At 45.4% G+C, this 144,179-nt stretch overlaps 1 protein-coding gene across 1 annotated transcript; it reads left to right on the top strand.

The window, feature by feature from the left end:
• Nucleotides 1-48,105: 48,105 nt before the first annotated feature.
• LOC143805879 (cytochrome P450 2G1-like) lies at nt 48,106-135,080 on the top strand. The gene is made up of 9 exons (XM_077285620.1): nt 48,106-48,405; nt 50,174-50,336; nt 50,499-50,648; nt 54,006-54,166; nt 99,116-99,292; nt 104,116-104,257; nt 105,018-105,205; nt 130,174-130,315; nt 133,114-135,080. The coding sequence occupies exons 1-9, from the start codon at nt 48,226-48,228 to the stop codon at nt 133,305-133,307; spliced, it is 1,497 nt and encodes a 498-aa protein (XP_077141735.1). The 5' UTR covers nt 48,106-48,225; the 3' UTR covers nt 133,308-135,080.
• Nucleotides 135,081-144,179: the final 9,099 nt, after the last annotated feature.

The raw sequence follows: 144,179 nt of genomic DNA, 5'->3' as shown, positions 1-144,179 counted from the left end.
AGGCAGATCCTGTACATAAGGCAGCACCCCCCGATAGGCAGATCCTGTATATAAGGCAGCACCCCCCAATAGGCAGATCCTGTATATAAGGCAGCACCCCCCAATAGGCAGATCTTGTATATAAGACAGCACCCCCAATAGGCAGATCCTGTATATAAGGCAGCACCCCCCAATAGGCAGATCCTGTAGTATAAGGCAGCACCCCATAGGCAGATCCTGCATATAAGGCAGCACCCCCCCATAGGCAGATCCTGTATATAAGGCAGCACCCCCCAATAGGCAGATCCTGTATATAAGGCAGCACCTTCCATAGGCAGATCCTATATATAAAGCAGCACCCCTCATAAGCAGATCCTGTATATAAGGCAGCACCCCCCATAGGCAGATCCTGTATATAAGGCAGCACCCCCCAATAGGCAGATCCTATATAGAAGGCAGAACCCCCCCCAATAGGCAGATCCTGTATATAAGGCAGCACCCCCCAATAGTCAGATCCTGTATATAAGGCAGCACCTTCCCATAGCCACATCCTGTATATAAGGCAGCACCCCCCAATTGGCAGATCCTGTACATAAGGCAGCACCTTCCCCTAATAGGCAGATCCTGTCTATAAGGCAGCAACCCCCCAATAGGCAGATCCTGGATATAAGGTAGCACCCCCCAATAAGCAGATCCTGTATATAAGGCAGCACCCCCATAGCTAGATCCTGTATATAAGGCAGCACACCCCCAATAGGCAGATCCTGTACATAAAGCAGCAACACTCCCAATAGGCAGATCCTGTATATAAGGCAGCACCCCCCAATAGGCAGATCCTGTATATAAGGCAGCACCCTCCAATAGGCAGATCCTGTATATAAGGCAGCACCCACGCAATAGACAGATCCTATATATAAGGCAGCACCCCCAATAGGCAGATCCTGTATATAAGGCAGCACCCCCCAATAGGCAGATCCTGAACATAAGGCAGCACCCCCCATAGGCAGATCCTGTATATAAGGCAGCACCCCCCAATAGGCAGATCCTGTATATAAGGCAGCACCCCCAATAGGCAGATCCTGTATATAAGGCAGCACCCCCCAATAGGCAGATCTGCATATAACGCAGTACCCCCCCAATAGGCAGATCCTGTTTATAAGGCAGCACCCCCCATAGGCAGATCCTATAAATAAACAATAAATACTCACCTCTCTTCCTCCTTGTTCTAGCGGTACTCTCTGCTCCCGCTCATCTGACAGCGGGCGCCGGGCGGTGACGTCATTGCGCCCGCTGTCAGTGTGGGGGATGATGGGAGAAGGAGCGCAGCGCAGCACTCCTTCCCTCATCATTGCGGTGAGCTGTATCGGCTAGATGCCAATACAGCTCACCTTGCGATAATGGGCGGGGGCCCACTGCTGGCACTGGGCCCCTCGCCTGCTCAGGGGCCCCATAGCAGCAGAGCAGGGAGATTGATTCTCCCTGCTCTGCTGCGCCGATGCTGTTACAGTAGCGTAGCTCTGGTTGGGCCCCCTCAGAGCGCAGGGGCGATGGCCCCCTCTGCCCCCCCAGTAGATACACTACTGCTCCAAGTTTTGGAGTGATTGAAAGCTAGAGGATAAGTGAAGCCCAAAACAATTAGAGAGAAAGTGAGACATCCTGGATCTGGAAGTTCTAAGACCCTTCATTCATGAGAGATGGCCATGATGGCAAGAAAATCTAAGAGAGGCTGTTGTCCTATGGTGCCAGTAGTTGTTTGGAGCATCATAAAAACCAGCATAGTACAAAAAAATGGTTGCCGAATGGCCTTTGAGAAAGAATATTTAAACTATGAGAACTTGAGCTGTGGTTGAAAGAAGAAGAGGGACATACTGTACCTATAAATTGCTAGACCAACAGGACACTGTAACAAAGTCTAACCCTCCTCTTGTGAACAGAAGTGGTACAAGATGGTACGAACAATTAAAGTCTAAACCAGAGAAAATATCAGCATTTTTGTGAGGAATGTATTCCCAGTTAAGTTTATAACTTCTGGGATTAGATTTTTCCTTTCCTCTTACTTTGGAAATGCAATTGCCCAAACAAGTCTTCCATCAGGTCACTGTGACTTCTTGTAGGTCACATATACTATCATCAATTGTTAGTTATGGAATTTCCAACTTCCTATTTTTGCTGTGCCCAAACTATCGTCAGAAAACCGAAGTTTTATGTGTAAGAATTTAAGATGTTTACACCCTACACATCATTTTACATTTGACTACTTTGCAACACAACACATTGTTTTTCTCGAAATGTTGCATTTAGTTTTTATAATTTCTACTCCATGTCTAAACTTTATAGATGCAACCTTACCTTGTTCTGGAGGATTTGTGTTGTGAAGCAGATCATCATAAACCCCAGCAAGGGACCACCTACATTTCTGCAACTGTTCTACAATTCATCTATTCAAAAATATTACCAAGTGTGAGAAATTGACAAGTAATTTGTACCATTTGAAGGGACTGTAACAAGCAAGCAGTTGTGCCTCTGCATGAGAAAAATAAATATTTTTTTTTACACAAAAAAAGAAGGGTCTGTGGTATTTCAGCAGTCGTAACACACCCTTTCATATTTCTTAAAAATGATTATGTATTTCTTATATCTCGTAGCAAGAATATAATGCATCTTTTGTGCAATAGACTCTCGTGGATGCCAAGATCACAATTCTTGAAACAAAATTGACAAATTATTTTCTTTCCCCATCCATCATCATAAAGTTACCCCTTTTCAGATCTGAAAGAATTAGGACCGTGAATATTAAATTACAAATGCTAAAAGGAATAGTAATATGATCATAACATCATGCTCCAAGCCTCATGCAGACACAAAACTATCGCTCCTCATAATATATATATATATTAGTTTAAACAATGAGAACACCACAATTTTAATTTTTCCTCTAGCCTGTTGTCCTATAAATTAAAGTATGATAGTGGTTTTTTAAAAGTACAAAGCTCTGCCTCTGTATCACTCTCAAAAAAGTGTCTTCTGTGTTGGTCACTGTCTATGATGACTACTCCAAAACATGGGACAATCCTTGGATTATGGCCAGTGGTGTCATCCCTCCAAGCCAGAACTTTCAATTCTGAGGCAGTGAAGGCAAAGCTAACAATGCAGATAAAGCTGGCAGTGTAGCAAGCAATGATGGCTTAATTAACAATGGAATTGGAGCTGTCCAGTTAGCGCCATGTTGGTATGAGTGGTCATAAAAATTAAGAGCATGGTTATGAAAAGGTATGATATTGCAGAATATCACTATCTGATGACCATATAGTGGTACCAGGTGTACATAAACACCCTGCAGACTGTGTTGGCGATTGTATTAAAGTTATATCCCTTTCCTCATCCATTCCCTTGCCTCTCCTCATAAATTGCTCCCCATAGCCAGACTGCAGAGACCCGTGTGTCGTAACCAGTGCCTTCCCCCGTCCCACCACTCCGTAATAAAAGATACCGACAAACCTGGATGGGTTGAACAGGTCGGTCACAGTTTATTATTTGCAAAGTAGAGAAGGGCAATTACATTTCACGACGCACTCATTGCTGAAGGCCCTGCCGATGACCGCTGGGCCAGCAAGCCGATGAGAGGTTACAAACCTTTGCCCCCCTCTACCGAGGATCATGTGTATGACCTACACAGGACTCCGACCCCCACACAACAACATTAGAGCCCGTTCAACACCATCCAGCAAAACCCGTCAAGAATATGTTGAGCCCGACGTCCGTGAGGTGGATGCCGTCCGGTCTTAGTAAAGCTAAATTGTTCCCTTCTAGTTCTTGGTGGCGAACCACAATGCCGTAATTTTCTCTCACAAGCTTCGACATCTTTGTGTTAATCCTTTTTCTTGATTTTGGCTTTCACGTCCTTGGCTCCGTGCCAAACTGCTCGAGGAATTATTTCAGACCACACCACCACCATATCCGGTAATAAACAAACAAGCCGCTCAATATCTGTTGAAATTACTGTGTACAGCTCGGCCCCTTTCCACTTGCCCAAATCATTTCCTCCGTCATTTAGCACTAGAACCACCGGCCCTTTGGCCCTCTTGGCGATGTCGACCATCTCCGGGAAGATCTGACGCCACCGAAGCCCTCTCATGCCTCTCCAGTTGACTTCCAGCTTCGGGAAACCGAACTTTGCTCCGCCCAGCCGCAGTTTGGCTCTTTCGTACGCCCGGTAGACAAAAGAATGCCCCAACTACCCAAACTGTGGGCTTAAAGCTGCCTGTAAGAGACAAAAAGTGTTAAAGCAGGTCTGGTCTTATGTACCTGGCAAAGCATGCGGATTTCCAGCGGCCCATTCTCTGCACCTCGACTTCCGATACACCCGCTCTAGCTGCTTCGGTAGCCGCCCCTATTCGGAAGGAATGTGTCCCATATTCTTTCGGGGCAACGCCGACTGCCTCTAGGCACTGTATAAAATTTGCTTGAAACTGATATTTTGTAAGCGGGGACCCGTCGGTGTGTGAAAGAAAAAATCTACCTGTACGTCTTACTACCGTATAGTGTTTGACTATTTTTAGAGGGCATATATGGCCGCCTGACACCTTGACCAATACCCATGCCCCCCATCCGGTGGGGTCACATTTGGATCTCCGTACTCTAAAGCGCAGAGCTTCGCTGCAAATGATGAGGTCTTCTGTTATGGTTTCCAATGGCAAGGAAACATCAGAAGCATAGAATAAACGGACAAGCTCTCGGGTGATGGAAACTAGAGCTGACCGCGATGCTAAACCTACACACCACACTAGAAGTAGCCAGGGGGCATTCCTGCGTTGTCTCTAGATGCCGCGCGCCAGCCGGAGAACTAACTACCCTTGGTAGAAGAAAACACAGTCCTGGCTTGCCTCCAGAGAATGTCCCCACAGGAGATAGCAGCCCCCCACATATAATAACGGTGAGAGCAGATGAAAATACACACATAGTATGAAAGCAGATTTAGCACAGAGAGGCCCGCTAACTAAATAGCAGAAAGATACAACAGAGGACTTCGCGGTCAGCTGCAAAACCCTTCAAAACACCATCCTGAAATTACCTTAACTCATGTGACAACTCATGCCACTGGAGTGGTAATTTCAGCCCAACAAGAGCTTCCAGCTGCAGAGATTCACATAAGTGCAAACTGGACAAAACATACAAAAATAGACTTAAGGACTAAAGTGTCCAACTTAGCTGAGCAGAAAACTGGGAGCAGGAACATGCAACAGAATCACTCTGGATACATTGATGGCCAGCATTAGAATGACTGAGGAGCAAGGTTAAATAGGATACTCCCACATCCTGATAGGAACAGGTGAACTGAGAAGGCAAAGCTTGCAGGACACCAGTACCACAAGAGACCACTGGGGGAGCCCACGAACCGAATCACAACAGTACCCCCCCTTAAGGAGGGGGCACCGAACCCTCACAAGAACCACCAGGGCGATCTGGATGAGCCCTATGAAAGGCACGGACCAAATCAGAAGCATGAACATCAGAAGCTGTAACCCAAGAATTATCCTCTTGACCGTAGCCCTTCCATTTCACCAGATATTGAAGTCTCCGTCTGGAAACACGGGAGTCCAAGATTTTCTCCACCACGTACTCCAATTCACCCTCAACCAGCACAGGAGCAGGAGGCTCAACAGAAGGCACAAGTGGTACCTCATACCTCCGCAATAATGACCGATGGAAGACATTATGGATAGCAAAGGATGCTGGGAGGTCCAAACGAAAAGACACAGGGTTAAGAATTTCCAAAATCTTATAAGGACCGATGAACCGAGGCTTAAACTTAGGAGAAGAGACCCTCATAGGGACAAAACGGGAGGACAACCACACCAAGTCCCCAACACGAAGACGAGGACCAACACGACGATGGCGATTAGCAAAACGTTGAGTCTTCTCCTGGGACAACTCCAAATTGTCCACCACCTGCCCCCAAATACGATGCAACCTATCCACCATGGTATCCACTCCAGGACAATCCGAAGACTCCACCTGACCAGATGAAAAACGAGGATGGAACCCTGAATTGCAAAAGAAAGGGGAGACCAAAGTGGCAGAACTGGCCCGATTATTAAGGGCAAACTCAGCCAACGGCAAAAAGGAGACCCAGTCATCCTGATCAGCAGACACGAAACACCTCAAATAAGTCTCCAAGGTCTGATTAGTACGTTCCGTCTGGCCATTTGTCTGGGGATGAAATGCAGACGAAAATGACAAATCAATGCCCATCCTGGCACAAAACGCCCGCCAAAATCTGGACACAAACTGGGATCCCCTGTCGGAAACGATATTCTCCGGAATACCATGCAGCCGAACCACATTCTGAAAAAACAGGGGCACCAACTCAGATGAGGAAGGCAGCTTGGGCAAGGGCACCAAATGAACCATCTTAGAAAAGCGGTCACACACCACCCAAATGACGGACATCTTCTGAGAAACAGGGAGATCAGAAATAAAATCCATAGAGATGTGTGTCCAAGGCCTCTTAGGAACAGGCAAGGGCAACAACAACCCACTAGCCCGAGAACAACAAGGCTTGGCCCGAGCACAAACATCGCAAGACTGCACAAAAGTACGCACGTCCCGAGACAGGGAAGGCCACCAGAAGGACCTAGCCACCAAATCTCTGGTACCAAAAATTCCCGGATGACCTGCCAACGCAGAAGAATGAACCTCCGAGATGACTCTATTGGTCCACTCATGCGGCACAAACAATCTACCAGGCGGACAACGATCAGGCCGATCCGCCTGAAACTCTTGTAAAGCACGTCGCAGGTCTGGGAAGACAGCAGACAATATCACCCCATCCTTAAGTATACCCGTAGGTTTAGAATCACCAGGGGAATCAGGTTCAAAACTCCTAGAAAGGGCATCCGCCTTCACATTCTTAGTACCTGGCAGATACGAAACCACAAAATTAAACCGGGAGAAAAACAACGACCAGCGCGCCTGTCTAGGATTCAGACGTCTGGCCGACTCAAGATAAATCAAATTTTTGTGATCAGTCAAGACCACCACCTGATGTTTAGCACCCTCAAGCCAATGACGCCACTCCTCGAATGCCCACTTCATCGCCAAAAGCTCCCGATTACCGACGTCATAATTTCGCTCGGCGGGCGAAAATTTTCGAGAAAAGAACGCACAAGGTCTCATCACTGAACAATCTGAACTTTTCTGCGACAAAACCGCCCCCGCTCCGATCTCGGAAGCATCAACTTCCACCTGAAAAGGAAGAGAAACATCAGGCTGGCACAACACCGGAGCAGAAGAAAAACGGCGCTTAAGCTCCCGAAAGGCCTCCACAGCAGCAGGAGACCAATCTGCCACATCAGCACCCTTTTTAGTCAAATCAGTCAAAGGCCTGACAACGCTAGAAAAACCAGTTATGAATCGACGATAAAAGTTAGCAAAGCCCAAAAATTTCTGAAGGCCCTTAACCCCTTAACGACCTTTGACGCATACGCTGCGTCATGAAAGTCGGTGCCAAAACGACCTATGACGCAGCGTATGCGTCATGGAATGATCGCGTCCCTGCAGATCGGGTGAAGGGGTTAACTCCTATTTTACCCGATCTGCAGGGAGAGGGGGAGTGGTGCTTCAGCCCAGGGGGGGTGGCTTCACCCCCCCGTGGCTACGATCGCTCTGATTGGCTGTTGAAAGTGAAACTGCCAATCAGAGCGATTTGTAATATTTCACCTAAAAAACTGGTGAAATATTACAATCCAGCCATGGCCGATGCTGCAATAACATCGGCCATGGCTGGAAATACTAAAGTGCCCCCCCCACACCCACCGATCGCCCCCCCAGTGTGCTCCGTTAGTCCTCCGGTCCCCTCCGTCCGCCTGCCGGCTCCCCCGTCCTGCTGTCCGCTCCCTCCTTGCTCAGATCCCCTCCCCTGTGCTCCGATCACCCCCCCTGTGCTCCGATCCACCCCCCCACCACCCCTTCATACTTACCGATCCTCCCGGTGTCCGGCCGTCTCCTCCCTGGGCGCCGCCATCTTGGAAAACGGCGGGCGCATGCTCAGTGCGCCCGCCGAATCTGCCAGTCGGCAGATTCCTTACAGGTACATTTTGATCGCTGTGGTAGGTTCTATCACAGCGATCAAAATAAAAAAAAATAATAAATAACCCCCCCCCCTTTATCACCCCCATAGGGACAATAATAAAATAAAGAATTTTTTTTTTTTTTTTTTTCCACTAGGGTTAGGGTTAGAACTAGGGTTAGAACTAGGGGTAGGGTTAGGGGTAGGGTTAGGGTTACGGGTAGGGTTAGGGGTAGGGTTATGGCATGTGCACACAGAGCGGATCGGCCACGGATCCGCAGCGGATCGGCCGCGGATCCGCAGCGGATCCGCAGTGGATCGGCAGCGGATCGGCAGCGGATTGGCCGCGGATCCGCAGCGGATTGGCAGCGGACCCGCAGCGGATTGGCCGCGGATCCGCCGCGGATCCGCAGCGGATCCGCAGTGGATCGGCAGCGGATCGGCAGCGGATCCGCAGCGGATCCGCAACGGATCGGCAGCGGATCCGCAGCGGATCCGCAACGGATCCGCAGCGGATCCGCAGCGGATCCGCAGCGGATCGGCAGCGGATTGGCAGCGGATCCGCAGCGGATTGGCCGCGGATCCGCAGCGGATTGGCAGCGGATCCGCAGCGGATTGGCCGCGGATCCGCAGCGGATTGGCAGCGGATTGGCCGCGGATCCGCAGCGGATTGGCCGCTGCGAATTCGAAGCAGTTTTCCATCAGGTTTACAGTACCATGTACACCTAAGCAAAACCAAATCCGCTGTGCCCATGGTGCGGAAAATTCCGTGCAGAAACGCTGCGTTGTATTTTCCGCAGCATGTCAATTCTTTGTGCGGATTCCGCAGCGTTTTACACCTGTTCCTCAATAGGAATCCGCAGGTGAAATCCGCACAAAAAAAACACTGGAAATCTGCTGTAAATCCGCAGGTAAAACGCAGTGCCTTTTACCTGCAGATTTTTCAAAAATCGTGCGGAAAAATCTCACACGAATCCGCAACGTGGGCACATAGCCTTAGGGTTAGGGTTGGAATTAGAGTTAGGGTTGGAATTAGGGCTAGGGTTTGAAATAGGGTTAAGATTAGGCTTGTGGTTAGGGTTACGGATAGGGTTAGGGGTGTGTTGGGGTTACAGTTGTGGTTAGGGTTGGGATTAGGGTTACGGTTGGGATTAGGGTTAGGATTAGGGTTGGAATTAGGGTTACGGGTGTGTTGCGGTTAGGGTTGTGGTTAGGGGTGTGTTGGGGTTAGGGTTGTGATTAGGGTTATGGCTACAGTTGGGATTAGGATTAGGGGTGTGTTGGGGTTAGTGTTGAAGTTAGAATTGAGGGGTTTCCACTGTTTAGGCACATCAGGGGTCTCCAAACGCAACATGGCGCCACCATTGATTCCAGCCAATCTTGCGTTCAAAAAGTCAAATGGTGCTCCCGCCCTTCCAAGCCCCGACGTGCGCCCAAACAGTGGTTTACCCCCACATTTGGGGTACCAGCGTACTCAGGACAAACTGGGCAACAACTGTTGGGGTCCAATTTCTCCTGTTACCCTTGCAAAAATAAAAAATTACTTGCTAAAACATAATTTTTGAGGAAAGAACAATTATTTTTTATTTTCACGGCTCTGCGTTATAAACTTCTGTGAAGCACTTGGGGGTTGAAAGTGCTCACCACACATCTAGATAAGTTCCTTCGGGGGTCTAGTTTCCAAAATGGGGTCACTTGTGGGGTGTTTCTACTGTTTAGGCACATCAGGGGCTCTGCAAATGCAATGTGACGCCCGCAGACCATTCCATCAAAGTCTGCATTTCAAATGTCACTACTTCCCTTCCGAGCCCTGACGTGCGCCCAAACAGTGGTTTACCCCCACATATGGGGTATCAGCGTACTCACAACAAACTGGGCAACAAATATTGGGGTCCAAATTCTCCTGTTACCCTTGTGAAAATAAAAAATTGCTTGCTAAAACATCTTTTTTGAGGAAAGAAAAATGATTTTTTATTTTCACGGCTCTGCGTTGTAAACTTCTGTGAAGCACTTGGGGGTTGAAAGTGCTCACCACACATCTAGATAAGTTCCTTCGGGGGTCTAGTTTCCAAAATGGGGTCACTTGTGGGGGGTTTCTACTGTTTAGGCATATCAGGGGGTCTGCAAACGTAACATGATGCCCGCAGACCATTCCATCAAAGTCTGCATTCCAAAACGTCACTACTTCCCTTCCGAGCCCCGGCATGTGCCCAAACAGTGGTTTACCCCCACATATGGGGTATCAGCGTACTCAGGAGAAACTGGGCAACAACTTTTGGGGTCCAATTTCTCCTGTTACTCTTGCAAAAATAAAAAATTCTAAGCTAAAAAAATATTTTTGAGGAAAGGAAACACATTTATTATTTTCACGGCTCTGCATTATAAACTTCTGTGAAGCACTTGGGGGTTCAAAGTGCTCACCACACATCTAGATAAGTTCCCTTGGGGGTCTAGTTTCCAAAATGGAGTCACTTGTGGGGAGTTCCTACTGTTTAGGCACATCAGGGGCTCTGCAAACGCAACATGATGCCCGCAGAGCATTCCATCAAAGTCTGCATTTCAAAACGTCACTACTTCCCTTCCGAACCCCGACGTGTGCCAAAACAGTGGTTTACCCCCACATATGGGGTATCAGTGTACTCAGGAGAAACTGGACAACAACTTTTGGGGTCCAATTTCTCCTGTTACTCTTGCAAAAATAAAAAAATTCTGGGCTAAAAAAATATTTTTGAGGAAAGGAAACACATTTTTTATTTTCACGGCTCTGCGTTATAAACTTCTGTGAAGCACTTGGGGGTTCAAAGTGCTCACCACACATCTAGATTAGTTCCTTGGGAGGTCTAGTTTCCAAAATGGGGTCACTTGTGCGGGAGCTCCAATGTTTAGGCACACAGGGGCTCTCCAAACGCGACATGGTGTCCGCTAATGATTGGAGCTAATTTTCCATTCAAAAAGCCAAATGGCGTGCCTTCCCTTCCGAGCCCTGCCGTGCGCCCAAACAGTGGTTTACCCCCACATATGGGGTATCATCGTACTCAGGACAAACTGGACAACAACATTTGGGATCCAATTTCTCCTATTACCCTTGGGAAAATAAAAAATTCTGGGCTAAAAATCATTTTTGAGGAAAGAAAAATTATTTTTTTATTTTCACGGCTCTGCGTTATAAACTTCTGTGAAGCACCTGGAGGTTATAAGTGCTCACTATGCATCTAGATAAGTTCCTTGGGGGGTCTAGTTTCCAAAATGGGGTCACTTGTAGGGGAGCTCCAATGTTTAGGCACACAGGGGCTCTCCAAACGCGACATGGTGTCCGCTAACGATTGGAGCTAATTTTCCATTCAAAAAGTCAAATGGCACGCCTCCCTTTCCGAGCCTTGCCGTGCACCCAAACAGTGGTTTACCCCCACATATGAGGTATCGGCATACTCAGGAGAAATTGCCCAACAAATTTTAGGATCCATTTTATCCTGTTGCCCATGTGAAAATGAAAGAATTGAGGCTAAAAGAAATTTTGTGTGAAAAAAAGTACTTTTTCATTTTTGCGGATCAATTTGTGAAGCACCTGGGGGTTTAAAGTGCTCACTATGCCTCTAGATGAGTTCCTTGGGGGGTCTAGTTTCCAAAATGGGGTCACTTGTGGAGGAGCTCCAATGTTTAGGCACACAGGGGCTTTCCAAACGCGACATGGTGTCCGCTAACGATGGAAATAATTTTTCATTCAAAAAGTCAAATGGCGCTCCTTCCCTTCCGAGCCTTACCATGTGCCCAAACAGTGGTTTACCCCCACATGTGAGGTATTGGTGTACTCAGGAGAAATTGCCCAACAAAATTTAGGATCCATTTTATCCTGTTGCCCATGTGAAAATGAAAAAATTGAGGCTAAAATAATTTTTTTGTGAAAAAAAAGTACTTTTTCATTTTTACGGATCAATTTGTGAAGCACCTGGGGGTTTAAAGTGCTCACTATGCTTCTAGATAAGTTCCTTGGGGGGTCTAGTTTCCAAAATGGGGTCACTTGTGGGGGAGCTCCAATGTTTAGGCACACGGGGGCTCTCCAAACGCGACATGGTGTGGGCTAAAGATTGGAGCCAATTTTTCATTCAAAAAGTCAAATGGCGCTCCTTCCCTTCCGAGCCCTGCCGTGCGCCCAAACAGTGGTTTACCCCCACATATGAGGTATCAGCGTACTCAGGACAAATTGGACAACAACGTCCGTGGTCCAGTTTCTCCTTTTACCGCTGGGAAAATAAAAAAATTGTTGCTAAAAGATCATTTTTGTGACTAAAAAGTTAAATGTTCATTTTTTACTTCCATGTTGCTTCTGCTGCTGTGAAACACCTGAAGGGTTAATAAACTTCTTGAATGTGGTTTTGAGCACCTTGAGGGGTGCAGTTTTTAGAATGGTGTCACTTTTGGGTATTTTCAGCCATATAGAACCCTCAAAATGACTTCAAATGTGAGGTGGTCCCTAAAAAAAATGGTTTTGTAAATTTTGTTGTAAAAATAAGAAATCACTGGTCAAATTTTAACCCTTATAACTTCCTAGCAAAAAAAAAAAATGTTTCCAAAATTGTGCTGATGTAAAGTAGACATGTGGGAAACGTTATTTATTAACTATTTTGTGTCACATAACTCTCTGGTTTAACAGAATAAAAATTCAAAATGTGAAAATTGCGAAATTTTCAAATTTTTTGCCAAATTTCCGTTTTTTTCACAAATAAACTCAGAAATTATCGACCTAAATTTACCACTAACATGAAGCCCAATATGTCACGAAAAAACAATCTCAGAATCGCTAGGATCCGTTGAAGCGTTCCTGAGTTATTACCTCATAAAGGGACACTGGTCAGAATTTCAAAAAACGGCAAGGTCATTAAGGCCAAAATAGGCTGGGTCATGAAGGGGTTAAGAGAAGTCGGTTGCGTCCAGTCACAAATAGCCCGAACCTTCACAGGATCCATCTCAATAGAAGAGGGGGAAAAAATGCACCCCAAAAAAGAAATCTTCTGAACCCCAAAAACACACTTTGAACCTTTAACAAACAGAGAATTGGTCCGCAAAACCTGAAAAACCCTCCTAACTTGTTGAACATGAGATTCCCAGTCATCCGAAAAAATCAAGATATCGTCCAAATACACAATCATAAATTTATCCAGATATTCACGGAAAATATTGTGCATAAAAGACTGAAAGACCGAAGGGGCATTTGACAGACCAAAAGGCATCACCAAATACTCAAAATGGCCCTCGGGCGTATTAAATGCGGTTTTCCACTCAAGGACTGGGTTATGAGTTTGCAACCATGGCAATCCCAGCACCAACACATCATGTAGATTATACAGTACAAGGAAGCGAATAACCTCTTGATGGTCTGGAGTCATACGCATAGTCACTTGTGTCCAGTATTGTGGTTTATTACTAGCCAATGGTGTAGAATCAATACCCTTTAAAGGTATAGGAACTTCCAGAGGCTCTAGATCAAACCCACAGCGCCTGGCAAAGGACCAATCCATAAGACTCAAAGCGGCGCCAGAATCCACATACGCATCCGCAACAATAGAAGATAACGAACAAATTAGAGTTACAGACAAAATAAACTTGGACTGCAAAGTGCCAATAGCAGAGGATTTATCAACTTTCTTTGTTCGTTTAGAGCATGCTGATATAACATGAGTAGAATTTCCACAATAGAAGCACAAATGATTTTTGCGCCTATAAATCTGTCGTTCGCTTCTGGACAGAAAGCTATCACATTGCATACTCTGTGGTGCCTCTTCAGAAGACACCGCCAACTGGTGCACAGGTTTGCGTTCCCGTAAACGCCGATCAATCTGAATTGCCATTGTCATGGACTCATTCAGACCAGTAGGCGCAGGAAACCCCACCATGACGTCTTTTACAGCATCAGAGAGACCTTCTCTGAAAATTGCCGCCAGAGCGCACTCATTCCACTGAGTAAGCACAGACCATTTTCGAAATTTTTGGCAATATATTTCGGCTTCATCTTGCCCCTGAGAGAGGGCTATTAGGGCTTTCTCAGCCTGAATCTCCAAATTTGGTTCCTCATAAAGCAACCCCAAAGCCAGAAAAAACGCATCCACATTGAGCAACGCAGGATCCCCTGGTGCCAATGAAAATGCCCAATTTTGGGGGTCACCCCGCAGTAAAGAAATAACAATTTTTACTTGTTGGGCAGGATCTCCAGCAGAATGAGATCTCAGCGAAAGAAACAATTTACAATTGTATTTAAAATTTAGAAAACAAGATCGATCTCCAGAAAAAAACTCCGGTATAGGAATTTTAGGTTCAGACCGAGGAGCATGTAACAAAAAATCTTGTATATTCTGAACTTTAGAGGCGTTTTGTGCCAGGATGGGCATTGATTTGTCTTTTTCGTCTGCATTTCATCCCCAGACAAATGGCCATACTGTTATGGTTTCCAATGGCAAGGAAACATCAGAAGCATAGAATAAACGGACAAGCTCTCGGGTGATGGAAACTAGAGCTGACCGCGATGCTAAATCTACACACCACACTAGAAGTAGCCAGGGGGCATTCCTGCGTTGTCTCTAGATGCCGCGCGCCAGCCGGAGAACTAACTACCCCTGGTAGAAGAAAACACAGTCCTGGCTTGCCTCCAGAGAATGTCCCCACAGGAGATAGCAGCCCCCCACATATAATAACGGTGAGAGCAGATGAAAAGACACACGTAGAATGAAAGCAGATTTAGCACAGAGAGGCCCGCTAACTAAATAGCAGAAAGATACAACAGAGGACTTCGCGGTCAGCTGCAAAACCCTTCAAAACACCATCCTGAAATTACCTTAACTCATGTGACAACTCATGCCACTGGAGTGGTAATTTCAGCCCAACAATAGCTTCCAGCTGCAGAGATTCACATAAGTGCAAACTGGACAAAACATACAAAAATAGACTTAAGGACTAAAGTGTCCAACTTAGCTGAGCAGAAAACTGGGAGCAGGAACATGCAACAGAATCACTCTGGATACATTGATGGCCAGCATTAGAATGACTGAGGAGCAAGGTTAAATAGGATACTCCCACATCCTGATAGGAACAGGTGAACTGAGAAGGCAAAGCTTGCAGGACACCAGTACCACAAGAGACCACCGGGGGAGCCCACGAACCGAATCACAACAGTCTTCGTTGATTAAACCGCCTACTGATGCTGTTTTTTGACTGCGGCACTAGTTCACTGATGCGAAGTGCCCCGAAGAAGGCGATTGCGACGCTGCAGATATCAGTGTTGCCTCGTATTGTGACTTGCGCGCTGAGAAGATATTGAAAGTATGTCATGCAGTAGCCTTAAGGAAACTGGGCAACGGCATTCCTGGCTAGGTTGCAGCCTTCTCCAGCCTTTAACGGCCTGTTTGATGAAAAATTGTTTGGTTACATCCACCCGCCCCAGCAGCTGAAAGAAGAAGGCTATTCCCGATAGATGACGTTGCGCTAATGTCCCTGACGCACCTCTCCACCTGAGCCGTTCTAAGAGTTCTACTAAGACGTCGCATCTCGCCCGGTCACACCTGTTGACTGGCCTTCCTTGAGTTAGCGAGCACCACTCCTCCCACGCCTTACCGTTAACCTGCCAAGTAGCCGGTGTCACTGAAGCGCAGATCAAGGGCATCAGTGATTGGCCACCATATCCAAGAGGGAAGGAGGACATCTTAGGCCTGATGTCTGCGCCTTGGGGAGGAAGAGTTTGAATGCCTGCCAATCGGAAGATAACAAAGAGTTAACCATTTTATCATCTACATTCGCTGTAAATCTGGCACGGCACCAGATGTTGTGTTTGAGGCATAGTAGTGCTAGGCGGCGCAACAGCGTGAGCACTGGCTGTGAAGAAGAGGATATGCTGTTTAGGGGTTTTGCTGTTCTCGGCTGCTTGGTTAAAAATCTGATATTCGTATTTTCCAATTGGGCACCCCATAGCTCGACTGATGTTACTAATGCCAAAATTTCTACCAGTGATGGGTCACGGCCCCATGCAGCCGTGGTCCATAGTTCAGGCCATGGGCCTTTTCACCACTGGTCCTTGTAGATTGCCGCAAAACCATCTGTAATATTTCCACCGGCCACTAGGCCTAAATCTTTGCTTGGCGTCTCTCGTGCCATAACGCATGTATGCCCATTGTAAGACTCTAGGAATGTCCTCCAGACCAGCGAGTCTGCCTTCAGGGAGCGGTTTAGTCTAATTCTGTGGCTCGGCTGGGCTGTGCCCTTGGTTGCTAGTGATAGTCGGCGTGAAAAAGCTCTGCCACTGGCATTACGCGACAGGCAAAATTGAGCAATCCTAGCAGGGACTGCATCTGCTGTAGGGTGACTTTTTTTTTTTTTTTTACTTCTTGGAAGTTTTTTAACCATTTGCAGAGTTTTTTGAACCTTATCAGCTGGTAGTCGAAAAACCATTGCATTGATATCTATTACTTTACCGAGAAAAGGCAGAACGTTACAAGGGCCGACTGTTTTTATCCGGTGAAAGTGGTACTCCGAATTTACAAGCTAAAAACTTAAACTTTTGGAGAAGAAAAGGAGCAGAGTCTGGAGTCCCCGGGACCAACGAACAAAAATTCGTCAGGGTAGTGAATTGTTGAATTGCTCCCAGTTCCGTATTGTACTACCCAGTCTAGGAAGGTACTGAAAAGCTCAAAATAATGACAGGAAATGGAGCAGCCCATAGGTAGGCTCCTATCAAAGTAAAATAGCCTGTCCACTCACAACTAGTGTTGAGCATTCCGATACCGCAAGTATCGGGTATCGGCCGATACTTGCGGTATCGGAATTCCGATACTTGCCGCGTATCGGATACCGGAATCGGAAGTTCACAGATTCAAACTGCACAAATTCATCCAATGAGAATGATTCCAAGTGTGGGCACATCCTGTTCAGCATGGAGGGCATGAAACTACTGGCATGGCTGTGATTGGCTGCTGAAATGATGTCATGATGCAGTTTAAAAGTCGCTGGCGCCATTTTGCGCTCACTCTGCTGTGAATTCAGTTAGTGACAGGACGCTGTTTGCTGACTGAGGGCCAGTTTAGAGATAGCGATTTGCTTCTTTGTGCTTTCCAAAGGCTAATTTAGCAACCGCTGTGTTCACCTACTATTCACCTTGCTTTTGCCTTGTAGCGCTGTTTTCACAGCGATCTGCAAGGTCTGTGTGTGTGTGTGTGAGTGCAGCCCACTCTCTAGTCTGAGTGCAGCCACATAGGCCATCCATAGCTGGTTGTATTCAGTTCAGGGAGGGTGGTTCATTGCCTCATACTGTTCTTTTTTTTTTTTTTTTCCAAGTAGTGTAGTCTGCTGCTAATTTTTTCAAAAAAATCCTATTAGTGTCTTTCCACCCGTCTCCAGCTAATTTGTGGAAAAACACTACATAGGATAACTTAGAGGAGGGTTTTTGGGCCTTTCAGCGCCGTTTACGGCTGTCTGCACGGTCTCCGTGTGACTGCAGCTCGCCCTGAAGTCTGTGAGCAGCCATAGCTTGGTTGTCTCCAGCTCAGGGTTCTTCACTGCGTCATACCGCAAAATCAATTTTCATTTTGTTTTAAGTAGTGCAGGCTGCTGCACATTTTTTCAAAAAATTCCTATTAGTGTCTTTCCACCCGTCTCCAGCTAATTTGTGGAAAAACACTACATAGGATAACGTAGAGGAGGGTTTTTGGGCCTTGCAGCGCCGTTTACGGCTGTCTGCACGGTCTCCGTGTGACTGCAGCTCGCCCTGTAGTCTGTGAGCAGCCGTAGCCTGGTTGTCTCCAGCTCAGGGTTCTTCACTGCGTCATACCGCAAAATCAATTTTCATTTTGTTTTAAGTAGTGCAGGCTGCTGCACATTTTTTCAAAAAATTCCTATTAGTGTCTTTCCACCCGTCTCCAGCTAACTTGTGGAAAAACACTACATAGGATAATGTAGAGGAGGGTTTTTGGGCCTTGCAGCGCCGTTTACGGCTGTCTGCACGGTCTCCATGTGACTGCAGCTCTATCTGTTGTCAGTTCAGCCCCCAAAAAATAAATAAATAATAAAGTTCACCAAACACACCAGTGACACCACTTTACATTTGTGTAGGCCACATTAGCTCATATTAAAGTCTAGTCCACACTTTAGAAAATTAGTGTTTCTTATACCTGTTAGGAGGAGTTGTTCAGGAATAAGCACACAAATCCGTTAGTACTTTTCTGCTTATCTTTATCAGTCAACCAAGATGAAGAAGGCAGTGAGTAAGGCACGTGGGCGTGGGCGCGGAGCAGGGAGGGGACGTGGGGATTCTGTGCCTGCTGCGGGCACCGGTGACTCATCAGCACCCACTTTCACCAGGGAACAGTCATTCATGCGCAGCTTTGTCGCAGAGCACCGTACACCGCTGCTGCGTGAAGAACAAATTGAAGCCGTTGTCGGATGGATGGCAGCTAATGCATCAACTTCAATTAGTGCCACATCCTCTCAGACACATAGCACTGGAGAGCAGCCATCTGTCTCTTCACCACCTGCCAAATTGCCCAGGCAGACAGAGAGCCCAGGACAGGAGCCGTCTCTACTTCTGTTCTCTGAATCTCTTGGCTTGGAAACAGGGGGCCAGCCAAGCAGCATTGGAGAAATGGAAGAAGAGGCAGGGTGCAGTGATGCCCAACAGCTTTTTCTCTCTGAGTCTGAAGAGTCGGGTGGGCCAGTGGCTCCATTCACCACATCGCAGGCCGCATCAGCTGATGATGACACTCAGGTGCCACTTACTGGTGCGTGCTCTGCTGCTGAGACTACCCAGGAGGAGCAGTTGGTGGCAGAGGGTAGTGTAGATGATGAGGTCCTTGACCCATCTTGGCGTGAGGGACAGGAAGGTGGTGGGAGCAGCTCTGAGGAAGAGATTCCCCGTACGGCCCAAAGAGGGAGAGGGAGGGGGAAGACTGCGGATCCTGCAGCCTCCGCTTTGGCACCCGTTAGGAGCATGTCTCTTCCAAAAGCCAAAAAGGGCGCTCCCAAGACATGCAGTGCCTGGTCCTTTTTTGACACAGTTGCAGATGACATTTGCTATGTCAAATGCAAGGTGTGTCATCACAAAGTCAAAAGAGGGAAAAATGTCAGCAACCTCAATACCTCCAACATGTGGAAACATGTGCGCACCAGGCACCTGGCGGAGTTAGAAAAACACACTGAAGAGCTAGGCCAACCAACAGCGGCAGCTACCACCTCTTCAGCTCGTGTTGCCTCTTCCTCCAGCTCACACGCAGCTGGTTCGGCTTTCTCCCAGGATCGCCGTGGAAGAACCTCTGGCCCTGTTGTCCAGAGACCCGCTGTAATTCCACCCGCAGCACCACTTTCCCAGTCATCCACACACTCCCAGCCCAGTCTACAGCCATCGGTAGTACAGGCATGGGAGAAAAGGCGGCCTTTCTCGTCAAACCACCCACGAGCACAGGCTCTGACTGCAGGCATTGCCAAACTTCTGTCACTGGAAATGCTGTCATTCAGGCTGGTGGAGACTGACAGCTTCCGTGACTTGATGTCATTGGCAGTACCACAGTACAATGTGCCCAGCCGCTTTTACTTCAGCAGGCAAGCCGTCCCTGCCCTGCACAAGCATGTGGAGGGACACATAAAACACGCGCTACTGAACGCCGTCAGTAGCAAGGTCCACCTCACCACCGATGCGTGGACCAGTCAACATGGACAGGGGCGATACCTTTCCCTCACTGCCCATTGGGTTAATGTCGTTGAGCCGGGTACAGACCGTGCGAGTGGCGCAGGACGTGTCCTGCCCACTCCAAGGATTGCAGGAATCCATTCTGTACGCATTGACTCCTCCTCTTACACCAGTTCCTCAGAATCATCGCTGCAGGAGCCGTCACAGTCCACCTCCACATGGACCCGTGATGAACGTTTACCTGTTATGACCGACATGAGCACAGCCGTGGCCAAACGTCAACAGGCCGTCTTGAAATTAATTTATTTGGGGAATCGAAGCCACACAGCGCAGGAGCTCTGGAATGCCACCAAGCAGGAGAGCGATGTGTGGTTTGTGCCAGCGAATCTCCAGCCAGGCATGGTAGTGTGTGATAATGGCCGAAATCTGGTGGCAGCTCTGGGCCTCTGCAACCTCACTCACATCCCATGTCTGGCACATGTGCTCAATTTGGTCGTGCAGAGTTTTTTGAGGGACTATCCGGATCTTGATGCACTGCTGCACAAGGTCCACCTAGAGTGTGCTCACTTGCGGCGTTCCAGCACGGCAAAAGCGCGCATTGCGGCTCTGCAGCGCCGACACCGCCTGCCGGAACATCGCATCATATGTGACCTACCTACCAGGTGGAATTCCACGTTACATATGTTGGAGCGGTTGTGTGAGCAGCAGCAAGCTGTAATGGAGTACCAGCTGCTTCAGGCGCAAAGAAGTCGCACTCAGCGCCGTACAGACTTCACAACCACAGAGTGCGCCACTATGAATGACGTCTGCCAGGTTTTGCGTCCCTTTGATTATTCCACGCGGATGGCGAGTGCAGATGATGCACTAGTCAGCATGACTGTCCCCCTTATCTGCCTGCTTGAAAAATCACTGCAAGCGCTAAGGGATGATGTTGTGGAAGAGGTGGAGGATGAGGATTCAGCATTTCCATCATCTTCTGGACAGTCAGCGCCACGTGGTTCCTCACAAACGCGTAGGCAGGGGACAGTTTGTGAGGAGGATGAGGAGGAGTCAATGGAGGAGGAAGACATCCGTCCAGAGGAGGGAGTTACACAATTGTCCAGTACTCAGTGTGTACAGCGAGGGTGGGGTGATGACGAGTGGGCAGAGATCACGCCTCCAGCAGGGGACAGCGTTTCTTGGGCAGTTGGCAGTCTGCAGCACATGGTGGATTACATGCTGCAGTGCCTGAGAAACGACCGCCGCATCGCCCACATTCTCAACATGTCTGATTATTGGGTGTTCACCCTCCTCGATCCTCGCTACCGGGACAACGTAGAAAGCCTCATCACACCGTTGAACCGGGAGCGAAAAATGCGGGAGTACCAAGACACACTGGTGAGTTCCATCATCTTCTCCATTCCAACTGAGAGAAGTGCTGCTAGTGCATTCCAAAGCAGCTCAGTGCGTCCAGGCAGTGGTGGAGGCTCTGCACAAAGAGGGAGCAGAAGCAGTGCCTCTGCCCAAGGCAAGACCAGTATGGCCCAACTGTGGCACAGTTTTCTGTGCCCACCACAAAAGTCTACACCATCACAGACGGCTCCAGTCAGCAGGAGGCAACGGTTCCGTCAGATGGTGACAGACTACATGTCTTGCCCTCTTGCTGTACTCCCAGACAGCTCTTCACCTTTCAAGTTTTGGGTCTCAAAGCTGGATACATGGCCAGAGCTAAGCCAGTATGCATTGGAGGTGCTGTCTTGCCCTGCGGCCAGTGTATTATCGGAACGTGTCTTTAGTGCTGCAGGTGGTGTACTAACTGACCGTCGCATGCGACTATCCTCCGATAACGTTGACCGGCTTACTTTCCTGAAAATGAACAAGGCCTGGATCTCGCAGGAATTTGCCACTCCTCTTCCTGATTAAATAATTAGGTGACTGTCTACAGTATCCAGGTCTCCTGTTGTGTTCATCTTTCTACCACCTGAACTTTAATTCCTGGGCTCCAACACCGCCAGTTGAGGCTCAGAAGTGCCGTCTGCACAGTCAAAACATACGACCCAGTGTTATTGGGTTTCAGTAACGTCAGCTGATCCCCAGCTGTGTAGCCGGCAATGTGTCCTGCGACCGCCACGCTGACACAACTGAAATGTAAGGGAACCTGTCCCCCCCCAAGGCGTTTGTTACTGAAAGAGCCACCTTGTGCAGCAGTAATGCTGCACAAGGAAAAGGTAGCTATTTTTGTTTAGCTCCTTGCACACGCAGAACTTAACACTTATAAAATGTGTCCACTGATACCGTAAAACTGTCCCGGAGGTGGGACTTTCCTTCGTAATATGACGCAGCACAGCTGTCATTCCTACCCCCTTGGCGCCGTGCCACGGCTCCTCAGCGTTGTTTGATTCCGTCCCGGAGCCTGCGCTGTTATGTTATCCCTTGGCCAGGCACACTTAGCGCTGCCCGTCTTCTGACATCATTTGGTGTCAGGATGGCTGCGCCTGTGCGGCCGCGCTGGCCGAGAGCCCGCCTCGCAGTGTCTTCTGATTTAATCCCACTGGGGGCCTGAGATCCATGGACATGCGCAGTGCATATCTGAACCTCCACCTCTCACTCATCTCCCTACGGCTTCTTCAGACTGTGCGGTGTCAGCTGGTCCCTAATAGCATGCCACGGCCGTGACACCGCACAGTCTTAAGAAGCCGTAGGGAGGGGAGTGAGAGGCGAGGATATGCACTGCGCATGGCCACGGATCCCAGGCCCGCGGTGGGATTACATTAGACGACACTGCGAGGCGGGCTCTCGGCCAGCGCGGCCGCACAGGCGCAGCCAGCCTGACACCAAATGATGTCAGAAGATGGGCAGCGCTAAGTGTGCCTGGCCAAGGGATAACATAACAGCGCATGCTCCGGGACGGAATCAAACAACGCTGAGGAGCCGGGGAACGGCGCCAAGGAGGTAGGAATGACAGCTGTGCTGCGTCATATTATGAAGGAAAGTCCCACCTCCGGGACGGTCTCACGGTTTCAGGGGACACATTTTATAAGTGTTTAGTTCTGTGTTTGCAAGGAGCATCATGAAAAGAGCCACCTTTTCCTTTTGCATCTTTTTTGCTGCACAAGCTGGCTCTTTCAGCTACAAACGCCTTGGGGGGGGTTAAAGGATCCCTTTCGACTTTCTCCAATCAGGCTTCGGCCTACATTGTGTTGCTCTGCTTCTCCTGCTGTCCCTGGGCTCCAACACCGCTAGTTGCTGTCCAGAAGTGCTGTCCGCACAGTCCCAACAGTCCCTCCTCTGTTATTGGGGTTCAGTAACGTCAGCTGTTCCCCTGCTGTGTGTGTGGCAATCCCTCCTATCTCCTCCACCTCCTCCTCCTCCTGTCCCTGGGCTCCAACACCGCTAGTTGTTGCCTGGTAGTGCTGTCCGCACAGTCCCAACAGTCCCTCCTCTGTTATTGGGGTTCAGTAACGTCAGCTGTTCCCCTGCTGTGTGTGTGGCAATCCCTCCTATCTCCTCCACCTCCTCCTCCTCCTGTCCCTGGGCTCCAACACCGCTAGTTGTTGCCTGGTAGTGCTGTCCGCACAGTCCCAACAGTCCCTCCTCTGTTATTGGGGTTCAGTAACGTCAGCTGTTCCCCTGCTGTGTGTGTGGCAATCCCTCCTATCTCTTCCACCTCCTCCTCCTCCTCCTGTCCCTGCGCTCCAACACCGCTAGTTGCCGTCCAGAAGTGCTGTCCGCACAGTCCCAACAGTCCCTCCTCTGTTATTGGGATTCAGTAACGTCAGCTGTTCCCCTGCTGTGTGTGTGGCAATCCCTCCTATCTCCTCCACCTCCTACTCCTCCTCCTGTCCCTGGGCTCCAACACCGCTAGTTGCCATCCAGAAGTGCTGTCCGCACAGTCCCAACAGTCCCTCCTCTGTTATTGGGGTTCAGTAACGTCAGCTGTTCCCCTGCTGTGTGTGTGGCAATCCCTCCTATCTCCTCCACCTCCTCCTCCTCCTCCTGTCCCTGGGCTCCAACACCGCTAGTTGCCTTCCAGAAGTGCTGTCCGCACAGTCCCAACAGTCCCTCCTCTGTTATTGGGGTTCAGTAACGTCAGCTGTTCCCCTGCTGTGTGTGTGGCAATCCCTCCTATCTCCTCCACCTCCTCCTCCTCCTCCTGTCCCTGGGCTCCAACACCGCTAGTTGCCATCCAGAAGTGCTGTCCGCACAGTCCCAACAGTCCCTCCTCTGTTATTGGGGTTCAGTAACGTCAGCTGTTCCCCTGCTGTGTGTGTGGCAATCCCTCCTATCTCCTCCACCTCCTCCTCCTCCTCCTGTCCCTGGGCTCCAACACCGCTAGTTGCCGTCCAGAAGTGCTGTCCGCACAGTCCCAACAGTCCCTCCTCTGTTATTGGGGTTCAGTAACGTCAGCTGTTCCCCTGCTGTGTGTGTGGCAATCCCTTCTATCTCCTCCACCTCCTCCTCCTCCTGTCCCTGGGCTCCAACACCGCTAGTTGTTGCCTGGTAGTGCTGTCCACACAGTCCCAACAGTCCCTCCTCTGTTATTGGGGTTCAGTAACGTCAGCTGTTCCCCTGCTGTGTGTGTGGCAATCCCTCCTATCTCCTCCACCTCCTCCTCCTCCTCCTGTCCCTGGGCTCCAACACCGCTAGTTGCCGTCCAGAAGTGCTGTCCGCACAGTCCCAACAGTCCCTCCTCTGTTATTGGGGTTCAGTAACGTCAGCTGTTCCCCTGCTGTGTGTGTGGCAATCCCTCCTATCTCCTCCACCTCCTCCTCCTCCTCCTGTCCCTGGGCTCCAACACCGCTAGTTGCCGTCCAGAAGTGCTGTCCGCACAGTCCCAACAGTCCCTCCTCTGTTATTGGGGTTCAGTAACGTCAGCTGTTCCCCTGCTGTGTGTGTGGCAATCCCTCCTATCTCCTCCACCTCCTCCTCTGTTATGACCCCAATGGCGAGGGTCTCAGAGGAACGTGGAAGTCTGCAGAATACAAAAATCCAGCTCATAGGGCAGTGGTAACTGGGTTGACCATATATCTAATCCTAACGCCAACACTAGAAGTAGCCGGGGATCATTCCTACGTTGATTCTAGATGACACGCGCCAGCCGGAGAATCTAGCTACCCCTAGTAGAGGAAAACAAAGACTTTTCTTGCCTCCAGAGAAGGGGACCCCAAAGCTGGATAGAAGCCCCCCACAAATAATGACGGTGAGGTAAGAGGAAATGACAAACACAGAAATGAATCAGGTTTAGCACAGAGAGGCCCGCTTACTGATAGCAGAATAAAGAAAGGTAACTTATATGGTCAACAAAAACCCTATCAAAATCCACACTGGAAATTCAAGAACCCCCGAACCGTCTAACGGTCCGGGGGGAGAACACCAGCCCCCCTAGAGCTTCCAGCAAAGGTCAGGATATTGATTTGGAACAAGCTGGACAAAAATACAAAACCAAAACAAATAGCAAAAAGCAAAAGGCAGACTTAGCTGATATAACTGGAACCAGGATCAGTAGACAAGAGCACAGCAGACTAGCTCTGATAACTACGTTGCCAGGCATTGAACTGAAGGTCCAGGGAGCTTATATAGCAACACCCCTAACTAACGACCCAGGTGCGGATAAAAGGAATGACAGAAAAAACAGAGTCAAAAAACTAGTAACCACTAGAGGGAGCAAAAAGCAAATACACAACAGTACCCCCCCCCCCTTAGTGAGGGGTCACCGAACCCTCACCACGACCACCAGGGCGATCAGGACGAGCGGCATGAAAGGCCCGAACTAAATCGGCCGCATGAACATCAGAGGCGACCACCCAGGAATTATCCTCCTGACCATAGCCCCTCCACTTGACCAGGTACTGAAGCCTCCGCCTGGAGAGGCGAGAATCCAAGATCTTCTCCACCACGTACTCCAACTCGCCCTCAACCAACACTGGAGCAGGAGGCTCAGCAGAAGGAACTACAGGCACAATGTACCGCCGCAACAAGGACCTATGAAATACATTGTGAATAGCAAACGACACAGGAAGATCCAGACGAAAAGATACAGGATTAAGGATTTCCAATATCTTGTAAGGCCCAATAAAACGAGGTTTAAATTTGGGAGAGGAGACCTTCATAGGAACAAAGCGGGAAGAAAGCCATACCAAATCCCCAACGCGTAGTCGGGGACCCACACCGCGGCGGCGGTTGGCAAAGCGCTGAGCCTTCTCTTGTGACAACTTCAAGTTGTCCACCACATGATTCCAGATCTGCTGCAACCTATCCACCACAGAATCCACCCCAGGACAGTCAGAAGGCTCCACATGACCCGAAGAAAAGCGAGGATGGAAACCAGAGTTGCAGAAAAAAGGCGAAACCAAGGTGGCGGAACTAGCCCGATTATTAAGGGCAAACTCAGCCAACGGCAAGAATGTCACCCAATCGTCCTGATCAGCAGAGACAAAACACCTCAAATAAGCCTCCAAAGTCTGATTGGTTCGCTCCGTCTGTCCATTAGTCTGAGGATGGAAAGCAGACGAAAACAACAAATCAATGCCCATCCTACTACAAAAGGATCGCCAGAACCTGGAAACGAACTGGGATCCTCTGTCTGACACAATATTCTCAGGGATGCCGTGCAAACGAACCACGTTCTGGAAAAACACAGGAACCAGATCGGAAGAGGAAGGCAGCTTAGGCAAAGGAACCAAATGGACCATCTTGGAGAAGCGATCACATATCACCCAGATAACGGACATGCCCTGAGATAGCGGAAGATCAGAAATGAAATCCATGGAGATATGTGTCCAAGGTCTCTTCGGGACAGGCAAGGGCAAGAGCAAACCGCTGGCACGAGAACAGCAAGGCTTAGCTCGAGCACAAGTCCCACAGGACTGCACAAATGACCGCACATCCCTTGACAAGGAAGGCCACCAAAAGGACCTGGCCACCAGATCTCTGGTGCCAAAAATTCCCGGGTGACCTGCCAACACCGAGGAATGAACCTCGGAAATGACTCTGCTGGTCCACTTATCCGGGACAAACAGTCTGTCAGGTGGACAAGACTCAGGCCTATCAGCCTGAAATCTCTGCAACACACGTCGCAGATCCGGAGAAATAGCTGACAAGATAACTCCATCTTTAAGAATACCAACAGGATCAGCGACTCCAGGAGCATCAGGCACAAAGCTCCTAGAAAGAGCATCGGCCTTCACATTCTTTGAACCTGGTAAATACGAGACAACAAAATCAAAGCGGGAGAAAAACAATGACCAGCGGGCCTGTCTCGGATTAAGGCGTTTAGCAGACTCGAGATACATCAGATTTTTGTGATCAGTCAAGACCACCACACGATGCTTAGCACCCTCGAGCCAATGACGCCACTCCTCAAATGCCCATTTCATGGCCAACAACTCCCGATTGCCCACATCATAATTTCGCTCGGCAGGCGAAAACTTCCTAGAGAAAAAGGCACAAGGTTTCATAACAGAGCAACCAGGGCCTCTCTGCGACAAAACGGCCCCTGCCCCAATCTCCGAAGCATCCACCTCAACCTGAAAGGGAAGTGAGACGTCAGGCTGGCACAAAACAGGCGCCGAAGTAAACCGGCGTTTCAACTCCTGGAAAGCCTCCACGGCAGCAGGAGCCCAGTTAGCTACATCGGAGCCCTTCTTGGTCATATCCGTCAAAGGTTTCACAATGCTAGAAAAATTAGCAATAAAACGACGGTAGAAGTTAGCGAAGCCCAAGAACTTCTGAAGACTCTTAACTGACGAGGGCTGAGTCCAATCAAGAATAGCTCGGACCTTGACTGGGTCCATCTCCACAGCAGAAGGGGAAAAAATGAACCCCAAAAAGGGAACCTTCTGTACACCAAAGAGACACTTTGAGCCCTTGACAAACAAAGAATTTTCACGCAAAATTTTAAAGACCAACCTGACCTGCTCCACATGCGAATCCCAATTATCAGAAAAAACCAAAATATCATCCAGATAAACAATCAAAAATTTATCCAGATACTTCCGGAAACTGTCATGCATAAAGGACTGAAAAACTGAAGGCGCATTGGAGAGCCCAAAAGGCATCACCAAGTACTCAAAATGACCTTCGGGCGTATTGAATGCGGTTTTCCATTCATCACCTTGCTTAATGCGCACAAGGTTGTACGCACCACGAAGGTCTATCTTGGTGAACCACTTGGCACCCTTAATCCGGGCAAACAAGTCAGACAACAGCGGTAAAGGATACTGAAATTTGACAGTGATCTTATTTAAAAGCCGATAATCAATACAAGGTCTCAAAGATCCGTCCTTTTTTGCCACAAAAAAGAATCCCGCACCAAGAGGGGAAGAAGACGGACGAATATGTCCTTTCTCCAGAGACTCCTTGATATATGAACGCATAGCGGTATGTTCAGGTACCGACAGATTAAACAGTCTTCCCTTAGGAAACTTACTGCCTGGGATCAAATCTATAGCACAGTCACAGTCCCTATGAGGAGGCAGTGCACTGGACTCAGACTCACTGAAGACATCCTGATAATCAGACAAATACTCCGGAACTTCCGAAGGCGTAGAAGAAGCAATAGACACAGGCAGGGAATCCTCATGAATACCACGACAGCCCCAACTAGACACTGACATAGCCTTCCAGTCAAGGACTGGATTATGGGTCTGTAACCATGGCAGCCCTAAAACAACCAAATCATGCATTTTATGTAAAACCAGGAAACGTATCACCTCGCGGTGTTCAGGAGTCATGCACATGGTAACCTGTGTCCAATACTGCGGTTTATTTGCTGCCAATGGTGTAGCATCAATACCCCTAAGAGGAATAGGATTTTCTAATGGTTCAAGAGTAAACCCACAGCGCTTAGCAAATGAGAGATCCATGAGACTCAGGGCAGCACCTGAATCTACAAACGCCATGACAGGATAAGATGACAGTGAGCAAATCAAAGTTACAGACAGAATAAATTTAGGTTGCAAATTACCAACGGTGACAGGACTAACAACCTTAGCTATACGTTTAGAGCATGCTGAGATAACATGTGTAGAATCACCACAGTAGTAGCACAAGCCATTCCGGCGTCTATGAATTTTCCGCTCATTTCTAGTCAGGATTCTATCACATTGCATTAAATCAGGTGTCTGTTCAGACAACACCATGAGGGAATTTGCGGTTTTTCTATCACATTGCACCGAATTAGGTGTCTGTTCAGACAACACCATGAGGGAATTTGCGGTTTTGCGCTCCCGCAACCGCCGGTCAATTTGAATAGCCAGTGCCATAGTATCATTCAGACCTGTGGGAATGGGAAAACCCACCATAACATTCTTAATGGCTTCAGAAAGGCCATTTCTAAAATTAGCGGCCAGTGCACACTCGTTCCAATGTGTCAGCACGGACCATTTCCGAAATTTTTGGCAATACACTTCAGCCTCGTCCTGCCCCTGAGACATAGCCAGCAAGGCCTTTTCTGCCTGAATCTCAAGATTGGGTTCCTCATAAAGTAAACCGAGCGCCAGAAAAAACGCATCAAGATCAGCCAATGCCGGATCTCCTGGCGCCAGCGAAAAAGCCCAATCCTGAGGGTCGCCCCGTAAGAACGAAATAACAATTTTTACTTGCTGAGCAGAATCTCCAGATGAACAGGGTCTCAGGGACAAAAACAATTTACAATTATTCACGAAATTCCTAAACTTAAACCTGTCTCCGGAAAACAGTTCAGGAATCGGTATTTTAGGTTCTGACCTAGGATTTCTGATAACATAGTCTTGTATGCCCTGCACACGAGTAGCCAGCTGGTCCACACTTGTAATCAAGGTCTGGACATTCATGTCTGCAGCAAGCATAGCCACTCTGAGGTAAAGGGGAAGAAGAAAAAAAAAAAAAAAAAAACTCAGAATCTTCTTTCTTATAATCCCTCTTCTGCAATGCATTAAACATTTAATACTGGCCTGGCAAACTGTTATGACCCCAATGGCGAGGGTCTCAGAGGAACGTGTGTTGTGAATTTGGATTCTGGGCTCCCCCGGTGGCTACTGGTGGAATTGAACTGGTGTCTTCATCTTCTCTGTTCACCTGTTCCCATCAAGATGTGGGAGTCGCTATATAACCTTGCTGCTCTGTTAGTTGCTTGCCGGTCAACAATGTTATCAGAAGCCTCTCTGTGCTTGTTCCTGCTCCTAGACAACTACTAGATAAGTTGGACTCTTGTCCATGTTTGTTTTTGCATTTTGTTCCAGTTCACAGCTGTAGTTTCGTTACTGTGTCTGGAAAGCTCTTGTGAACAGGAATTGCCACTCTGGTGTTATGAGTTAATGCCAGAGTTTTAAAGTAATTTCTGGATGGTGTTTTTGATAGGGTTTTCAGCTGACCATGAAAGTGTCCTTTCTGTCTTCTGCTATGTAGTAAGTGGACCTCAAATTTGCTAAACCTATTTTCATACTACGTTTGTTATTTCATCTCAACTCACCGCCAATACATGTGGGGGGCCTCTGTCTCCTTTCGGGGTATTTCTCTAGAGGTGAGCTAGGACTAATATTTTCCTCTGCTAGCTTTATTTAGTCCTCCGGCTGGTGCTGGGCATCTAGAATCAACGTAGGCATGCTACCCGGCCACTGCTAGTTGTGCGTTAGGTTTAGTTCATGGTCAGCTCAGTTCCCATCTTCCAAGAGCTAGTTCCTATATATGCTTATGCTATGTTCTCTTGCCATTGAGATCATGACAGTTTGACCGGCCCGCAAAGTGTTAATTGTTTGGGCTGAAGCAGGAGAAAAAGAAGTGTTGAAGGAAAATTTTTTTTTTTTCCCCTCAGAGTTTTGCTGCCTAGCCCTTAATTGCTGTCTAGCTGCTTCTTACCTCCTCTTAACCCTTGAATGGCTCTGTGTCCACCTGTTTGTAATGGATCTTCAGAGTGTAACTGCAGGTTTGAATAATCTCGCCACGAAGGTACAAAATTTGCAAGATTTTGTTTGTCATGCACCTGTATCTGAGCCGAGAATTCCTTTGCCGGAATTTTTCTCGGGGAATAGATCCGGGTTTCAGAATTTTCGAAATAATTGCAAATTATTTTTGTCTCTGAAATCTCGCTCTGCCGGAGACCCTGCACAGCAGGTCAGGATTGTGATTTCCTTGCTCCGGGGCGACCCTCAAGACTGGGCTTTTTCATTGACACCAGGGGATCCTGCGTTGCTCAATGCGGATGCGTTTTTTCTGGCCTTGGGGTTGCTTTATGACGAACCTCATTTGGAGCTTCAGGCAGAAAAAACTTTGATGTCCCTATCTCAGGGGCAAGATGAAGCGGAAATTTACTGCCAAAGATTCCGTAAATGGTCTGTGCTTACTCAGTGGAATGAGTGCGCCCTGGCGGCGACTTTCAGAGAGGGTCTCTCTGATGCCATTAAGGATGTTATGGTGGGGTTCCCTGTGCCTGCGGGTCTGAATGAGTCCATGACAATGGCTATTCAGATCGATAGGCGTTTGCGGGAGCGCAAACCAGTGCACCATCTGGCGGTGTCCACTGAGAAGTCGCCAGAGAGTATGCAGTGCGATAGAATTCTGTCCCGAAGCGAGCGGCAGAATTTTAGACGGAAAAATGGGTTGTGTTTCTATTGTGGTGATTCTACTCATGTTATATCAGCATGCTCTAAGCGCACTAAAAAGCTTGGTAAATCTGTTTCCATTTGCACCTTACCGTCTAAATTTATTCTATCTGTGACCCTGATTTGCTCTTTGTCATCTATTACCACGGACGCCTATGTCGACTCTGGCGCCGCTTTGAGTCTTATGGATTGGTCCTTTGCCAAGCGCTGTGGGTATGATTTAGAGCCTTTGGAGACTCCTATTCCTCTGAAGGGGATTGACTCCACCCCATTGGCTAATAATAATAAACCACAATACTGGACACAAGTAACTATGCGTATTAATCCGGATCACCAGGAGATTATTCGCTTTCTGGTGCTGTATAATCTACATGATGATTTGGTGCTAGGATTGCCTTGGCTGCAATCTCACAACCCAGTCCTCGACTGGAGAGCTATGTCTGTGTTGAGCTGGGGATGTAAGGGGGCTCATGGGGATGTACCTGTGGTTTCCATTTCATCATCCATTCCCTCTGAAATTCCTGAGTTCCTGTCTGACTATCGTGACGTCTTTGAAGAATCCAAGCTTGGTTCGTTACCTCCGCACCGAGAGTGCGATTGTGCCATAGATTTAATCCCGGGTAGTAAATACCCAAAGGGTCGTTTATTTAATCTGTCTGTGCCTGAACATGCTGCTATGCGAGAATATATAAAGGAGTCCTTGGAAAAGGGACATATTCGTCCATCGTCATCTCCCTTAGGAGCCGGTTTTTTCTTTGTGTCAAAAAAAGACGGCTCTTTGAGACCATGTATTGATTATCGGCTTTTGAATAAAATCACTGTTAAATATCAATACCCATTGCCGTTGCTGACTGATTTGTTTGCTCGCATAAAGGGGGCCAAGTGGTTCTCTAAGATTGACCTTCGTGGGGCGTATAATTTGGTGCGAATCAGGCAGGGGGATGAGTGGAAAACCGCATTTAATACGCCCGAGGGCCACTTTGAGTATTTAGTGATGCCTTTTGGTCTTTCTAATGCTCCGTCAGTTTTCCAGTCCTTTATGCATGATATTTTTCGCGATTATTTGGATAAATTTATGATTGTGTATCTGGATGATATTCTGATTTTTTCGGATGACTGGGACTCTCATGTCCAGCAAGTCAGGAGGGTTTTTCAGGTTTTGCGGTCTAATTCTTTGTGTGTGAAGGGTTCTAAGTGTGTTTTTGGGGTACAGAGGATTTCCTTTTTGGGATATATTTTTTCCCCCTCTTCCATTGAAATGGATCCTGTCAAGGTTCAAGCTATTTGTGATTGGACGCAGCCCTCTTCTCTTAAGAGTCTTCAGAAATTTTTGGGCTTTGCTAACTTTTATCGTCGATTTATTGCTGGTTTTTCGGATATTGCTAAGCCATTGACCGATTTGACTAAGAAGGGTGCTGATGTTGCTGATTGGTCCCCTGATGCTGTGGAGGCCTTTCGGGAGCTTAAGCGCCGTTTTTCCTCTGCCCCTGTGTTGCGTCAGCCTGATGTTGCTCTACCTTTTCAGGTTGAGGTCGATGCTTCTGAGATCGGAGCTGGGGCAGTGTTGTCGCAGAAAAGTTCTGACTGCTCCGTGATGAGGCCTTGTGCCTTCTTTTCCCGTAAATTTTCGCCCGCTGAGCGGAATTATGATGTTGGGAATTGGGAGCTTTTGGCCATGAAGTGGGCTTTTGAGGAGTGGCGCCATTGGCTTGAGGGGGCCAGACATCAGGTGGTGGTATTGACTGACCACAAAAATTTGATTTATCTTGAGACCGCCAGGCGCCTGAATCCTAGACAGGCGCGCTGGTCATTATTTTTCTCTCGGTTTAATTTTGTGGTGTCATACCTACCGGGTTCTAAGAATGTTAAGGCGGATGCCCTTTCTAGGAGTTTTGAGCCTGACTCGCCTGGTAACTCTGAGCCCACAGGTATCCTTAAGGATGGAGTGGTATTGTCAGCCGTTTCTCCAGACCTGCGGCGGGCCTTGCAGGAGTTTCAGGCGGAGAGACCTGATCGTTGCCCACCTGATAAACTGTTTGTTCCTGATGATTGGACCAGTAGAGTCATCTCTGAGGTTCATTCTTCTGCGTTGGCAGGTCATCCTGGCATTTTTGGTACCAGGGATTTGGTGGCAAGGTCCTTCTGGTGGCCTTCCCTGTCACGAGATGTGCGAGGCTTTGTGCAGTCTTGTGACGTTTGTGCTCGGGCCAAGCCTTGTTGTTCTCGGGCTAGTGGATTATTGTTGCCCTTGCCTATTCCTAAGAGGCCTTGGATGCACATCTCGATGGATTTTATTTCAGATCTGCCTGTTTCTCAGAAGATGTCTGTCATCTGGGTGGTGTGTGACCGTTTTTCTAAGATGGTCCATTTGGTTCCTCTGCCCAAGTTACCTTCTTCTTCCGAGTTGGTTCCTCTGTTTTTTCAAAATGTTGTTCGTTTGCATGGTATTCCTGAGAATATCGTTTCTGACAGAGGGACCCAATTCGTGTCTAGATTTTGGCGGGCATTCTGTGCTAGGATGGGCATAGATTTATCTTTTTCGTCCGCTTTCCATCCTCAGACGAATGGCCAGACCGAGCGGATTAATCAGACCCTGGAGACATATCTGAGGTGTTTTGTGTCTGCTGACCAGGATGATTGGGTTGCTTTTTTGCCATTGGCGGAGTTCGCTCTCAATAATCGGGCCAGCTCTGCCACTTTGGTGTCCCCGTTTTTCTGTAATTCGGGGTTTCATCCTCGATTTTCCTCTGGTCAGGTGGAATCTTCGGATTGTCCTGGAGTGGATGCTGTGGTGGAGAGATTGCATCAGATCTGGGGGCAGGTGGTGGACAATTTGAGGTTGTCCCAGGAGAAGACTCAGCTTTTTGCCAACCGCCACCGTCGTGTTGGTCCTCGGCTTTCTGTTGGGGATTTGGTGTGGTTGTCTTCTCGTTTTGTCCCTATGAGGGTCTCTTCTCCTAAGTTTAAGCCTCGGTTTATCGGCCCGTATAAGATATTGGAGATTCTTAACCCTGTTTCCTTCCGTTTGGACCTCCCTGCATCCTTTTCTATTCATAACGTTTTTCATCGGTCATTATTGCGCAGGTATGAGGTACCGGTTGTGCCTTCCGTTGAGCCTCCTGCTCCGGTGTTGGTTGAGGGTGAGTTGGAGTACGTTGTGGAGAAAATCTTGGACTCTCGTGTTTCCAGACGGAGACTCCAGTATCTGGTCAAGTGGAAGGGATACGGCCAGGAGGATAATTCTTGGGTGAATGCATCTGATGTTCATGCCTCCGATCTGGTTCGTGCCTTTCATAGGGCCCATCCTGATCGCCCTGGTGGTTCTGGTGAGGGTTCGGTGCCCCCTCCTTGAGGGGGGGGTACTGTTGTGAATTTGGATTCTGGGCTCCCCCGGTGGCTACTGGTGGAATTGAACTGGTGTCTTCATCTTCTCTGTTCACCTGTTCCCATCAAGATGTGGGAGTCGCTATATAACCTTGCTGCTCTGTTAGTTGCTTGCCGGTCAACAATGTTATCAGAAGCCTCTCTGTGCTTGTTCCTGCTCCTAGACAACTACTAGATAAGTTGGACTCTTGTCCATGTTTGTTTTTGCATTTTGTTCCAGTTCACAGCTGTAGTTTCGTTACTGTGTCTGGAAAGCTCTTGTGAACAGGAATTGCCACTCTGGTGTTATGAGTTAATGCCAGAGTTTTAAAGTAATTTCTGGATGGTGTTTTTGATAGGGTTTTCAGCTGACCATGAAAGTGTCCTTTCTGTCTTCTGCTATGTAGTAAGTGGACCTCAAATTTGCTAAACCTATTTTCATACTACGTTTGTTATTTCATCTCAACTCACCGCCAATACATGTGGGGGGCCTCTGTCTCCTTTCGGGGTATTTCTCTAGAGGTGAGCTAGGACTAATATTTTCCTCTGCTAGCTTTATTTAGTCCTCCGGCTGGTGCTGGGCATCTAGAATCAACGTAGGCATGCTACCCGGCCACTGCTAGTTGTGCGTTAGGTTTAGTTCATGGTCAGCTCAGTTCCCATCTTCCAAGAGCTAGTTCCTATATATGCTTATGCTATGTTCTCTTGCCATTGAGATCATGACAAACGTGGAAGTCTGCAGAATACAAAAATCCAGCTCATAGGGCAGTGGTAACTGGGTTGACCATATATCTAATCCTAACGCCAACACTAGAAGTAGCCGGGGATCATTCCTACGTTGATTCTAGATGACACGCGCCAGCCGGAGAATCTAGCTACCCCTAGTAGAGGAAAACAAAGACCTTTCTTGCCTCCAGAGAAGGGGACCCCAAAGCTGGATAGAAGCCCCCCACAAATAATGACGGTGAGGTAAGAGGAAATGACAAACACAGAAATGAATCAGGTTTAGCACAGAGAGGCCCGCTTACTGATAGCAGAATAAAGAAAGGTAACTTATATGGTCAACAAAAACCCTATCAAAATCCACACTGGAAATTCAAGAACCCCCGAACCGTCTAACGGTCCGGGGGGAGAACACCAGCCCCCCTAGAGCTTCCAGCAAAGGTCAGGATATTGATTTGGAACAAGCTGGACAAAAATACAAAACCAAAACAAATAGCAGAAAGCAAAAGGCAGACTTAGCTGATATAACTGGAACCAGGATCAGTAGACAAGAGCACAGCAGACTAGCTCTGATAACTACGTTGCCAGGCATTGAACTGAAGGTCCAGGGAGCTTATATAGCAACACCCCTAACTAACGACCCAGGTGCGGATAAAAGGAATGACAGAAAAACCAGAGTCAAAAAACTAGTAACCACTAGAGGGAGCAAAAAGCAAATACACAACACTCCTCCTCCTCCTGTCCCTGGGCTCCAACACCGCTAGTTGCCGTCCAGAAGTGCTGTCCGCACAGTCCCAACAGTCCCTCCTCTGTTATTGGGGTTCAGTAACGTCAGCTGTTCCCCTGCTGTGTGTGTGGCAATCCCTCCTATCTCCTCCACCTCCTCCTCCTCCTCCTGTCCCTGGGCTCCAACACCGCTAGTTGCCGTCCAGAAGTGCTGTCCGCACAGTCCCAACAGTCCCTCCTCTGTTATTGGGGTTCAGTAACGTCAGCTGTTCCCCAGCTGTGTGTGTGGCAATCCCTCCTATCTCCTCCACCTCCTCCTCCTCCTCCTGTCCCTGGGCTCCAACACCGCTAGTTGCCATCCAGAAGTGCTGTCCGCACAGTCCCAACAGTCCCTCCTCTGTTATTGGGGTTCAGTAACGTCAGCTGTTCCCCTGCTGTGTGTGTGGCAATCCCTCCTATCTCCTCCACCTCCTCCTCCTCCTCCTGTCCCTGGGCTCCAACACCGCTAGTTGTTGCCTGGTAGTGCTGTCCGCACAGTCCCAACAGTCCCTCCTCTGTTATTGGGGTTCAGTAACGTCAGCTGTTCCCCTGCTGTGTGTGTGGCAATCCCTCCTATCTCCTCCACCTCCTCCTCCTCCTCCTGTCCCTGGGCTCCAACACCGCTAGTTGCCGTCCAGAAGTGCTGTCCGCACAGTCCCAACAGTCCCTCCTCTGTTATTGGGGTTCAGTAACGTCAGCTGTTCCCCTGCTGTGTGTGTGGCAATCCCTCCTATCTCCTCCACCTCCTCCTCCTCCTCCTCTCCCTGGGCTCCAACACCGCTAGTTGCCGTCCAGAAGTGCTGTCCGCACAGTCCCAACAGTCCCTCCTCTGTTATTGGGGTTCAGTAACGTCAGCTGTTTCCCTGCTGTGTGTGTGGCAATCCCTCCTATCTCCTCCACCTCCTCCTCCTCCTCCTGTCCCTGGGCTCCAACACCGCTAGTTGCCATCCAGAAGTGCTGTCCGCACAGTCCCAACAGTCCCTCCTCTGTTATTGGGGTTCAGTAACGTCAGCTGTTCCCCAGCTGTGTGTGTGGCAATCCCTCCTATCTCCTCCACCTCCTCCTCCTCCTCCTGTCCCTGGGCTCCAACACCGCTAGTTGCCATCCAGAAGTGCTGTCCGCACAGTCCCAACAGTCCCTCCTCTGTTATTGGGGTTCAGTAACGTCAGCTGTTCCCCTGCTGTGTGTGTGGCAATCCCTCCTATCTCCTCCACCTCCTCCTCCTCCTCCTGTCCCTGGGCTCCAACACCGCTAGTTGTTGCCTGGTAGTGCTGTCCGCACAGTCCCAACAGTCCCTCCTCTGTTATTGGGGTTCAGTAACGTCAGCTGTTCCCCTGCTGTGTGTGTGGCAATCCCTCCTATCTCCTCCACCTCCTCCTCCTCCTCCTGTCCCTGGGCTCCAACACCGCTAGTTGCCGTCCAGAAGTGCTGTCCGCACAGTCCCAACAGTCCCTCCTCTGTTATTGGGGTTCAGTAACGTCAGCTGTTCCCCTGCTGTGTGTGTGGCAATCCCTCCTATCTCCTCCACCTCCTCCTCCTCCTCCTCTCCCTGGGCTCCAACACCGCTAGTTGCCGTCCAGAAGTGCTGTCCGCACAGTCCCAACAGTCCCTCCTCTGTTATTGGGGTTCAGTAACGTCAGCTGTTCCCCTGCTGTGTGTGTGGCAATCCCTCCTATCTCCTCCACCTCCTCCTCCTCCTCCTGTCCCTGGGCTCCAACACCGCTAGTTGCCATCCAGAAGTGCTGTCCGCACAGTCCCAACAGTCCCTCCTCTGTTATTGGGGTTCAGTAACGTCAGCTGTTCCCCAGCTGTGTGTGTGGCAATCCCTCCTATCTCCTCCACCTCCTCCTCCTCCTCCTGTCCCTGGGCTCCAACACCGCTAGTTGCTGTCCAGAAGTGCTGTCCGCACAGAGCCAAACACCTCGCCAATGTGTTAGTGGGGTTCAGCACCGCCAGCTGTTCCCCTGCTGTGTATACGGCAACGTGTACTGCGACCGCCACGCAGGCACAACAAGTTAAATTTAAGGGAACCTGTCCCCCCCCCAGGCGTTTGTTACTGAAGGAGCCACCTTGTGCAGCAGTAATGATGCAAAGGGAAAAAGTGCCTCTTTTCGTGGTGGTCCTTGCACATGCTGAACCTAACACTTATGAAATGTGTCCCCTCCTACCGTGATACCGTCCGGTAGGTGGAACTTTCCTTTGTGATGTGACGCAGCACAGCCGTCATTCTTACCCCCTTGGCGCCGTGCGCCGCCTCCTCAGCGTTGTTTGAATCAGTCCCGGAACCTGCGCTGTTAGGTTAGCCCTTGGCCATGCACACATTTTGCGCTGCCCGTCTTCTGACATCATTTGGTGTCAGGCTGGCTGCGCCTGTGCGGCCACGCTGGACGAGATCCCGCCTCGTACTGTCTTCTGATTTAATCCCACTGGGGGCCTGAGATCCATGGACATGCGCAGTGCATATCTGAACCTCCACCTCTCACTCATCTCCCTACGGCTTCTTCAGACTGTGCGGTGTCAGCTGGTCCCTAATAGCATGCCACGGCCATGACACCGCACAGTCTGAAGAAGCCGTAGGGAGGGGAGTGAGAGGTGAGGATATGCACTGCGCATGGCCACGGATCCCAGGCCCACGGTGGGATTACATTAGACGACACTGCGAGGCGGGATCTCGGCCAGCGCAGCCGCACAGGCGCAGCCAGTCTGAAACCAAAGGATGTCAGAAGACGGGCAGCGCAAAATGTGTGCATGGCCAAGGGCTAACCTAACAGCGCAGGCTCCGGGACTGATTCAAACAACGCTGAGGAGGCGGCGCACGGCGCCAAGGGGGTAAGAATGACGGCTGTGCTGCGTCACATCACAAAGGAAAGTTCCACCAACCGGACGGTATCACGGTAGGAGGGGACACTTTTCATAAGTGTTAGGTTCAGCATGTGCAAGGACCATAATTAAAAGAGCTAAGTTTACCTTTTCCAGCATTAGTGCTGTACACGATGGCTCTTTCAGCTACAAACGCCTGGGGGGGGGGTTAAAGTTTCCCTTTCAACTTGCTCCAGTGCATGCTTCGGCCTACACTCTGCTCCCTCTCCTCCTCCTGCTGACCCTGGGCTCTAACACCGCCAGTTGGGGCCCAGATGTGCTGGCTGCACAGAGCCAAACACCTCGCCAATGTGTCAGTGGGGTTCAGCACCGCCAGCTGTTCCCCTGCTGTGTAGCCGGCAACGTGTCCTGCAACAGCCACGCAGGCACAACAGACCCAAAGCTGCCGCCAGTGCAGGCTTCGGCCTACACTCTGCTCCCTCTCCTCCTCCTGCTGACTCTGGGCTCTAACACCGCCAGTTGGTGCCCGGTACTGCTAGCTGCACAGAGCCAAACACCAGCCAATGTGTCAGTGGGGTTCAGCACCGCCAGCTGTTCCCCTGCTGTGTAGCCGGCATCGTGTCCTGCAAAAGCCACGCAGACACAAGAACTGAAATTGAAGGGATCCTGTAGCTCCACCCCCAGGTGTTTGTGTGTTTTACAGCCACCTTGTACAGCAGTAATGCTGCATGTGTGCAAGGTGGCTCATAAACGTATTCTCCTCGCACATGTGGAACTGAAAACACGTCTAAAATGTGTCCTCTGTGTGACCATTTAACCGTCCCGGAGGTGTGACTTTCCTTTGTAATGACACGCTGCAACCCCCTTGGTAGCGCTGCCCGTCTTCTGGCATCATTGTTTGGCTGCCTGCGCCTCTGCGGCCGCCCTGACCCACACAACGCCCCTCGGTGTCTTATTTATTGGGACTGCGAGGGTGTGATTGATGGGCATGAGCAGTGCATCAGTTCGCCTGTCCCTCATCTCCTTCCGCCTTCTTCAGACTGTGCGGCTTCATGGCCGTGGCATGCGATAAGGGATCAGCTGACGCCGCACAGTCTGAAGCGGGTGTAAGGACCCGAGTGTGAGAGGCGAATATATGTGCTGCGCCAGGCCATGAATCCCAGCCCCGCAGTGTTTTAACAATGTTAAGACACTGCGGGGCTGGGATTCATGGTCATCGCGAACCGCACCGGCCGACATTAAATGATGTCAGAAGATGGGCAGCGCTAACAGCGCTAGGCCAGGGGATAACACGACAGCGCAGACTCCTGTACAGCAAATAACAACGATCAGGAGGCTGCACCCAGCACCAAGGTGGGATTCTTGACATCTGTGCTGCGTCTCATTACGAAGGGAACTCGCGCCTCCAACACAGTTTGACTGTATAAAGGGCTAAATGTTATACGTGTTTCATTCAGCGTGTGCAAGGAGAAAAATTAAAAGAGCAACCTTTGACTTGTGCAGCACTACTGCTGCATAAGCTGTGGCTCTTCTACTTTGTAACACCTGAGGGGGGGTTAAAGGTTACCTTTGAAATTGGTTCAATTAGGCTTCGGCCTACACTCTGCTCCCCCTGCAGAGCCCGGGCTTCAACACCGCCAGTTGGGGCCCGGTACTGCTAGCTGCACAGAGAAAAACACCAGCCAATGTGTCAGTGGGGTTCAGCACCGCCAGCTGTTCCCCTGCTGTGCAGCCGGCAACGTGTCCTGCAACTGCCACGCAGACACAACAGACCCAAAGCTGCCGCCAGTGCAGGCTTCGGCCTACACTCTGCTCCCTCTCCTCCTCCTGCTGACCCTTTGCTCCAACACTGCTAGTTGGGGCTCTAGGAAGACAAGCTTGAATAGGTCCCCATCCTGGTTCCAGCACTGTCAGCTGGTTCCGGGCAGAGCCTTTGGCTTAGGTGCCTCCCTCTGGGTATCCGAGTTCCACCAACGTCAGGTGGTCCTTGGTAGTGCTTTCAGGCACGGGTACCTCCTGCTTAGTAACCGGGTTCCAGTAACGTCAGCTGGTCCTCGGTCGTTCCATTGGCTCTTGGACCTTCGGCTACCCATCCGGGTTCCAGTACCGTCAGCTGGTTCTCGGCAGTGTCTTTTGCTCTTGTACCTTCTGCTCCCCATCCTGGTTCCAGTACCGTCAGCTGGTTCCGGGCAGAGCCTTTGGCTTAGGTGCCTCCCTCTGGGTATCCGAGTTCCACCAACGTCAGGTGGTCCTTGGTAGTGCTTTCAGGCACGGGTACCTCCTGCTTAGTAACCGGGTTCCAGTAACGTCAGCTGGTCCTCGGTAGTTCCATTGGCTCTTGGACCTTCGGCTACCCATCCGGGTTCCAGCACCGTCAGCTGGTTCTCGGCAGTGTCTTTTGCTCTTGTACCTTCTGCTCCCCATCCTGGTTCCAGTACCGTCAGCTGGTTTCGGGCAGAGCCTTTGGCTTAGGTGCCTCCCTCTGGGTATCCGAGTTCCACCAACGTCAGGTGGTCCTTGGTAGTGCTTTCAGGCACGGGTACCTCCTGCTTAGTAACCGGGGTCCAGTAACGTCAGCTGGTCCTCGGTAGTTCCATTGGCTCTTGGACCTTCGGGTAGCCATCCGAGTTCCAGTTCCATCAGCTGTTTCTCTGCATTTTCTCAGCCTTCTTGTACCTTCTGCTACATTTCCAAGTTCAAGAGACTAAACACGATGACCCGGAAGACCACCCCTAAGATGACGACGACACCAGAGACGACAACCACCGTGATGACGACGACCCTGGAGACGATGACCCTGAAGACCACCCCGATGACGACGACCCCGGAGACGACGACCCTGGAGACGACGACGACCTGGAAGACCGAGAAGCAGAAGAACAAGAGGCTGCAGAACAAAGAGCAGAAGAACATTAAGCATAACACTAAATATCAGAGCAAAAGATATTATCTAAATTATAAGCAGAAGAAGACTAAGCAGTGTATGGGGGTGAGTCCGTTCCTCCTCGTGGTGCCCCTGGATAAAGCCTGATGCTGCAGGCCAAACTGAACGTGGACAAATGTAACTGTTTTGTGACAGGCAGAACGGAAGGTGTAATCTTCAAACTTTTATAGATAACAACTACGGGAATGCCTGTCACAAATAAGAATATGATGAAGAAGTAGAATATGAAGAAGATAATAGTAAAATAAAAAGAATATGAACAATGTAACAAAAAAAATAATAGGTAGAAGATGAAGAAGAAGATGAGTAAGGTGAAGAAGTTGATGTCAAAGAAGCTGATGATGAGGATAATGAAGAAGAAAGTGTGGGAGAAGTAAAAAAGAAGGTGAAGGGCGTGGAAGTAGTGAAACATCAATATCTGACAAAATAAAAAAAAAATTAACATAGTCAAAATCTTTCTAACGCCGAACGTCATAAAAAACAAAACAAAATCCTGCTATTCTATTAGATTGGGCTAAACCTATGTGCCTTTAATGTCTCCGCCACGTCCCCCAATACATCCTACATTATTCTTAGTTGTTTTCCTTCATGTAGAATGAACCTACAAGTTTATAAAGGGTTTATTTTAATTCCGATATTTTCGTCCCATTGACTTGCATTGGGATCGGGTATCGGTATCGGATTAGATCCGATACTTTGACGGTATCGGCCGATACTTTCCGATACCGATACTTTCCGATATCGGAAGGTATCGCTCAACACTTCTCACAACCTAATACAGTGCCTACAAGTAGTATTCAACCCCCTGCAGATTTAGCAGGTTTACACATTTGGAATTAACTTGGCATTGTGACATTTGGACTGTAGATCAGCCTGGAAGTGTGAAATGCACTGCAGCAAAAAAGAATGTTATTTCTTTGTTTATTTTTTTTTTAAATTGTGAAAAGTCTTTTCAGAGTGTCATTTATTATTCAACCCCTCAACCCACCAGAATTCTGTTTGGTTCCCCTAAAGTATTAAGAAGTAGTTCAGGCACAAAGAACAATGAGCTTCACATGTTTGAATTAATTATCTCTTTTTCCAGCCTTTTCTGACTATTTAAGACCCTCCCCAAACTTGTGAACAGCACTCAAACATGGTCAACATGGGAAAGACAAAGGAGCATTCCAAGGCCATCAGAGACAAGATCGTGGAGGGTCACAAGGCTGGCAAGGGGTACAAAACCCTTTCCAAGGAGTTGTGCCTACCTGTCTCCACTGTTGGGAGCATCATCCGGAAGTCAAAGGCTTATGGAACTACTGTTAGCCTTCCACGGCCTGGACAGCCTTTGAAAGTTTCCTCCCGTACCGAGGCCAGGCTTGTCCGAAGAGTCAAGGCTAACCCAAGGACAACAAGGAAGGAGCTCCGGGAAGATCTCATGGCAGTGGGGACATTGGTTTCAGTCAATACCATAAGTAACGTACTCCACCGCAATGGTCTCCGTTCCAGACGAGCCCGTAAGGTACCTTTACTTTCAAAGCGTCATGTCAAGGCTCGTCTACAGTTTGCTCATGATCACTTGGAGGACTCTGAGACTGACTGGTTCAAGGTTCTCTGGTCTGATGAGACCAAGATCGAGATCTTTGGTGCCAACCACACACGTAACGTTTGGAGACTGGATGGCACTGCATACGACCCCAAGAATACCATCCCTACAGTCAAGCATGGTGGTGGCAGCATCATGCTGTGGGGCTGTTTCTCAGCCAAGGGGCCTGGCCATCTGGTCCGCATCCATGGGAAGATGGATAGCACGGCCTACCTGGAGATTTTGGCCAAGAACCTCCGCTCCTCCATCAAGGATCTTAAGATGGGTCGTCATTTCATCTTCCAACAAGACAACGACCCAAAGCACACAGCCAAGAAAACCAAGGCCTGGTTGAAGAGGCAAAAAATCAAGGTGTTGCAGTGGCCTAGTCAGTCTCCTGACCTTAACACAATTGAAAACTTGTGGAAGGAGCTCAAGATTAAAGTCCACATGAGACACCCAAAGAACCTAGATAACTTGGAGAAGATCTGCATGGAGGAGTGGGCCAAGATAATTCCAGAGACCTGTGCCGGCCTGATCAGGTCTTATAAAAGACGATTATTAGCTGTAATTGCAAACAAAGGTTATTCCACAAAATATTAAACCTAGGGGTTGAATAATAATTGACCCACACTTTTATGTTTAAAATTTATAAAAATTTAACTGAGCAACAATACTTTTTGGTTTGTAAGATTTATGCATCTGTTAATAAATCCTGCTCTTGTTTGAAGTTTGAAGGCTCTAACTTATTTGCATCTTATTAAACCTGCTAAATCTGCAGGGGGCTGAATACTACTTGTAGGCACTGTAAATGGAAACACTCAGGATGAACGGGCAAAAGGCGGAAGGCTGACTTTATGTCGGACTTCGCCAGCAGGGCCCCGGGCCCAGCTGAGCGCACGAGCTTGACAGCCCTGTCAAAAGAAGAGTAGGTAACGGACGTCTCTTCTGCGGGTATTGCGTCATTAACCGATGTGCCTTTTGGGTAAGGAAGGTGGGGGGGTTTGCGCCGGTAGCTGATGCACCTTAAGGGGTTCGTTGATCTTTTAAGAGTTTCTTTTTTTTTTTTTTAATTATGCGTAATGGCGAGATTCTTAATAGTTCTGAATAGCAATGATTGAAAAAGGGGGGGGGGCTCATGCTCTACCTAGTTCGGCCTATTGTTAGATCTGTTGATGTAAAATTTAGGGGAAATTGCCTGCAGATTTTAGATTACCGGATATTTCCAGTATCGGAATGATTTTGCAGGAGATGAAAAAACTTATGTAAAGCCTGAGATTAATTTGACTACTGCTATACTCCGGTTAAAAATATGTCAAGCCCATTAATAATCTCATTTTCTCATCTTCTTGTTGTAATAACAGCCTCGCTCAGCATCGATTCATTATCGATTTCACACCGCACACTATTGTGTGTCGCAGGAGGAGTGACATCCGATGATGGAGGTACTCCGACTCCTGTGTCGCTAGTTCTTAATAACTACTTACTTCAGCGTTGATTCCAGTAACTGCCTCGTTCGCCATTAATTCATTGTTGATTTTACACCGCACATCATTGTGTATCACAGGAGGAGTGACATCCAAGGATGGAGGAACTCCGACTCCTGTGTAGATCGTTCGTATTCATTATTGATTTTACACCTCGCAGGAGGAGTGACATCCAAGGATGGAGGAACTCCGACTCCTGTGTAGATCGTTCGTATTCATTATTGATTTTACACCTCGCAGGAGGAGTGACATCCAATGATGGAGGAACTCTGACTCCTGTGTAGATCGTTCTCACCTGCTGTATCGCCAGTTGGCCTTGATAGCGGATGCTAGCTCGCTTTCTTCCACATTTTGTATGGTCGAGTGCTCACCGAAATCAGGGAATTCACCGCTGTCAGATGAAGGCAGAGTGTCTCCGGACAGAGGTACTCTGGCTCCCGCCATGGCGCTGTCCTGGTGCTGACCACCCGCCCAGAAGGATGAAGATGGCAGGCCAGCGGCCAGCGCCGTGGCATGGGGTTGTTGTCTGCTGCATTGTGTCTGGTGCCGAGCGACTCCTGGAGAGGGAGGTGCTCCGGCTACTGTTGCCTCAATGGTTCGGGGCTGGCTGGTGGACCGGGGAGGTATGTATGGTAGTTCTCCCTGTGCAGCAGCCAGAGATGGAGCACGTGACGGATGAGATCTGTCGTGTGCTCGAGGACGAGAGGCTACTGGGGCTTCAACCTCCGCCTGGTCGGTGACGGGGGGTGTCAGTGTCTGTTCCCACCGGGTACCCTCTCTGGGTGTCCGGTGAGACCGCCGTCTTTCGGCATGCGACAGGTACCGCCCGTTGTGACTCCCCGATGTGGTTGTGGATGGCGAGCACCATCTGGAGGAGCGGGATCTATGGTGGCTCCTGCGGCTCCTGTATGAGTGGTGTCGGCGACTGGAGTGGGAATGCCGACAGCTAGAGGGACAGCGAGGACGGTGGCAGGAATCTACTGATGAGGGTGAGGATGATCTGCGGCATCTATGCCTGCGACTGCCCTGTCTAGGGATTGTGTTGGGGGCATTTAATTCGGGAGTAGGGGGGTCATTATTCTGGCTATGGGGCGTGAGTGGCAGTGTAGGGTTTAGAGCGAGGGAAGGCGCAGCGACTGTTAGGCTTGCACTGCGGGGTGAGCTTAAGGGGGCGGGGGCTGGTAGGAAACTGCTAGCGATTTGCGTTTGTGACCATGGGGGTGTTGGTGGCAAATAATTTATTGTAGCTGTGTTCGTGCTTGGTGCGACTGTGTGCATGCTTGGTGCGTACTCTCCTGGCTGCGGAGCATGCTGGTTGGTCCGGTTAGACTAGTCATCACGCTCTGCGGCCGTGTTCGTGGCTCTGGCCCCCAACCGCCTGCCCCTCTGCACAGGCAACGCCGATGTGCCTGCTAGGGGGACATGGCAGGCCAGGAGTGGGCTGGTCAGAGTTCCACTGTGGTGCAGCCCTGGTGTGGCAGGGGCCGGTGCAGCACTCCGTGGCAGGGCCTGGCTCGGGGGGCTAGTGAGCGCTGCCTGTGAGGCGCCCCCCTGAACGATTTGGCGGGCTGGGGCCCCACAGGCTAACGCTGTGCTGCTACTGCTTCCCGGGGAGTAAGCGGGCAGGGCTTGGCGGTCCCATGCCGGCAGCAGGGAGCGGAGACTCCCTGATGCTGCAGGGGACTCGCGGTGTGCCTGGGCTGGCTGCCCACGCCGCACCCCGGTCCTCTTGAGCGGCTGGCGCGCCGCCGAGTACACCAAGGCTGCAGGCGGTCCACTGCCTGCCCCCGCAATGCCGTGGGCCTGCTGGGAGGAAGTGGGACCGGAAGTGGGTGTGTCCCGCCAGGCCCGCACTGCACTCTGAGAGACAGGGCGGGCCTGGACAGTGTGAGAGGGCGGGGATTCCAATAAGCGCGCCAGGCCCCGAGTTTCAGACCGGGGACCGGAAATGACCGGGGCCCGGACACGCTCGGAGTACGGCGCGAGTGCCTGGCACAGAAGGGCAGCAGAGCCCGAAGCAAGCGCCGCAACGTCCGCCGCGCCCCCTGGAGCCGTGCGTGGGGCAGAAGCACGGCGACTTGGCAGCGCCGGCTCCCCTTCAACACACATGCGCGCTCGGGAGGACGGGAGGAACGCCCCGAGCGTCTACCTGGCGGCGCCGCTGCGCCATGGTCAGCCGGAGCACCGGGGGCTGGGAGCGGGAGCCCCGGAGGATCGGGGTCTGCAGAGGCCGGGGCCGATAACATGGGCAGGTGAGTGGGGGCCAGCAGCACCGGGACGACAGTAGAGGACGAGGCCCGAGGAGGGGGCACGTGCAGGGACGGAGCCCTAGGGGACGACAGGGAGGCTAGGGGGTGAGGAGAGGGCACAGGAAGGTGAGCACCCAGGCCAGTATTAGGGGATCGCAACCATTGCTCACCTTCCTGTGCAGCTCCCTGCTGTAGGGCCTAGGTCGTAGGGGCAGCCATGGTGGTCAGGATGTCCGGGACACAACAGCTTCCGAGGGTCAGACAACAGCTTCCGAGGGTCAGCCGGGGAGAAAGAGGGAGAACCTGTTCCCGTGACTAGAATTTAACCCCTGAGGGTGTGGCCAGACTCCCCTCCTCTCCCCGGTTGGTCCGCTGGGCGTCCCAATCATGACATCACCTGGGGAAGTAGTGGGAGGGGGGAATTGAGCACTGCAGTTTTCCCATCTAGCTATCCCTTAAGGGCTCTGCAGTCAGAGGCATATTCCTTATACAGTACCGTGCCTACCAGTCTCTCTCCCCCATACTGCTCGTCACTGGTGTCCTTGCCTGCTCTATCTCACATGGTTGTTTCCTATTGCTTACTCTCTCACAGAGTTGCTTCCTTTTGTTTATACTTTCCTTATTACAATCTTCCTTCTCTGCTTTGTTTCTGCTGCAATTTTTCATAGAACCTTGTCAGTAACGATGTGACTATACAAAATGTTATACGTTTACAAAAAAATTTCCAGGGCTCTGGTCAAGCTGGAAGACAAAAAGACCCAGGACAGTTTTGCAGCATGCCTGACTCAACCACATCGCTAATCATTTCATTATGGAATTCCAAACTATCATGTTTGCTCTTGCTCTGCTGATTATTTTGTTTCGTAAGATGCAAATCATTATGCAAGTTCTATAAAATCAGAGCCAACTGCAGACACAGCCCCAGAAAAAGTTCACACAATATTTGGGGGATAGGTCCAATGTAACCTCCCTGTATCCAACATATTAGCACATACAGGACAAAGAGAGAGAGAGAGCACCAAGTAAATGCAGGTAATTGCAGAGACATGGTTGACCAGCAGAATGCCTTGACCATCTTGGTCGGTGTCATTACTTTTATGATCACCTTATTTTACTGTAAACATTTGTGGAAAAGGAGAAGGATGCCACCTGGACCTCTTCCATTGCCAATTTTGGGAAACTTTCTCCAGATGTGGTCTGAGGGGATGATGCCATGCTTAATAAAGGTAAGTTTGTTCCCAGTATCACTTTCTTCTTACAGATTGTCATGTGAGGTTGCAATGTGATAATCACCATAACCTATAGGTAGATGTTCGAAATTACTGCTGGCATGGACACTATAACATATTAGACCACCATTTATTCAGTGGTGCCACCTAATCATATATCAATCTGTTCCCATTGCACATAGACACATAGATACATAGTAGGCCAATACCAATATAAAAAGACAAACCAACTAATACCTCTATATCAAGAATATTACTTACAACCTGTTTGATAGGACCATCAGTCACATCTGCTGAACTGGGAGTCACAGATGATTTTGCATCTGAGGCTTTAGACTACCAGAAATCGTACATTTATAGCATTAATGTTACACTATTTTAAGTATATAATTTGGCATTAGTCACTGTAAGACAGTATCAGCTTAGGTATTTTGACATTGCTTCTGTGTAACTGTACAGGATATTTTTAGTAGTCTATGGTGGTGGCCACTGATAGGCGTCGGGATTCTCCCACTGCATGAAATAAATTAGCCTAGTGCTATGGTCTCCCATTGACCTCCGGCTGAGGTGGGTACTGCTCAGCACAGATGTCGGTCCCAGCATCTTGCTCAGGCTCGTGGTTTACACTTGGCTACTGCTGGCTCTCCAGCTAACGCTACAGAAACCAGTGATGTTCTGGTGCAGTCCTGCACTCCGGAGTCTAAGTCCAGAGATCACCTTACTGAGCATGTCTGTAAGGTGGTGTCTTCTCATTGGTGGTCGGATGTTAGCTGCTCTGGTGATGTGGCGGCTCCGGATTGGCCAGCGGCAATGCCACAGCCGGCTGGTCATGAGTGTTTGGGGTGGAGCCTAGGGTGTAAAAGGTTTTCAGCGGTCTACGCTGGCGCCCTAGTATCACTTATGTGTGGTGTTTGTGAGTGGATACTCTACCACTCTGTTTGCATGTGACGCTCTATACACTGAGAGTTCTTTCATTGGCAGGTAGGGTTAGGACTGAGTAGCTACCCCTTTGCCTAGTATCCTTTTCCTCCATGTGTGCTGTTAGCACAGTTGAGTTACAGGGAAAGTCAAACCCTCAGGCTACACCTCTCAGGGAAAGAATCAGGGCTTTGCACCTAGGGTCACATTAGTTCTTTCCTTGGCTCTGCATCTGCTTCATTCTTGTGTGCGATTGGCACAGTTTAGTTGCAGAGCGAGCACAATCCATATGCTATCATCCCTGTGACATTTAACAGGGAATAGTACTCAGCATATTGAGTGCAGTACCTCTTAGTGAACCAACTGAGCTTGATACTTTGCATTCCGTTAATACTGTGTGTAGTAAACGCAGTCTGATTAGGGTTAACGCTTACTGCTTCATTCCGCCACTGCTCACTAGCAGCTGTTATCCATCTCTGCACGGTGAACCCCAGGTTGCGATTGCACTTTATTATTTAATTATATTTAGTGCAATCCGCCAACCCTAACAGCCACTAAGTCTAACATTGTTATTTGGCCAACTGTAAGAAAGTTCTTAAAAAACATGCCCTCAACCTTGCAGCATGATAGTCTTTGGACAGGTGTCCTCACTGGAAATCAAACAAAATATTACAATTTTCACTGCAAACTCAACAGTACACCACCCTTACTCTAGACTCAAGTGTTTGTGCATTTTAACCATTTACAAACATGAGACAACTACTTTTACTATGCACAATGCTAAAGTATGCAATAGTAAAATAAAAAAGTTACCCTCTAAGAAGGTTTCTGATACTTACTTTCACAGTTGGCTGAGAAGTTTGGCCCCATTTATACTTTCTACTTTGGCTCAAGACCTACGGTGATTCTGACTGGATACCAGGCAGTAAAGGAGGCACTAGTTGAATTGGGAGATGTTTTTACTAATCGGGGCCCTGCACCAGTTTTAGATCATTTATTTCACAATGGAGGTAAGTTTGCTGGGAATAAATTTGTTGGCAATGGTGGTTATATCATACAAGTTTCTTAGTAGATTTATATCTTGCACCTATAGCTATGGAATATCAAAGGAAGTTTTCATTTGCAAATTGAGCCATATTCTAGACATTTTATATTTGCCCTTTTCTTTTAAGGATTGACGCTTGTCAATAATGACACCTGGAGTCAACTGAGGCATTTTTCTCTCACAACCCTCAAAGATTTTGGAATGGGTAAAAAGAGTTTAGAAGAACCTCTACTAGAAGAGGCAAAGCACCTTGTGGATCATTTCACAAGATTGAATGGTAGGTATGTTAAATATAGCTAAGGTCATAGCTTTATGTAGAAAAAACTATTAAAGACAGAAACATTGGAGTCAAGAATACATTTCTCAATTTTGGAGAAGGATTCATACTATGTTAGAAAACAAATTATTCTAAAGCCAAGAAGTATTGAATAAGTGCCAGAGACACTCCCCAAAGAATTAAATTAAACCAAAAACAGTAAGAGGTGCAAAGAATTTCTCAGTAACAAAAAATACTTTATTAATATAAAGAAAATATATTGTGCCATTTAACCCCTTCATGACCTTGGGATTTTCCGTTTTTCCGTGCTCGCTTTTCGCTCCCCTCCTTCCCAGAGCCATATCATTTTTTAGTTTTCCGTCAATATGGCCATGTGAGGGCTTATTTTTTGTGGGACGAGTTTTACTTTTGAATTACATAATTGGTTTTACCATTTTGTATACTAGAAAATGGGAAAAAAATTCCAAGTGCGGTGAAATTGCAAAAAAGGGCAATCCCACAATTGTTTTTTGTTTGACTATTTTGCTAGGTTCACTACATGCTAAAACTGACCTGCAATTTTGATTTTCCAGGTCATTACGAGTTCATAGACACCAAACATTTCTAGGGTTTTTTTTATCTAAGTGGTAAAAAAATTACAAACTTTGCTTAAAAAAAAAAAAATGCTCCATTTTCCAATACCCGTAGCGTCTCCATTTTTCGGGTGAGGGCTTATGTTTTGCGTGCCGAGCTGACGTTTTTAATGATATCAGTTTAGTGCAGATATGTTCTTTTGATCGCCTGTTCTTGCATTTTAATGCAATGTCGCGGCAACCAAAAAAAACGTAATTCGGGCATTTCTAATTTTTTTCTTGCTACGTCATTTAGCAATGAGGTTAATCCTTTTTTATTGATAGATCGGGTGGGGCAAAAGGGGGGTGGTGATTTAAACTTTTATATTTTATTTTTTTCTTATTTTTTTAAACTTTTTTTTACTTTTGCCATGCTTCCATGGGAGGCCAGAAGCTGGCACAACTGGATCGGCTCAGCTACATAGGAGTGATCACCAGATCGCTCCTATGTAGCTGAATTACAGGCTTGCTATGAGTGCCGACCACAGGGTGGCGCTCACAGCAAGCCGGCATCAACAACCATAGACGGGATCAGCGATGCGCTTATTTCCAGCCCAATAGCCTGAAGAGGTAGTTAAATGCTGCTATCAGCGTTTGACAGCGGAATTTAACTAGTCAATAGCGGCGGGTGGATTGCAATTCCACCCGTCGCTATTACGGGCACATGTCAGCTGTTCAAAACAGCTGACATGTCCCGGCTTTTCACGCTGGCTCACCGCCGGAGCCTGCATCAAAGCAGGGGATCTGACCTCGGACGTACTATCCAGTCTGAGGTCAGAAAGGGGTTAATGTTTAATTTAAAATGACAGAATAACTCTGTGGAGGGTTACAGACACAAGCTCAGTTTGCACTGTACAACTGTTATACCGTATACATGCCTAAAGTCTATGTTGCTGTGGAGAGTAAAGGGCCAAACATATTTGTTAAAAAGACTTACAAAGTGCAACTGTAGCGGAACTGGGTTGTGGTGCTGCTCTAGCATCCCAACACATGTTTGTCAGGTGGCATGTCTTAAAAGGAACAGGGTGGTAAGTACAGGTGCATCTCACAAAATTAGAATGGCCAATCAAACACAGTGATACTGTTGTTTTTAAACCAGGAATTTGTACTTTTGGCAGTGTGGACAGGTGTCAAGTCCTGCTGGAGAATTACATTTCCATCTCCAAAAAGCTTGTCGGCACAGTGAAGCATGAAGTGCTCTAAAATTTCATGTTAGACGGCTGTGCTGACTTTGGTCTTAATAAAACACAGCGGACCTACACCAGCAGATGACATGGCTCCCTAAACCATCATTGATTGTGTAAACTTCACACTAGACCTTGGATATCAAGGTCCCAGAGTCTCGAGGAAGAGTGGAGAGGCCACACAATCCAAGCTGCTTGAGGTCTAGTGTGAAGTTTCCACAATCTGTGATGGTTTCCGGAGCCATGTAATCTGCGGGTTTAGGTCCACTGTGTTTTATCAAGACCAAAGTCAGCTCAGCTGTCTATCAGGAAATTTTAGAACACTTCATGCTTTCCTCTGACCGACAAGCATTTTGGAGATGGAAATTTCATTCTCCAGCAGGACTTGCCACCTGTACACACTGCCAAAAGTACCAATACCTCATTTAAAAGCAACAATATCACTGTGCTTGATTGGCTAGCAAACTCGCCTGACCTTAACCCCATAGAGAATATTTTGGGTATTGTCAAGAGGAAGATGAGAGACACCAGACCCAACAATGCAGACGAGCTGAAGACTGCTAGACTTCTGTCAAAGCAACCTGGGCTTCCATAACACATCAGCAGTGCTATAGGCTGATCGCCTCCATGCCACGCCGCATACCGTAGATGCAGTAAATGATGCACAGGAGCCCCGACCAAGTATTGAGTGCATTTACTGAATATGCATTTCAGTAGGACAACATTTCTGATTTTAAAATCATTTTTCAAGCTGGAGTTATAAAGTATTCTAATTTACTGAGATAATGACTTTTGAGTTTTCATTGGCTGTAAGCCATAATCATCAACATCAACAGAAATAAACACTTGAAATAGATCACTAATGACTTTATATAATATATGAGTTTCACTTTTTGTATTGAAGAACTGAAATAAGTTAACTTTTGATGATATTCGAATTTTCTGAGATGCACCTGTACAGTATATATAGTTGGACTTATTCGGCCTGCAACCAATAAGAAAAGGACAAATAATATGTGTGTCATAAAGAGACAGTCAATCATTAAACCATAAAGACAGCAAATGACGTCAAATCAAACAATTAGAGCTTAAAACATCATCTACGTGTCACACGAGCGGGGTGTTGCATATACAGGAACCAGGAGCGATCGACCAATCAGATCATCAGACATTATACGTGGGTCGCGAGTGTAGGACATGGCATTCATTAAAGCTAGTGCATGATAAAATTATTAGTGCGCTAAACGTCATGTGGATATCACAGGTGTGGGATGCAGCATATATTGAGTCCAGATTGGCAGCACATTCGCTCTCCGAACCCTCACTAAATTAAGAAGTCTTTGCCCACAGGGAGTTTGATCAAGGTGTGCAGCGTTACCATGTGAAATGTGTCCCTGGAAAAATGGGCAACACCATGGTGATAGTATGGATATCTTTCTGCCAAAAACATTTGTTTTTAGAAAATGAGCAATCTGTTTTCTGATGTATCGTTGTTGATCACCATGCAAAATTATTGCGTAAGTAAAACATTCCATTCATGCTTATGTTATTTCTTCCTTTAGGGCAGCCTGTTGACCCCAACAACACTCTGATGTTTGCATCTTCTAATGTTATTGCAAACCTAGTATTTGGATCACGCAAATGCTATGATGACAAAGGGTGGCAGAAAATTCTACAGGGTACTCATGATGCTTTTCATCTCATCTCATCCATTTGGGGACAGGTGGGAATTTAATTTTACCACTATAAATGCATCAAGGCAAGGCCCTCATTCTGGGGGACCTGACATGTCCATGGATTATGAGGATGGTCCAATGATTTCTGTAACTACTGTGTTATTCTTTAGCACCATCGTTAGATTTTACATTTAAATATTGTTGTTGAAAAATGTTCCTCTACTGCACTTATCACCTCTGCCAGAGGAAGCCACTCTGTCCCTAGTTGCAGAGTTGAGGTATTGACAGTGCTTGATGGGTGTCAGGAAACATCCGTGGAATCAGATATCCCCCCGCTGTTACCACGTTGTCACAAGCCAGCACTCCTCTGTCTCCAATTGTCAGAAAAATTTGGCAATTGACTAACGGTTGATGAGGCCACAATTGCTTTCACTACTAGGTCAGATATTGGGGAACTCAGAATAAACGTATAGAGTATACACATCCAATTTCAATCCAATAAATATATATAATCCTTTACAGTCACTGCCAAGCTCTGTAATAACTCAAGAAAACTAGCCGCAACCACCAATCATTTATACTGGCTGCTTTGACTCCCCATTTTGACACCTGTTACAGGTAGCGTATGGCTTCAGTGATTCGGTTTATAGAGCAATAGGAATGAAGATATAACATTTTATAAACCTAATCCAAAAAGTAGGCAATGTTTATAAAAAAATACAAAAGATATCACAAAAGGGGAAAAAAACAATACAGTATAGACAATTACATAAAATAAAAATGGATAGCAAAAGAAAAGTACTACATTTGTGTCACAGAAATTACGCAGGTCTTATCAGAGTGAAGCTCTCCTTTTCAGAAAATGGTACAGAGCTACATCAAACTGTGTCTACCAGGACTAATTATCAGATAAAATTCATGCCCAGATACCTCCCCAAGGTGACCTCAGATTGGGGCTAGTCAATGGGATGTGGATTTATCTTCATAAAATATGGGATCCCCAATTTTCAGGATAACTGTGCACCTGGAGGTCCCAGTCAGGAGATATAACTGCCTTATTTCCTTTCACGAGTTTAGCTTTCCATATATAGGAAACATGACATATACAACTCTAGCAAAAATTAAGAGACCACTACAAAATATTCAGTTTGTCTGATTTTGCTCTTTATAGGTATATTTCTGAGTAAAATGTAAATTTTTCATTTATTCTATAAACTTCTTACAACATGTCTCTGAATTTCCAAGCAATAAATTTTGTATTTTTTTTCTGAAAAGGAGAAATGGTCAAAATTTTAAAAATAAAAAGCGCTTTCAGACCTTAAATAATGCAAGGAAAACAAGTTCATAATCATTTAGAAACAACAATAATAATGTCTTAACTCAGGAAGAGTTCAGAAATCAATATTTTGTGGAATAACCATGATTTTTAATCACAGCTTTCATGCGTCTTGGCATGCTTTCCACCAGTCTTTCATACTGCTTTTGGGTGACCTTATGCCACACCTGGAGCAAAATGTAAGCAGTTCTCTGTTTGATGGCTTGTGACTATCCATCATCCTCTTGATTACATTCCAGAGGTTTTCAATGGGGTTCAGGTCTGGAGATTGGGCTGCCCATGGCAGGGATTTGATGTGGTGGTCTCTTAATTTTTGCCAGAGCTGTATATCTATAATTAATCTGTCAGATATTAATTTGAAGCTGAAGAGCAGGCTGCCCAGTGATGTAAGATAATGCGTTATGTTTACCACTTCGTCACAACACCAAAAAATATGTTTCCCATAATTAGCGGACCTACATCGTTCACAAAAAAAATAACATTCATAACTGGCATCCAGCTCCACAAAGTCTGCCAAAATTCAAGGAGGGAGGGGGAATGCAGTATGTCTAACTGTTAAGTGTAAAAAAAATATTAAAGCGAAAAATGTCCAGAGAAAACGTTACAACTGGCACGCTTCTGGTGAAAAACACCCTTAATAATAGTATATGTAAACAGTGGTACATTATATAATACCAAGAAACTAAGGAATCAATCAATGCAAAGACAAAAACAGGCTACGATATCAGAAGCAATACTAAAGTGTCTCACATACAAAAATATTGGCTAACTAATCAATAAAAAAAAATCATTTTTGAAATTGATACCAAGGAGATATTTACTGTTGTCACTTTGCCACAACACCGAAATATGTCTTTCATAACTAGAGGCCCTGCGTCATTCACAAAAAAACAATATTCATAACTGGAATTTGGCTCTACCAAGTCTGGTATAATTCGTTTGAAGGCCAAAAAAATTTCCTCTGAAGGTAATCAATTTTTCACTTCTTGGTCTCTTGTAAACAATGAACTCAGACTTCATGGCTGTTCTTCAGCAGATAACCTACTTAAATTTTCTGTTCACAGCAGGAGGTCAGAGCAGAATAGGAATTGAATTAACAGTAAAGGATATATTGGAGAGTGTTAGGGCTAGTGGAACGCACCAAATAATTAGAAGGTGCGTTCGCAGCCCAGGGTCCACCGTGCAGAGATGGAACCTGCTGCTGATTAATGACTGACTACAGTATATGGTGGTACAATGAAGATACACACATGGGTTAGCTTCACCCTGTATGAAGCTAACCCTGTTGCATCACAGGGCCACGGTACCGCACAAAGAGCGCAAGCAAGGAGTCACAGAACTCAATCCCTCGGGATTAGAGTTCGTCTAGACCACTTGCGCTCGACACCGCTACTGGGTGTCAGAGTATAGCTAAAATAGTAATTTTATACACAAGAGTGTGAGCAGTGCCACATTGGCGGATGCCACTAACCACTCAGACTTGGGTCAGGGAAGCGCTCTAATAGCACTCGGCGTCGCACTGGCGGTCAGAGTAATAGACACTGTATTGTGTGTTTAGTACTGATGGCTCTGTCGGGCACTAGATAGCAAACATCCACCTTACGCGAGCTCTCATACACAAAGGTGGGGATGATTAATGAGTGACTTTCACACATCAACACACACGTTTTCAAGTATACACTAGCGCATGGCCGAACAGCCATGCAAACCTTTTATAGCAGCAGTGCTACAAGACCTTCCAGATGGACCTATAGGAGCTGCAACAGGACCTGAGCATGTGACCCCCGATCTCCAATGGGAGGTCGTCCCGTGGGCATGCTCAGTATGTGAAAAGCAGGACTTAGTCCCAGAATGACCTGCTCGCTGCTGAACATTGCTGGCTACAAGGACAGAGCCTGGAAGGGCAGTTGTAACCAGTCGTCCAGTATCAGCCTGAACTAGACACTGTGACTGACGTCTCCGCTGAGCAGACTCCAATGCGGCTGGAGAAGAATGTGAGACCACAGCGGAGATGGTTCAAGATTCCTCCTGTGCAGAGGCGGGAACTCGACACCTAACATTACCCCCCCTCCTAGGGCCCTTCCTCCTTGGACCTCGCTACGCTCAAAGGCAGCAATGAGCTGTGGAGCTCGAATATGCTCAGCAGGCTCCCAGGACCTGTCCTCTGGGCCATAACCCTTCCAATCCACCAAATACATTTTTTTACCACGTACCACCTTACACCCCAAGATAAAGGAAAGATTATGGTGTGCACTCAGCCTTGGAGAACGAGGTGCTGGTGTAATAGACCAAAGGTCTCAAAATATGGTAAAATATAAGATTCACCGCACACTCTTTTTTAACACAAAATTTAGTGTGAATTTATTTTACACAATCTGGGAGCGGAACAGAATATACAACTTATGCGATCTTTTTACAACGTTTCGGCTCAACCAGAGCCTTTGTCATGTGATCGCTGTGAACAAAGAAAAAACACGCAAAACAAAAAATAAATAAATAAATTATAGCAAACAATGGCGAAACACACATATCTCATAAACATCGACGTAAAAGGTCATCCTGGTGTTACAATAGACTTTATCGGTCCACCTAAAGCTTCTGCCATATACCAATGCCAGTGGTAGAGATAAATCGCAATATAAGTGACGAGTAGGGTTGAGCAAAACGGATCGGTCATTTTCATAAGTCGCCGACTTTTGGCAAAGTCGGCGTCTCATGAAACCCGACCCGATCCCTGTGTGGGGTCGGCCATGCGGTACGCGACTTTCGCGCCAAAGTCGCGTTTCAATGACGCTAAAAGCGCCATTTCTCAGCCAATGAAGGTGGACGCAGAGTGTGGGCAGCGTGATGACATAGATCTCAGTCCCCACCATCTTAGAGAAGGGAATTGCAGTGATTGGCTTGCTTTCTGCGGCATCACAGGGGCTATAAAGGGGCGTTCCCGCCGACCGCCATCTTACTGCTGCTGATCTGAGCGTAGGGAGAGGTTGCTGCCGCTTCGTCAGAAGCAGGGATAGTGTTAGGCAGGGTACATTCACCCCAAAAGCGCTTGTGCTGTAGCGATTTCCACTGTCCAACACCACCTTTTGTTTGCAGGGACAGTGGAAGCTACATTTTTTTTTCCTCAGCGCTGTAGCTCATTGGGCTGCCCTAGAAGGCTCCCTGATAGCTGCGTTGCTGTGTGTGTACGCCTCTGTGCAAACCAACTGCTTTTTTCAAAGCACAAATCCTGTTGTTCCTTCCTTTCTGCACAGCTATCTTGTTTGTTTGTCCACACTTTTGTGTGCAGCAGTCCTTTTTATAGCTGCCTGCCATACTTTTCTGAGATTACTGCAGGGAGATAAAGATTGGCAAGTCTGCCTCTGTGCCATTGCTGCGTGTGGCATCTGTCTCTTATTGTGTGCCACAGAAAACCAGTGTGTAATACTGGGCCATTTTTTCTTTTTTTTTCTGTAAATTCTCCCTGAAAAAAAAAAAATAGTGGGAGATAAAGATTGGCAAGTCTGCCTCTGTGCCATTGCTGTGTGTGGTGTTGTGAACTCCGTTTTCAGGCTCCCTCTTGTGGTCACAGATGGTATTGTGTGACTTTGTTTTTTTGGCTCCCCCTGGTGGTTTGGTTTATTATCCTGCGGGTCTGCTGGATCAGCTGCCTCGTTATTCACCAGGGAGGCTTCTATTTAGCTCTGCTTCACTTCCACTTGTTGCCGGCTGTCAATGTATTCAGTGCTATTCTGATTACTCCTGATTATCTCGTTTTCTGCCTCTTCAGGATAAGCTAAGTTCTGTTTGAATATTTTTTGCTCATCTGCCTGCAATATGATTTCTGTGTATGATGAGTCTAGTCCAGCTTGCTAACATGTGATTTCTTTTTGCTGGTAAGCTCTGGGGTACGGAGTTGCTTCCCCCGCACCGTTAGTTGGTGCGGGGGCTCGAGCAATCTCTGCGTGGATATTTTGAATAGGGTTTTTTATTGACCGCACAGTTTCCTTCCTATTTTCTGCTATCTAGTATTAGCGGGCCTCATTTGCTAAATCTGATTTCATCTCTGCGTTTGTGCTTTTCCCTTAACTCACCGTTAATATTTGTGGGGGGCTATTCTATATCTTTGGGGTCTTCCACTGAGGCAAGTGAGGACTTACTTTCCCTCCAGGAATAGTCAGTTTCTCAGGCCGTGACGAGACGTCTAGGATTTTTAGGTAACGTTCCACGGCTGCCTATAGTTGTTTGCGGATAGGATCAGGTTGCGGTCAATCTAGTTACCACTTCCCCAGAGCTAGTAGTCTGTTCAGTTACTTAGCTAGTCCGACCTGCGATCCTTGCCACTAGGATCATAACAGTACAGCCGGCCTATAAAGTGTTAATTGCATGGCAGAAGCACGAGAAAAGAAGCTTGGAGATATTTTTTTTTTGCTGCCGTGTGTCTAGCTGCTGTGTGTCTGGCTTCTCTCCTCCTCTTAATCTTGGTGTGGCTCTGAGTTCAGCTTTTGATATGGATATCCAGAGTTTAGCCTCCAGTGTAGATCATCTTGCTGCAAGGGTACAAAGTATTCAGGATTTTGTTGTGCACAGTCCTATGTCAGAGCCTAGAATACCTATTCCGGAGTTGTTTTCTGGAGATAGATCTAGGTTCCTGAATTTTAAGAACAATTGCAAGTTGTTTCTTTCTTTGAAACCTCGTTCCTCTGGGGATTCTGTTCAGCAAGTTAAGATTATTATTTCTTTCTTGCGTGGCGATCCTCAAGATTGGGCTTTCGCATTGGCTCCAGGGGATCCTGCATTGCTCAGTGTGGATGCGTTTTTTCTGGCCCTTGGATTGCTCTATGAGGAACCTAATCTTGAGAACCAGGCTGAAAAAGCATTGTTGGCCCTCTCTCAGGGGCAAGATGATGCAGAGGTGTACTGCCAGAAATTTCAGAAATGGTCGGTGCTTACTCAATGGAATGAGTGTGCCCTGGCTGCAAATTTCAGAAAAGGTCTTTCTGAAGCCATTAAGAATGTCATGGTGGGGTTCCCTACGCCTGCAGGTCTGAATGAGTCAATGACTCTGGCCATTCAGATTGATCGGCGTTTGCTGGAGCGCAAACCTGCGCACCATTTGGCGGTGTCTTCTGAACAGACACCTGAGTCTATGCAATGTGATAGAATTCTGACCAGAAGTGAACGGCAAAATTATAGACGTCAAAATGGGTTGTGCTTTTACTGTGGTGACTCAGCTCATGTTATCTCAGCATGCTCTAAGCGCACAAAAAAGATTGATAAATCTGTCACCATCGGTACTTTACAGCCTAAGTTTATTTTGTCTGTTACCCTGATTTGTTCCCTGTCATCTTACCCGGTTATGGCTTTTGTGGATTCAGGTGCTGCCCTGAGTCTGATGGATTTGTCATTTGCCAGGCGCTGTGGTTTTGTTTTGGAGCCTTTAAAATTCCCTATTCCACTAAGGGGAATTGATGCTACACCATTGGCTACGAATAAACCTCAGTACTGGACACAAGTGACCATGTGCATGACTCCTGTTCATCAGGAGGTGATTCGCTTTCTTGTATTGCATAATTTGCATGATGTTGTCGTGTTGGGCCTGCCATGGTTGCAGACTCATAATCCAGTCCTGGATTGGAAAGCAATGTCTGTGTCAAGTTGGGGTTGTCAGGGAATTCATGGCGACGCTCCTGTGGTGTCAATTGCTTCATCCACTCCTTCTGAGGTCCCTGCGTTTTTGTCAGATTACCAGGATGTATTTGATAAGCCCAAACTCAGTTCTCTACCTACTCATAGGGATTGTGATTGTGCTATAAATTTGATTCCTGGTAGTAAGTTTCCTAAGGGACGACTTTTCAATTTGTCAGTGCCGGAGCATGCTGCTATGCGGAGTTATATAAAGGAGTCTTTGGAGAAAGGACTTATTCGCCCCTCCTCCTCCCCTCTTGGTGCGGGGTTCTTTTTTGTGGCTAAGAACGATGGTTCCTTGAGACCTTGTATTGATTATCGCCTTCTAAACAAAATCACGGTCAAATTTCAGTATCCTTTGCCATTGTTATCTGATCTGTTTGCTCGCATTAGGGGGTCTAGTTGGTTCACCAAGATAGATCTTCGTGGTGCGTATAACCTTGTGCGTATTAAGCAGGGTGATGAATAGAAAACTGCATTTAATACGCCCGAAGGCCATTTTGAGTACTTGGTGATGCCTTTTGGACTTTCTAACGTTCCTTCTGTCTTTCAGTCCTTTATGCACGACATCTTCCGCGAATATCTGGATAAATTTATGATTGTGTATCTGGATGATATTCTGGTTTTTTCGGATGATTGGGAGTTCCATGCTAAGCAGGTCAGGATGGTGTTCCAGGTCCTGCGTGCCAATGCTTTATTTGTGAAGGGCTCAAAATGTCTTTTTGGAGTCCAGAAGGTCTCTTTTTTGGGTTTCATGTTTTCTCCTTCTGCTATTGAGATGGACCCAGTCAAGGTTCAGGCTATTCATGACTGGACTCAGCCTACATCTGTTAAGAGTCTTCAGAAGTTCTTGGGTTTTGCTAATTTTTACAGTCGCTTCATCGCTAATTTTTCTGGTGTTGTTAAGCCATTGACGGATTTGACCAAGAAGGGTTCTGATGTTACTAATTGGTCTCCTGTGGCTGTGGAGGCCTTTCGGGAGCTGAAGCGCCGGTTTTCTTCGGCTCCGGTCTTATGTCAGCCAGACATCTCCCTTCCTTTCCAGGTCGAGGTTGATGCTTCTGAGATGGGAGCGGGGGCTGTTTTGTCGCAGAGAAGCTCTGATGGCTCTGTGATGAAGCCATGTGCTTTCTTTTCAAGAAAGTTTTCGCCTGCCGAGCGGAATTATGATGTTGGTAATCGGGAGTTGTTGGCTATGAAGTGGGCATTTGAGGAGTGGCGACATTGGCTCGAGGGAGCTAAGCATCGTGTGGTGGTCTTGACTGATCACAAGAATTTGATTTATCTCGAGTCGGCCAAGTGGCTGAATCCTAGACAGGCTCATTGGTCGTTGTTTTTCTCTCGTTTTGATTTTGTGGTCTCATACCTGCCTGGTTCGAAGAATGTGAAGGCTGATGCTCTTTCTAGGAGTTTTGTGCCTGACTCTCCTGTTGATTCAGAGCCAGCTGGTATCCTCAGAGAAGGGGTGATTTTGTCTGCCATCTCCCCAGATTTGCGACGAGTGCTGCAGGAGTTTCAGGCGGATAGACCTGACCGTTGTCCACCGGAGAGACTGTTTGTCCCGGATAGATGTACCAGCAGAGTTATTTCCGAGGTTCATTCTTCGGTGTTGGCAGGCCATACTGGGATTTTTGGTACCAGAGATTTGGTGGCTAGGTCCTTCTGGTGGCCTTCCTTGTCGCGGGATGTGCGCTCCTTTGTGCAGTCTTGTGAAATTTGTGCTCGGGCTAAGCCTTGCTGTTCTCGTGCCAGTGGCTTGTTGTTGCCTTTGCCTGTCCCGAAGAGGCCTTGGACGCACATTTCCATGAATTTTATTTCAGATCTCCCTGTCTCTCAGAGAATGTCGGTCATTTGGGTGGTGTGTGATCGTTTTTCTAAAATGGTCCATTTGGTGCCCTTGCCTAAGTTGCCTTCCTCCTCCGAGTTGGTTCCTCTGTTTTTTCAAAATGTGGTTCGTTTGCACGGGATCCCTGAAAATATTGTTTCCGACAGAGGATCCCAGTTTGTGTCTAGATTTTGGCGGACCTTTTGTGCTAAGATGGGCATTAATTTGTCTTTTTCGTCGGCCTTCTATCCTCAGAGGAATGGCCAAACCGAGCGCACTAATCAGACTTTGGAAACCTATTTAAGATGTTTTGTTTCTGCTGATCAGGACGACTGGGTGACTTTTTTGCCATTGGCCGAGTTTGCCCTTAATAATCGGGCTAGTTCTGCTACTTTGGTTTCGCCTTTTTTTTGTAATTCAGGGTTTCATCCTCGTTTTTCCTCGGATCAGGTGGAGTCTTCTGACTGTCCTGGAGTGGATGTTGTGGTGGATAGGTTGCATCAGATTTGGAATCATGTGGTGGATAATTTGAAGCTGTCACAAGAGAAGGCTCAGCGCTTTGCCAACCGCCGTCGCTGTGTGGGTCCCCGACTTCGCGTTGGGGATTTCGTGTGGTTGTCTTCTCGCTTTGTTCCTATGAAGGTCTCCTCTCCTAAGTTTAAGCCTCGGTTTATCGGTCCTTATAAGATTTTGGAAGTCCTTAACCCTGTGTCATTTCATTTGGACCTCCCGGCATCGTTTGCTATTCATAATGTGTTCCATCGGTCGTTGTTGCGGAGGTATGTGGTGCCTGTGGTTCCTTCGGTTGAGCCTCCTACCCCTGTGCTGGTTGAGGGAGAATTGGAATACGTGGTGGAGAAGATCTTGGATTCTCGTATTTCTAGACGGAGGCTTCAGTATTTGGTTAAGTGGAAAGGCTATGGTCAGGAGGATAATTCCTGGGTTGTCGCCTCTGATGTTCATGCGGCCGATTTGGTTCGTGCCTTCCATGTGGCTCACCCTGATCGCCCTGGGGGTTTTGATGAGGGTTCGGTGACCCCTCCTCAAGGGGGGGTACTGTTGTGAACTCCGTTTTCAGGCTCCCTCTTGTGGTCACAGATGGTATTGTGTGACTTTGTTTTTTTGGCTCCCCCTGGTGGTTTGGTTTATTATCCTGCGGGTCTGCTGGATCAGCTGCCTCGTTATTCACCAGGGAGGCTCCTATTTAGCTCTGCTTCACTTCCACTTGTTGCCGGCTGTTAATGTATTCAGTGCTATTCTGATTACTCCTGATTATCTCGTTTTCTGCCTCTTCAGGATAAGCTAAGTTCTGTTTGAATATTTTTTGCTCATCTGCCTGCAATATGATTTCTGTGTATGATGAGTCTAGTCCAGCTTGCTAACATGAGATTTCTTTTTGCTGGTAAGCTCTGGGGTACGGAGTTGCTTCCCCCGCACCGTTAGTTGGTGCGGGGGCTCGAGCAATCTCTGCGTGGATATTTTGAATAGGGTTTTTTATTGACAGCACAGTTTCCTTCCTATTTTCTGCTATCTAGTATTAGCGGGCCTCATTTGCTAAATCTGATTTCATCTCTGCGTTTGTGCTTTTCCCTTAACTCACCGTTAATATTTGTGGGGGGCTATTCTATATCTTTGGGGTCTTCCACTGAGGCAAGTGAGGACTTACTTTCCCTCTAGGAATAGTCAGTTTCTCAGGCCGTGACGAGACGTCTAGGATTTTTAGGTAACGTTCCATGGCTGCCTATAGTTGTTTGCGGATAGGATCAGGTTGCGGTCAATCTAGTTACCACTTCCCCAGAGCTAGTAGTCTGTTCAGTTACTTAGCTAGTCCGACCTGCGATCCTTGCCACTAGGATCATAACATTGTGGCATCTGTCTCTCATTGTGTGCCACAGAAAACCAGTGTGTAATACTGGGCCCTTTTTTTTTTTTTTTTTTTATTTCTCCCTGTAAAAAAATAAATAGTGGGAGATAAAGATTGGCAAGTCTGCCTCTGTGCCATTGCTGTGTGTGGCATCTGTCTCTCATTGTGTGCCACAGAAAACCAGTGTGTAATACTGGGCCCTTTTTTTTGTAAATTCTCCCTGAAAAAAAATAAATAAATAGTGGGAGATAAAGAGTGGCAAGTCTACCTCTGTGCCATTGCTGTGTGTGGCATCTGTCTCTCATTGTGTGCCACAGAAAACCAGTGTGTAATACTGGGCCCTTTTTTTTTTTTTTTTTTATTTCTCCCTGTAAAAAAATAAATAGTGGGAGATAAAGATTGGCAAGTCTGCCTCTGTGCCATTGCTGTGTGTGGCATCTGTCTCTCATTGTGTGCCACAGAAAACCAGTGTGTAATACTGGGCCCTTTTTTTTTGTAAATTCTCCCTGAAAAAAAATAAATAGTGGGAGATAAAGATTGGCAAGTCTGCGTCTGTGCCATTGCTGTGTTTGGCATCTGTCTCTCATTGTGTGCCACAGAAAACCAGTGTGTAATACTGGGCCATTTTTTTTTTTTGTAAATTCTCCCTGAAAAAAAATAAATAAATAGTGGGAGATAAAGATTGGCAAGTCTGCCTCTGTGCCATTGCTGTGTGTGGCATCTGTCTCTCATTGTGTGCCACAGAAAACCAGTGTGTAATACTGGGCCATTTTTTTTTTTTTTTGTAAATTCTCCCTGAAAAAAAAAAAATAAATAGTGGGAGATAAAGATTGGCAAGTCTGCCTCTGTGCCATTGCTGTGTGTGGCATCTGTCTCTCATTGTGTGCCACAGAAAACCAGTGTGTAATACTGGGCCATTTTTTTTTTTTTTGTAAATTCTCCCTGAAAAAAAAAATAGTGGGAGATAAAGATTGGCAAGTCTGCCTCTGTGCCATTGCTGTGTGTGGCATATGTCTCTCATTGTGTGCCACAGAAAACCTAGTGTGTAATACTGGGCCTTTTTTTTTTTTTATTCTCCCTGAAAAAAAAAAATAAATAGTGGGAGATTAAGATTGGCATTTCTGCTTGAGTGCCAGTCATGTGTGTGCCATCTGTCTCAAATTATTGGGGCACAGAAAACCTAGTGTGTCATACTGTTAATTTTTTTTTTTTTTAATTCTCCCTGAAAACAAAAAATAGTGGAAGATTAAGATTGGCATTTCTGCTTGAGTGCCGGTCGTGTGTGTGCCATCTGTCTCAAATTATTGGGGCACAGAAAACCTAGTGTGTAACATTGGGCCTGGTTTTCCTTTCAGTGTCAGCCACCTATAAAGGTGTATATAAATCCTACAGAATTTAGAGTTCACCTTATAAGTTGTTTTACAGTAACAAATACCGTTACTTTGGTTACGTTTTGCAAACAATGAGGAAGTCTGGTGGAAGAGGTCATGGCCGTGGGCGGTCATTGTCAGCTGGTAATGATGGTAGTGGTGGTGGAGCATCAGGTGGTCGTGGTAAAAGCAGTACAGCACCTAAGTTTTGAGTTGTTGAGCCAGGTTCGTCGTCTGGCTACACAAGGCCTCGAACGCTCCCTTTTCTGGGAGTAGGAAAATCGCTTTTAAAGCCAGAGCAGCAAGAACAAGTTTTGGCTTTCCTTGCTGACTCAGCCTCTATCTCTTTTGCCTCCTCTTCTGAAAGTGCTAAATGTAAAAGCAGCGCGTCGTTAGTGTATGTTCACGTTCAGGAACAAGTCGCTTCCTTGTCTTCTTCACCCAGAAAAAGAGAGAAGGATGTGTCAGGAGACACAACGGGTTACTCCATGGAGCTCTTTACACATACCGTTCCTGGGTTAGACAGTGAAACAGTTAACAGGCCATGCCCATTAGAAGTTGAAGCGGACATGGAGTGCACTGATGCACAGCCACAGCCAGATTACTATGCTGTTCCTTTGACTCAGACCAGAACATTGCCCTCGCAGTGTACTGAGCCAGAATCAAACCCAGCTGAGACTATGGTGCCCCGTCACGAACGCTATACCACCGGCTTACACGGTGACACAGACGAAGTTGCACACGAGATAGAAGAGGAGGTCATAGATGACCCAGTTGTTGACCCCGATTGGCAGCCATTGGGGGAACAGTGTGCAGGCGGCAGTAGTTCTGAAGTGGAGGATAGGAGGAGCCACAGCAGGCATCAACATCACAACAGGTTCCATCTGCCGGGCCCGTATCTGGCCAAAAACGCGTGGCAAAACCAAAACCAGTTGGAGGACAGCGTGGCCATCTGGTTAAAGAAGCTCAGTCTGCAATGCCTGAAAAGGTATCCGATAGTAGAAAGAGTGCAGTCTGGCATTTTTTTAAACAACATCCAAATGATCAGCGCAAAGTCATCTGTCAAAAATGTTCAACTACCTTAAGCAGAGGTCAGAATCTTAAAAGTCTAAATACAAGTTGCATGCATAGACATTTATCCACCATGCATTTGCAAGCCTGGACTAACTACCAAACGTGCCTAAAGGTTGCAGCACCCTCGGCCAATGAAGCTAGTCAGCAATGCTACATCCCTTCCCTCACTGTAAGCCCACCATTCCCGCAACACCTGCAGAATCTGTGCAGCCTTTGTCTCCAGGCCAAAGCAGTCAGGGAATCACCAGGTTCGTAGTAGGAAACACTGCATGTAGGGCACCGGCAAGAATACCATCTCCAACCCTCTCTCAGTCTGCCATGTCCACCGGCACCACCGTTAGTTCCACGATCTCCAGCTCTACAGTCCAGCTCACCCTACATGAGACTCTTGTTAGGAAAAGGAAGTACTCATCCTTGCATCCGCGTACACAGGGTTTGAACGCCCACATTGCTAGACTAATCTCATTAGAGATGATGCCCTACCGGTTAGTTGAAAGCGAAGCTTTCAAAGCGCTGATGGACTACGCTGTACCACGCTACGAGCTACCCAGTCGACACTTCTTTTCTAGAAAAGCCATCCCAGCCCTCCAACAGCATGTTAAAGACCGCATCGTCCATGCACTCAGGCAGTCTGTGACTACAAAGGTGCACCTGACAACAGATGCATGGACCAGTAGGCATGGCCAGGGACGTTACGTGTCCATCACGGCACACTGGGTGAATGTGGTGAATGCAGGGTCCACAGGGGACAGCAATATTGGGACAGATCTGCCTAGCCCACAGTCAAGGAAACAGTTGGCTGTAGGTGTTCGCCCCCCCTCCTCCTCTTCCTCATCCTCCTGCAGAAGCGAGAGCTCGTCCACAGACCGCAGTCGCACATCCACTCCATCCGCAGCTGCCACTGTTGCACACCAGGTGTGCCATTATGGGACAGCTAGTGGCAAGCGTCAGCAGGCTGTATTGGCAATGAAGTGTTTGGGCGACAACAGACACACCGCGGAAGTTCTGTCCGAGTTCTTGCAGAAAGAAACTCAGTCATGGCTGGGCACTGTACATCTTGAGGCAGGTAAGGTAGTGAGTGATAACGGAAGGAATTTCATGGCTGCCATAGCCCTTTCCCAACTGAAACACATTCCTTGCCTGGCTCACACCTTAAACCTGGTGGTGCAGTGCTTCCTGAAAAGTTATCCGGGGTTACCCGACCTGCTCCTCAAAGTGCGCAGACTTTGCTCGCATATCCGCCATTCGCCCGTACACTCCAGCCGTATGCAGAACTATCAGCGGTCTTTGAACCTTCCCCAACATCGCCTAATCATCGACGTTGCAACAAGGTGGAACTCCACACTGCACATGCTTCAGAGACTGTGTGAACAGAGGCGTGCTGTTATGTATTTGTGGGAGGATACAGGGGCAGGCAGTTGGATGGCAGACATGAAGTTGTCAGGTGTGCAGTGGTCGAAGCTACAAGACCTGTGTCAAGTCCTTCAGTGTTTTGAGGAATGCACACGGCTGGTTAGTGCAGACAACGCCATAATAAGCATGAGCATCCCCCTAATGCGTCTGCTGATGCAAAGTTTGACGCATATAAAGGAGCAGGCGTCTGCAGCCGAGGAAGAGGAAAGCCTTGATGACAGTCAGCCATTGTCTGGTCAGGGCTGTGTAGAGGACGTGGTAGCGGGCGAAGAGGATGAGGAGGATGAGGAGGATGATGGGGATGAGTACTTTTTTAATGAGGAAGCTTCTCCTGGGCCAACAGAAATTAGTGGCGTTGCAAGGCCGGGTTCTCATTTTTTAAGGGAGACAAGTGACGTAGATTTGCCTGTAACTGCCCCTCAAACCAGCACAACCGCAGATTTGACAACTGGAACTTTGGCCCACATGGTGGATTATGCCTTACGCATCCTCAAAAGGCCCATGCATTATTAAAATGATGACCGATGACGATTACTGGTTGGCCTGCATCCTTGACCCTCGCTATAAAGGCAAATTGCAAAATATTATGCCACATGAGAACCTCGAACAAATATTAGCAACCAAACAAGCAACTCTTGTAGACCGCTTGATTCAGGCATTCCCAGCACACAGCACCGGTGATGGTTCTCACACGAGCTGCAGGGGGCTACAGGGCAGAGGTGTTAGAGGTGCACAAATCAGAAGTGGCGTTGGACAGAGGGGTTTTCTGACCAGGTTGTGGAGTGATTTCGCAATGACCGCAGACAGGACAGGTACTGCAGCATCTATTCAAAGTGACAGGAGACAACATTTGTCCAGTATGGTTACTAACTATTTTTCATCCCTTATCGATGTTCTCCCTCAACCGTCATTCCCATTTGATTACTGGGCATCCAAATTAGACACCTGGCCTGAATTGGCAGAAAATGCATTGCAGGAGCTTGCTTACCCAGCAGCTAGTGTGCTATCAGAAAAAGTATTCAGTGCTGCTGGTTCAATATTAACCGAAAAAAGGACTCGTCTGGCTACCCAAAATGTGGATGATCTAACCTTCATTAAAATTAACCACTCCTGGATTTCAAATTATTTTGCCCCACCTTTCCCGGCTGACACCTAGCTTTCCTATAAAAAGGTCTTGCTTGTGGACTGGTCTTACTGAGTGTTCCAATCTCTTAATTTGCAGCAGCTGTTTGTCCAGCATACATCATGTTTACACCTCCCTCAATGGGAAAACTCCCCCCACGGGGCCGTGGTCTCGCCACTTGGCGCAAGCACCCGTTAGAGTGCCGTTTGTCTGAAGAGGTGTGTGTGGCCGCTTTTGGTCGACGGCACTGCCACTGGGTCCCTCATAGTACAATAAAGTGTCTCTGCCGGTGGTGGCGCGCACCCAACGTCAGACACACCGTTGTAACATGAGGGGCCCTGGGACGGTACCGCCGGCCACAAGAGAGTTCACCCCCCAGCTCAAACTGTGCTCTACAACGTGCAAAATTATCTCTCACAGCTCCACCAATGTTTAGTCTATGCGCTGACATCATTCAATGCCTGGCACTGACAATACCAATTTGTTGACATCTATGATGCTAGTTAAAGTAGTCTGGATCAGTGTCCTATATTGACACCAGTAAATAGTTACTGCCAAATTACTATGTCAGAAACTCAGCAGATGAGCCCACCCCTGTACCTAAGTATGCCACACTTTTTTTTTGTTTTTTTTGTTTTGCGAGACATTAACATCTATTTATTTTTTGTGAGTACTAACTGTGTCAGACACTCCTTGCAATCGTCCTCCGCTGGTCACACCAATGCTGCCTGTGTACCCCTGCGAGATAACTCTAAGTGCCTTGAGCCTATTTTTATTTATTTTAGGCCTAGTAAGCCTGTCTGCGGTCCCTCCTTGCAATCCTCCTCCACTGACCACAACAATGCTGCCTGTGTACCCATGTAACCTATTTAAAACTGCATTGAGCCTATTTTTATTTATTTTAGGCCTAGTAAGCCTGTCTGCGGTCCCTCCTTGCAATCCTCCTACACTGACCACAACAATGCTGCCTGTGTACCCATGTAACCTATTTAAAACTGCATAGAGCCTATTTTTATTTATTTTAGGCCTAGTAAGCCTGTCTGCGGTCCCTCCTTGCAATCCTCCTCCACTGACCACAACAATGCTGCCTGTGTACCCATGTAACCTATTTAAAACTGCATAGAGCCTGTTTTTATTTATTTTAGGCCTAGTAAGCCTGTCTGCGGTCCCTCCTTGCAATCCTCCTCCACTGACCACAACAATGCTGCCTGTGTACCCATGTAACCTATTTAAAACTGCATAGAGCCTATTTTTATTTATTTTAGGCCTAGTAAGCCTGTCTGCGGTCCCTCCTTGCAATCCTCCTCCACTGACCACAACAATGCTGCCTGTGTACCCATGTAACCTATTTAAAACTGCATAGAGCCTATTTTTATTTATTTTAGGCCTAGTAAGCCTGTCTGTGGTCCCTCCTTGCAATCCTCCTCCACTGACCACAACAATGCTGCCTGTGTACCCATGTAACCTATTTAAAACTGCATAGAGCCTATTTTTATTTATTTTAGGCCTAGTAAGCCTGTCTGCGGTCCCTCCTTGCAATCGTCCTCCGCTGACCACACCAATGCTGCCCGTGTACCCCTGGAACCTATTTAAAAGTTCATAGAGCCTATTTATATATTTTATTTAATATTAATAAAGCCATGATGGACTACACTGTACCACGCTACAAGCTAACCAGTCGTCACTTCTTTTGCGAGAAAAGCCATCCCAACCCTCCACCAGCATGTAAAAGACCGCATTGTCCATGCACTCTGTCAATCTGTGAGTACAAAGGTGCACCTGACAACAGACGCATGGACCTGTAGGCATGGCCACGGAAGGTTACGTGTCCATTACGGCGCAATGGGTTAATGTGGTGGATGCATGGTCCACAGGGGACAGCCTACTAAGTCTGTCTGCAGTCCCTAATTCAAATTGTCCTCCACTGTATAAATCTGAGCTTCAACCTTCTGGCTCTCATTAAGTGCTTTTTAAAAAAAAATTGGTGGTTAGGGCCTACTAACGGTGTCTGCCGCTCCCTGGTGTTGTCCTCCACTGTATAAATCTGAGCTTCAACCTTCTGGCTCTCATTAAGTGCTGTTTTTTAAAAATTTGGTGGTTGGGGCCTACTAACGGTGTCTGCCGCTCCCTGATGTTGTCCTCCACTGTATAAATCTGAGCTTCAACCTTCTGGCTCTCATTAAGTGCTTTTTAAAAAAAATTTGGTGGTTGGGGCCTACTAACGGTGTCTGCCGCTCCCTGGTGTTGTCCTCCACTGTATAAATCTGAGCTTCAACCTTCTGGCTCTCATTAAGTGCTTTTTAAAAAAAAAAAAAATTGGTGGTTGGGGCCTACTAACGGTGTCTGCCGCTCCCTGGTGTTGTCCTCCACTGTATAAATCTGAGCTTCAACCTTCTGGCTCTCATTAAGTGCTATTTTTTAAAAATTTGGTGGTTGGGGCCTACTAACGGTGTCTGCCGCTCCCTGGTGTTGTCCTCCACTGTATAAATGTGAGCTTCAACCTTCTGGCTCTCATTAAGTGCTGTTTTTTAAAAATTTGGTGGTTGGGGCCTACTAACGGTGTCTGCTGCTCCCTGGTGTTGTCCTCCACTGTATAAATCTGAGCTTCAACCTTCTGGCTCTCATTAAGTGCTTTTTAAAAAAAAAAAAATTTGGTGGTTGGGGCCTACTAACGGTGTCTGCCGCTCCCTGGTGTTGTCCTCCACTGTATAAATCTGAGCTTCAACCTTCTGGCTCTCATTAAGTGCTGTTTTTTAAAAATTTGGTGGTTGGGGCCTACTAACGGTGTGTGCCGCACCTTGGTGATGTCCTGTGTTATTTTCCTGACCTTTAATCTTCAGGCTTTCGGCCTTCATTTGTAATATTAAACTGCATAGGGCCTACTAGTTGGGTTGGGCCTACTAACGGTGTCTGCCGCTCAAAGGTGTTCTCCACTGAACAAAGCAGTGCCGCCTGTTTACTCCTGTTACCAATTTTGAACTTTATTTTGCCCACTTTATTATTTGGGCCTACTAACTGTGTCTGCCTCTCATTACAGTTGTCCTCCACTGAACTAAGCAATGCTGCCTGGTTAGTCCTGTTACCAATTTTGAATTGCATTTAGCCCACTTTATTATTTGGCCCTATATCAGTGTTTCCTCCTCATCCTGCCCATTGCCCAGCCGGTGCTACATGAGTCTTGTGGTACTTTGACCCAGACCACTACATTCCCCTTGCACGCTACACAGCCACAATCTGACCCTGCTGAATGTCAGGTTTCCCTTCCCGCATACTATACCACCTTACACAGGGACAAAGAGGAAGGTGCAGATGAAAGTGCAGGTTTCTTTAACAGGTAGGGGGCATACTCGTTGGTGACGTCACAGGCACAGGGCCCCTCAGAGTACGCAAAAGTGTCGCTGCCGGTGGGAGGCGCCCCCACCGTGCAAACACACCGCTGTACTTTGAGGGGCCCTGTGCCAGTGCCAATGCGAACGAGTGGGCCCCCCCTGCTTGCTCAGGATCAGAGCACTTGCAACGTTGAAATACTTACCTCTCCCTGCTCCACCGCCGTGACGTAGTCCACGTTTCCTGGGCCCACTAAAACCTTGAACCAGCCCTACCCCCCACAACTTTTGCCAAATGACCCCCAATTTCCAATGCCCAACTATTATTATAAAGTTAATTAAGATTGACAAGCTTCAGAAACAAGAATGGATGTTTTTGGCATTAAAATGGGCACTGTAGGTGTTTTCCTGGCCTCCACTCACTGCCGACTATGCTTCCCCATTGACTTGCATTGGGTTTCATGTTTCGGTCGATCCCCGACTTTTCGCGATAATCGGCCGACTGCACTCGACTCGACTTTGGACAAAGTCGGGTTTCGCAAAACCCGACTCGATCTTAAAAAAATGAAAGTCGCTCAACCCTAGTGACGAGTCAGAATGTAATAAATGAACCATCGAGATATGGTGACACAGGGTAACGTAATGATCCTGAGTGCCCTGTGGGTAAAAGTGACACTGTGAGTAGTGCGTCAATCCAAAAGACAAAAAAAAAGCGGGCTAATAGAGAGGGTGGAATACATATGACTAGATCCATCTGTAATCCCAAACATATGACCTTTGAATTCTCCCCATGATAGCATACTGAGGTAGCGTTGTAATTACCTTATTCCAGTTTAGAGAGTGATAGGTAGAAGGGGAATGTCCCAGTAGTATTAGTCTTACACTGTAGAGAATAGTGAAAAGCGAGTTAGCATATGTGAAAGTAAAGAAAATGTGCCCATGGAAATGGATATGGTACCTATTAAGGTATTAATGTCCACATGAAGCAGCCAATGGTCTGAATCTGTAGGGGTAAATAGCATATGTAAGACCGGTCCTGATAGGAGAAAATAAACTGGGGGTTGCCTAGGGTGCCCCATGTTACCTGCGATGTCCTGTGTAGTGAGCGGCGCTCCCGTACCCTGCTGTGACCGGCGTGAGCATGATCCGGCTTGGATTCTATTTAAGGGAGAGCTCCCAGCCGCCGCACCGGAAGTTCTACAAATGGACCGATTATTCCTCCTCCACCTGGCGCCGTCCACGATACCTACGCAGAAATGGATCGTACAGCTCGAAAAGCGACTCTTCAACCACCTCCAACCGCCAACATTTTTTATCCAAGGGAAGCAGAGGGGGACATCATCAAGGAGACCCACAAGGCGATCCAAACTAAAGAATGACAACACGATCACAGGTGAGACCACAAACCTAGTGATCAATATATCGGACCATCTTCTCTCCCCTGCAGAATTTTTGGTTCTGCAAAAAGGACATTCCTTCTGCCCTACACCGGCTTGGGACGCTTTCCAGTTAAAAAAGGACCTTTAACGTTTCTACCGGGCGGTCAGATTAAAGACTCATTTCGGCTTGAATAAGTTTAGCACTCGTGATCCAGTACCCCCCGTGGAGGGTGACGTGGTTCCTTCACTGTCTATTTCCTCTCTCGGCCTCTTCAATCAGAGCAACTTTTGTCCACCTCGGACATATCATGCCACCGAAACGTTTATCTCTTTGGTAGACCAGGAGATTAATTCTCTCACTCACCAGCAACGCCTTGGTCTTTTTCCATCACATTCTAATATTTCTCCCACTGAGAAACAAGCACTTTCCTCTCTTCACGCCAATAAATCTATTATTGTAAGACCGGCTGACAAAGGGGGAGCTATTGTAGTAATGAACCGTGTACAGTACATGAATGAGATTAATCGCCAGTTATCAGACACCAATACCTATGGTATTTTACCAAGGGATCCGGTCACCAACATTAGTCTTAAGATTCGCAGTTATTGACATGTATCTTGCACAGCACACCATTGATCACAAAACAGCTACCTTCCTCGTCAATCCTCACCCAATCACACCGGTTTTTTACGTTCTACCAAAGATTCATAATTCACTTCAAAACCCCCCGGTAGGCCAATTGTGGCCTTGATGGATTCTGTCTTGACTCCCCTCTCTGTCTTTCATGAAAAAGTCCTAACACCACTGATCAGATCAACTCAGTCCTTTCTCCTAGACACTGGGCACTTTCTCAGTGTGATTAAACAACTTGGCACAGTTCCACCTGATAGCACCCTTGTTAATCTTGACGTAAATAGCCTCTACACGTCTATCCAACACACCAAGGTCATTGAGGCCACGAGGTATCTGCTATGCCAATCCTCTATGTCGGAAGATGCTATCCAATTTTGCCTTGATTTGCTTCATCTTGTACTTTTTGAAAATTACTTCCTGTATGAGGATATGTTCTACATTCAGAAGTGCGGCACAGCAATGGGTTTGAACGTTGCGCCGGCTTATGCTAATGCTTTTATGAATTATTTTGAAATTACCTACGTATTCACCAACAGTCTCTTTGCACGGCAGGTGTTGGGATATCACCGCTATATAGATGATATCTTTCTGATTTGGACAGGCACCTCTGATACGCTAACATCTTTTCATGCTTATTTAAACTTGATTTTCCCTGAATTATAATTTACCATCCACCATGACACTGAATCTGTGCCTTTTCTGGACACCAAGGTCTCGAAGGACCTCTTGGGGGGCCTATCCACGGATGTCTATTGTAAGCCCACGGACTGTAACAGTCTTTTACATTACACCAGTTGTCATCCTCATGCTATGAAAAACAGTCTGCCACAATCTCAAATTAACAGGGTTGCCCGCATTGTCTCTGACACCAGTACGCTGAATGACAGATTGGACACGATGACACAGAAATTCCAGGCTAGATATTACCCTTCAAGACTCCTCATTGAGGAGAGGACACGGACTCTTTCACCTTCATCTCCTCTTCCTCATAATAGACCCACTGAGAGGGTTACATTTGTCCATGTCATCCATCCACTTATGCCCAAGATCTAATCCATCTTTAGGAGACACTGGCCCCTTTTAGCTAAGGCATATCCTGACATCCCCCCATTCAGGGAACCAGCCCTTATGTGTAGCAAAAGACCCTGTAACATTAAGGACAGGCTTGTCAGGGCGGACATAGGCAGCACGTGCCCCACCACTACACAGATACACCTTACCACCCGACGTAATGGTACTTTCCCTTGCCTAAGCTGCGCAGCATGTTCTAACATTATAAAGTCTGATTGTATAACACACCCTATGACTGGTAAATCTTACCCCATAAGGGTTTTTTTCACATGTAACTCCAACTTGGTTGTTTATTTGGTAAAATGCCCCTGTGGGCTCCTCTATGTAAGGGAAACCACACAACACATCAAGGACTGTATTGCCAGTCACAAATCCACCATCAGATTGGCTACCCCTACCAGACCATTTTTTGAGATTTAGACATAGAGTGGCCCAACTCAAATTTCAAGTTATTGAGCATGTCCCCCGTCCCAGGCAAGGGGGTGATCATGTCAAACTACTCAAGTCACGTGAGACCTATTGGATCCATGAATTGGATACCCTGGCCCCTAAGGGACTCAATAGGGAGATTGACTGGTTGTTGTGAGCATTTGGTGAATTTCTTTGGATTTTTTCTCTACTAACCCCTTTTTTTCCATCCTTTTACAGACTCGTTAATTAAATGTGACACTAGATCCACTTTTCTTTGTGAAACTAGGTGAGTTATCCTCTTCCTGCATACACCAACATATGTTCATCATCCAGACAGTGCATACATTCCAATTATATATGTATCTTTGTATGTATATGTATCTTTGGTACGTACACGTATACACTATGTTCCAAATTATTATGCAAATGACATTTTTCTCGGATTTTTCCAAATGGTCGGTCAAAATGATAGTCAGTCTAATAAAAGTTATCACCCTTTAGAGTATTTAGTATTGCAGTCATGAAGCACCAATATACTTTGTATAGGTGAGCGGTAAATACCGACTCTCTCTAGGCACTCCTCAGGTGCCCTTCTGGGACTACTCCAAACCAATAATATAACAAGAACACGGAGGAAGAACGTCCACTTAAACATGTTTAGAAAACAATATTCAAAAGATTTATTAAATTGTAACAATCACATACAGATATAAGTATATAAAATACAAAACATGGGTGTATTGTTAATACAGCCATATGGCAGAAGACACAGGAAGGAGAAAACGTGGCAATGACCAGGTCAGAGGGGGAGTACACAAATATACCTTCCGGGTGGCAGCATCAATTCAAATATAAGAAAACATATGCGACCATGACCAAGTACGATCACTATATCCAACTCACGTGACTAGATCACCCAAAAAACATAGTCACATATTCATATATACGTGCATACACTGCTTACTAGGATTGAGCAAAACGGGTCGGCAATTTTCAGAAGTCGCCGACTTTTGGCAAAGTCGGGTTTCATAAAACCCGACCCGACCCCTGTGTGGGGTCGGCCATGAAGTCGGCGATCTTCTGAATCTGGAATCGGAATTCCGATACCGATTCCCGATATGTTTAAGATATCGGGAATTGGTATCGGAATTCAGATTTAAGTGTAAAATAAAGAATTAAAATAAAAAATATCGCTATACTTACCCTCTGACGGGCCCTGGTACTAACTGGGAACAAAAAAAAATGTGACAAAACCAGCTCACCTACTAGGCATTTGTTGTGGGGAAGCCCGGATAACGTGCAGTCTTCACGTAAGGCAGTGGAACAAATAGAGGAGAAAATCCAGCTTCCAAAAATATCAAAATTTATTGAAGATAAAATCCAAGATCCAAAAACATGGTTCACAGGAGAAGAAATGGCAGCATGCTACATGTTTCGAACAATAAGTTCTTTTTCAAAGCTGCTCACCATGCACCAGAATGAGGTTTAAATAACAGCTGTGACACATCACAGTGAATCAATCTACCACCTGATGCAACAGTGATTATATATAATAAAAACGCAAAAGTATCACAAAAAAAAAAAAACCACAAAAAATATATAATGTGCACATATAAAAAACATACAATATAATTAAACAATGTAAATCTCTCAGTAATGAAACATAATTTCCTTGCGAGCATTTAAGCCCATGGGATAGCAAGTGTTAAGGCAGAACATCCAATAAGCTTCACGCGTCATTAGCCGTCTTTTCAGATCTCCTCCTCTGGGTGTCATTCCAAGCTTCTCAATACCAACAACCCGAAGGAATGCAGTGTTTCTTTGGTGACTGGTGATAAAATGCTTAGAGGCATAAGACACATTGCGATTATTATTAGTGAGAAGAACAACAATATCAGTGATGTGTTCAGAAATACGCGTCTTTAACATGCGAGTGGTGCAGCCTATGTAGCTTAATTTACATTTAATGCATGTTATCATGTAAACTACATTCTTACTATTGCAGTTAATAAATTGCTGGATTTTATGTTCTTGTTTATCACTGCTATCAGAAAAAGAGTGCGTGACAGCAGAATGGGCACATGTGCGACATTTGGAAGCGCCACAATGATAAAAACCTCTATGATGTAGCCATGTGTGGGAGACTTTACTAGATTTGAATAGGCTGGGTGAAAGAATGTCAGACAAAGTGGTAGCCTTTTTTGCAATCACCTGACAGCCAGAAGACAAAATTTCGGAAAGAATCTCATCCTCATACAAAATGGGAATGTTTTTCAAAATAAGAGACTTTATGTCGTTGTATTGAGGGCTATATTTGATAGAGCAAAAAGTTTTTTGATTTTGATACAATTTATTCTCCTTATTTTTTGGTAACAGCATATCGCTGCGTTTTTTTTGTTGTACTATGTTTTTAGCTCTATCAAGAGACCACTTAGAATAGCCTCTTTTATCTAATTTTTTACAACACAAGTCAATCTCTTGCTTTAAGATACTAGTATCATTGCAATTCCTAGTTATTCTGGTGAGCTCGCCCACTGGTATGGACTTTATTGTATGTCCAGGATGGCTACTGGACGCATATAAGATGCTGTTACCAGATAAGGGTTTATGAAATGTAGAGGTGGTAATAACATGGCCCACAGTGCTGCGCAATGTCAAGTCCAAAAAAGAAATCGCATGTGGATTATGACTACATGTAAAGCGAAGATTAAAATTATTAGAATTAAGATGGGTAAGGAACTCTGGTATGGCAGATACATCGCCACTCCATATGATGAGTAAATCGTCGATGTATCTACCATACCAGACTATGTCCATCAGAAATGGGTTACAATCCGAATAAAAAAACAATTCCTCCCAGTATGACATAACCAAATTTGCAACGGATGGTGAGTGTTTACCTCCCATAGAAACTCCTTTACATTGGAGAAAAAACTGCTGATCAAAGGAAAAGTAATTATGAGTCATTAAGAAAAAGATAACCTGTATAATGTAATTGCACAAATCGCTAGTGTAATTACTGTACTTATGCAGATGAAATTCAAGTGCTTGAATAACAATATTTTGTGGAATACAGGTATACAATGAGATGACATCACAACTTATCCATTGAAATCCATCACGCCATACAGTATTGGAGAGCTGATGTAAAACATCTCTTGAGTCTCTCAGGAAACCTGGAACTCTCACAACCAATGGCTGTAAAAGGGAGTCCACCCATTGACTTAGATGTTCCGTTAGAGAGCCCATCCCTGATAGTATAGGGCGCATAGGTGGAGGTGTAGTACCTTTGTGTACCTTGGGTAAACCATATATAGTAGGTATAGTAGGGCAATCAACCTTTAGGTACTCGATATGTGTTCTGGTTAGAACACCCAAAGCTGCACCATCATCAATCAAGCTGAACAGTTCCTTTTTATAAACCGATGTGGGATCTGAAGGCAGTTTTCTATACGTTGTACTATCGTTCAAAAGATTATTCATTTGATCTTTATAAGTCAATGTGTCCATGACAACGATCAGGCCACCTTTGTCTGCCTTCTTTATAGTGATCTCATCCATCTTTTTAATTTCTTGGAGAGCCTTGCGCTGTTTCCAATTTAAATTGCCTTTATATGTTTTTTGTTGGACATGTGTGTCTAAAGATCTCAAATCTCGTTCAATGACAGCTTGAAATCTGTCCATACAGTCCACTCTTGATTGAATGGGGTAAAATGATGGATTTTTTGTAATAAATTGGTCAGCTTGATTTACATCTCGAATTAAGGATACATTGGAACCGTTCAGGTCATTCAGATTTCTCAAGATACATTGTTCATTAAACATAAGGTCACAAGGAACTTGGGACTCAAATATGCACCGGATCAACGGTTTGATTTGTTTCATACACTGATGGATATCAACAGATTTATTCGTAATTTGACAGTCAAAAGACATTTTTTTAAACAGGAATCAACTGCCGCTGTGGATACTTCTGTTGTCAGGAATGAATTTTGTGACCTTATGTTTAATGAACAATGTATCTTGAGAAATCTGAATGACCTGAACGGTTCCAATGTATCCTTAATTCGAGATGTAAATCAAGCTGACCAATTTATTACAAAAAATCCATCATTTTACCCCATTCAATCAAGAGTGGACTGTATGGACAGATTTCAAGCTGTCATTGAACGAGATTTGAGATCTTTAGACACACATGTCCAACAAAAAACATATAAAGGCAATTTAAATTGGAAACAGCGCAAGGCTCTCCAAGAAATTAAAAAGATGGATGAGATCACTATAAAGAAGGCAGACAAAGGTGGCCTGATCGTTGTCATGGACACATTGACTTATAAAGATCAAATGAATAATCTTTTGAACGATAGTACAACGTATAGAAAACTGCCTTCAGATCCCACATCGGTTTATAAAAAGGAACTGTTCAGCTTGATTGATGATGGTGCAGCTTTGGGTGTTCTAACCAGAACACATATCGAGTACCTAAAGGTTGATTGCCCTACTATACCTACTATATATGGTTTACCCAAGGTACACAAAGGTACTACACCTCCACCTATGCGCCCTATACTATCAGGGATGGGCTCTCTAACGGAACATCTAAGTCAATGGGTGGACTCCCTTTTACAGCCATTGGTTGTGAGAGTTCCAGGTTTCCTGAGAGACTCAAGAGATGTTTTACATCAGCTCTCCAATACTGTATGGCGTGATGGATTTCAATGGATAAGTTGTGATGTCATCTCATTGTATACCTGTATTCCACAAAATATTGTTATTCAAGCACTTGAATTTCATCTGCATAAGTACAGTAATTACACTAGCGATTTGTGCAATTACATTATACAGGTTATCTTTTTCTTAATGACTCATAATTACTTTTCCTTTGATCAGCAGTTTTTTCTCCAATGTAAAGGAGTTTCTATGGGAGGTAAACACTCACCATCCGTTGCAAATTTGGTTATGTCATACTGGGAGGAATTGTTTTTTTATTCGGATTGTAACCCATTTCTGATGGACATAGTCTGGTATGGTAGATACATCGACGATTTACTCATCATATGGAGTGGCGATGTATCTGCCATACCAGAGTTCCTTACCCATCTTAATTCTAATAATTTTAATCTTCGCTTTACATGTAGTCATAATCCACATGTGATTTCTTTTTTGGACTTGACATTGCGCAGCACTGTGGGCCATGTTATTACCACCTCTATATTTCATAAACCCTTATCTGGTAACAGCATCTTATATGCGTCCAGTAGCCATCCTGGACATACAATAAAGTCCATACCAGTGGGCGAGCTCACCAGAATAACTAGGAATTGCAATGATACTAGTATCTTAAAGCAAGAGATTGACTTGTGTTGTAAAAAATTAGATAAAAGAGGCTATTCTAAGTGGTCTCTTGATAGAGCTAAAAACATAGTACAACAAAAAAAACGCAGCGATATGCTGTTACCAAAAAATAAGGAGAATAAATTGTATCAAAATCAAAAAACTTTTTGCTCTATCAAATATAGCCCTCAATACAACGACATAAAGTCTCTTATTTTGAAAAACATTCCCATTTTGTATGAGGATGAGATTCTTTCCGAAATTTTGTCTTCTGGCTGTCAGGTGATTGCAAAAAAGGCTACCACTTTGTCTGACATTCTTTCACCCAGCCTATTCAAATCTAGTAAAGTCTCCCACACATGGCTACATCATAGAGGTTTTTATCATTGTGGCGCTTCCAAATGTCGCACATGTGCCCATTCTGCTGTCACGCACTCTTTTTCTGATAGCAGTGATAAACAAGAACATAAAATCCAGCAATTTATTAACTGCAATAGTAAGAATGTAGTTTACATGATAACATGCATTAAATGTAAATTAAGCTACATAGGCTGCACCACTCGCATGTTAAAGACGCGTATTTCTGAACACATCACTGATATTGTTGTTCTTCTCACTAATAATAATCGCAATGTGTCTTATGCCTCTAAGCATTTTATCACCAGTCACCAAAGAAACACTGCATTCCTTCGGGTTGTTGGTATTGAGAAGCTTGGAATGACACCCAGAGGAGGAGATCTGAAAAGACGGCTAATGACGCGTGAAGCTTATTGGATGTTCTGCCTTAACACTTGCTATCCCATGGGCTTAAATCCTCGCAAGGAAATTATGTTTCATTACTGAGAGATTTACATTGTTTAATTATATTGTATGTTTTTTATATGTGCACATTATATATTTTTTGTGTTTTTTTTTTTTTTTTTGTGATACTTTTGCGTTTTTATTGTATATAATCACTGTTGCATCAGGTGGTAGATTGATTCACTGTGATGTGTCACAGCTGTTATTTAAACCTCATTCTGGTGCATGGTGAGCAGCTTTGAAAAAGAACTTATTGTTCGAAACATGTAGCATGCTGCCATTTCTTCTCCTGTGAACCATGTTTTTGGATCTTGGATTTTATCTTCAATAAATTTTGATATTTTTGGAAGCTGGATTTTCTCCTCTATTTGTTCCACTAACTGGGAACCTTCCTTCCTTAGAATCAGCCTTCCAGGACCTTGCGGTGACGTCGCGGTGACGTCGCGGCTTGTGATTGGTCGCGCGGCCGCCCATGTGACCGCTCGCGCGACCAATCAGAAGCCGCGACGTCACCGTGACGTCACCGAAGGTCCTGGAAGGGCTGATTCTTAGGAAGGAAGGCTGCCGGAACGAAGCCGAGGGTGAGTATATTCCTATTAGGTATATACTCACCCTCGGACACGCCCTGCTTCTTTCCAGCAGCCTTGCTTCCTAAAAATCAGCCCATCCAGGACCTTCGGTGATGTCACGGTGACGTTGCGGCTTCTGATTGGTCGCGCGAGCGGTCACATGGGCGGCCGCGCGACCAATCACAAGCCGCGACGTCACCGCAAGGTCCTGGAAGGCTGATTCTAAGGAAGGAAGGTTCCCGGTTAGTACCAGGGCCCGTCAGAGGGTAAGTATAGCGATATTTTTTATTTTAATTCTTTATTTTACACTTAAATATGGATCCCAGGGCCTGAAGGAGAGTTTCCGCTCCTTCAGACCCTGGGAACCATTGGAAACCCAATGCACTGCATTGGGTTTCGAGTTTCGGCCGACCCCGACCCCGACTTTTTTATAGGATCAGCCGATTTCACTCGACCCGACTTTTGAAAAAGTCGGGTTTCGTGAAACCCGACCCGATCCTATAAAAGTAAAGGTCGCTCAACCCTACTGCTTACCCATTGTCAATCAGGTATGGCCTCCCCACCTCACTCGGTCCCCCCGGACGCGCGTTTCGCGTAGCTTTTTCAACAGGGTGTGTTGAAAAAGCTACGCGAAACGCGCTTCCGGGGGGACCGAGTGAGGTGGGGAGGCCATACCTGATTGACAATGGGTAAGCAGTGTATGCACGTATATATGAATATGTGACTATGTTTTTTGGGTGATCTAGTCATGTGAGTTGGATATAGTGATCGTACTTGGTCATGGTCGCATATGTTTTCTTATATTTGAATTGATGCTGCCACCCGGAAGGTATATTTGTGTACTCCCACTCTGACCTGGTCATTGCCACGTTTTCTCCTTCCTGTGTCTTCTGCCATATGGCTGTATTAACAATACACCCATGTTTTGTATTTTATATACTTATATCTGTATGTGATTGTTACAATTTAATAAATCTTTTGAATATTGTTTTCTAAACATGTTTAAGTGGACGTTCTTCCTCCGTGTTCTTGTTATACCCTTTAGAGTATACATCGAATTTTATTGAAGAAACCTCCCAATGATAACAGTATAATCTCCAAAATGAATAAAAACTCAAAATGCACTGTTCCAAATTATTAGGCACAGTAGAATTTCTAGACATTTGATATGTTTTAAAGAACTGAAAATGCTCATTTGTGGAATTTGCAGCATTAAGAGGTCACATTCACTGAACAAAAAAACTATTTAACTCCAAAACATCCTAACAGGCCAAGTTACATGTTAACATAGGAAACTTTCTTTGATATCACATTCACAATTCTTGCATCCATTGAACTTGTGAGTTTTTGGAGAGTTTCTGCTTGTATTTCTTTGCATGAAGTCAGAATAGCCTCCCAGAGCTGCTGTTTTGATGTGAACTGCCTCCCACCCTCATAGATCTTTTGCTTGATGATACTCCAAAGGTTCTCTATAGGGTTGAGGACAGGGGAAGATGGTGGCCACACCATGAGTTTATCTCCTTTTATGCCCATAGCAGCCAATGACTCAGAGGTATTCTTTGCAGCATGAGATGGTGCATTGTCATGCATGAAGATGATTTTGCTCCTCAAGGCACGTTTCTGCTTTTTATACCATGGAAGAAAGTTGTTAGTCAGAAACTCTATATACTTTGCAGAGATCATTTTCACATCTTCAGGAACTTTAAAGGGCCCTACCAGCTGTTTCCCCATGATTCCTTCTTAAAACATGACTCCTCCAAATCCTTTCTGACGTTGCTCGACACTCATCAGTAAACAAGACTGTTTGAAAATTAGTCTTCATGTATGTCTGGGCCCACTACAACCGTTTCTGCTTGTGAACACTGTTTAGGGGTGGCCGAATAGTAGGTTTATGAACCAAAGCAAGCCTTTGAAGGATCCTACACCTTGAGGTTTGAGGGAGTCCAGAGGCATCAGCGGCTTCAAGTATCTGTTTGCTGCTTTGTAATGGCTTTTTAGCAGCTGCTCTCTTTATCCGATGAACTTGCCTGGCAGAAATCTTCCTCATTATGCCTTTATCAGCACGAACATGACTGTGCTCAGATTCAGCCACAAATCTCTTAACAGTAAGATGATCACGCTTAAATTTTCAATAAATATCTAATGTTTTCATCCCTTGACCAAGGCGTTGCACTATTTGATGCTTTTCGGCAGCAAAGAGATCCTTTTTCTTTCCCATGTTACTTGAAAACTGTGGCCTGCTTAATAATGTGGAACATCATTTTTAAGTAGTTTTCCTTTAATTAGAATCACCTGGAAAACTAATTATCACATGTGTTTAAGATTGATTTCAGTGATCCATTGAGCCCTGAGACACAATGCCATCCATGAGTTTATTTGAAAAACAAAGCAATTAAATCGTTTTGACACTTAAATCCAATTTGCATAATAACTTGGAACACAGTGTATGTATATATGCATGCCCTCCTCTATTCCTATCATTTCACATATATAATCCCCTCCTTTGTTTATCTGTTTTTTTGTTTTTTCTTTATCTTAGGTTTGCAATGCCCCTCATCTAACATCCAGGCGGCTTCTGCACCGCTTTCTATAATTTGGCCTACCCCCCATTCATTATACCATGTATCTTATACCATTCCTGTCATTTAATATCCATATATTTTGCTACACCACATTTTATCTATCGTGTCCACCATTTTCTACTTGTACGCATAGTGTTTTCAATGCCTATTACTAGCAGCAGGGTCTGCGAATTGTTTACCGGTCGGCATAGCAATGGACTGACATGCGCACTGCATACAGCACAGTTGCGATACGTCACTTCCTGTTCTCACCACGCACTTCCGGTGCGGCGGCCAGCAGCTCTCCCTTAAATAGAATCCAAGCCGGATCATGCTCACGCCGGTCACAGCAGGGCGCGGGAGCACCGCTCACTACACAGGACATCGCAGGTAACATGGGGCATCCTAGGCAACCCCCGGTTTATTTTCTCCTATCAGGAGCGGTCTTACATATGCTATTTACTCCTACAGATTCAGACCATTGGCTGCTTCATGTGGATATTAATACCTTAATAGGTACCATATCCATCTCCACGGGCACATTTTCTTTACTTTCACATATGCTAACTCGCTTTTCACTATTCTCTACAGTGTAAGACTAATACTACTGGGACATTCCCCTTCTACCTATCACTCTCTAAACTGGAATAAGGTAATTACTACGCTACCTCAGTATGCTATCATGGGGAGTATTCACAGGTCATATGTTTGGGATCACAGATGGATCTAGTCATATGTGTTCCACCCTCTCTAATAGCCCGCTGTTTTTTTGTCTTTTGGATTGACGCACTACTCACAGTGTCACTTTTACCCACAGGGCACTCAGGATCATTACGTTACCCTGAGTCACTATATCTCGATGGTTCATTTATTACATTCTGACCCGTCACTTATATTGCGATTTATCTCTACCACTGGCATCGGTATATGGCAGAAGCTTTAGGTGGACCGATAAAGTCTATTGTAACACCAGGATGACCTTTTACGCCGATGTTTATGAGATATGTGTGTTTCGCCATTGTTTGCTATCATTTATTTATTTATTTTTTGTTTTGCGTGTTTTTTCTTTGTTCACAGCGATCACATGACAAAGGCTCTGGTTGAGCCGAAACGTTGTAAAAAGATCGCATAAGTTGTATATTCTGTTCCGCTCCCAGATTGTGTAAAATAAATTCACACTAAATTTTGTGTTAAAAAAGAGCGTGCGGTGAATCTTATATGTTACACCCCAGGATAGTGTTCACCTCGTAATTATCCGTATACGAACCCGATGTCCCGGCAGATGACTCGGAAATCCGGGACAAGTAAACGGCTTCAACAGGGACACATGAAAGGTGTCAGTGATACCTAGGTGTGGAGGAAGGGCCAGACAGTAGACCACAGGGTTAACCTGTTCGAGGACCTTGAAGGGACCCGAGTAGCGAGGTGCAAACTTAGTGGACTCAACTCGCAGCCTGATGTTATGGGCAGAGAGCCACACCAAGTCGCCAGGAGCAAAGGTCGGAGCGAGGTGCTGATGTGCATTGGTGGAGGACCTCATTCTCTCCTTGGAGGCCCGGATGGCATCCTGATTGTGGTCCCAAATGTCCTGTGCCTCCACAGCCCAGTCTGCCACCCTGGAGTCGGCAGAAGACACGGGCATAGGCACAGGAACCTGCGGATGCTGGCCATAATTAAGAAGGAATGGGGTCTGACCAGTGGAGTCGGCTACGGCGTTGTTTACTGCAAATTCCGCCCACTGTAGCTAGGATGCCCAGTCATCCTGCCTGGCTGAAACAAAATGTTGCAGATATGTGTCCAGGGTCTGGTTGGCCCTCTCTACCAAGCCATTTGTCTCGGATGATATGCTGAAGAGAGATTCAACTCAATGCTGAGTAGACGACAAAGCTCTCTCCAGAACCGAGACGCAAACTGGGGACCCCGGTCACTGACAATTTTGTCCGGCATACCGTGTAGGCGAAAGATATGTTTAATAAACAACGCTGCCAAAGCCCGTGAAGATGGTAGCCGTGGAAGAGGCACCAAGTGCACCATTTTGGAAAAATGGTCGGTGATCACCCAAATAATGGTGCAGCTATGAGACTTGGGTAAGCCCACCACAAAATCCATCCCACCATCTCTCAGGGCCTGTCTGCCACCGGCAGGGGGTAAAGCAACCAGCTGGCCGTTGTCGAGAAGACTTGTTCTTGGCGCAAGAGATACATGCCCAAACATAGTCTGCGACATCACGAGCCATATGCGGCCACCAATATGTCCTAGCCAGTAGCTCAGATGTCCTTTTGGACCCAAAATGTCCACCCACCCTGGATGAGTGAGCCCAAGAGAGAACCTCCGGACGCAGACTGAATGGTGCAAAAGTCTTGCCCGGAGAAACAGACTTAGTGAAACCAGGGCCACAGTTCTCAGGCTCTCGGTGGGGACAATAAACCGAGGCTCCTCATACTCCTCCTCAGATGATACAACAGAGCGAGGGAAAGCGTCAGCACGAATGTTCTTCTCCCCGGAAAGAAAGTGGAGGGTGAAATGAAACCGGGAGAAGAACAAGGACAATCTGGCCTGGCAAGAATTTAACTGCTGGGCTGTCTGCAAGTACACCAAATTCTTGTGGTCTGTGAAGACTTGGAAGGGAAAACGAGCCCCCTCCAAGAGATGTCTAAACTCTGAGAAGGCCAACTTCATGGCTAGCAACTCCCTGTCCCCGATGGAATAATTCCTCTCCGCTGGTGAAAAGGTCTTGGAAAAGAAGAAGCAAGGATGTTCTGACCTTGAGCATCCTTTTGAAAGAGGACTGCTCCAGCACCAACGGATGAGGCATCCACCTCCATTATAAATGGCTTATCTACATCGGGGCGATGTAGGATAAGAGCGCTAGCTCCCTTCTTGGTGAGGGCAACCAGGGGAGCTATCAAAGTTGAGAAGTGTGGAATGCACTGGCGATAGTAATACATGAACCCCATAAAGCGCTGCACTGCTTTAAGAGAATGGGTTTCCTGCCAGTCCATCACAGCCTGTAGTTTGGCAGGATCCATAGCTAATCCCTGGGCAGAGATGATATAGCCCAGGATAGGTAAAGACTCCTTCTCAAACACACATTTTTCCAACTTTGCGTAGAGGGAATTTGCCAGTAAGAGGTCGAAGACTCTGCAAACATCTCTCCGATGGGAGTCAATATCTGGAGAGTAGATGAGAATATCATCCAGATAGACTACGACCGAGGTGGAGAGCATATCCTGGAAGATGTCGTTCACAAAGTCTTGAAAAAATGGCTGGGGCATTACAGAGCCCGAAGGGCATCACCAGATATTCATAGTGTCCATCCCTGTTGTTAAAAGCTGTCTTTCATTCGTCCCCCTCATGGATGCGAATCAGATTGTAAGCACCCCGCAGATCTAATTTTGTAAATACCCTTGCTCCCCAAAACCGATCTAAGAGCTCAGATATCAGGGGCAGAGGATACTTATTCTTAAGGGTGATGGCGTTAAGACCCCTGTAATCTATGCATGGACGTAGTTCTCCGTTCTTCTTCTGCACTAAGAAGAACCCAGCCCCAGCCCCAGGTGACACTGACTTCCTAATGAATCCTCTTGCCAGATTTTCCTGGATGTACTGTGACATTGCCTCCGTCTCCGGGAGAGATAACGGATAGACTTGACTCCGGGGAGGCTCAGCACCAGGCAAGACGTCAATAAGACAGTCATAGGGGTGGTGAGGTGGAAGGGTCTCTGCAGCTCTTTTGGAGAACACGTCCGCATAGGGCCAATATTGCTTGGGGAGAGAGGATAGATCTGCGGGTACCTCAGTAGTAGCAATCTGAACACATTCCCTCTGACATCTACCCCCACAAGATTCACCCCATCCCAAAATTCTGCCTGTGGACCACTCTGTATGAGGAGAGTGGTACCGTAGCCAAGGTATCCCTAACAGGACCGCATCAATTCCCTCAGGAATGACGAGCAGAGATGTAATTTTCTGATGAGATGGCAACATGGACAGAGAAAAAGGGATGGTCTGGTGTGTTATCTGTGAGGGCATTGTCGACCCATTTACCACTCATGCGGTTACTGGTTGAGCTAACATTACCAGGGGAATTGTGTGACGTTGTGCAAAGGCAGAAAACATAAAATTGCCCTCCTCCACAGAATCCACACAGAGCTTTACCAAGTGGGTAAATGAGCCTATAATAATTGTCCCCTTAAAGGACAATTTGGAGGCAAATGTCGCCGTGTCTAGTGTACCCCCACCTACAACCACAAGACACTGACATTTCATCGACTGCTGGGGACATCTGGTGGCAAGATGTCCTGACTGCTGGCAAACATGACAAACCTGGAGCGCACGAGCGGTCCGGGAGTTAGATCCCGCTCGTGACACTACCATGGCCTCATGTGACTCAGAGGCCTGGACTGGAGATTCCAAAGGTTTGGCGAAGGTGGGAGCCAGCCGAAACTTCTGCCAACACTGGGCTCGCTCTAAACTCCGCTCATGAAAACGGAGGTCAATATGAGTGGACACGGCTATTAACTCCTCCAGTGTGGCGGGAATCTCCCTAGTGACCAGAGCATCCTTCACATGGTCAGCCAGCCCCCTCCAAAATATCGGAATAAAGGCTTTATCTGACCACTCCAGCTCAGATGCTAGGGTGCGAAAGTGGACGGCAAAATAGCTGACCAAGGACGAGCCCTGAGTCAGTGTCAACAGTTGGAGCACCGTATCATGGGTGACACGAGGTCCTAAAAAGACCTGTTTCAGAGTGCTCAGGAAAGGAGCACTCTGCACCACATGATCGCCACGCTCCCATAGCGGCATAGCCCACTCCAACGCCCTATCCGACAGGAGAGACACAATAAATCCCACCTTAGCCTGCTCTGTGGCGAAACATGCGGCCAGAAGCTCGAGATGTATAGAGCACTGGCTCATGAAACCCCTACAAGATTTACTATCACCAGAAAATTTTTCTTGCAGCGGGAGGCGAGAGGGTCGGTACAGGGGTGGCAGTGAACAAGGTTGCTGCAGCCACGCTAGCAGCCTGAACAGCTACTGCGGTAACATCCACAGCTGAGGTTGATTAGCACTGAAGCATTATTGGAATCTTATTAGAGGCATTGACACTTTATAAATTTGTTTTGTGAATATTTTACCTATACCTCTGCAAATGTTGGAGATGCCCATGATGTAGTATAATTCATATTTAAGCTCTATGGATTATTACTTTGTTTATGGATATCTCAGCTTTTTGTCATATTATTCACCAAAGCTACGTTTTTTCTGATATTTTTGCCTCCTGTGAGGGGTTATATTACCTAGGATCACCAAGGGATTATCAGTGTGAGATGACGGTGAGCAGGGGTGCCATAAATTGCATTCTTGAGTTAGGGTACCAACCTCTGAGGTTAGGAAGGGTACCGTATATACTCGAGTATAAGCCGAGATTTTCAGCCCAAATTTTTGGGCTGAAAGTGCCCCTCTCGGCTTATACTCGAGTCATGATCGGTCGTGGGGTCGGCGGGTGAGGACTGTCATATACGCACCTAGTCCCGGCGCTCCTGTCGCTGTCCCTGCCTGTCACACGGTCTTCGGGTGCCGCAGCTCTTCCTCTATCAGCGGTCACGTGGGACCGCTCATTAAAGTTATGAATATGGACTCCACTCCCATAGGGGTGGAGCCGCATATTCATTCCTTGTAATGTGCAGTAACGGTGACCGCTGACAGAGGAAGAGGCTGCAGTGCCCGGAGACCATCTGTCCGGGAGAAGGAGCCAGGGACCGCGCCGGAGCAGGTAAGTATGTCATATTTACCTGTCCACGTTCCACACGCCGGGCGCCGCTCCATCTCCCCGTCCCCTTGCTCTGACTGTGCAGGTCAGAGGGCGCGATGACGTATTAGTGTGCGCGCTGCCCTCTGCCTGAACAGTCAGTGCAGAGAGACGCCGAAACGGGACGCTGAGGAGCTGCGGGCAGCAAGAGAGGTGAGTATGTGTGTTTTTTTAATTTTATTACACCAGCAGCAGCAGCATTATATATGGCACAGCTTGAAATGGAGCATCTTATGGGGCAATAATGATCGCTATAGAGCATTATATATGGCACAGCTTGAAATGGAGCAACAATGATCGCTATAGAGCATTATACAGTATATGGCACAGCTTGAAATGGAGCATCTTATGGGGCAATAATAAACGCTATAGAGCATTATATATGGCACAGCTTGAGATGGAGCATCTATGGGGGTAGCTGCTGCATTTCCTACCCTAGGCTTATACTCGAGTCAATAAGTTTTCCCATTTTTTGTGGCAAACTTAGGGGGGTCGGCTTATACTCGGGTCGGCTTATACTCGAGTATATACAGTAATTAATGAGTGAAATTACTAAGGAAAGTATTAAGGTTCCTTTCCCTCCTCAAATACCTACAAACCCTAATTTGATATATGGCCTAGGATATTTACTTATTTGGTTATTTTTGTAGTGCCACTTATTTACAATTTTTGTATTTGATTTGAAACATACATCATAGTTACTTTTTTAATAAAGGTATTAATAAAGTATATATTTTTAATGGATGAGATTGTTTTCAGAATAGGGATTGGAATGAAGCGTGAGCCTTTGTTTCCTTTAATTCATAGTTAAAGGGAATCTGTCACCCCAAAATTCGCTTATAAGCTGTGGCCACCAGCATCAGGGGCTTATCTACAGCATTCTATAATGCGGTAGATAAGCCCCCGATTTAAACTGAAAGATAAGAAAAACGAATTAGATTATACTCACCCGGGGCAGTCCCGGTTTGGGTCAGATGGGCATAGGGGTGCGGGTCCAGCGCCTCCCATCTTCATACGATGACGTCCTCTTCTTTGCTTCATGCTGCTGCTCCTGCTCAGGCGTGCTTTATCTGCCTTGTTGAGGGCAGAGCAAAGTACTGCAGTGCGCAGGCGCCGGGCCTCTCTGACCTTTCCCAGCGCCTGCTCACTGCAGTACTTTTCTCTGCCCTCAACAGGGCAGATAAAGTACGCCTGCACAGGAGCCAGGGCATGAAGCAAAGAGGACGTCATCGTATGAAGATGGGAGGCACTGGACCCTAGGGTGTTCCATTTTTCCGAAGTTATGATTTTCATATGACTTTGCTTGAATCCTTGGTCTAAGTCATCTAAAAGATCCATGTAAAAAATTTTAGCGAAATCAATTAATATTTAGAGGTTGCACACTTTGATCACTTTTATCTGAAAGTACCGAAATTCATGAAAATTTATCATCGACATCACACTAATGTGTATGTTGTGTTTCTATTATGTTTTGCGGGTAGTTTAACTGAAAAAGAGTACTAGAAAGGGAATTTGGTTACTTGAAAAGGTGCCTGGTGGTAAATTTTTGGGAACTCAACTCCCTTCCAAGGAACACATGCTTTTAGTTTTTATTTACCATCACAAGGAAATGAAAGAAACACTCTCTTGTAGTGTTGAGCGATACGTCCGATACTTGAAAGTATCGGTATCGGAAAGTATCGGCCGATACCGGCAAAGTATCGGATCTGATCCGATACCGATACCCGATACCAATACAAGTCAATGGGACTCAAGTATCGGAAGGTATCCCTGATGGTTCCCAGGGTCTGAAGGAGAGGAAACTCTCCTTCAGGCCCTGGGATCCATATTAATGTGTAAAATAAAGAATTAAAATAAAAATTATTGATACACTCACATCTCCGACGCAGCCTGGACCTTACCGCTGTGAACCGGCAGCGTTCTTTGCTTAAAATGAGCGCGTTCAACACCTTCCATGACGTCACGGCTTCTGATTGGTCGCGTGCCGCTCATGTGACCGCCACGCGACCAATCAGAAGCCGTGACGTCATCCCTCAGGTCCTAAATTCCTAGAAGGGAATTTAGGACCTGAGGGATGACGTCGCGGCGTGTGATTGGTCGCGTGGCGGTCACATGAGCGGCACGCGACCAATCAGAAGCCGTGATGTCATGGAAGGTGCTGAACGCTCTCATTTTAAACAAAGAAGGCTGCCGGTTACCAGCGGTCATGTCCAGGGGCCTCCGGACAGGCGAGTATATCAATATTTTGTATTTTAATTCTTTATTTTACACATTCATATGGATCCCAGGGCCTGAAGGAGAGTTTCCTCTCCTTCAGACCCTGGGAACCATACACTGGAAACTTCCGATTCCCGATACCACAAAAGTATCGGATCTCGGTATCGGAATTCCGATACCGCAAGTATCGGCCGATACCCGATACTTGCGGTATCAGAATGCTCAACACTACTCTCGTGTGCTGCTAAATCCACAAGTATTAAACTAAAGGAAGTGTGGAAGAAAGCAAGCATCCCTGTCATGACACAGGAGAATATCCGAACTCGTATACACAAGTTATACAAGGAATATCAACATCTGGGTAAAGAGAAATCAAGAAACACTGACAAAGTAAATATGAAGCGGCAGATTTGGAAAGGTGATCTTGTTGAGCTATTTGATATTGCCAGGCAAAATGTGATATCCATGAATAGCGTACTAGAAGACGATAAAGCATTCCTTATGTCACAAAGAGAAGATTATATGAATTTATCAATGAGTGGTGTAGATAAGGTTCTTGCCTCACAAATTAAAAAGAAGAAAATAAATGCAGAAAAAAAGGAGGCATACAAGGAGAAACATTATAAAGAAATCGCCAAAATGAACAGTGGAACACTCAGTCTCATCTCCATCATCATCAATTCACGAAGAGTACAAATTTTCTGCACCACCAGTGAAAAAATCTTGTGCAGGTCGTAGATTAAAACATCTTGATCACACACTCATGGCTACATGGGATCGAGAACAACTCTCCATTCGACAAGCAAGTACTTCATTTATTGCAACTGCAAAAAGCCTTGGTCACAAAGTTTCATTCATTTCCATATCTCCATCTACAGTTTTTCGAGCTCGGGCGATTAACAGAAGACAAATGGCTGAGAACATGGAAAAGTCACTGTTTGAAAATCCTCCTCATTTAATCTTACATTGGGATAGTGAATTGTTGCCTGAGGGAGTGTCAAAACTCTAGAAGATAGAGCTGCTGTTCTTGAAACTGGAAAAGATTTTGAGCATTTGCTTGGCGTACCTGTTGCCCAGAAAGGTACTGGTGTGCTAATGGCTTAAGTTGTTATTCAGGAGGTGGACCGATTCACGCTACGTGACCTTATCATTGGTATATCTTTCGATACAACTGCATCTAATACAGGAATGATCCAAGGAGCATGTATCAGAATTGAAACTGAATTTGGGAGACCATTGTTGTGGTTGGCTTGCCGCCACCACACCCACGAATTAATCTTGAAAGGAGTGTTTGGTAACTGTTGTAACATCCCATCAAGTTGTCCTGACATCCAGATTTTTCAAAAGTTCCCAAATCAGTCGAAATCAGTTGATAAGAAGTCCTATTTCATGATGTTAGATGAAGAAAATCCCATTCAAGGTTTTCTAGAAGAACAACGTGTGAAAATAGTGGACTACCTCAACAATGTCTTGCAAGATGGCAGTCATCCAAGAGAAGATTACAAAGAGCTATTAGAACTATACACTGGTCAACAGCATTTTTGGTGCCAAAGATATTTCATCGAATTTAGGGTATTTTTGGGGTGCTGATTCTGAATATGTCATCAGTTTTGCCAGATTGGCTCAAGTTTTTGAGATTTTTGGTATCTTATTTATAGCACTTGTTGGTAAATGCGACGCATCATCTCATTAATTTCTTTGGATTAGTACTTGAACTGAGCAGTTCTCAATATAGTTTTGTGTTAATTAGTGTTCTAAAAGTTTGTTCATAGCTTGATTTTTGCACTAACTTTATGTTGTTGTCTGTTTTCCAGTGAAAAGCATGAACTCATCAAGAAGAAGTTGTCTTAACGATCCAGACTCATTCTGTTACATTTGTGGTGAATACACACTGCCAAAACATAGAAGAAACATAACAGACTTCGTAAAAAAGTGTATTTTGCCTATTTTGGGGTTATGCTTGGGGACCAAGACAAGTTTTGGGCACCACACATAGTGTGCAAAGCATGTATCGAATTATTACGAAAATGGAGCAAAGGACAAAGAAAAAGCTTCAAATTTGGTGTTCCAATGGTGTGGAGAGAGCCAAAAAATCATCATGATGACTGTTATTTATGGTAAACACAGGTACAGGCACATCTTCACAATGAGGGACAGGCCTTCTTGCAGATTCCATGTTACTCCCATTTTCATTTCTTATGCTTATTGAATCCTTGCACTTGCACTGCACAGAAATAACAGTCATCATGATGATTTTTTGGCTCTCTCCACACCATTGGAACACCAAATTTGAAGCTTTTTCTTTGTCCTTTGCTCCATTTTCGTAATAATTCGATACATGCTTTGCACACTATGTGTGGTGCCCAAAACTTGTCTTGGTCCCCAAGCATAACCCCAAAATAGGCAAAATACACTTTTTTTACGAAGTCTGTTATGTTTCTTCTATGTTTTGGCAGTGTGTATTCACCACAAATGTAACAGAATGAGTCTGGATCGTTAAGACAACTTCTTCTTGATGAGTTTATGCTTTTCACTGGAAAACAGATAACAACATAAAGTTAGTGCAAAAATCAAGCTATGAACAAACTTTTAGAACACTAATTAACACAAAACTATATTGAGAACTGCTCAGTTCAAGTACTAATCCAAAGAAATTAATGAGATGATGCGTCGCATTTACCAACAAGTGCTATAAATAAGATACCAAAAATCTCAAAAACTTAAGCCAATCTGGCAAAACTGATAGCATATTCAGAATCAGCACCCCAAAAATACCCCAAATTCATTAAAATATTTTGGACAACAGAAAAAAAAATTTTTTTTGTTGACCTGTGTAATTTCTATATCTTGGAGGCTGGGATGAAAAATATTTGAAATTTAGGGTTCCAGGGGCTCTGACTGAAGCAAGGTGGATGGCAAAGGCCATATATGTACTCAAAATTGTGCTATTCACTAAACAATTGCATATTTCTAATACCGAATTGAAAGGAATAAGAAAAGTAGTGTGTTTTGTCTGTCTAATATATGTCCGCTTTTGGCATGAGGCAGTTGTAAGTCGATGGGCTCCAAAGAATGATTTGGAGATGCTACAGCTTTTGCAATATTATCCAGATAAAGATGTTAGAGAAAGTGCCCTCACAGTGGCTAAGAGTCACATTTGGTATCTGTCAGAAACTAACATAGGATTGGCATTTTTGGATGAACGTATCAGCCAGGCTAAGAAGGATAAGATGTTTGAAAATTTAAGAATGAAACCTGCAAAGAAAAAGGAACTGAAACAGTTGGAAGGTAAAAAACTAGTTTTTGAAGGAAAAGACCTCAGCGATTTTGTTACAAGTAAAACAAAGACATTCTTTGAATTGAATCTTGGGATCCACGATGTAGAAAAATATTGCAGTGATACACTAAGAAGCTCCATCAATGCTTTTAAGGTGGTGAATGACACCACAGAAAGGGGCATTGCTCTGATAAAGAAGTTTAATAATTCAATCAGAGATGAACAACCGAAACAGTTCTTGTTAAGAGTTGTCAAGGATCATAGAAAAGCCGTCAACAAGCGAACAAAAGAAGGAGTCGCATCTTTCACAGCACATTAGTGTAAATCATTTAATACATATGATACTGCCTATCAATGTTACTGTTTATTGTCACTATTATTCTAAGTTTTTAATTGTTCGAATTTCTAATAAAAAATACTTAACATTGAAAATCTGTTTTTTTGCGTGCTTTTATTAAACTGATAAAAGTGTGCAACCTCTAAACATAGTTCAATCATCTTGAAAATTGGCATATATACTTTTTACATTAGTGAGACTCGGGGCGTAAGCAAAGTATGCAAAAATTTGACATTTTAATTTTTACCATACAAAATGAAACACCCTACTGGACCCGCACCGCTACGCACATCTGACACGAACCGTGACTGCCCCTGGGTGAGTATAATCTAACTCGTCTTTCTTATCTTTCAGGTTACATCAGGGGGCTTATCTACAGCAATATAGAATGCTGTAGGAAGCCCCTGATGCAGGTGGCTGCAGTTTATAAACAAATTTTGGGGTGACAGATTGCCTTTAAAGAAGTTGTCTACTAATTGAACATCCCCTTCTCATACCCCATGCTTGGCCCTGATAAAATAAAAAGGCTTATAATCACATCCTGTGATGGCGCCATTCCAGGGGAATCGGCACTCACGTTTCTTTGGGCTCTTGTGCAGTTGTTATGTAACATCAGCCTGGCGCCCAATCAGTGCTGGCATCACTGGCCCCACCTTCGGGCAAATCGAACATCATGAGGAAGTCAGGGCTGCGGCTGCTCTCTCACTTCCTCTTGATGTTTGATTTGTACATAGGCAAAGACAGGGAAGACAGTGCTGATTGGGCACAAGGTTCACCTGTCATAACAAATGCACAAGAGCCCCAGGAATGCGAGTGCTGAACTGCTGGAATAGCATGGCATAGAAGTGAGTATAAGCTTTTTTCATCTAATCGGCACCAAACATTTAGATCAAGAAGGGGTTGTCATAGCAGAGGACAACCTCTTTAAGTCATGCTTCAATCCTCAATATGAGGGTGACACTTCCCTTCTTAAGAGCTGGCTTTATGGATTTTGATTACCTTAACCTCTATGATAACAGGCGACTAATATGATTGACAGGACTTATTGAGGAATAGTTAGCCAAGTAATGGGTCAATAAGTGAAACATGGCAGGTTCAATGAACAATAAACTTTTAGGATGCCTTATTTAAACCGCCAGTTTCTGTGATTCTGACCTGGCTCCTTTCCTGATAGTATATTTAATTAACCTCTTTATGCCATATTGGATTGTCCCTAGAACTGTCTGACTTTTATATGTTCTTATTGTTACTGCCCGGCCTCCGGTTCTCAGACTCAATTTTCTGCCTTGGCTATTGGTTCCTATTTTGTCCTTCCAATCTCTCTGATTCTGACCTGACTTTTTAAATATTTCCTTCAACTCGCTTCACCAGCCAGCAGCTACTTTGTAAATGTTGCTGGATCCCTGCATCTATCAAAGACCAGGCTGGTCCTGGATCCTGCTGAACAAGATGGTTTGTGCAATGTCTGTCCATGAAAGCCCACTCATTGTAAAGTACATTGCAGGCTAGCCAAGTTTTTATAAGTAAACAGTTAAAGCTATCTTGGGTTCTACATATTTCATCTGCAATTATTTCTTTCTATTTCTTCATTGCAGTTGTATGATATCTTTCCTGGAATCATGTATTATTTACCTGGGCCACACAAAAAAATATTTAGTCTTCTCAAACCTCTTGAAGATGCTCTGGAAGAAGTAGTTAGAAGCCACCAAAAAACACTGGATCCAGCTTGCCCTCGAGATTATGTTGATTGCTTTCTTCTCCGCATGAAGCAAGTAAGTGGACATCTGAACATGACTGCAAATTCAATTTTTATGTTTTTTGGAAAACTCATATGTAAAGAATTATATTATAATAGGTTAGGCAAGATAGATATGCAATACACCCCTAATTGAAACTTATCTGGTCAAGGATAATCCAATAAAAAGCACTGACCTTCCTATCATACAGAGAGATCAAGGAACTGCTATGAGGTCCAAGATAAGGGGAGTGGCCTGACACTAACACTTTTTCATAGTGACATCCACTGTCAATATTCCCTACTTACCAATTCCCAAGGAACATATGGAGGCTTCTGGAAAATATAGATACAGTACCTCCCAAATTTGGAAAAACTCTACTTTGATGCCCCAGAAGCCTTCCAGCACCTCTGGAAAGCCATCTCCCCCAAACATTTTTCATTGATGCAAAACTGAGCTTTGGCATCCAGAGGCACCTTTCGGGAACAGTAAAGGAGCATTGCTGGGTCTTGACCTGCCAGAAAGTGGTGAGACTATGTAAGTTAAAAAATTATCTTATGAAGCTATTTTGAAAAGTTGGCAAGTGTGTTACATGGTATAGTAGGAGGGATCTATAATATAACGGAAGGAGCGTCACTCTGTCCGAAGCCTTTATGGACTGCGCAATCGCGACGCTCCTAGCGTTAGATTATAGCCAGTGTCCGTATTCTAGAAAAAAAAAATGGCGCCGGAAAGCGCGGACTGCGCAGGCGCCGATTCCGGGAGCAGGGGGACATTTAGGAACCGTAAATAGGGGACATGGGGACACGGTGGACTTGATCCCGCCCTCATGATGCTGTGGCAGTTCATGCCACAGCAATTTCTTACATACGCCACCTGATTCTGGGCCATGAATGTCCCTCTGCTCCCGAAATCAGCGCCTGCGCAGTCCTCGCTTTCCGGCGCCATTTTCTGGAAGACTGCATCTTCAAGAAAATGGCGCCGGAAAGCGTGGACTGGCAGGCGCCGATTCCGGGAGCAGGGGAACATTTATGAGCCGGAAACAGGGGGCGTGTGGACACGATCCCGCACTGATGATCCTGTGGCATGAAGTGCCACAGCAATTTCTTACTTACGCCACCTGATTCCGGCCCATGAATGTCCCTCTGCTCCCGGAATCGGCGCCTGCACAGTCCGCGCTTTCTGGCACCATTTTCTGGAAGACTGCAGTGTGTCTTCAAGAAAATGGCGCCGGAAAGCGCGGACTGCGCAGGCGCCGATTCTGGGAGCATGGGGACATTTATCAGCCGGAAACAGGGGGCATGTGGACAGATCCCGCACTCAGGATGCAGCAATTCAAACTTACGCCACCTGATTCCGGGGCCATGAATGTCCCTCTGCTCCCGGAATCGGCGCCTGTGCAGTCCGCACTTTCCGGCGCCATTTTCTTGGATACTGCAGTGTGTCTTCAAGAAAATGGCGCCGGAAAGCGCGGACTGTACATGCGCCGATTCCAGGAGCACGGGGACATTTATTAGCCGGAGACAGGGAGCACATGACAGGATGGGGCGCAGGATGGGAGACATGACAGGATGAGAGCAGCACATGACAGAATGGGGGCACAGGATGGAAGCAGCACATGACAGAATGAGGGCACACACATGAAAGGATGGGGGTGTAGGATGGAGCAGCATATGACAGGATGGGGGCGCAGGATGGGAGCACATGACAGGATGGGGACGCAGGATGGAGCAGCACATGATAGGATGGGGGCCCAGGATGAAGCAGCACACGACAGGATGGGGGCGCAGGATGGAGCAGCACATGACAGGATGGGGGCGCAGGATGGAGCAGCACATGACAGGATGGGAGAGCAAGATGGGAGCAGCACATACCAGGATGGAGACTATATACCAAAATAAATGCTCACCACCCGGGCGTAGAACTGGTTCAATAGCTAGTATAGATATATCTGGTGGCGGTCATCTGTACAGAACTGGACCAAAGTGAAGGGACCACTGCAAACAATAGCTCTCACTCTGGTGGATCAGGCTTGTCCAAACATTACACAGCCGTTCATTTGATGTAATGCTACATCTTCTCTCCATAGTTTTATCATGTTACTTACTATCAGACTATGAATATGTAGAGAGAGACCCCATTGTATCAAAGGAAAATCTCAGAACAAAGTGAGATTTGGACTAAAAAGGTGTGCATATGTAGTTTTTGAATATTTACATGCCTATATATGGTGGAGCTTCATTGAGAATCAAATTTCTAGCAACAACAAAGAAGAATCTAGAGGTAATCAAATTTTCCCAAGATTCAAACTTGCCAAAGTGCCCAGATTTTATAAGGAAATTAGACTTGCAGCAAAGTTACTGTTTGCAAATTGAATGTCTGTGCAGACCCCAAATCAAAACAACCATGGGAGTAAATAAAAAAAATTATTATTCATTGGTGGCGCTGTCTCCAGAGCCTGCAGTTTGGTTCTCAGCTCCTCTTCTTTTCCTCTTTTCCCTATCCTCTTCAGTTTCTTCAGTCCTGGCTTTGGCTCCATTTCAACTATACATCTGAATGAAAACACTGTGTGTTGAGACATCATGGGGCTAGATCAAGATGGAAGCCATGGTCTGGATTGAAGAGAACAAGTTGCATGCAATAGGAAAAGGGAAAAGAAGAAGGACAAAAAAGAGGCTATTGGACACCGCGGGACAGGTGAGCAAAGAGGTGTATACTATTCTTACGGTTTTGCCTTGCCGTCTGCTGTTCAGCAAAATGGCAACCGAAGCTTGGTGCCATTTTTCTGAATTCACGTAGAGTGAATTGAAAAGTATCTATGTTCTAAGGAATGCAAATTTGTGGAAATGAGAATTAAATTAGACATGAATACATTTGTCCATCTCCAACCACAACCATTGTTTTATGTCTATATGGACAGAACCCAAAAAAATAAAAAACAGCCCATCATCCTTCAAAGGAATAAGGTATCGCGCTAAAGCAGATTGGAAATATGGGTATACCACAATCCTACCACATTCACAGACTGTTAATAATAAGGATAACAATGTGGATAGCAACCGTATGCAGAGTTAGTGAAAGCGACTCCGCTCCTTACCTAGGTCGTGTAAGATGTGTAGCATGATGACGCTAGGGGTAAGAGCCGGCGAATGTTACTGGGGTCTCTGGACACCAGACGGCAGGAGAAGTGGTGGTAGCTAGGATGGCTGAAGGACGCGCAGAGCCAGAAGCGCCCTGGCCGGTGGCGATCCTGGAATGCGAGGTTGAAAAAAATGGCCGACGCTGCTCTGCAGCGTGTGACGTCACAAAACTACGGAGCCTGGATGGGGCAAAAAAGCTAACCAACGCGTTTCTAGGGACTCCGTCCCTCTTCGTCAGGGTTACCGCTCCCTCCCTGCCGCTTGCTATATATAGCTGTCCAAGGTAAATAGCAAATTAACCCCCAGAATACTGGATCATAGAAGGAATGTAAATGTGCACCACTTATTATTGGAAACCAATTGCTTATACTGACCAAAGGTTATTAAATCATTTTAATCTTGTACTCCTTATAATAGCCCATTTGGTCAAAGAACCAGTCGCTCCCATTCGCCATAGATGTGTGAAGTTGTAGAAAGCAAAATTAACAAGGACAGTAAACACAACTACAAATACTTAAAAATGGAATAACATTACCTTTATTAATAAAACTACAATTAAAGCTAAAAATAGAGGCAGGTATCAACCAATGCCACTAATAATTATATGTAAAAATAAATACTGCTTGTGTGAATTACACGGGTGAGGCAATATTAAAAACGACCTAAAAACAGTGTTATGGATAAGGATAATAATTTAATTATATAAAAAACTCTAAAAGAGGAATGAACTCATATCCATCTATTTATTTACATCATTAAAACGCATATAACTCTAACTCATGGTTAAGGCCCATAGGGGCCAGACTATTTAAATTGAAAATCCATTGGGATTCAACCCTGGACATTTTCTTCAGGTAGTCCCTATCCCTCTTGTTTTGAGGAACAATCTGTATACCACAAAAAAGGACATCCCTCAGGGACTGATTGTGTTTGTCCTTAAAATGACGAGAAAGGAGTCGCTTTCACTAACTCTGCATACGGTTGCTATCCACATTGTTATCCTTATTATCAACAGTCTGTGAATGTGGTAGGATTGTGGTATACCCATATTTCCAATCTGCTTTAGCGCGATACCTTATTCCTTTGATCGTCTCTTGTGCACCAGTGTGTGTGACAGGTGCGGCACGGCACCTGTCTGGTATCAGCAGCTTTCCTTTATTTACTCACCATTAGCGCCAGTGTGTTAATTTTCATTTTTGTTGCTTAGCCCATCATCCTTATTCAGTCTCAATGTAAAATCTGGAACACATTATAGCGCTTTTGGGTCTCCTCAGGCACCAGGGCCCAATTGCGACTGCTGTCTATTCACTCTGTAGAACTTTGTTCTGGGCCCAAGATCCAAATAAGATTATATTAACGCAAGTAAAATATGTTGACGCATTACAGCATTACATAAATTATTTTAGGGTACCATCGCATTAATAACTAACTTAAAAGATCAAAACCAAGCACATGCACATCAGCGCACCTTTTGCATGGCTAGTGGTTCAGTGAACCTTGACACCTACTTGCTTTTGCATCCAACTCCCCCCCCTGTCCTCCTTCATTGACAACTGTGGTGTGGAGGTGCGCTGTACTGGTCTTCCATGCCAAAGAGAGGGCTGACCGCCTGCACTTGGTTTAAACAGTGAACTTTTGCTTACAGACTTCCTTTATATTCTCTATGGTCAAGTTGTACTCAAGAAAAATGATTGAAACCTTTGTTTGTTTTTTTAAAAGGAAGAGAAGAATGACAATACAGCTTTTACCATACCAAATCTTGTAGCAACTATATATGACATGTTTCTGGCTGGTGCTGAGACTACTTCAATTACAATAAACTTTGGTTTCTTAATACTTGCAAAGCATCCTGAGATACAAGGTAAGTGGTCAGGTGTATACTATCTGGTACCTCCATATAATTCCTTTAAATGTTTGAGATGGCCTTTCAGAAACAGATTCAGGACAACCCAATGTGTCCCTAGAAAATTCCTCACAGTGGTAAGCATCATTCACATGGCTTCAATATGTTTTCAGGTCATGGCATATTACTTCCAAGACATTAATAGATTTTTGTAAAACAGGAAGATATAATGCAAAATGAAAAATTCATATCTATAATTCGGAGATGATGTATTGGCCAGTGCCTGAACTGAGAGTTAGACTCTCATTGATCTGATATTGAGGACTTATATTTATGATATGCTAACAATATTGTAATCCCGAAAACCCCTTCAACCTTTCTATTATTTTATGAATACAATATGGTAAATAATATCCAACTGATACTGCATTATTATTTTTGAGATGCCGATGTGAATATCATCTCCATTTATTATTGCTTATATAAGACGAGCAAATCATTTCTTGATAACTAAAATTTAAACCAAAGTTGCTAAAAATTTCAGGTTCCATGAAATGTTAAACGTTTTGCGCTTTAATTTTCATAAATCCATCAAAATGCTGGCCAACTGGACAAAATTTCTACAGATTAAAGTGAATCTGCCCAAAACTAATTTGGGGATATTGATTCATTTTCATTTCATATATATCTCGTTCGGTTTTCATTCCTATGCATAACATTGCAGAAATTTGAAACAGCATAAGCCGACTATCTGTACATTTTATTTACTAACCTACAGAAAAAGTACATAAGGAAATTGACCAAGTGATTGGACAAGAGAAGGAGCCCAGGGCAGATGACAGGAACCATATGCCTTTTACAAATGCTTTCCTACATGAGATACAGAGATATAGTGATGTCGTCCCAATGGGTTTAGCTCGATCCACCACAAGGCATGTGAACTTTCATGGCTACAACATCCCCAAGGTAAATCTCTGCAATTAACCCCTTAACCCCCAAGGGTGGTTTGCATGTTAATCACCGGGCCAATTTTTACAATTCTGACCAATGTCCCTTTATGGGGTTATAACTCTAGAACGCTTGCATGGATCCTATTCATTTTGACATTGTTTTCTTGAATTATATTGTTCTTCATGTTAGTGGTACAATTTCCTCGATATTACTTGTGTTTATTTGTGAAAAAAATGGAAATTTGGTGAAAATTTTGAAAATGTAGCAATTTTCCAAATCTGAATTGTCATGCACTTAAATCACAGAGATACAGTACAGATCAAAAGTTTGGACACACCTTCTCATTTAAAGATTTTTCTGTATTTTCATGACTATAAAAATTGTAAATTCACCCTGAAGGCATCAAAACTATGAATTAACACATGTGGAATTATATACTTAACAAAAAAGTGTGAAACAACTGAAAATATGTCTTATATTCTAGGTTCTTCAAAGTAGCCACCTTTTGCTTTGATGACTGCTTTGCACACTCTTGGCATTCTCTTGATAAACTTCAAGAGGTAGTGACCGGAAATGGTTTTCACTTCACAGGTGTTCCCTGTCAGGTTTAATAAGTGGGATTTCTTGCCTTATAAATGGGGTTGGGACTATCAGTTGTGTTGAGCAGAAGTCTGGTGGACACACAGCTGATAGTTAGAATGTTAGAATTTGTATTATGGCAAGAAAAAAGCTGCTAAGAAAAAACGAGTGGCCATCATTACTTTAAGAAATGAAGGTCAGTCAGTCCGAAAAATTGGGAAAACTTGAAAGTGTCGCCAAGTACAGTTGCAAAAACCATCAAGCGCTCCAAAGAAACTGGCTCACATGAAGACCGCCCCAGGAAAAGAAGACCAAGAGTCACCTCTGCTTCTGAGGATAAGTTTATCCGAGACACCAGCCTCAGAAATCGCAGGTGAACAGCAGCTCAGATTAGAGACCGGGTCAATGCCACACAGAGTTCTAGCAGCAGACACATCTCTACAACAACTGTTAAGAGGAGACTTTGTGCAGCAGGCCTTCATGATAAAATAGCTGCTAGGAAACCACTGCAACAGGCAACAAGCAGAAGAGACTTGTTTGGGCTAAAGAACACAAGGAATGGACATTGGACCAGTGGAAATCTGTGCTTTGAGATCTTTGGTTCCAACCACCTGTCACGGGGATACTGGGTAGACTACAACTGATTACCCGGGCCCCTGCAATATCCCTCAGGCTAGGGAAACCCTGTCTGTCCCTCTCCCAGAGTTTACACTGATGGTGTGCATGTCTGGGCCACCAGGCCTCTCCCTGATTCCTGCTTCAGAACTAAGCTGAAACCTCCACCCACCACCCAGTGATAAGACCTCACACCAACCCCTACAGAAAGCACAGACAAGGAAAACTAAAAACGCAACACGCCGCATACACACTAAGGAATACACTATAATGTGCACAGGGCAAAACAAGACGCAAACTATAATCGGCGATGCCCAAAGCCCAGCAAAACTATTTAAAGGCAGTGGGAGTGACTCAGCCTTCAACCCGAGTACCAGCCAGATTAACCCCGGATAATCTGGATCAAATCTAACCGGCGCCACTGAGCATATAGTGGATGAATGAGGAATTATCGCTGTCTGTCGGACACCGTAGTGTGAACAGCGTCCAACATGACACCACCGTGTCTTGGTGCGGCGCAGAAAAGGTGAACAGATGGACGCTACATGCCTGGTTCCCAACGTGAAGCATGGAGGAGGAGGTGTGATGGTGTGGGGGTGCTTTGCTGGTGACATTGTTGGGGATTTATTCAAAATTGAAGGCATACTCAATCAGCATGGCTACCACAGCATCTTGCAGCGGCATGCTATTCCATCCGGTTTGCTTTTAGTTAGACCATCATTTATTTTTCAACAGGACAATGACCCCAAACACACGTCCAAGCTGTGTAAGGGCTATTTGACCAAGAAGGAGAGTGATGGGGTGCTACACCAGATAATCTGGCCTCTACAGTCACCAGATCTGAACCCAATCGAGATGGTTTGGGGTGAGCTGGTCCTCAGAGTGAAATGGTTTGGGGTGAGCTGGTCCGCAGAGTGAAGGCAAAAGGGCCAACAAGTGCTAAGCATCTCTGGGAACTCCTTCAAGATTTTTGGAAGACCGTTTCCGGTGACTACCTCTTAAAGCTCATCAAGAGAATGCCAAGAGTGTGCAAAGCAGACATCAAAACAAAAGGTGGCTACTTTGAAGAACCTAGAATATAAAACATATTTTCAGTTGTTTCACACTTTTTTGCTAAATATATAATTCCACATGTGTTAATTTATAGTTTTGATGCCTTCAGTGTGAATTTACAATTTTTATAGTCATGAAAATACAGAAAAATCTTTAAATGAGATGGTGTGTCCAAACTTTTGATCTGTACTGTATGTCACACAAAATACTTAATAAGTAACATTTCCCACATGTCTACTTTACATCAGCACAATTTTGGAACCAATTTTTTTTTTGTTAGGAAGTTATAAGGGTTAAAAGTTGACCAGCAATTTTTCATTTTTAGAACACCATTTTTTTTAGGGTCACTTTGAGGGGTCTATATGATAGAAAATACCCAAAAGTGATACAATTCTAAAAACTGCACCCCTCAAGGTGCTCAAAACCACATTCAAGAAGTTTATTAACCCTTCAGGTGCTTCACAGGAATTTTTGGAATGTTTAAAAAAAATGAACATTTAACTTTTTTTCACAAAAAATGTATTTCAGATCCAGTTTGTTTTATTTTTCCAAGGGTAACAGGAGAAATTAGACCCCAAAAGTTGTTGCGCAATTTGTCCTGAGTACGCTGATACCCCATATGTGGGGGTAAACCACTCTTTGGGCTCATGGCAGAGTTTGGAAGGGAAGGAGCGCCATTTGACTTTTCAACACAAAATTGACTGGAATTGAGATCAGACGCCATGTTGCGTTTGGAGAGCCCATGATGTGCCTAAACAGTGGAAACCACCCACAAGTGACCCCATATTGGAAAGTAGACCCCCAATAAACTTATATAGATGTGTTATGAGAACTTTGAATCCCCAAATATTTCAATACAGTTTATAACGCAGAGCCGTGAAAATAAAAAATCTTTTTTTTCCACAAAAATTATTTTTAGCCCCCAGTTTTGTATTTTCTCAAGGGTAACAGGAGATATTGGACCCCAAAAGTTGTTGTCTAATTTGTCCTGAGTATGCTGATACCCCATATGTGGAGGGAACCACTGCTTGGGTGCATGGCAGAGCTCGGAAGGGAAGGAGCGCCGTTTGGAATGCAGACTTAGATGCAATGGTCTGCGTGCGTCACGTTGCATTTGCAGAGCCCCTGATGTACCTATACAGTAGAAACTCCACAAAAGCGACCCCACATTGGAAACGAGACCCCCAAAGGAACTTATGTAGATGTGTTATGAGAACTTTGAACTCCCAAATGTTTCACTACAGTTTGTAATGCAGGGCCTTGGAAATAAAAAAATCTTTTTTTTACACAAAAATGATTTTTTAGCCCCCCCATTTTGTATTTTCTCAAAGGTAACAGGAGAAATTGGACCCCAAAAGTTGTTGCCCAATTTGTCCTGAGTGCGCTGATACCCCATATGTAAGGGTAAACCACTGTTTAGGCGCACGGCAGAGCTGGGAAGGAGCACAGTTTTACTTTTTCATTGTAGAATTGGCTGGAATTGAGATCGGATGCCATGGCATGTTTGGAGAGCCCTTGATGTGCCTAAACAGTGGAAACCCCCCAATTCTAACTCCAACCCTAACCCCAACACACCCCTAACCCTAATTCCAACCCTAACCACACCCTTAACCCCAACACGCCCCTAATCCTAATTCCAACCCTAACCACACCCCTAACCTCAACACACTCCTAACCCTGACACACCCCTAACCCTAATCCCTACTGTAAACGTAATCCAAACTCTAACCCAATCTCTAGCCCCAACCCTAACCCTAACTTTAGCCCCATCCCTAACCCTAACTTTAGCTCCAACCCCAACCTTAACTTTAGCCCCATCCCTAACCCTAACTTTAGCCCTATCCCTAACCCTAACTTTAACCCCAACCCTAACCCTAACTTTAGCCACAACCCTAACCCTAACTTTAGCCCCAACCCTAACTATTGCCTCAAAACTAACTTTAGCCCCAACCCTAACCCTAACTTAGCCCCAACACTAACCCTAACTTTAGCCCCAACCCTAACCCTAGCTAGCTCTAACCCTAACCCTAATGGGAAAACAGAAATAATTTTTTTTTTGTATTTTATGATTTTTCCCTAACTAATGGGGTGATGAACAGGGGTTTGATTTACTATTTATAGCGGGTTCTTATAGCGGGTTTTTGTTTGGCAGCTGTCACACACTAAAAGATGCTTTTAATTGCAAAAAATTGTTTTTGCATCACCACATTTTGAGAGCTATAATTTTTCCATATTTTGGCCTACAGAGTTATGTGAGGCACATGACATTTTCTGGTCGCTTTTTATTATGATTTTTGTGACGCAGAATGAACAAAAACCAGCAATTCATGAAATTATTTTGGGGGGGCGTTTATACTGTTCCGCGTTTGGTAAAATTGATAAGCAGTTTTATTCTTCGGGTCAATACGATGACATCGATACCTCATTTATATTTTTTTATATTTTGGCGCTTTTATACTATAAAAATAATTGTTTTTGCATCGCTTTATTATGAGAGCTATAACTTTTTTATTTTTTTGCTGATGGCGTTGTATTGAGGCTCGTTTTTTGCGGGACAAGATGACTTTTTCAGCGGTACCATGGTTATTTATATCTGTCTTTTTGATCGCGTGTTATTACACTTTTTGTTCAGCAGTATGATGATAAAGCATTGTTTTTTGCCTCGTTTTTTTAATGGTGTTCACTGAAGGGGTTAACTAGTGGGACAATTTTATAGGTCGGGTCGTTACGGACACGGCGATACTAAATATGTGTACTTTTATTGTTTTTGTTTTGTTTTTTACACAAAAATGTATTTATTGGAACCATATTTTTCTTTATTTTGGAATTTAAAAAAAAATATTTTTATACATGTTAACTAGGGTTGAGCGACTTTCATTTTTTTAAGATCGAGTCGGGTTTTGTGAAACCCGACTTTGTCCAGAGTCGAGTCGAGTGCAGTCGGCCGATTATCGCTAAAAGTCGGGGATCGACCGAAACACGAAACCCAATGCAAGTCAATGGGGAAGCATAGTCGGCAGTGAGTGGAGGCCAGGAAAACACCTACAGTGCCCATTTTAATGCCAAAAACATCCATTCTTGTTTCTGAAGCTTGTCAATCTTAATTAACTTTATAATAATAGTTGTTCAATGGAACTTGGGGGTCATTTGGCAAATTTGTGGGGGGTAGGGCTGGTTCAAGGTTTTAGTGGGCCCAGGAATCGTGGACTACGTCACGGCGGTGGAGCAGGGAGAGGAAAGTATTTCAACGTTGCAAGTGCTGTGATCCTGAGCAAGCAGGGGGGCACACTTGTTCGCATTGGCACTGGCACAGGGCCCCTCAAAGTACAGCGATGTGTTTGCACGGTGGGGGCGCCTCCCACCAGCAGCGACACTTTTGCGTACTCTGAGGGGCCCTGTGCCAGTGACGTCGCCAACGAGTATGCCCCCCCACCTGATGAAGAAACCTGCACTTTCATCTGCACCTTCCTCTTTGTCCCTGTGTAAGGTGGTATAACATGCGGGAAGGGGAACCTTACTTTCAGCAGGGTCAGATTCTGGCTGTGTAGAGTGCAAGGGGAATGTAGTGGTCTAGGTCAATGTACCAGCAGACTCATCTAGCAGTGGCTGGGCAATGGGCAGGATGAGGAGGAAACAGATATAGGGCCAAAGAATAAAGTAGGCTAAATGCAGTTCAAAATTGGTAACAGGACTAAACAGGCGGCATTGCTTTGTTCAGTGGAGTAGCAAACCCAGGAGCAGCAGACACTGTTTTAAGGGCCCAAACACACTAATAGGCCAAATGCAGTTTAATATCTGATACTTTAGGCCAAAAGCCTAAGACTGAAGCTCAGCTTTATTCAGTTGAGGGCAAACACCAGGGTGGGGCAGACACCGTTAGTAGGCCGTAACCAAAGTTGAAGGCCAAATGCAGTTTAATATCTGATACTATAGGCCGAAAGCCAGAAGGTTGAAGCTCAGCTTTATTCAGTTGAGGAAAAACACCAGGGAGGGGCAGACACCGTTAGTAGGCCCTAACCACCAATTTTTGAAAACACAGCACTTAATGAGAGCCAGAAGGATGAAGCTCAGCTTTATTCAGTTGAGGACAAACACCAGGCAGGGGCAGACACCGTTAGTAGGCCGTAACCAAAGTTGAAGGCCAAATGCAGATTAATATCTGATACTATAGGCCGAAAGCCAGAAGGTTGAAGCTCAGCTTTATTCAGTTGAGGAAAAACACCAGGGAGGGGCAGACACCGTTAGTAGGCCCTAACCACCAATTTTTGAAAACACAGCACTTAATGAGAGCCAGAAGGATGAAGCTCAGCTTTATTCAGTTGAGGGCAAACACCAGGGTGGGGCAGACACCGTTAGTAGGCCCTAACCACCAATTTTTGAAAACACAGCACTTAATGAGAGCCAGAAGGATGAAGCTCAGCTTTATTCAGTTGAGGACAAACACCAGGCAGGGGCAGACACCGTTAGTAGGCCGTAACCAAAGTTGAAGGCCAAATGCAGTTTAATATCTGATACTATAGGCCGAAAGCCAGAAGGTTGAAGCTCAGCTTTATTCAGTTGAGGAAAAACACCAGGGAGGGGCAGACACCGTTAGTAGGCCCTAACCACCAATTTTTGAAAACACAGCACTTAATGAGAGCCAGAAGGATGAAGCTCAGCTTTTTTGAGTTGAGGGCAAACACCAGGGTGGGGCAGACACCGTTAGTAGGCCCTAACCACCAATTTTTGAAAACACAGCACTTAATGAGAGCCAGAAGGATGAAGCTCAGCTTTATTCAGTTGAGGACAAACACCAGGCAGGGGCAGACACCATTAGCAGGCCGTAACCAAAGTTGAAGGCCAAATGCAGTTTAATATCTAATACTATAGGCCCAAAGCCAGAAGGTTGAAGCTCAGCTTTATTCAGTTGAGGGCAAACACCAGGGAGGGGCAGACACCGTTAGTAGGCCCTAACCACCAATTTTTGAAAACACAGCACTTAATGAGAGCCATAAGGATGAAGCTCAGCTTTATTCAGTTGAGGACAAACACCAGGGAGGGGCAGACACCGTTAGTAGGCCCTAACCACCAATTTTTGAAAACACAGCACTTAATGAGAGCTAGAAGGATGAAGCTCAGCTTTATTCAGTTGAGGGCAAACACCAGGGAGGGGCAGACACCGTTAGTAGGCCGTAACCACCAATTTTTAAAAACACAGCACTTAATGAGAGCCAGAAGGTTGAAGCTCAGCTTTATTCAGTTGAGGAAAAACACCAGGCAGGGGCAGACACCGTTAGTAGGCCGTAACCAAAGTTGAAGGCCAAATGCAGTTTAATATCTGATACTATAGGCCCAAAGCCAGAAGGTTGAAGCTCAGCTTTATTCAGTTGAGGGCAAACACCAGGGAGGGGCAGACACCGTTAGTAGGCCCTAACCACCAATTTTTGAAAACACAGCACTTAATGAGAGCCAGACGGATGAAGCTCAGCTTTATTCAGTTGAGGACAAACACCAGGGAGGGGCAGACACCGTTAGTACGCCGTAACCAAAGTTGAAGGCCAAATGCAGTTTAATATCTGATACTATAGGCCGAAAGCCAGAAGGTTGAAGCTCAGCTTTATTCAGTTGAGGAAAAACACCAGGGAGGGGCAGACACCGTTAGTAGGCCCTAACCACCAATTTTTAAAAACACAGCACTTAATGAGAGCCAGAAGGTTGAAGCTCAGCTTTATTCAGTTGAGGAAAAACACCAGGCAGGGGCAGACACCATTAGTAGGCCGTAACCAAAGTTGAAGGCCAAATGCAGTTTAATATCTGATACTATAGGCCCAAAGCCAGAAGGTTGAAGCTCAGCTTTATTCAGTTGAGGGCAAACACCAGGGAAGGGCAGACTCCGTTAGTAGGCCCTAACCACCAATTTTTAAAATAACAACACTTAATGAGAGCCAGAAGGTTGAAGCTCAGCTTTATTCAGTTGAGGAAAAACACCAGGCAGGGGCAGACACCGTTAGTAGGCCGTAACCAAAGTTGAAGGCCAAATGCAGTTTAATTTCTGATACTATAGGCCGAAAGCCAGAAGGTGGAAGCTCCGATTTAGACAGTGGAGGACAATTTGAATTAGGGACTGCAGACAGACTTAGTAGGCTGTCCCCTGTGGACCATGCATCCAACACATTAACCCATTGCGCCGTAATGGACACGTAATCTTCCGTGGCCATGCCTACAGGTCCATGCGTCTGTTGTCAGGTGCACCTTTGTACTCACAGATTGCCAGAGTGCATGGACAATGCAGTCTTTTACATGCTGGTGGAGGGTTGGGATGGCTTTTCTCGCAAAAGAAGTGTCGACTGGTTAGCTTGTAGCGTGGTACAGCGTAGTCCATCATGGCCTTATTAATAGTAAATAAAATATATAACTAGGCTCTATGAACTTTTAAATAGGTTCCAGGGGTACACGGGCAGCATTGGTGTGGTCAGTGGAGGAGTATTGCAAGTAGGGGCTGCAGACAGGCTCACAAAGGCCTAAAATAACAAACAGTAGGCAGTCATGGCAGTTTGAAATCGGTTACATGGATACACAGGCAGGCAGCATTGTGGTCAGTGGAGGAGTATTGCAAGTAGGGGCCGCAGACAGGCTCACAAAGGCCTAAGGTAACAAACAGTAGGCAGTCATGGCAGTTTGAAATCGGTTATATGGATACACAGGCAGCCAGCATTGTGGTCAGTGGAGGAGTATTGCAAGTAGGGGCCGCAGACAGGCTCACAAAGGCCTAAAATAACAAACAGTAGGCAGTCATGGCAGTTTGAAATCGGTTACATGGATACACAGGCAGGCACTCCAGACAGCATTGTGGTCAGTGGAGGAGTATTGCAAGTAGGGGCCGCAGACAGGCTCACAAAGGCCTAAGATAACAAACAGTAGGCAGTCATGGCAGTTTGAAATCGGTTACATGGATACACAGGCAGGCAGCATTGTGGTCAGTGGAGGAGTATTGCAAGTAGGGGCCGCAGACAGGCTCACAAAGGCCTAAGATAACAAACAGTAGGCAGTCATGGCAGTTTGAAATCGGTAACATGGATACACAGGCAGGCAGCATTGTGGTCAGTGGAGGAGTATTGCAAGTAGGGGCCGCAGACAGGCTCACAAAGGCCTAAAATAACAAACAGTAGGCAGTCATGGCAGTTTGAAATCGGTTACATGGATACACAGGCAGGCAGCATTGTGGTCAGTGGAGGAGTATTGCAAGTAGGGGCCGCAGACAGGCTCACAAAGGCCTAAGATAACAAACAGTAGGCAGTCATGGCAGTTTGAAATCGGTTACATGGATACACAGGCAGGCAGCATTGTGGTCAGTGGAGGAGTATTGCAAGTAGGGGCCGCAGACAGGCTCACAAAGGCCTAAAATAACAAACAGTAGGCAGTCATGGCAGTTTGAAATCGGTTACATGGATACACAGGCAGGCAGCATTGTGGTCAGTGGAGGAGTATTGCAAGTAGGGGCCGCAGACAGGCTCACAAAGGCCTAAGATAACAAACAGTAGGCAGTCATGGCAGTTTGAAATCGGTTACATGGATACACAGGCAGGCAGCATTGTGGTCAGTGGAGGAGTATTGCAAGTAGGGGCCGCAGACAGGCTCACAAAGGCCTAAAATAACAAACAGTAGGCAGTCATGGCAGTTTGAAATCGGTTACATGGATACACAGGCAGGCACTCCAGGCAGCATTGTGGTCACTTGTCAGTGGAGGAGTATTGCAAGAAGTGTGTGACACAGTTAGTACTCCCAAAAAATAAATAGATGTTAATGTCTCGCAAAACAACTATAAATAAAAAAAGGGTGGCATGCTTAGGTACAGGGGTGGGCTCATCTGCAGAGTTTATGACACAGTAATTTGGCAGGAAATTAGTATGTACTGGTGTAAATATAGGACACTGACCCAGACTACTTTAACTAGCATCATAGATGTCAAGAAATTGTTATTGTTTGTCAGTGCCAGGCATTGAATGATGTCAGCGCATAGACTAAACATTGTTGGAGCTGTGCGAGATAATTTTGCACGTGGTAGAGCACAGTTTGAGCTGGGGGGGGACTCTCTTGTGGCCGGCGGTACCGCCCCAGGGCCCCTCATGTTACAACGGTGTGTCTGACGTTGGGTGCGCACCACCACCGCCAGAGACACTACATTGTACTATGAGGGACCCAGTGGCAGTGCCGTCAACCAAAAGCGAGCACACCCACCTCTTCTGACAAACAGCACTGTAACTAACGGGTGCTTGCGCCAAGTGTCGAGAGTGAGACAACGGCCCCTTGGGGGGAGTTTTCCCATTGGGGGATGTGTAAACATGTCGTATGCTGGTCATACAGCTGCTGCAAATTAAGAGATTTGAACACTCAGTAAGACCAGTCCACAAGCAACACCTTTTTATAGGAAAGCTAGGTGTCAGCCGGGAAAGGTGGGGCAAAATCATTCGAAATCCAGGAGTGGTTCATTTTAATGAAGGTGAGATCATCCACATTTTGGGTAGCCAGACGAGTCCTTTTTTCGGTTAATATTGAACCAGCAGCACTGAATACTCTTTCTGATAGCACACTAGCTGCTGGGCAAGCAAGCTCCTGCAACGCATATTCTGCCAATTCAGGCCAGGTGTCTAATTTTGATGCCCAGTAATCAAATGGGAATGACGGTTGAGGGAGAACATCGATAAGGGCTGAAAAATAGTTAGTAACCATACTGGACAAATGTTGTCTCCTGTCACTTTGAATAGATGCTGCAGTACCTGTCCTGTCTGCGGTCATTGCGAAATCACTCCACAACGTGGTCAGAAAACCCCTCTGTCCAACGCCACTTCTGATCTGTGCACCTCTAACACCTCTGCCATGTAGCCCCCTGCAGCTTGTGTGAGAACCATCACCAGCGCTGTGTGCTGGGAATGCCTGAATCAAACGGTCTACAAGAGTAGCTTGTTTGGTTGCTAAGATTTGTTCGAGGTTCTCATGTGGCATAATATTTTGCAATTTGCCTTTATAGCGAGGGTCAAGGATGCAGGCCAACCAGTAATTGTCATCGCTCATCATTTTAGTAATGCGTGGGTCCTTTTTGAGGATACGTAAGGCATAATCCGCCATGTGGGCCAAAGTTCCTGTTGGCAAATCTGCGGTTGTGCTGGTTTGAGGGGCAGTTACAGGCAAATCTACGTCACTTGTCTCCCTTAAAAAAACAGAACCCGGCCTTGCAACGCCACTAATTTCTGTTGGCCCAGGAGAAACTTCCTCATTAAAAAAGTACTCATCCCCATCATCCTCCTCGTCCTCCTCCTCCTCTTCGCCCGCTACCGAGTCCTCTACACGGCCCTGACCAGACAATGGCTGACTGTCATCAAGGCTTTCCTCTTCCTCGGCTGCAGACGCCTGCTCCTTTATGTGTGTCAAACTTTGCATCAGCAGACGCATTAGGGGGATGCTCATGCTTATTATGGCGTTGTCTGCACTAACCAGCCGTGTGCATTCCTCAAAACACTGAAGGACTTGACACAGGTCTTGTAGCTTCGACCACTGCACACCTGACAACTCCATGTCTGCCATCCAACTGCCTGCCCGTGTATGTGTATCCTCCCACAAAAACATAACAGCACGCCTCTGTTCGCACAGTCTCTGAAGCATGTGCAGTGTGGAGTTCCACCTTGTTGAAATGTCGATGATTAGGCGATGCTGGGGAAGGTTCAAAGACCACTGATAATTCTGCATACGGCTGGAGTGTACGGGCGAACGGCAGATATGCGAGCAAAGTCTGCGCACTTTGAGGAGCAGGTCGGGTAACCCCGGGTAACTTTTCAGGAAGCACTGCACCACCAGGTTTAAGGTGTGAGCCAGGCAAGGAATGTGTTTCAGTTGGGAAAGGGCTATGGCAGCCATGAAATTCCTTCCGTTATCACTCACAACCTTGCCTGCCTCAAGATGTACAGTGCCCAGCCATGACTGAGTTTCATTCTGCAAGAACTCGGACAGAACTTCCGCGGTGTGTCTGTTGTCGCCCAAACACTTCATTGCCAATACAGCCTGCTGACGCTTGCCACTAGCTGTCCCATAATGGCACACCTGGTGTGCAACAGTGGCAGCTGCGGATGGAGTGGATGTGCGACTGCGGTGTGTGGACGAGCTCTCGCTTCTGCGTGAGGAGGAGGAAGAGGAGGAGGGGGGCGAACGCCTACAGCCAACTCTTTCCTTGACCGTGGACTAGGCAAAACTGTCCCAATATTGCTGTCCCCTGTGGACCCTGCATCCACCACATTCACCCAGTGTGCCGTGATGGACACGTAACGTCCCTGGCCATGCCTACTGGTCCAGGCATCTGTTGTCAGGTGCACCTTTGTAGTCACAGACTGCCTGAGTGCATGGACGATGCGGTCTTTAACATGCTGCTGTAGGGCTGGGATGGCTTTTCTAGAAAAGAAGTGCCGACTGGGTAGTTCGTAGCGTGGTACAGCGTAGTCCATCAGCGCTTTGAAAGCTTTGCTTTCAACTAACCGGTAGGGCATCATCTCTAATGAGATTAGTCTAGCAATGTGGGCGTTCAAACCCTGTGTACGCGGATGCGAGGATGAGTACTTCCTTTTCCTAACAAGAGTCTCATGTAGGGTGAGCTGGACTGGAGAGCTGGAGATCGTGGAACTAGCGGTGGTGCCGGTGGACATGGGTGAATGAGAGAGGGTTGGAGATGGTATTCTTGCCGGTGCCCTACATGCAGTGTTTCCTACTACTAACCTGGTGATTCCCTGACTGCTTTGGCCTGGCGACGAAAGCTGCACAGATACTGCAGGTGGTGTGGGAAATGGTCGGCTTACAGGGAGGGAAGGGATGTAGCGTTGCTGACTAGCTTCATTGGCCGAGGGTGCTGCAACCTTTAGGAACGTTTGGTAGTTAGTCCAGGCTTGCAAATGCATGGTGGATAAATGTCTATGCATGCAACTTGTATTTAGACTTTTAAGATTCTGACCTCTGCTTAAGGTTGTTGAACATTTTTGACAGATGACTTTGCGCTGATCATTTGGATGTTGTTTAAAAAAATGCCAGACTGCACTCTTTCTACTATCGGATACCTTTTCAGGCATTGCAGACTGAGCTTCTTTAACCGGATGGCCACGCTGTCCTCCAACTGGTTTTGGTTTTGCCATGCGTTTTTGGCCAGATACGGGCCCGGTAGATGGAACCTGTTGTGATGTTGATGCCTGCTGCGGCTCCTCCTCCTCCGCTTCAGAACTACTGCTGCCTGCACCCTGTTCCCCCAATGGCTGCCAATCGGGGTCCACAGCTGGGTCATCTATGACCTCCTCTTCTATGTCGTGTGCGATTTCGTCTGTGTCACCGTGTAAGCCGGTGGTATAGCGTCCGTGACGGGGCACCATAGTCTCCGCTGGGTTTGATTCTGCCTCAGTACACTGCGAGGGCAATGTTCTGGTCTGAGTCAAAGGAACAGCATAGTAATCTGGCTGTGGCTGTGCATCTGTGCACTCCATGTCCGATTCAACTTCTAATGGATATGGCCTGTTAACTGTTTCACTGTCTAACCCAGGAACGGTATGTGTAAAGAGCTCCATGGAGTAACCCGTTGTGTCTCCTGACGCATCATTCTCTCTTGTTCTGGGTGAAGAAGACAAGGAAGCGACTTGGCCCTGACCGGGAGCATCCACTGACGATGCACTGCTCTGACATTTGGCACTTTCCGAGGAGGAGGCGAAAGAGCTAGAGGCAGAGTCAGCAATGAAAGCCAATACTTGTTCCTGCTGCTCCGGCTTCAAAAGTGGTTTTCCTACTCCCAGAAAAGAGAGCGTTCGAGGCCTTGTGTAGCCAGACAACGAACCTGGCTCAACAACTCGAGACTTAGGTGCTGTACTGCTTTTACCACGACCACCTGATGCTCCACCACCACTACCATCATTACCAGCTGACAATGACCGCCCACGGCCACGACCTCTTCCACTAGACTTCCTCATTGCTTGCAAAACGTAACCAAAGTAACACTATTTGTTACTGTAAAACAACTTATAAGGTGAACTCAAACTTCTGTAGGATTTATATATACCTTTATAAGTGCCTGACACTGAAAGGACAATCAGGCCCAATGTTACACACTAGATTTTCTGTGGCCCAATAATTTGAGACAGATGGCACACACAGGCCCAGCACTCAAGCAGAAATGCCAATCTTAATCTCCCACTATTTTTTTTTTTTTTCTGGGAGAATTTACCCTACAAAAAAAAAAAAAGGCCCAGTATTACACAGTGTTTTCAGTGGCACACAATGAGAGAGAGATGCCACACAGCAATGGCACGGAGGCAGACTTGCCAATATTTATCTCCCGATATTTTTTTTTTTTGAAAAGGGAGAATGTACCACAAAAAAAAAAAATGGCCAAGTATTACACAGTGTTTTCAGTGGCACACAATGAGAGAGAGATGCCACACACAGCAATGGCACGGAGACAGACTTGACAATATTTATCTCCCACTAATTTTTTTTTTGGAAAAGGGAGAATTTAGAAAAAAAAAAAAAAGGCCAAGTATTACACAGTGTTTTCGGTGCCACACAGTGAGAGAGAGATGCCACACACAGCAATGGCACGGAGGCAGACTTGACAATATTTATCTCCCACTAATTTTTTTTTTGGAAAAGGGAGAATGTACCCCCCCCCAAAAAAAAAAATGGCCAAGTATTACACAGTGTTTTCAGTGGCACACAATGAGAGAGAGATGCCACACACAGCAATGGCACGGAGGCAGACTTGACAATATTTATCTCCCACTAATTTTTTTTTTGGAAAAGGGAGAATTTAGAAAAAAAAAAAAAAAGGCCAAGTATTACACAGTGTTTTCGGTGCCACACAATGAGAGAGAGATGCCACACACAGCAATGGCACGGAGGCAGACTTGCCAATATTTATCTCCCAATATTTTATTTTTTTTTGAAAAGGGAGAATGTACCCCCCCCCAAAAAAATGGCCAACTATTACACAGTGTTTTCAGTGGCACACAATGAGAGAGAGATGCCACACACAGCAATGGCACGGAGGCAGACTTGACAATATTTATCTCCCACTAATTTTTTTTTTGGAAAATGGAGAATTTAGAAAAAAAAAAAAAAAGGCCAAGTATTACACAGTGTTTTCGGTGCCACACAATGAGAGAGAGATGCCACACACAGCAATGGCACGGAGGCAGACTTGACAATATTTATCTCCCAATAATTTTTTTTTTGGAAAAAGGAGAATGTACCCCCCCCCAAAAAAAAATGGCCAAATATTACACAGTGTTTTCAGTGGCACACAATGAGAGAGAGATGCCACACACAGCAATGGCACGGAGGCAGACTTGACAATATTTATCTCCCACTATTTTTTTTTTTGGAAAAGGGAGAATTTAGAAAAAAAAAAAAAAAAAGGCCAAGTATTACACAGTGTTTTCGGTGCCACACAATGAGAGAGAGATGCCACACACAGCAATGGCACGGAGGCAGACTTGCCAATATTTATCTCCCAATATTTTTTTTTTTTTTGAAAAGGGAGAATGTACCCCCCCCAAAAAAAAATGGCCAACTATTACACAGTGTTTTCAGTGGCACACAATGAGAGAGAGATGCCACACACAGCAATGGCACGGAGGCAGACTTGACAATATTTATCTACCACTAATTTTTTTTTGGGAAAATGGAGAATTTAGAAAAAAAAAAAAAAGGCCAAGTATTACACAGTGTTTTCGGTGCCACACAATGAGAGAGAGATGCCACACACAGCAATGGCACGGAGGCAGACTTGACAATATTTATCTCCCAATAATTTTTTTTGAGGAAAAGGGAGAATGTACCCCCCCCCCCAAAAAAAATGGCCAAATATTACACAGTGTTTTCAGTGGCACACAATGAGAGAGAGATGCCACACACAGCAATGGCACGGAGGCAGACTTGACAATATTTATCTCCCACTAATTTTTTTTTTGGAAAAGGGAGAATTTAGAAAAAAAAAAAAGGCCAAGTATTACACAGTGTTTTCGGTGCCACACAATGAGAGAGAGATGCCACACACAGCAATGGCACGGAGGCAGACTTGCCAATATTTATCTCCCAATATTTTTTTTTTTTTGAAAAGGGAGAATGTACCCCCCCCCCAAAAAAAATGGCCAACTATTACACAGTGTTTTCAGTGGCACACAATGAGAGAGAGATGCCACACACAGCAATGGCACGGAGGCAGACTTGACAATATTTATCTCCCACTAATGTTTTTTTTTGGAAAAGGGAGAATGTACCCCCCCCAAAAAAATGGCCAACTATTACACAGTGTTTTCAGTAGCACACAATGAGAGAGAGATGCCACACACAGCAATGGCATGGAGGCAGACTTGACAATATTTATCTCCCACTAATTTTTTTTTTGGAAAAGGGAGAATTTAGAAAAAAAAAAAAAAAAAGGCCAAGTATTACACAGTGTTTTCGGTGCCACACAATGAGAGAGAGATGCCACACACAGCAATGGCACGGAGGCAGACTTGCCAATATTTATCTCCCTGCAGTTATCTCAGAAAAGTATGGCAGGCAGCTGTAAAAAGGACTGCTGCACACAAAAGTGTGGACAAACACACAAAATAGCTGTGCAGAAAGGAAGGAAAAACAGGATTTGTGCTTTGAAAAAAGCAGTTGGTTTACACAGCGGCGTACACACAAAGCAACGCAGCTATCAGGAAGCCTTCTAGGGCAGCCCAATGAGCTACAGCGCTGAGGAAAAAAAAATGTAGCTTCCACTGTCCTGCAAACAAAAGGTGGTATTGGACAGTGGAAATCGCTACAGCACAAGCGGTTTGTGGCTTTATGTACCCTGCCTATCACTATCCCTGCTTCCGAAGAAGCTGCAGCAACCTCTCCCTACGCTCAGATCAGCAACAGTAAGATGGCGGTCGGCGGGAACGCCCCTTTATAGCCCCTGTGACGCCGCAGAAAGCAAGCCAATCACTGCAATGCCCTTCTCTAAGATGGTGGGGACTGAGATCTATGTCATCACGCTGCCCACACTCTGTGTCCACCTTCATTGGCTGAGAAATGGCGCTTTTAGCATCATTGAAACGCGACTTTGGCGCGAAAGTCGCGTACCGCATGGCCGACCCCACACAGGGATCGGCTCGGTTTCATGAGACGCCGACTTTGCCAAAAGTCGGCGACTTATGAAAATGAACGATCCGTTTCGCTCAACCCTAATGTTAACTTTATTTTTGTTTACTTTTTACATTGTCCCAGGGTGGGACATCACTATGTAGTGTCAGATCGCTGATCTGACACTTTGCAGAGCACTGTGTCAGATCAGCGATTTGACAGGCAGTGCAGGAGGCTTGCCGATGCGTGCTCTCAACAGGCGCTCGCAAGCCACCTCCTTGCTGGACCCGGAAGGACCCCCACTGCTACCTTGGATCCGGGGCCTGCAGGGAGGAGGACAGAGGAGACCCTCGGAACAAAGTGATCACATCGCGTTGTTCTGAGGGTCTCAGGGAAGCACGCAGGGAGCAACCTCCCTGAGCAATGCTTCCCTATGCCACCGGAACACTGCAATCTTATTTGATCACAGTGTTCTGGGTAAAATGTGCCACGAGCGGTCCGTGACAGCTCCTGGCACATAGTGCCGGATGTCAGCTGTGATAATCAGATGACACCCGGCCATGATCGGCCGCGCTCCCACCGTACTATCCCGTCCATAGGAATTAAGTCCCAGGTCACATGGACGGGTTTAGAACGTCCAATTGCAGAAAGGGGTTAATGTAGTGACATCAAGGCTAAGGATAGATTTTTCAAGAGGGCTTCCAACTGTGTTGGTTTCAACAATGGGGAAACATAACTGGGCAATATTCACCAAGTTATGTAGATCTTCTTAAAATTCCAAACGACTAACATACTTTTTGCACTTGAAAGATTAGTGGTCTATGGTGGTTTGAGGTTAATAACTAATACAGATAAAACATTCATTATCATTGCATGTGTGGCAAACTGACCTGTTTTGCATAGCCCCTCATTAAAGTAGTGCTCTCATCAAAGTCTTTATCCTCTTAATGTATTGCAGTCAGCATATTATATAGCGTTGTGTACTGACAATTACTCATTTTGCCTTTCTACACAGTTAATTACTCTTTTCTATGCTTTATGTAGAAGCAGGAAGTCTCTTGTCCCTGCATGACTCATTCCCCTCTTCAACACCTAACCCAGATGCTCCCTCCTTCACCCTGCCATAGACTTTTGCAGTAACACATAACTTTTGCAGAAAAAAATTGACCTCTTGTTTCTACATAAAGCTTAGAGGATGCAGCTAGTCTGATTTTAAACATGTGATGTCATAGACCTAATAGAAAAGAGAAGAATTATTTGAGTAGAAAGGCAAAATGAGCAATGGTTAGTAAACAGTAGTAAATAATATGATGACTGCAACATATTAAGAGGATAAAAACTGTAAATCTGTATTTGAGCAGAAATGCTATGGAGATTTTACAAATATAAATGACTCTAAGTGCCTTGATTTTTGGTTCAAACTTTGCTACATCTGGTAATCACGGTTGTGAGAAGTTACAGGGTCACTTAGTTTTGAAAACTTTTTAATATGTAGTAGCCCCTTAAAAGTCGGATAGTCCCTATAGATCTGTCAAAGCACCCAGGTGAGAAGATCGTGGTGCTGTTTGGACTCAATAGACCACCCCCGACCTACCTACAGGGTTTTTAGCTAAAAAATGAGTTGGGGATTCTGTGTATGGGATATCCTTCACAAATTTTTGGAAAATAAAGATGGAGTTATATAGTTACATAGGTTGAAAAAAGACCTAAGTGCACCAAATTCAACCTTCCTCCACCAATTGCACATTCTTCACTAATTTAACTATAACCCACAATGTTATGTGTATCAAGGAAATCATCTATCCCTTTTGAAAAAGCTGGTATAGTGTCTGCCATTACTACCTCTTGCGGTAGGGCATTCCACAGTCTGACTGCTCAAACTCTAAAGAACTCTTTCCTATTTAGCTGCTGGAATCTCTTTTCATCCACCCGTAATGAGTGCCCCTGGTCCTTAGTATGGTCTTTGGTAGAAATAAGTCATGTGCCAGTGATTTGTACTGGCCATACAAATATTTATACAAGTAAATGAGATCTCCCCTGAGGCATCCTTTTTTTTAAGCTAAACAAGCCCAACTGTTCCAAGCTTTTATCATTTGAGAGGCATTCCATCCCTTGTAATAATCTAGTTGCCCATCTTTGAACTGATTTTAACTTCTGAATATCCTTTTTTAAAATGTGGAGTCCAAAACTGGATCCAATATTCTAGATGTGGCCTCACCAGTGATTTATAAAGGGGAATAATATGTTGGGATCGCAGGATTTTATTTGTCTTTTTATACATCCTAAAATCTTGTTTGCCTTTGTGGCTGCTGCATGACATTGAGTACTGCTGCTCAGCTTACTTGTAACCAGAACACCCAAGTCCTTCTCCTGTTCTGTAGTCCCGAGTATACTCCCATTTAATGTACACTCACTGGCCACTTTATTAGGTACACCTGTCCAACTTCTTGTTAACACTTAATTTCTAATCAGCCAATCACATGGCGGCAACTCAGTGCATTTAGGCATGTAGACATGGTCAAGACAATCTCCTGCAGTTCAAACCGAGCATCAGTATGGGGAAGAAAGGTGATTTGAGTGCCTTTGAACGTGGCATGGTTGTTGGTGCCAGAAGGGCTGGTCTGAGTATTTCAGAAACTGCTGATCTACTGGGATTTTCACGCACAACCATCTCTAGGGTTTACAGAGAATGGTCCGAAAAAGAAAAAAAATCCAGTGAGCGGCAGTTCTGTGGGCGGAAATGCCTTGTTGATGCCAGAGGTCAGAGGAGAATGGGCAGACTGGTTCGAGCTGATAGAAAGGCAACAGTGACTCAAATCGCCACCCGTTACAACCAAGGTAGGCCTAAGAGCATCTCTGAACGCACAGTGCGTCGAACTTTGAGGCAGATGGGCTACAGCAGCAGAAGACCACACCGGGTACCACTCCTTTCAGCTAAGAACAGGAAACTGAGGCTACAATTTGTACAAGCTCATCGAAATTGGACAGTAGAAGATTGGAAAAACGTTGCTTGGTCTGATGAGTCTCGATTTCTGCTGCGACATTCGGATGGTAGGGTCAGAATTTGGCGTAAACAACATGAAAGCATGGATCCATCCTGCCTTGTATGGAGCATCTTTGGGATGTGCAGCCGACAAATCTGTGGCAACTGTGTGATGCCATCATGTCAATATGGACCAAAATCTCTGAGGAATGCTTCCAGCACCTTGTTGAATCTATGCCACGAAGAATTGAGGCAGTTCTGAAGGCAAAAGGGGGTCCAACCCGTTACGAGCATGGTGTACCTAATAAAGTGGCCGGTGAGTGTATATGCAGCTATAGGATTACTCCGTCCTACGTGCATTACTTTACATTTATCTACATTAAATCTCGTTTGCCAAGTGTTTGCCCATTCAGTCATCTTATTCAGTTCGTTTTGCAATATTGTAATGTCAATGTCAGATATTAATATCCTACACAATTTGTCATCGTCAGACTATGACACTATAAGACTGACACTTTACTCTCAAGCCCATCCGCAAGGTCATTAATAAAGAGGTTAACAAGTATCAGTCTTAGCACAGATCCCTCTGGTCCTCACTGCTGACTATATCCCATTTAGAGACCATACCATTTATGACAACTACTTGTTTCTTGTCATTTAGCCAATTCCTTACCCATCTGAATATAGTTTCCCCTAGTCCCTGCTTATGGAGCTTCAGTATAAGGCTGTTGTCAAATGCCTTTGCAAAGTCCAGATAAATAACATCAGCCGCAGTACCAACATCCAGATTTGCACTTACGTTTTCATAGAAACCCAACATGTTGGTTAGACACAACTTATCCTTCATGAATCTGTGCTGATTGTCAGCTATTATATTATTCTCTGCAAAATATCTCTGCAGGTCATCTCTTATAATGTCCTCCAAAACTTGGCACACTACTGATGTCAGACTTACCAGACTGTAGTTGCCTGGATCCACCTTCTTACCTTAATTATACATCAGAACTACATGAGCCATCCTCCAATGAAAAGTGCCTGTTTAATAACCCAGCCTTTTCTTTGTCCTCTATTATTGTTATCATCATCTGTTAAGGAGTCGATACCATCTGTTCTTTTTTTCCTTTTGACATTGATGTATTTATAAAAATTTGGGGGATTTATTTTAATGTCGCTGGCAAATTGTTTCTCTGTAAATAGCTTCGCTAACTTGATTTCTTTTTTACATTTCTTATTTAGATATTTATTCTCCTGAAATGCTATTTCAGTATTGTCGGCTTTCAGGACTTTGAATGCCCTTTTTTTGTCTTCTTAAAGGGAACCTGTCACCCCGTTTTTTCCGTATGAGATAAAAATACTGTTAAATAGGGCCTGAGCTGTGCATTACGATAGTGTATTTTGTGGACCCCGATTCCCCACCTATGCTGCCGAAATACATTACCAAAGTAGTCGTTTTCGCCTGTCAATCAGGCTGGTCTGGTCAGATGGGCGTGGTGCCTTCCCCCAGATCTTGCTTAGTTTTCCGTTGGTGGCATAGTGGTGTGCGCATGCCCAAGTCCAGAATCCACTGCACAGGGGAGGGAAAATAGCACGATCTGCGCTATTCCCCTGGTGATCGGTGGGGGCGGCCATCTTCCTGTGGCCGCGCGTGCGCAGATTGAGCACTCTGCTGCCCGGGGCTTCAGGAAAATGGCCGCGGGATGCCGCGCGTGCGCAGATGGAGATCGCGGCGGCCATTTTCCTGAAGCAGATATGTTCCCCTACACAGTCTAATGCTGCCATCACTCATTGGACAATGTCAGATAGCGGAGGGACATGCCCCCTGCTGAAAACACCCAAATTGTCGATTTATTCAAACATACGTAAGAGAAATAACAGTACTAACAGTATACCCCTCAGCTCTAAGAAAAGATGCTTCATATATTTTACGCTTAGGATAATTCAAGTGGTTTCTACAATATAAATGGAAAATGTCCTCCTTAAAGATCAGATCTCAAATATATTAGCAAATGCACTCCAAAATTCACAATGCTTACCTTGCAAACCTGTTGGCTAAAAGGGTAATTCTAACATCCTAAATGGCTACATTTCCAAATTGCTTGTAAAATCAAAAACAATTTACCTTTCAATTTTATGTTTTACTGCTTGTTGTCTAAGCTACCGACCATCTCTGAAGTCTATCAACAGTGGACGGTCTCCTAGGCAAGTAAAATAGCTCACACAAGCTCTTTGCTACAGAGGTTGTAATCGCTGGTCTAATGCTAAATCGATCACTGGATTTTAGCTGTGCTCCTCTGATGCTGCAAAGGTAAAACTGTGTCTGTTTGCAGCATTGGAAAGTGCACAGTTTGAACTGTCAATCATCAGGAGGGCACCTTGCCCCCCAGGAAAGCAAAAGGCAGATTAACAGCATGTTTCTGAGGATGACAGTCGCACACAAGTAAAAGATTTTCACATTTTTGCTTAAGTTGAAAAGCGTGTTTTTCTTTATTATAAACACCAAACTGAAGATATCACCGCAGTGTCATTAAGGTAGGTAATGTTTTGACCCACAGGGTCTTTCTCAAACCTTACTTCAAGTAGTAGAAACAGGGGCACAGATCCCTGGTGGGGTGTGGGAGTCCCGTTAGGGGCTATAGCAAAGGAACTGCTGGTGTCTGCGGCGGTGGTGTGTGTAAAGAAAAACACGCTTTTCAACTTAAGCAAAAATGTGAAAATCTTTTACTTGTGTGCGACTGTTGTTGTATAGGACGATATTCTGGAGTATCCCTCCACGTTCAGTCTGCACCACCATTAGTGAGAGTGCACGTCTTTTTCTTTACGATTGTTCCTGAGGATGAACATGAGTCAGTCCCTTTAAACGTAATGCATCACCAGGAGTTTATTATATAATTTGAGAACAGCATGATGTAGAGACCCTCATTTCAGATATGTATCACTTACTGGGCTACATGCTGTAATTTTTTATAAAATCCCGTTTTTCTCTGTCTCAGATCTCATGCTGAGCTCTGTGCAACCCGACCCACACCACTGATTAGCAGCTTTATATGCACACTGTCAGTGGTGGGGGAGGGTTTGCACAGGGCAGGAGGACTAGGAGGCATGAGAAACCTAGTCTGCTAGTCATAATCTTGTAAGGGACTGTGCAGGTGGCTGGTTTGGGCCCTGCATTCCTGTACATGCCTACCTAATGAAACTGGGTACGTTTTGTGTTTACTGTGTGCCCTGTGTAATATATGATAGCTGACACTGTGTAATATTATTATTATTTATTATTATAGCGCCATTTACTCCATGGGGCTTTACATGTGAGGAGGGGTATACATAATAAAAACAAGTACAATAATCTTAAACAATGCAAGTCGCGACTGGTACAGGGATGGGTGAGGATACAAAAGGTGAGGGTGGAGCTGGTCATGCAGCGGTTTGGTCAATCGGTGGTTACAATATAATAATAATATAATTATATAATTATAATATAATAATGGCTGACACTGTTCTGATATTTGTGTGTTAGGGCCAAAAATAGGGACAATCAGTGGCGGTGGTAGGTCAGCATTGGGTTATGGCAGTGTAGTTGCGGGTTAGACACACTGGAGGGCACTATAGAGTTAGATATTAGATTGAGATAAGAACCGGTTTCAGTCGAAGTTGTGACAGTAAAAAGGAGGCGGGGCCAGTGTAGTGGCAGGAAGAGTGTCTCCCGGAGGTCATTTTCAGTTAGTGGGAGGAGCTAGAGCAGTGTGAGGAGAATTGTTCTAGAAGGTTTTTAGTTGAGTATAGGAAGAAGAAAAGAGAGGTCATATACTGGAGCTGTGGTAATACCGAGGCTCGTCAATCCAGGCCCTATGGGTGGACCGACATTGGAGCACCAGTAGATCTGGGCAGCATGAGAGAAATAGCGGCTAGGCTTATGGGAAACGTCTGTAACGTCCGAGTCCTACGGTCTGACAAGGATTGGCAATGGCATTCTTTACTTTCGCCCAGGATAGGAAAAATGGATGGGTAGCACCAGGAACAAGCTAGTCCGGGTAATCAGGAAGCTGTGGTACCGGGAGATATGGTATACGAACACATGTCGTCAATAAGGACCAGCTCAGGGAAAAGAGTGTCTGTAACATGTGAAGATTGCTGTGCGATGTCTGCTTCTAAACTGGATGAGCTCAGTAAAGTTTGTTGAAAATTAATCTGGACTTTGAGACTCTTTGTGTTGCTAAAAAAGCTGTGACTCTGCAGCTTGAGGAAAACTCTGGCCCACAGGTGGGTAAAATGCACAACACACACAGAGAAAGGACATTTTATAAATGCAGCTGGGCTCTGGGGTGCAATGGAAGTACAGAAACCCCTCAGCACGACTACCACCCTGGCCCGCATTACAATCTCCTGCTGATAAAACAGTGATTTTATTTAAACAACAACACACAGTCTAGTAAGTGTCACATCACTGGAATCAGCATATCTGTCCCTATATCATGCTGCTCTTAGCTTACATAGCAAAAAATTGACGATACATTCCATTTAAGGGGCTACTTATGGCAGCCTTCAGTCTGTGAAATGACATAAAATGCATTCCATGATAAAACCCAATCAGCAGATGACAGCTCATGTGTTACGTGTATTCTTCATTTCTATTTTTTCTCAGGGTACAGACGTTATTACCATGTTGACGACTGCAATGCGGGACCCTTCACAATTCAAAAAACCAGAAGAGTTTAATGTCAATCATTTTTTGGATGAGAACAATAAATTTAAGAAAAATAATGCATTTATGCCATTTTCTGCAGGTTTGTATATTTTATACTTGCACTACTCTTCTTACTTGTGCCTATATTATGCTGTCGTCAAATCCCCTACAGAATCTCCCTGCAAAGAATCTCCTAATGCTTTTTTAAAAGCTGTTCTGTCCTCATTAAATGAGGCAGGCTCATGTAGCTATACAGGCAGCTAAACCACTATACCGAAGTCCAATAAGGAGACTGTGATTGAGTCTGTGCTTTTATTGAATGTGATAGTATATGGCGTGGTGAAACTGTAAACAATCATATGCATACAATCATTGCATGGTACAGCAGAAATACACATTATACATGTTGTACATTATGCATGAACATTTGCAAACCTAGTAACTGACCTAGGGATACAACTGACTAAGCTAGGCTAATATTAGAGCAGAAATTGCCTATAGAAAGCATGAATTCATACCGGCAATGGAAGGGGGATGTAATGGAGGCTTCATTCCTTGAAAGCAGAGTGAAGGAAAATGGAGGAAAATAGAGGGTGAGCTACCATAATGCATTGCAAAAATTGGAGGAGATTCAGACGTAAGAGATAGAAAACAGAAAATAGGACCACAAACATAACTCTAGCCACTAGAGGGAGCCAAAACAGTACAGACAAATAAAGTTTATGAATTTTTAAGTTTCTGTGTACTCATACTAATAAATAACTGCAAAATTATGTAAACAAATAATCAGATGTTAGGGCTGGCGGAATGCACCAAATAATATAATGAGAGATATGAGGTGCGTTCGCAGCCCGGGGTCCACCGTGCAGAGATGATACCTGCTGCTCGGTAATGGCGGACAGTAAATGGCAGTATAATGAGAACATACACGGGTTATCTTCACCCGGTATGAAGCAAGCGAACCCTGTTGCGTCACAGGGCCGCAATACTGCAGAGTGAACGCAAGTATAGAGTCCCAGGACTCTGCCCCAAGACTCGGGATTATAGTCCCTCTAGACCACTTGCGCTCGGCACCGGAACTGCGGTGCCAGGGAAAACCTGACTAAAGATTTACCGCACTGAGTGCATGCAGCGCCGCTCTGGTGGACACCACTAACCACCCAAACTAGGGTTTGGAAGGCGCACTAATTGCGCAAGGCGTCGCACTGGCGGTCGCTGCTGGTTGACGCAGTATTATGCTCCTGTGCTGGATAGCACTGTCTGGCGCTAGATTGCTTCATCATTTGCGACCATTTAACATCACTAGGAAGGGGTTTGATTAGGAGAATTTACCAGAACAAGCATACATCCACACACACACGATATTAGGTTTATACTAGCGCATGGCCGTGCGTCCATGCGAACCTTTTATAGTGGAAGATCTCCAGGACCTTCCTAATGGTCCAATACGAGCTGCGACAGGACCTGAGCATGTGACCCCCTACCTCCAATTAGAGGTCGTCCCTTGGGCATGCTCAGAAGAAGAAAAGCAGGACTTAGTCCCAGGAGCGCCTGCTCACCGCTGATCAGTGCTGGCTACAATGGCTGAGCCTGGAAGGGAAGCAGTAACCATACACACAGTATCTACCTGAGCCAGAGGCTGGGACCGACATCTCTGCTGAGCAGGCTCCACTGCGGCTGGAGGAAAATGGGAGACCGCAGCGGAGATGGTTCGAGATTCCCCCTGTGTAGCGGCAGGAACTCGACACCTAACATCAGATATAACAAATTAGATGTTGGAAACAGAACACATGCCACTGACTAGTATTCGGCCCACTCTCTCCCAACTTAAATTTTCCGATCTCTATACTGAATATAGTTGAAATATTTTAATCTAAAAAATATTTTTCTACAAGCTATGAGTGGCTCTTAATCTGGATTCAATTGATTCAAGGTGAATCAAATTAACTTTGAATTTCATGAAATTGTTTTTTAAAATTTAATTCACTGAAAATTAATAAAATGTCAGCCTTGATTGATTGTTTTTAGGGCAAGGAAGGGGTAAAAAAAAAAACCCATAACACTTGCCTTATTGATCCCCACCTAGTCGTCCTCAGCTCATTTCCTCTCTCAGGATCTGGTGTTCTTTTCCACTAAATACTATTTTGCCCACTGTATTGGCTGTTACATAGCATAGTCTACATCTTCTGAACCACAAACTTAAAGGAATCCTGTCATTTGATTCATTCTGCACAAACCTAAGGTAGCCGGTGACCTGACTAGTCCGGCACTGCTTCAACCGTTTCCTCCCAACATTGCACCAGGTGACTGACAGGTCTCACCCTATGTATACACAAGGGAGAGACCTGTCAAAAACCTGAAACAGCCCAGGGAAGAGTTGGATCTTCAATTGTTATTTTCTCTAAAACTCTGAATTGTTTTAGAAGAAAATATACAGGAGTGCAATTGTGCAACCAGTCTCTGATTTATGCTGCCAGTGGTTTTGGATGCAAGAATCAGATGACAGTTTCTCTTTAAAGGGGTCTGATGGCCCAGCCTTAATGAAGGTCATGCAAATCAATTTGGTGGAGCTCCACCTATCAGCTGTTTGCAGCTGCCACGGCGGATGGATGTGTGGAGAGCTGAGCAGTTCTAGATTTGTTCGCTGCTTACATGCAGCCACCACGGGATCTGCAAACATCTGATCGATGGGGGTGCTGGATGTCAGAACATCACTGATTTGATATTGATAACATGTCCTAAAAATCAATATGTTAGTTTTTAAAAAAACTCTTTAAGACCATATATATTACCAATGTTGTAAATTCTCCAAAGTTTTGTAAGTCAATATTTCAATGCATTCTTATCTGAGCTACTTATTCTGCTAATTTACTGTACTTTACATTCCCATCATTGCAGGAAAAAGAGCATGTGTTGCCGAGAGCTTGGTGCGCCTGCAACTTTTTATTTTCTTTATTGTAATCCTGCAAAAATTCACTTTAAAGCCTACAGTGGACCCCAAGGACTTTGATATCTCCCCAACAGAAAGTGGTTTGGAAAATATTCCTCCGACTCATAAAATTCAACTTATTGCTCGTATCCTGAAAAGCTAGGCCAAGTTAGGTCAATGTAATTGCATGAACACACCAAATCTCTATTTACAATGCCTTCATACCCCGTGAACTTTTCAATTTTTTTCAAGTTATACCTTCAACCATAAATGTATTTTGTTAAAATTTTATGTGTTTACCAAAACAAAGTAGCAAGTATTTGTGAAGTGTAAAGAAAATTGTACATGGTGTTCTAAATATTTGAAAAATATAATCTGAAAATTAAGACATGCATTTGTATTCAGCCTCTTGTACCTCTACATGAAATCTTAAGTAACCAAACACCTCTAGAAGTCACATAATTAGTAAATTGAGTCCACCTGTGTGTAATTCAGTCTTGGTATAACTACAGATGTTCTAGGAAGGTTTGTTTAAGAATATTAGGGATCAAGCAGCATTAGGAAAACCAAGGAACACACCGGACAGGTCAGAGATAAAGTTGTAGAGAAGAATAAAGCAAGTTTAGGTTATAAAAAAAATTAGCCCAAGTTCTGAACATCTGACAAAGCAACCCAACACCCAAAAATGGAAGCAGCATGGACTGCAAACCTACCAAGACATGGCTGTCCACCTAAACTGATGTCCCAAGAAAGGAGAACACTAACTACAGAAATAACAAAGAGACCCATAGTTACACTGGAGGAGCTGCAGAGATCCACATCTCAGGTGGTGGTAGACTCTGTCCACAGGACAAATATTAGTTGTGTGCTCCACGAACTTTGATCATATGGAAAACTAACAAAAAGAAAGCCATTTTTGAAAGCAAGCCATAAAAGTCCCACTTGCATCTTGGAAAAAAGCCATGTAGAGGATACATATATAGCATGTGGAAGAAGGTGTTCTGGTCAGGTAGGACTAAGAAAGAACTTTTTTTGACAAATGCAAAATGCTATGTTTGGGGGAAACCTAACATTGCATATCACCCTAAAAACATCATCCCATTTTCACACATGGTGGTGGTAGGATCATGCTGTGAATTTGTTTTCCTTCAGCAGAGTTTGGAAAGCAAGTCTAGTGAGAGTTCATGGGAAGATAGATGGAGCAAAATACAGGTCAATCCTGGAGGAAAACCTCTTAGTGACTGCAAAGGACTTGAGATTTTGACTTAGGTTCAACCTCCAGTAGGACAACGACCAACACACTCTGCCAGAGCTTCAATGGATGGTTTAGATCAAAGTATATTCATGTGAGTGAATGACTCAGTGACAGTCCAGGCCTAAATCCCATTGAGAATCTGTGAAAGACTTGAAAATTGAGGATTGATTTAGGGGGAGGGTGCTGAATATAAATAATTTTCAGATTTATAATTTTAAAATAATTAGCAACCATGTATATTTTTCTTTACACTTCACAAATACTTGCTGCTTAGTGTTGGTATCACATATAATCTAAAAAACATTCAAGTTTTTGGGTATAACATGAAATATTGTGCAAAAGTTTATTGTTTATGAATACAATTTCAAGACATTCAACCTATTTTTGAAGATTTAATACTAATTATTATGAGAAATGTAACTTCTGGGGTTAGATTCTTCACTTCCTGTTGATCCAGGAATGCAATTGTCCAAACACATCAGGTCGCTGTGATCTCTTTTAGGTCACACATACTATCATTTATTTAGTAATGGAACTTCCACCTTCCCACTTTTGCTGTGCAGAAAACTATTGTCAGAAAATCAATGTTTTATGAATTGGAATTGAAGATTTGTACACCTTACACATCATTTTATATTTTAACTACTTTGCAACACAATAAATGGTTCTTCCATAAACTTTGCATCCAGTGTTTCTTATTTTTACTCCATGCCTCAACTATATGAATGCTCAACTGAAGAATTTGTGGTGAAGCACAGCACTATAGGTCAAAGTATGTAACTACCTACAATTCTGCAACTGTTCCCCCATTCATCCATTCAAAAATATTTCCAAGTTTGAGAGAAATTATCATGTATATTGTACCATTTACTGTGACTGTAGCCATCAAGCTGTTGTACCTCTGTGTGAGAAAAATAAATATTTTTGATTTACACCAAAAAGGAAGGTTCTGTGATAATCCAGCGTAAGTAACAACCCCTTCCATATCATATTTTCTAAAGCTGGTAATGTATTTCTTATATCTCATGGCAAGAATATAATGCATCGTTTGTGCAATAGACTGTCAGCAATGCCCACATCACAATTCTAGAAAAAGAATTGACAAAATATTTTTTCCCTAGACAAATTGTATCTGAAATTCAAAAAGGAGTGAAAATTTCACCACAAAGTCTTGCTCCAAGGCTCATGCAAACACAAGACCACAACTCCCTCAAATTTCTGAATTTTAAAAAATATAGTACACCATTATCATTTTCCCTCAATCCTGTTGTCCCATAAATTAAAGTATGATAGGTTGTTTAACCCCTTAGTGACAGAGCCAATTTGGTACTTAATGACGGAGCCAATTTTTACAATTCTGACCACTGTCACTTTATGAGGTTATAACTCTGGAACGCTTTAACAGATTATGCTGATTCTGAGAATGTTTTTTCATGACATATTGTACTTCATGTTAGTGGTAACATTTCTTCGATATTACTTGCGATTATTTATGAAAAAACCGAAATATGGCAAAAAAAATTTAAATTTTGCAATTTTCAAAATTTGTATTTTTATGCCCTTAAATCAGAGAGATATGTCACAAAAAATAGTTAATAAATAGCATTTCCCACATGTCTACTTTACATCAGCAGGCCTTGAACAGGTAAGCATCTCTGCCTGTATACTGGTGTTTTTTTTTGGTTTAGAATAGTGGAGGTCTTTCCTCTTATGGTGTTTTTTCTACTTTACATCAGCACAATTTTGGAAACCAAATTTTATTTTGTTAGGGAGTTATAAGGGTTAAAAGTTGACCAGCAATTTCTCATTTTTACAACACCATTTTTTTTTACGGACCACATCACATTTGAAGTCATTTTGAGGGGTCTATATGATAGAAAATAACCAAGTGTGACAACATTCTAAAAACTGCACCCCTCAAGGTGCTCAAAACCACATTCAAGAAGTTTATTTATCCTTTACGTGCTTCACAGGACCTGAAACAATGTGGAAGGAAAAAATGAACATTTAACTTTTTTTGCAAACATTTTACTTCAGAACCATTTTTTTTATTTTCACAAGTGTAAAAACAGAAATTTAACCATAAATTTTGTTGTGTCATTTCTCCTGAATATGCCAATACCCCATATGTGGGGGTAAACCACTGTTTGGGCGCACCGCAGAGCTTGGAAGAGAAGGAGCGCCGTTTGACTTTTTCAATGCATAACTGGCTGGAATTGAGATCGGATGCCATGTCACGTTTAGAGAGCCCCTGATGTGCCTATACAGTGGAAACGCTCCACAAATGACACCTTTATGGAATCTAAACCCCTTAAGGAACTTAAATAGATGTGTGGTGAGCACTTTGAGCCCCCAAGTGCTTCACAGAAGTTTTATAAAGTAGAGCCGTGAAAATAAAAAAAATCGCATTTGTTTACACAAAAATGATTTTTCACCCACAAATTCTTATTTTCACAAGGTAACAGGAGAAATCAGACCACAAAAGTTGTTGTGCAATTTCTCCTGAGTACGTCGATACCCCATATGTGGGGGTAAACCACTGTTTGGGCGCACCACAGAGCTTGGAAGAGAAGGAGTGCCATTTTACTTTTTCAATGTAGAATTGGCTGGAATTGAGATCGAACACCATGTCGCGTTTGAAGAGCCCCTGATGTGCCTAAACAGTGGAAACCCCCCACAAGTGACACCATTTTGGAAACTAGACCCCTTAAGGAACTTAACTAGATGTGTGGTAAGCACTTTAAACCCCCAGGTGCTTCACAGAAATTTATAATGGAGAGCCGTGAACATAAAAAATTGCATTTTTCTACAAAAATGATATTTTTGCCCCCAAATTTTTATTTTCACAAGGGTAACAGGTGAAATTAGACCACAAAAGTTGTTGTGCAATTTCTCCTGAATACGCCAATACCCCAAATGTAGGGGTAAACCACTGTTTGGGCGCACCGCAGAGCTTGGAAGAGAAGGAGCGCCGTTTGACTTTTTCAATGCAGAATTGGCTGGAATTGAGATCGAATGCCATGTCACATTTAGAGAGCCCCTTATGTGCCTAAACAGTGGAAACGCTCCACAAGTGACACCATTCTGGATACTAGACCCCTTAATGAACTTAACTAGATGTGTGGTGAGCACTTTGAGCCCCCAAGTGCTTCACAGAAGTTTATAAAGTAGAGCCGTGAAAATAAAAAAATCGCATTTGTTTACACAAAAATGATCTTTTCACCCACAAATTCTTATTTTCACAAGGGAAACAGGAGAAATTAGACCACAAAAGTTGTTGTTCAGTTTCTCCTGAGTACGACGATACCCCATATGTGGGGGTAAACCACTGTTTGGGCGCACTGCAGAGCTTGGAAGCATAGGAGTGCCATTTTATTTTTTCAATGTAGAATTGGCTAGAATTGAGATCGGACACCATGTTGCGTTTGGAGAGCTCCTGATGTGCCTAAACAATAGAAACCCCCCTCAAGTGACCCCATTTTGGAAACTAGACCCCATAAGGAACTTACCTAGATGTGTGGTGAGCACTTTAAACCCTCAAGTGCTTCACAGAAATTTATAACGTAGAGCCGTGAAAAAAAAATCCTTTTTTTTTTCCCTCACAAATGATTTTTTAGCCCGTAATTTTTTATTTTCTCAAGGGTAACAGGAGTCATTGGACCCCAAAATCTGTTGAACAGTTTGTCCCGAGTACGCTGATACCCCATATGTGGGGGGGGGGCACTGTTTGGGCACCCATCGGGGCTTGGAAGGGAAGGAGCGCCGCTTGGAATGCAGACTTTGATGGGATGGTCTGCGGGCGTCATGTTGCATTTGCAGAGCTCCTGATGTACCTAAACAGTAGAAACCCCCCACAAGTGACCCCATTTTGGAAACTAGATCCCCCAAAGAGCTTATCTAGATGTGTGGTGAGCACTATGAACCCCCAACTGCTTCACAGAAGTTTATAATAAAGAGCCATGAAAGTAAAAAAAAATCATATTTTTTCCACAAAAATGATCTTTTCACCCCCAAATTTTTACTTTCACAAGGGTAACAGGAGAAATTGGACCCCAAAATTTATTTTGCAATTTATGCTGAGTAGGCTGGTACCACATATGTGGAGGTAAACCCCTGTTTGGGCGCATGGCAGAGCTCAGAAGGGAAGGAGCGCTGTTTTGGAATGCAGACTTTGATAGAATGGTCTGCGGGCATTATGTTGCGTTTGCAGAGCCCCTGATGTACCTAAACAGTAGAAACCCCCCACAAGTGACCCCATTTTGGAAACTAGACCCCACAAGGAACTTATCTTGATGTGTGGTGGTGAGAACTTTGAATGCCCAAGTGCTTCACAGAAGTTTATAATGCAGAGTCGTGAAAATAAAAAATATTTTTTTTTCCACAAAACATTTTTTAAGCCCCCAAGTTTTTATTTTCACAAAGGTAACTGTTAGGAGTCGAGTTTCCTCTGCTGCATAGGGGGAATCTTGATCCATGTCTGCTGCGGTCTCCCATTCTCCATCGGCCGCAGTGGAGCCTGCTCAGCGGAGACGTCGGTCCCAGCGTCTCACTGAGTCTGGTTCAGTGCAAAGGGTTTTTGCTGCCTTTCCATGCTCTGCTATTGTACCCTGCACTGATCTATGGTGAACAGGCTTTTCTGGGACTAAGTCCTGCTTTGCACACACTGAGCATGCCCAGGGTAAGATCGCTCAGTGGAGATAAAGGGTCACATGTTCAGGTACTGCAGCCAAATCTATTGGTCTTTCTTGGAAGGTCCTGTAGGTGCGCAGGCTCTGTAGCAGTCTTTCATTGGTCCTCTTTTGGAAGGTCCTGTACGTGCTGCAGCTATTTAAGGCTCGCATGGCCGCACGGCCATGCGCTAGTATCTTCTAAAGTTACATGCTTTGTGCCACTGTGGTCATATGCGTGAATGTGTTCAGGGACCCGGCTGAAATAAGCCCCTAGAATGCTGGCACCTCCGGTGAGGAGTGTTAAGTGCATGCATGACCACTGACTGCTCTCTTCTGGGTAGTTAGCCTGTGTCTCTGTGAGAGTTAACAGGGCACAGAGCTTTGTTTTCTCAGCTGCTCTGTGAAGCTAACAGAGCTGGTTAATACCGCCATATTATGCCGCCATTAACTTAGCGGCAGGATATTTCCTGCATGTGGATCCCGGGTTGCGAACGCACCAATCAATCACCATCAATAAATATATTCAGTGCGTTACGCAAACCCTAACAGTAAAAAGAGAAATTGGACCACAAAAGTTGTTGTCCAATTTGTCCTGAGTATACTGATACCCCAGGTGTGGGGGGACCACTGCTTGGGTGCACGGCAGAGCTCAGAAGGGAAGGAGCGCTGTTTTGGAATGCAGACTTTGATAGAATGGTCTGCGGGCGTTATGTTGTGTTTGCAGAGCCCCTGATGTACCTAAACAGTAGAAACCCCCCACAAGTGACCCCATTTTGGAAACTAGACCCCCCCAAGGAACTTATCTAGATGTTTTGTGAGAACTTTGAATGCCCAAGTGCTTCACAGAAGTTTATAATGCAGAGTCATGAAAAAAAAAATTCCACAAAAAAGATTTTTTAGCCCCTAAATTTTTATTTTCACAAGGGTAACAAGAGAAATTGGACCCCAAACGTTGTTGTCCAATTTGTTCTGAGTACACTGATACCCCATGTGTGGGGGGACCACTGTTTGGGCGCATGGCAGAGCTTGGAAGGGAAGGAGCGCCGTTTTGGAATGCAGACTTTGATAGAATGGTCTGCGGGTGTTATGTTGTGTTTGCAGAGCTACTGATGTACTTAAACAGTAGAAACCCCCCAACAAGTGACCCCATTTTGGAAACTACACCCCCCAAGGAGCTTATCTAGATGTGTGATGAGAACTTTGAATGCCCAAGTGCTTCACAGAAGTTTATAATGCCGTCGTGAAAATAAAAAATATATTTTTTTCCACAAAAAAGATTTTTTAGCCCCCAAGTTTTTATTTTCACAAGGGTAACAGGAGAAATTGGACCCCAAAAGTTGTTGTCCAATTTATCCCGAGTACGCTGATGCTGGATATGTGGGGGTAAACCACTGTTTGGGCGCATGGCAGAGCATAGAATGGAGGGAGCACCATTTGACTTTTTGAGTGCAAAATTGGCTGTCGCATTTAGAGACCCCCTGATGTACCTAAACAGTGGAAACCCCCAATTTTAACTCCAACCCTAACCCCAACACACCCCTAACCCTAATCCCAACCCGATCCATAATCCTAATCACAACCCTAACAAAAATCACAACCCTAACCTTAAAAAAACCATAACCCTAATCAGAACCCTAAATCCAACACACCCCTAATCCTAATCTCAACCCTAACTTCAAACCTAACCCTAATCCCAATACACCCCTAATCCTAACCCTAACCTTAAACCTAATCCCAAACCTAACCCTAATCCCAAACATAACCCTAATGCCAACCCTAATCCAAACCCTAACCCTAATCCCAACTCTAACCCAGACTTTAGCCGCAAACCTAGTCCTAACTTTAGCCCTAAACCTAGCCCTAACTTTAGCCCCAACCCTAACCCTAACTTTAGCCCCAACCCTAACCCTAACCCTAAATTTAGCCCCAAACCTAACCCTAACCCTAAATTTAGCTCCAACCCTAACCCTAACCCTAAATTTAGCCCCAACCCTAACCCTAACCCTAACCCTAAATTTAGCCCTAACCCTAACCCTAAATTTAGCCCCAACCCTAACCCTAACCCTAAACCTAAATTTAGCTCCAACCCTAACCCTAACCCTAAATTTAGCCCCAACCCTAACACTAACCCTAACCCTAAATTTAGCCCCAACCCTAACCCTAACCCTAAATTTAGCCCCAACCCTAACCCTAACCGTAAATTTAGCCCCAACCCTAACCCTAACCGTAAATTTAGCCCCAACCCTAACCCTAAATTTAGCTCCAACCCTAACCCTAAATTTAGCACCAACCCTAACGCTAACCCTACCCTAAATTTAGCTCCAACCCTAACCCTAAATTTAGCCCCAACCCTAACACTAACCCTAACCCTAAATTTAGCCCCAACCCTAACCCTAACCCTAAATTTAGCCCCAACCCTAACCCTAACCGTAAATTTAGCCCCAAACCTAACCCTAACCCTAAATTTAGCTCAACCCTAACCCTAACCCTAAATTTAGCCCCAACCCTAACCCTATCCCTAACCCTAAATTTAGCCCCAACCCTAACCCCAAATTTAGCCCCAACCCCAACCCTAACCCTAACCTTAAATTTAGCTCCAACCCTAACCCTAACCCTAAATTTAGCCCCAACCCTAACACTAACCCTAACCCTAAATTTAGCTCCAACCCTAACCCTAAATTTAGCCCCAACCCTAACACTAACCCTAACCCTAAATTTAGCCCCAACCCTAAACCTAACCCTAACTTTAGCCCCAACCCTAACCCTAACCCTAAATTTAGCCCCAACTCCTCTAGCTGCCGGCCGGCAGATCATGGCGGGCGCATTGCGCATGCGCCCGTCATTTTCTTACCGGAGGAAGAAGCTGGCGGCCAGGAGGACCCAGGGACACCGGTAAGTATCCCCTTATTTCTCTCTCCTCTGATGTGCGATCACATCAGAGGACAGAGAATTACACATCGCTTTTTTTCTTTTTTTGCAGTCACCGGTAAACAGTTAATTACCGGTGATCGCAAAACAGGGGTCGGTAAAAACCGACCCGATCATGTTTTTTGGGGTCTTGGCTACCCCCGGCAGCCGAGACCCCAAAGATCTTCCGGGTGCCGGCCGGCGGGTGCACTACGCATGCGCCCGCCATTTTTTGGCCGGAACTAGATGGTGGCGCCCATCAGGAGCCACGAGGAGCACCAGGGGAGACAGGTGAGTATCGGGGGGCGATCGGGGACCCCATTTCTCTGTCCTCTGATGTGCGATCACATCGGAGGACAGAGAAATTAAATGGGAAATCACGTGTTTGTTTGTTTTTTTGCGACCGCCGGTAAATGGTTAATTACCGGCGATCGCAACCCGGGGTCGGTAAAAAAAAACCCCGAATCATGTTCTCTGGGGTCTCGGCTACCCCCAGTAACCGAGACCCCAGAGAAAATCTGACTCTGGGGGGGCGCTATTGACTTTTTCCACAGCGCCGTTAATTAACGGCGCTGTGGTTTAAGTACCCTTAACTGCCGCCATTAAAAGGCGTATCGGCGGTCTTTAAGGGGTTAAAACTACACAAACTCTGCCTCTGTATCACTCTCAAAACGGTCTCTTATTGTTTTGGTTACTGTCCATGACAACTTCTCCAAAACATGGTAACAGCCTTGGAGAATAGCCAGGGGTGAAGCCTCTGGGGCCTGAGACTATACGCATTGAAATATTAGTCAACAATTAGCCTATCGGTGTCTCACTTCTATGTATGTAGCCTGGTGGTTATTGTTTTATAGGGCAGTGGCCAGGATTGTAGGGACAGAGGTAGGGACAGAGAATAACCGTAACAGCAAAGAAAGATTACAAGAATTGTGCTCAGGTTTATTGTCAGTAACAAACAAATAAAGTTTCAATCGGTGGTGATAAAGCAAGAAAATAAGAAATATGAATAGCATTCCTGCTCTAGATAATAAGAAAAAGTGGAGATACCTAGCACATAATTTGGCCAATTCTTGCATGCCCAGCAGCCAATGACAAGGCGATCTCCAGTTTGCTGGGAACCTACATGTCTGGTGTGAATATCCCTTTTAGGCTAAAGCCTGAATTTATGGGTAAGTAGGATCCTGCTGCAATTAAAACCACCACAGACTGGAGGTTGGAGTGGCTCGGTCAGAGAGCTGATATACAAATGACAAAAAAACTGACTAGCACTTCCAAATCAGAAAACTGGTGTGTACATGTGTGAACTAGGAGTAGCCATCTCCAGATATAAAAAACAAAGTTGCACTCTGTAGTGATAAAGCATGTAGATATGAAATATCTGAAATATGAATAGCATTACTGCTCTGGATAATAAGAAAAAAATGGAGGGCCAGGGACCATACCCCTTGAAATCTTAGTCAACAATTAGCCTATCGGTGTCATATCTCTATGTATGTAGCGCGGGGGTTATTGTTTTATATGGCAGTGGCCATGGTTGTAGGGACAGAGAATAACTGTAACAGCAACGAAAGATTACAAGACTTGTGCTCAGGTTTATTGTCAGTAACTTGCTGATTGCCATATATCAGTTATTGCATTTATACTTGCTGACCTGTAAATAGTTAATAAATAAGTTGCTGCACTCTACCATGGAGTCTGCAATCTCTGTGTCCTTGTGCAAGTTATGCTTAATCAGAGCCAGCTTAAGAGCACAGCTCCAGGAACAGTTTGTACGAAATTTGGGAATGATCCAGTGGAACTTAACAGTATCCAACATATTAGCACATACAAGGCAACGAGGCTGAGCACCAAGTAGATGCAGGCAATTCCAAAGTCATGGTTGACCAGCAGAATGCCTTGGCCATCTTGACTGGTGTTATTGTTTTTCAGTTTGCATTATTTAGTGTAAACATTTATGGGAGATAGGAAGGATGCCACCTGGACCTCTCTCATTGCCAATTTTGGACAACTTTCTCATGATCCATTAAGAAGGATTGGTGCCATATTTAACAAAGCTACATTTGTTACCACTATCATTTTTTTCTTTGTGGAGCTGCAACGTGATAATCACCATATAAGACAATAGCGTACAGGTCCATGTTCAAAATAAATGCTATCCTGGGCACAAACTTATTATTCCACCAATTATTTAATGGTAACACTT

This window comes from Ranitomeya variabilis, chromosome 2, assembly GCF_051348905.1.
Source record: "Ranitomeya variabilis isolate aRanVar5 chromosome 2, aRanVar5.hap1, whole genome shotgun sequence".
NCBI classification, from domain to species: domain Eukaryota; kingdom Metazoa; phylum Chordata; class Amphibia; order Anura; family Dendrobatidae; genus Ranitomeya; species Ranitomeya variabilis.
The sequence above is the reverse complement of the archived record's forward strand: the minus strand, read 5'-3'. Positions and strand labels throughout refer to the sequence as shown.

Coding starts and splice junctions, on each gene's coding strand:
- LOC143805879 (XM_077285620.1), top strand. CDS start 48,226: ATGGTTGACCAGCAGAATGCCTTGACCATCTTGGTCGGTGTCATTACT. Junction 104,258..105,017: donor AAAGCATCCTGAGATACAAG/GTAAGTGGTCAG, acceptor ACTAACCTACAG/AAAAAGTACATAAGGAAATT. Junction 105,206..130,173: donor ATGGCTACAACATCCCCAAG/GTAAATCTCTGC, acceptor ATTTTTTCTCAG/GGTACAGACGTTATTACCAT.